We start from the raw sequence: 144,179 nt of genomic DNA on the forward strand, positions 1-144,179 counted from the left end.
GCCGCATACTAACAACCATTTTCTCTTTGGGTTTAAAAACTACAATAAACATATCTCATGTTTGATGAAAAACTTTGGTAAATATATTTCTCTTACTTTATCATCAGAATAAATTCTACTTGGAAAATTAAATGTTTTTTCCATTTAGTTGTGTCTGAGTTATGACCAAATAAAGCAACTACATTTTAACAATGTATGCTATGGACACAGGCTGTGTGGATTTTAACTCGTTTCAAACAGTACGGCATGTCCTAAATGCCATGTTTTGACTTCAATGAAATAAGTCCCTGCAAATTCTGGACAGTGTTCATTCTGACTGTGGGCTAGTTTTCTTGATTTCAAAATGCATTTCCTTTCTACAGATTTTATTAGTACAACCTCTTGTGATTTTTGTGCTGCAACTATTTCAGTGCATACTTTTTTTCTAATTTCTGCAACAAACAAGCAGCCTTCTCCACTCAGAAAAGGCCCATCTGGATTCAACACATGCCAATGTATTAGTTATGAGATGCAAGAAATGACAAAGTCTTTCAACTTTGCTTGCCAAAGGTGATAATTTGGGAAGGGAATCAACATTTCAACTATGTTGCAAGGAATACACTACACCAACCTAAGACGTACCTACAGACCATACAAAAGATGTTAATACCTTACACCTGGTAATACTTGACATCAATCGGCCTGCGTGATCATTAACAATTATGTCACCATTCTCTAATTCCATGTTTGACATAATGGGAAATTTTACCCAAATGATAGACCATGGTCTTCCGCTCCACTGTCTCTGCCAAACTATTCAAACCATAGTTTCTCATTTCACTTTTTTCATTTGGAAATTTGCTGTCAGGTTTGCCTAGTATTGTGTTGCATTTGTCTTCCATGGCAAACCTAATGTCCTTGGAAGTGCTACAAATGGAACTGATACTCTTCAGTCAAAAGCTTGCTTTGCATGTGCTGCCATCTCAAGGTATAATTTGCATGATAATAATATCTACATATGAAAGAACATGTGTTGCCATGTCTTTTATTGATTGAGGTAATCAACAATCTGCATGAACTACTGGTATCACAAATGAATTCTCTCGTCTTCCATCCTGTCTTCCTTGTTTCACCAAAATACCTACCTTTTTGTAGCCTTCTGAATTTATGTATGCACCTACCTTTGGGTAAACTGGATTGATACCTGAAAGAAGGCAATGCAAACAATAACATCACATCAAGCACTGAAGCAGTTCAAGCTCTCACTTGCACACAATGACCCAAACAACTTTCAGAAGACTCAACTCACCACACTGAATACAGTCCACTTCATGAACAAACTCTCTCACTCTCTCTCTCTCTCTCACACACACACACACACACACACACAGTGTTTAGAGGCCTAAGTCATTGACCAAGCCTTTTTAACGGTATATCTCTTTTTGGAGGATGTGTGGTCCTGAAAAGGACCGGGATGGATGGGTGATAGGATGATATAAAGAAAAGAAAGAAGCTTGTATTCTAGAAGATCACAGCAACTTGTGCGACGAATGCGACTGTTGATAGTTGTGCGTGTGACAGCATGTCTTCCAGTAGTTCCATGGTGATAGTAATCTTCTTATGTACTCATCGTATAGAGTTGATGCAATGTCCAATGGCAGTGAGAATGCTTTTCTTCGTATAATTTCCATATTTACAAGTTCGAATATTCTTTTTCATTTAACTGTTTGAAACTTTTTAACGCACATTAACTGCACAAAACTTTTATCTTCTTTTTGGTATCTAATAAATTTAGAAAAAGGGCTGGCCGAAACGTTTTAGTTTTTAAACTCCCTGAAAACCTCATATGTTGCCCTACCGTTGACCTACACTAATACCTAAACTGAACGATAAAACACTCATATGAAGTATTTACAATAGCACCTCATATCAAGAAAACTTTCATTTTGTATAAACTTACAAAACCTGAAGTATTTACATCAAACGTTAAAAATCTCTCATAAAAATCTGTAGGAATCCTGAATATTTAACAACAAGATGGAAATCATATAAATCGCCTTTTTTAAGGAATGAATGAAAGTTTTCTTGACTGTATTGCATTATCCTCTACAAGACTTCAAAATGGCCGAAATATTGGAACTGCTGGAAGTTTACCTATATACAGATATTTGGAGGTTTCGATTTGTCTTGAATCATGACCTGTGACCGACTGAATTCCAAATGACAGACTGATTATCACATGCATAACTATCACTCTAAAGAACAAAAAAAGCTAGCAATTGCACCTTTAAAGCTATGCTCATCCTGAAAAAATGAAATGAAACCTGGAAATTTGTGGGAATGGAATGGTAAAGTTTTGCCGTGACTAACCTGAACCTAAAAATCTACTTCTACACTAATACCACCTACAAAATTTATAATTTCAACACTAATTTGAACACCACTTTCCTGTGCTAATTTTATCTAATTTCATGGAGCTTCTTGGTATGCTTTCAACATACATAAAAATATTGCCTTGTTTGTGAAAGCAACACCAAAAGCTATCTTTTATGCAGAGTTGACAAACAACAAGTACAAGGTACGTAGCAAAGTCATGTACACTATGTACAACAACACGTCCCTCAAAATCCTGATCTGGCGATTTGGTCTCTGACATTTCTCATAGTCTATACAAAATCTTCTTATAAAATTGAATTTTGTTATCAAAAAGACACCTTTTTTAAAAATGGCAACTCTTTTTCTTAAAAAAAAGACTTCTGTAAATTCATGCGGTTACTTTGAGCATCATTTTGAGTTGACATGTCATTAAATCGCATTCATTTACGCCCACAGCAACAATATCATTATCTATACTTGGCCTTCTGGTTTTCATGGACTCAACCCAATGGGTTGGCGGTTTTGGCAGTAATTTGGGCGACGGAGGGTCACTAAACTTAGCACCGGCATAGGGACTTTCGTTATTGCTGTTGGTAACGGTGGACGGCTTTGGTGATTGCCGATTCGGAGTGCTGAGGCAACTCCAAACTCTGTTGTTGTTCTGAACATCCGCTGTTGTACGCGGCGAAGCCCTACTGTTTGGTGTTGCGTTGTAGCTCTTACAAGGCTTCGGGGAAGGTGTATTGCTGTTTCTATCCCTATACTTCTTGGGTGTGTTGCCTCCACGTCGATTCTGAATGTTTCGAGTACTGGTACTTGGACTGCTTCCCGGAGTCATACTGTATGTCATGTATAATGTACTTTGAACCCGAGTTGTGTCCTATTGTCTTCGCACTGCCTACGTGCTCGTCGTTTCGTATCCGCTTCTATCGTCCTGGATGACGTTTCTGTGAAGCGAAGCATTAATTACCAATCTGGAAACAGTTCTCAGCGAGATTTACAATAGGAACCTCACCGAACAGTTTCAACTCAACGGCTCTCTTCACTTTATGAAGAAACCCAACAGTCGTTCTTCTTTTGGCAATGTGCCCACTGGGAGCCAACTGAAACAAAATGGCGATTTTTTCACACGGCAAAACAACCGATCAAAACGTTCTTCTCACGCAACCGGACTGTCTTCTAAGCACTACAGCTGGTGGAGTGCACTCTTCTGTCAGTAGACAACTTCTACCGCTAAAATGCGCTCAAAATACGCACGAATTTGTACAAATTCTGTACCACACACTGGAAAGAGTTGTTCTTCGACTAACGCCAACTTATCCTCGACAAGAAATGTTGTATTCGACTGATTATGTACAAGCATATTAACCAATGAATACAAAGTATTGTGTCACGAGGGATCATTTTGGCCAATCAGAAACGCTATGTAAATATATTTGATGACGCTATTTCTATTTTGGGCTTCAGGGAAATTTGTTGTAATAAATTTCCGTGAAAAGCTCTGATTCATTTTCACAGAGAAATCCCCTCTTCCTTTTAGGGTCTCTTACCATTCTCATGGTACTTTGAGGTCACAGTGCATTTTCTCACAAGCGTTTTCGTAGTTTTTGTTTCTTTGTTTTAGACCATCGTTCGTTCCACGGCGTCGTTCCTTCGTTGTTTGGTTTGCGTTTGTATCTTTTGTGACGTCATGTTTAGTATGCAAATAACAAGTAAACACACATTTCACCATAGTATACTCACAGTATAGTTTGTATGCAGAACCTATGTACTTTCATGGAGCTGCATGGTACTTCACAGACACAAGAGAGTATAGAGGGTAATGGGAAGGGGTTATCGCTCAACAGTTCGCCACGCCACGGTGAAACACCGCATACGTGTGATTGAAAAACCCGGGTGAAAAACAAGGATTGTTTTCTTTCACAGCGCAGTAAATACTATCCCTATACTTTCTACATACTGCGCTTTGCTGAAACCAGCAGCTAGTACCTTCATGCTGAAACAAATCATTTCGTGGCGCTGTTTAGAACACTCTACTAGTCTCTAGTCACAGTCCCTCCTACCATGGAGTTACCTCCATGCTCCTACCCACCTGTCCTCTAGTCTATGTATCTGTACGCCTACAGCGAGTGAATCTTGCGCTTTAGGCCTACATTACTTTGTAAATATCCTTGTATAGCTGGCATATTTACATGTAAGATACAGCTCTGCGTGGCAAGGTTGTGTGTTACGGCTATGTAGTGGTTATGGGCCTATATACAGCCTGTGAGTAATTGACACAGCCCTGTTGGCCACGTATAGCTATTTACATGTAAGATAGTGGTGCAATTGCAAAAAAGAAAATTCATATGACTTTTCAAGAAAATATCATCGACAATAATCAGCGCTGTCATCTCCTGGGATACATCTATGCAAGACACAGTTCACCCTAAGATTTGAGGACATTGCATCTAAATCCAAATTTAGTCAAATGTACAGGCGATGTACGTGTCGAATACATGTAATATTCACCAACTCGTTTCATCATGGTGCAGGGTTCAAAAGCACAGTTACTCCACAAAGACCAAACATATAAAAGCCTCTCAGAATCCATAATCCTCATGATCTTTTTTTGTCTTTTGTGTTTGCAACCATTTTTTGATCTTTACGTGATGAAAGTTTGACGCATTGCGTTTGAAAAAGAGTGATGCTTTTGTTAACTTTTATAAAGTTGTCCTTTTTTGTGATACCGGTTTTTGTTATTAAATATCAATAAAGTAAAGCCTTCACATAACAAAAACTTCTTATTATGCATGTTTTGATTCTCGAACGAACATGACTCAGGCAAGGCAAGAAAACCTTTTCATGGACGCCCAAAATTAAATATCAAATACAATTGAACTATATGACTGTGGACATGTGAATCCTTGTCGCAACAAGTGCACTGTTCATTACCACTATCATTGAAACACGTGACGCACGTACACGTATCAGTTTCCTTTGTTACCATCAAGAGAATGATCACGGTGATTCTAGGCAACTGGGCTGAAGTCAAAAATTAAATTCCTCAATCAAACTTTCTATTTGAAGCTAGTTTATATTTTTTACCTTCGATATTTGTCATAAATTTATTATCAACTCCCTTCACCGAGACTGTTCATATCATTTCAGTTTACAGTACTCGGAGCAACTGTTCTGGTTAATATTTTATCAATGCAATGCTAGTTGTACTAGTTCTATTGCTAGCTTTGACGTTAATTTTCTTATAGGTTTTCATTTTTCTTGCTAATTTTGACTTTGACAAGTTATCGACAGAAAGCTCGTCAGAAAACCACCAACATAGCTATGGACGTTCAGCTATGGTTATGATTTCGAGTGGAATTGCTTCATAGCCCTCCCCCCTTTCCAGAAGATTTTAATAGTTTTAGGGCACAAACCATCACTGTTTTGCATCCCGGCCCCATCATTTTAACAAACAGAGCCTCTTGCAGTTTTTTCCAGGATTGAAAAATATTTACAAAAATAAACTCGATTAGAATTTGAAAAAAAAATGTAGCTCTCCAAAATTTACATGCTTGATTCTGACCATGGCATAATAAAGCTAATTGGAAAAAACAGAAGTATGAAAATTACATGTAAAACCAGTAAAACTAAAGTGACTCAACATTATTCAAATTACAATCAAATTGAGTCGGACGAGAAAACGTTTAAAAGTATGTTAAATGGAAAAAAAAACTATGTTGGATCCTTGCGCCGTACACCATGATACAACCTGAGTCACACGGTGTTAATAGTGAGTTACTCGGTAGTTGCAGGCAAGCGAAGTAGCCCGAACACATGACGGATATGACGTAAAACAAGCTGGTGGCCACCGGAAGTTGAACTTTTCACATAAAAATACACCCATGATTGTCATTGAATACAGAACGAGAGATATCGAAGCTTGCGAAGGCCGGCCAACAGCGCCTAGTTATTTTCCGAATTTTGCTTAGTTTGCTGTTGCCCTGACCGTTTACTTTGATCAGGAACATTGCCGAAATAATTGGAGACTTTCTTTGTTTAGGATGACGTTCGGTTCAGCTCATTCGAGGAGGTAAAAGCCGATTTTTTGTGCCTTCTACGTGTAACGTGAACGTATGTGTGTTGATCATTCATTTGGCAGCAGTGTCCATATTAGCGCGGTGGGGTCGGATTAGCCGTCGCGTAGTTTGTACAACGGTCCGTGTCTAGGATTTTACCGAACTATTCGTTACCGATCACTTCTTTAATTTTTAAAACAATTCGAAGCAGTCCGTCAGACTGAGCCGCATACAGCTCAGTTGTTGCCACTTTTCGACTGGGGACGTCGATTGATAGATTTTGTGGATCGATGATCGTGTGGACATATTCTAACAGCTTACCCGACCGAAAGAGTTTTGAGTACCCGTCCTTCTCTCGAGGCAGAAATTTCCACCTAAACTTTGATTTGCTGTTGTAGAGGTGTGTGTGACGTTTCGCATAAGCTATTTCTTTTAGCTTGAGACTATTAGAGGACGGATATGCCAATTGCTACGCAAGAAGGCCCTCCTCTGAGGCTACAACGACGAAAGCCTCTACACGCTGCTGGGGGTCACACGAATGGGCAGACGCCTTTTGACGAGGAAAATGCCAGCACTGGCGACACGGCGGCCGATTTTGTCGAATTGCTACGGAATTCACCAGATGCAATGAATCTTTCACCAAATAGAGACTTGTTCAATCGAAGGACTCCGACGCCGAGTGTAAATTTTACCCGACATTCTCCACAGTCGCCCCTCAATCCTCGAAACATGTTCGCTGAACTCGTTCATTCGCCAAATAATTCTGGCCACGGTGGTTACGATCTTAGAGACACAACTGCACGGAGGAGGTCATACCAAGGTAAACTGAAAATTGGCTGTTTTTCTCTCACTCGTTCTTTCCCTATTAACTAGAGATATTTGTATATTCAATAGCAATGTGTTTTAGCAATGTCATTCCAACGATGAAGAAAATTGTCGACGAGGCAAGCGTGCATGGTAAAATTATGTGCCATAACTAGTAATATAATCGCCTAATGTAATACCATGCATGTGACAGCTCAAATGTGTACGCAGGGCAGAATTACATTGTTCTCAGTGAATCACAAAATACTGGTTATTGATGCAAAAAGGCCTTTGCAGTCGACAAGCAATTTTTCATTGTCTTCTACCAAGTCTAGTGCAAACTAGAGATCCAGAATTTACAAAATTGTAGATGGTATAATAACAAAGCACCAAGTAGGAGACAAAGTTTTGTCGTATAGAAAGTTTACAAGTAGGTAAACCGTCGTAGAGGAGGGTTTATTAGTAGACTAAATTTAGCAACTACTTTCTACTAATAATATAGTGTATTTGTTTCATCATATCAAAATTTCATTCTCAGAAGCACTGATGCAGAAGAGTATTATATGAAGTTCCTATTTTTACGTGGATGTTATGTTATATTTGGCAAGTTTATGTGGTTATTAGGTCCACAACCGCTGTTTTCTTTTAGTGGAGTAGAAAGAATTGCTTTTGCATGGGGATGTTTTTGCTATTGAGGTCAAACCTGCAAACATGCTAGCATATATAACCTAGTGTGCGGCACACATCCATCATGTGATGCAGTTCTGGTCATTTTCATGTGGGCTGCGATGGTAATGTAATCCCCCTAGTTCATTTACATTTGTGAAGAACTTCCTTGCAAGGACCCTTATCTTCCTGATAATAGGATGGTCTGTAGTGAGTTGGAAGTCCATGTTTTGTGGTAGTTTTGTAATCCTCATGGTGTTGGTGGGATTTGACTTTGGTGTGGGTACCACACATTGGGCATTCTTTGTCCGATTTACCACGGCTAAATAGGGTATATGTATTTGTACACCTCACAGCAGTTCAGAGAGGTCACGCTATATCAGCTATCCTTTGCTTCAGTTAATCAGTCTCACTTAAATAGCAGCAACATTGTGAATATTATTTCTGGTGTGGAAAACAGGTATAGTTTATAGTGCAGAATGCATCTTTGAAAGTTTCCCACTTTTGTGGTGCCCCAGAATAACCCTGAATATATGGCAGCTACAGACATTTCTCTTTTACTGTTCAAGAAGATGCCCTGTTCAGGTATAGTGAAATAATAAATACAACAGTTCTAAACACTGTATGTCTAGTCAGTAAAATATTCTGGACACAAATGTTGTTGGCAAAATACTCATTGATTCGTCAACATGAGTGACATACTGTTTAAAAATTGTTTTTGTTCATTGCATTTAAAGGGCCAGTAGTTGTAACTTTTGATGATGTTTCTTTCAGTGTCATCTACAGGTTCTTTTTCTACTCCCAGAAGTATGTTGAGATACATAGAATTCAGCTTATTAACTCAGCCTATACGTGTTTAGACTGCATTGTTATTGTTGACAAATGAATTGCATTCTCGGTCCACACTAGAATTCAAACATAAATAATAACAGTGCATTTTACATATATAGATGCTGTGTTAACAAGCTGAATTGTGGAATTTCAACATGCTTTAGGGAGTAGGATGAGAACTTGCAGTAAAAATTAAAGTTAGCGAGAAAAAAAAATCATCAAAAGAAACAGCTACTGCCCTTTACCTGAGAGAAAAAGCTGTGTGTTTGCACCAGAGTGTGGTAGTTAGAAGTGACCATTTGTAGAACATTAGTGTAGTTTACTTGGTTTTGAACGAGAAAAACATTCTGTATGTCTGAGTAACAGGAACTGTTCACTACTCAGTGCCGAATGTTGTGAAGGCATAGGCAATATTGAGCTGAAGGATTATTTGAATTTGCAAGATAAATTTGATTAGGTAGAATGTGCCATGGCAAGTTTTTTCAGAAACTCATATATTTACAGTATTTTTCTGGTCAACTACTTCTAGACACTCATTTTGAAGTCTGTGGAGAAAGTGAAGTTTCCATCTGCATGTGTTTATGAAAAGTGAAATTTAGTCTCGGAATTTAGTTTCTGTAACATAATTAGGTACAGTAGCCATTTAGAATTTCGAGTGTCTATAAATTTTAGTTTTTTTCTGTAATCCAACACTTTTCATATTGACCACTTGTTTATATTCTTAATGATAGAAAAGAATGGTTCAAAGTTTCCTTGCAGAAAGATTGGGCTAAAGTTTAAAAATTTTTAAAAATTTTGTCACTTTTTCAGTTGCTTCAATTTTAGTCACATTATTTGCCAAATTGGAAGTGTTCTAAGTATGAATCTGTAGTAAAGGGTAATAGCAACAAACAATATTACTATGTTTCTCATCCCTACATCCCTCAATAATGTAGGTGTGTCCATGGAAACAGGATCTCTATCAGTCTACATCGCAGATTGTGTTAAACCCTCAGTATTTAGAATCAACATGCCCAAACACATACTAAATTTAGCTGCGAATCTGTATCATAAAAGCCATATATTCATACTGGATCAAAAACTTGTTGACTTGACTTGTAGTACATTTGTGAATAATATATATAATAGTATATATATATATATATATATATATATATATATATATATATATATATATATATATATATATCATGTTATACTGATCATGTAATGAGAGTTAATGTGTTACTGCAATAATGTCACAGAAGTTGTAAAAGTTAGAAAAAGTTATTTCCCCTTTTCCACTAGATTGCTGTATGGTGATGGTTGCTGTGGGAGTAGCACCCAATTGCTCACAATTCATTCAATAAAGGTGACCTTGACATATTATATTAACATTTTTGTCTTTTGGCCATCAAAATTTATTTAATACCTGATTAATGTGGGCAGCTTGTTGAAGGAGAAGTATTTTGACTGTTTCTCTGTTGTACTCTGTTTTCCTACTTCCATTTTCTGACTACAGCAACCCTTTTTGTCATTTTTCGGGGAAGGTTGCTTTCCAAACATATCATACATCGTAACATGTAAACCACCAGCTTGGTTGCCTTTGTTTTCTAATATATTATATAAAATCTAAAATATAGGTGTTCTGTTGCCTAAGGCATTGTCAAGATCGCTTGTTACTGTGCTTTCCAGGCTTGATATAATTAACCAACAACCAATGCAAAATTGCAAGGACAAATCTGACTTCTTCCTTGACATTTGTCATGTAACTGATACTTTTGCTCTTGATTTCTACCAGCTGATGAATGCAAATGTGCAGCATATAGAGTAAAACCTTTCCTGCTATGCATTCAGTTTCGTGTTCTTCTCACCCAAAGCATGTTGAGATGCACAAGTTATTCAGCTTGTAGCCTGTACAAGTGTGTAATCTGCATTGTTTTTGTTGACAAGTGAATTGTAGCCTGGACTAGAATTAAATAAAAACAATAACAGTGCATTCTACACGCATAGACGCTGTGTTGGCCAGCTGAGTAGTACAAGTGTTTTAACATTGCTTGGGGAGTAGAACAATAATTTGCAATTGACATTTAAAATAAAATAAGTATAATGAAAAAAATCATGAAAAGCTACAGCTACTGTACTTGCCCCCTTAAAGTACACCTTACTGTAGGTACTACAAAAGTAAAACTTCAGTTTTACAGTCTTGTTTAGCACTACCAGTTAGTTGAAATTGACTTTAAACTTCTGAAAAGATCAAGGCTCATATTATTTGCACAGTGACAAGCAAAATGAAGTACATGTAGAAAACTTGCAAGGAATCATGGGTAGTTTGAAGGTTAGGTTCCGGTCGGCTTAATTGCTGTCTGCCTTATTTTCAACACAGCCTGCTTTTTCAAGGGACTGTGTTTTCAAGTAACTAGCAATAGGCTGTTGAAGAAACACATAGAAAACTAACATTTCACCGTAGATACGCAGGATTGAGTCCAAATGCTGTAAACCATTCTGAATTTACCGTGAGAAAGACGAAATTAAAAACTGAATTACAGATATGCCTGCTCATTGAAAATATGCAGTGACGGAGACCATTTGCATCAGATTTGGAGGATGCAAAGCATTTCCTTCTCTGGGAATAAAACCTTTGTTAGAATGTTGTTCCCAGCTCCCCAGATGTGATTGTGTGTTTGTGGATAGTTCCCAAAGGGAATCGACCTTCTAGATATTAACTTCTAGGTACAGTTAATATTACAATGACCCGTCAATGCATTTACTGTGTGTCTATTTCTGGGATACATCCATTTAGGCAGGGTGTCAGCTGGATAGTAATCTGCTTCAACAATAAGTTTGTGAGTTTCAAAGCTTTTCAAGCAGAAAGGTAAACAATTTCGCTGTCAGTTGTCCAAACAAAGACATCAGTATGAAATCAAATTAATATCAAAGATTTGACAATTTGTTACATGTATAATGAGAAAAATTCAGGGCTTTTCTTTTCATTGGTTCAAAATTAGCCATTGTTGCTTCATGATGCCTAAGTAAAATTCACCATGCATCGTAATATTTTTCTGAGAATATGAGAAATTTATGCATGTGGAATTCTGTTCTTTAGTTGAATTAATCACAGGATATGCATGATTTTAAATTCAAAATGGGCTGAGGAAATCCCAACTCAACAATCCTACAACAGTGCAAGATGCAAGGTGCAACTGTCGGAGACCTGAAACTATGTCCAAACCATGAAACCACAGGGCACACATCAAAGAATTTTACGGGAGGGACGTCATAGATAGATGGCATATGCGTGTGATTTTTCACTCTTTACAATCGCCAACATGAACACGGTATCTGCTGATCATTTCAGGGCTGAAAAGTTACTGAAGGCGGGTTACTCCACACAGTGCTTTATAACTCTTTTGTGTTGATTTCATATTTTGTCCAATGTCAGTGTTAGTAATATCAGATGAAATTGGCGCATGATCCTGTCAGGGTGATGCCAGAATACAAATCAAGGGTAATTCTCTAGTTCATGTCTGGAAGTGACATGCGTTTCATTTCACTCAAAGAAGTGTTTCCATCTGTGAAAAAGTCGGCAGAGCAGAACAATAAATCCACGCCCTGAAACAAACCATCCCCCATACTGTTCTGCCGCAACAAGATGTTGTTCGGTATTGTAGGTATGTGGCTAGCTGTATTCTCTGAGATTAGCCTTCCAAGCTATGTGTTTTGTTTTTCCCTTTTCATGACATACCCACAGTGAATTCCTACGTAGATTTATTGCTTAATTAATGCAAACGAAGCTCCTGTTTTCAAAGTTGTACAAGTGGATTTATTTCAAATTGTACTGGGACGGTATGTGTTCAACCTCCCTACCCCTCCCCCCCCCCAAAAAAAAAGAAAAAAAAGCAAAGAACAAAAAACAAAAAAGCCAAACAAACAACCAAAAAGACTAAAACTGATAATTGTGTTTTGTAAGACATGAAAATTTTACCACTCTGTCCTGACAACTATTGTATAATCTTGTAGGGACAGCAACAAAAAAATTGTTTTCTTAGAAATTGAAATTCCAGAAGTTTGTCTCAAACATCCTCACTCCTGTCAACTTCCTTTTAATAAACTCAATCTACTTTGCAGTGATCAAGGGTTTATTTGAAAGAATTTTAAGTGATGAAACCTTTTATTAGAGGAAAAGAGATTTTTTCCAACACCCTACACTGGTGCATGCTAAACTATCAAGTATTTTAACCGAACATTAATTTGATATCATCTGGTACATTGCGCCATCCACGTCCTGGGAGATCCATTCTGTTAAATCCTCCCTGCCATAGTGTGGTTGAACCCTTTCACTGTTGAATTTTGGTAGAACCCTATTGTTTTGCATGGCCAAGGCGGACCTTCACAGAAGGAAATAGGGTGAAAGGGTTAATCCCGTCACTTTGAATGATGCGATTGGACCTAAATACATGGCATTTGGATTGAATGTGGTAATTTGCATTTTCCTCAATGCCACTATCTAGCCATATTGAGCCATTCGTCAAATTGCACTGTTATTTATGTCACCCATGATACCTCATATTATATAATCACCAGCCTATTATGGGTATGGTTCAAGTGAAAGCGAACATTTTTAATTAATAATGAAATGTCTTTTGCTCTTCATTCATGAAAAATTAATGTTAAAGCCTGTTTTTTTTTCTCCTACTAACAGTAGGTCTTTGGTGCATGGTTGTCTATGGCATGGTAGGATATTGATGATAAAAGCACTGTATGGGGGCTTGTGATGTATTGGTTACCGGCAAAGCTGTAATTACACAGGCTTTGTGACCCCTGAATGCTCTGCAAGGCCAGTCTGTCACAACAATGTGTGTGTTGTCTCAGGTGGACACCTCAATATCCTTCTTTTCTAACAAAGATTCCGTTGTTTTGCCATGATTTTTTTGAACTTTTTCAACAACAGATGATAGAGATTTGTTAAGAAAATCAGGCACAGATTTAGACCGTGGCAGTTCCATGTCACCACAGTTATGCCTTTTTTGTTCTCTGCACTGCTGTTGTGAGATGAAGCGCTAGATCGGCCATGTTGACCAAAGACCTCATTGTGAGTGCTCCCAGGGAGTCTTATTGTGTACACTCTGGCACCCCTAACTTGGCTGAGACTTCACATTGTATAGGGAAATGAAGCCCTATTCAATTTGTGCCAGCATTTCTGTGTAGTTTGGTTTTAAATGCAAGGCGCTGCCGTAAACGCCATACTCGTTTCGTCCATATGGGAAAGACTTTCTGATTGCCAACATGCGTTAGTGAAGCCCTACTGAATGGCAAAGAGGAGGAAAATGTACTGCTGACATTCCGTAAGTTTGAATTTTCATGAACAAAAGGTATTCCAAGTAGAAAGGCTTTGGGAAGCAGGTGAGTCGAGCTGGGCACACAGGAAAGGTGGAAGCTCCGATAAAGTAGACTTCAAGCTACTCTTTCAACAGAAATGTAGGCGTGAGCGTACTTTTGGCGGCCTTTCATTTAAATTTTAAATGTTTTGACAAACATGGAAGGGAATTTGCTGTGAGGTTGGTTTCTTTTATGAGGTGCATACTCTTCCCACGGGCCTGCATAGGTGATAAGCAATGGATATTATGTAATGACATTCAGGCTTATGTCTTTGAGGAGCGCGGGACTGAAAGAATTCATTCTTTCTCTGTGGATGAATGGAGGGGGTAGTGTTATCACAGGGGCTCAGAGTCAATGGCAGGGAGTTTGAACTTCTTCGTAGAGAAAGGAGCAAATTTACATGCAGTAGTATTCACGTCTTGAGGTCAATCTTACAATGGTCGCTCAGTCAACTGGACAGATGAATGCTGTGAGATGATTAAAAATAAACACTGTTGCTGGTATCATGGTAACAAAAGGAGACGGTGGAAAAAGAAGCTGCTTTCACATCATGTTGGAAGTTGCGGCACATGTTGGAAATTTTTGTGAAAAAGGCTTGAACTGAGCTGAATGGGTTTTCTATTCAACATTGGGCACTTCCTTTGCATATTTTATGGACAAGAATGTGTTGATGATACATTGTCGGCATTTTGTTGTTTGTGGCATTGAGCCATAATCTGTGACCATCGAGAATGATTAAAAAAATTGCACACACACACTCTATATAAATTGTAAAACTCTCCAACCAAAAACCTGATGTGGGAATCACTGACAATGGACAGGAAAGGTTTAATGTTTATGTTTAGCATACTTTTATGTGTTTATTTCTTTCCATTGTGTTGATGTTGATGAATGCTTCAACCAGTGTGCCACCTATTTGACAAAGTTTTGAAATGTTGGCCTTCACTGTGTGAAGACTTGATAATTTGATAACATTTGTATGGACTGACCTTCCAATGTAAAAAAAGCCTATCATCCTAAGAGCAGTTATTCACTATCACTCATTGAGTAACCTTGACGTGTGTAGGTGAGCGCTGTGTTTTCTGTGTGGCATGGAAAATGTACTCATCGCACCGTTAGAGAGAATGTAGATCTCATTTATGAGTTTCAGCTCCGTCTTGTGGTGTTTTCTCTTCCATTCCCAGTGTCAATATGCATGGGATGTTTGCAAAGCTTTCAGTGCGGTCACACAGCCAGCCATGGTGACCGTGTGTACGTTCTGAAATTTGTTTGGTTTTCCCTATCTGTTCGTTAATTGAAGTCCTTGCCATGGGTAAAAAGCAAAACATGATTACACAGAGATTCTTCTGAAATCTGGCCATGTTTCACCAGAGGAAAACAATTCGAGAGGGAAGGTTTTCTCTCTACCTGCACCGACAAATGGTCATTTGAGCTTCAGCAGTGCATCATGGGATATGTTTCGTGTCAACATGGCACACATACCAGTCGTGAATACTCTTCAAGCATACCCACACTTAGTTTTATAACATACGAATTACAAGGAATGTGTTTGATGTTGTAGCTACCTGTATAGTGGAAGTTTTACAAACACTGGCACAAACTGTACATATACAAACCTTCAGACGTTTAACTGGCCATCTGTTCTGGATGCTGGGTACGTGATGCAAATAGAGTTTGCTTCAGTGATATTTGCTGGCTAAATCTCCCAGTGAACATGGTGAACAAATATACCAGTGTGCCAAAGAGAAAAAACTGTCTTTGTATTAGTGTTACTACAGACTAAGACAGCCAGAGAGGAAACCTCCATCTTGCAGTATGAGAGACATAATTCTGAAACTTTCATGTGCGTCAACCATGTTCATTTCGATACATGTGTCAAGTGTTGTGAAATTTGGATTCTTTCCATTTTCAGTTGTACAACTGCAAGCCTTATTTGCAATTGCATCAAAAATTCATAGAGACATCAAAGTGTCACGTAAAAGTCAGGAATGATAGCTAGATCAGAAAGTTTGTGCCATGCAGCTTAGATCCATGTATAAAGGTTGTGAGTATATTGACACTTGCACTATGATGATGTGAGAAATTTTTGGAAATCTTTCCATGCAAGGGGCAAATTGTTCTGAGTTTTTAAACAATTCACTGATCTTAGAATTCTTTATGTGTAGGGGACTGTGTAGAATTCTTGGTGTTTGGAATTTGTCACCAATCAACTTGTAGAAAATCCATGAGGAATGATGATATCAATGAGAAGTTCCAATATTGGAAATGCCTTTAGACTTGCTTCAACATAGTGGAAGTTTCTTGTGCAGCTAGATGTGGAAAGTTGTGTGTACAGGAATCACCTGAAGGGTTTGGTATGGACGTATACAGGGTTACAGTTGAATCTGGATTCACCTGGAAGACGGCCCTAGGTGATCGTCTTTTTCAGTAGTTTCAGTTTCTGAGCATTAATAAAAGGACAAAAACTGACGCTACTGATGCTGGGAACTGGAAGTAGTGGTGGTGCTCTCTGTCAGAAAACTTTCGTGGCAGTTCAGAATTTTCTCTCTGTTTATGCCAAAACAGAACATGAAAGTGTAAGTAATGCTGCTGCTCTTATAATGCTGGAACAAGAACTGTTTTTTCTGTTTAAATGATAGGATGGATGTGTACATGGTTTTTCTCATTCCCCTGTGGCCCTATAGGAGGTAAGATATCCATTATTTAAAGGTATTACAAAATTCAAACATACCTTGTGTTAAAAAATTCCTGTTAGAATGCATGCAGTCAGTTGAAGAGGGTTTTCTCGTGTCTGACTCAACTTTTTCGAAGCTGAGTAACTCTGTGAAAAGAGTCAGTCATATTGATGACAAGAAGTTACTCAGATGATTAATGATAGCCAAGTCACAAGAATTGGTATGAAAAATAATCTCTATTATAATCATCATACCTTGTCTAAACTTAGATACCTGACTGTAATATGTCTCAGGTAAGAAATGAAATTATCTCGTCCTCTGGTGTTCATCTTGCATTCCGGATAGTTTGGTCCCCGGACAATTTGGTCCAGGATCTATCCTTTGTTTTGAACTCAAAAACTGTGTTAAGTTTGTAATATATCCTACACTGCTAACAATTAATGTGTCTCACCGAGATGGTCTCACCAGTCTGAACATTGTAAAATAGCAAGGCCTGCATAGTCATTTGAAAAGCACCTCTTTCATATCGAAGAGCTTTGCAGTGTGCTTGGGTTAGTTCTTGGTAATCTGAGTGTATTACGTATTTTGACAATATTCTATTTTCTTCAAAAAATTCTTGGAAATGGGTCTGACCTTTTCCTATTTCTTCTAATGAATATGGCCTGTTTGTCTTTTTTTATGAAAAAAATAGTTTGTTTCCAAGTTCCTCTTCCAAGCAATGACAAAGGCCAATTTTGTATAATTTTCATTTTTCCCCCGTAACCCTAAAATTAATTCACTTTTAGGAGATGTTCTCATCTGTTTCTTCTGAAAGAAGCCATGGTAAATGCATGTCCCTAATGCATGTCATCAGAAAAGTCAGAATTGCCCAAATAAATAGGTGCAATTGAGGCTTTAGGTCTTCGGTGACCGTGTGGCAACTAAACAGTGTAAGCTACAGGGTGATTCCATAGAACACCGGACAGTTCTACTCCCATGAACAGCTGTAACTTCTCTCTTACCTTGTTCTGAGATATCAAATTACCTTGTTCCGAGATATCAAATTACAAAGTGATGACTTGCAGGTGAAATGTAGTCAATGCGTCTTGATGTTCATTGAATCCGATGGCTTCAAGCACAACATGGATTACAAGATCTGTATGTATGGACTTAAATAACCTGAAACATTTGAGCTCTATTAAAAAAGACTTGCAACTTATGTTTCTCCTGCCACTCCAAAATGTTCATGGAAGAAGACATGATTGTAACTGTACATTTCTCAAAGTATTCTGCTTTATTTTGTGAACATAAAGTGTCAAAATGTCAACAATTAGTAATTTTATTTTTTTTGAAGCTGATATGTAATTCATGGAATGTTATACTTTTTGTAATGCATTAATTAAACCAGGTGATTTGTACTTGTATATTATCGTTTTCATGTGACTGTGTGCAGGAGGCACACAATTCACAATATTTTTCGATGAAATTCTCCTGCTTCTCAAATTGTTGATGGTTTTTCATCAGAATGTAGGAGTGTTCAGTCCCATTAACCCCCACCCCCTCAGGAGACATACTTCATCTGGTATTTCCCAGGCCTTTCGAATTGTCACACCTTTGTTGAAGGATCATTCACAGCCGTATAAAATATGTGTGATATTGTTCATGACAGCAGAAATGACCACTGTGCAGATACGCCATCATCCTAGCATGTTGTCTTGTTCATTTCGATTTGATTCACACATAAAGTGGTTAAATTTTAATTTATTAATTTGCTTGTATGTGTGTTGTCATTCACATCCTGGCAAAATCAGATGATAATTTCTGATGCATTGTGGGTAGATTAATGGGACAATGGAAAAAATATGATATGAAGCTGGTGAAAAAGTGTTGATGTCAAAATGTTGGGAATCGTCCAAATTAATGAGCATTTGGATTGCACTTCACATAGAAAATCATTTGGTGCATGTAAAGACAACCTCATCACTAGATAACATACGGAACATGTGGAAATGACCCATGGACTCTTCCATTGTCAAACACCTTGTTAACATGGTAGTTATTTCTGGCAGTGCATTGAGCACTGTCACTGTCTTGTGATGTTGCAATAATAACAGCCAGTCTAATTCAATAATTGATGCATTGGATCCTTTGACCAAAAAAAAAAAAGAAAGCATATCACACACGTCTCATTCCTACAGCTGACTTCACACATACACGGCAAGGTTACGTCAGTCAAAACTGAGCCATTGAAGCCAGGCGCCACACAATTGGAGCATTGTGGTGCAGGGGCTGTCCTCCGCCATTGTGGAAACTGCTTACCAGCATGTAGGGTCAGTTGGTAGATGGTGATGGCGGCTTTGTTGCAACACATGTTGGCTGCTGAATTGATACATTCACTTGCCACCAATTTGCTACAATAGTGACATAATGATGCAAACATCTGTTCGCACCAGGTTCCCCTATGTTTCAGCACAGCCGAACCATGTGGTCCAGCATCCCAAATAGGCTAAAATAATCCTGGTAGAATATCTCCATTGATTTTGACATGCTTCCCCCAGCGCAGCCTGCAATTACAGCGAACATTACCTGGCAGTTTTATTGTTCAGCACCAACTGGCTATGCTTAATGTTTGTGTTTCCCAGACGATAGGCCTCGGTCACGAGATAATGAAAATTAACCAGAAATTCAAGAAGATAATGAAGATTAACCAGAAATTCAAATTTTATGGCCCCTTTTGAAAGAGCATATTTGACTGAGAAAAGATGGATGAGTTTCATGTTTATCTTGGGACATTTAATCTGTGATGTGTGCATCATACTTATGACTGAGACCATACACACAGTAGTTATATTACTCATACAGGTGTGTGCACATGAGTCTAAACATATACACGTGTACAAGCATACGTAACAAGTTACCTCACAGTTTTGTATGTAATCTGTGCCCCAAGTAGTGCAACATGTTTTTTGCATGAATTTATCTGAATTTATGCATCATAAAAAATCATTGTTTTTAACAGGGTTCGTTTGCGTCACTTTATTTATGAAATTCTTTCTTTAAACTGCTTGCTCTGTATTTCACCACAGCATTCACAGTAAAATGCACGGTCTGTGTTCAGAAACACCAGAAAATTTTAGGGAATGGCACTTATCCGTTTCGACAGAAAATTAAACAGATAAACAAGATGATTGATGCTTTTGATGTATTGCTTTAGTAACTTTGCTGCAGTAACTTTGCTTTTACCAAGCCTACCTACGTATGACCCCATAATTTTTCAGTAGTGTCTGATTTGAATTGGACATTTGGGAATATCCTTGGACATCTTCATGTTGCCTGGTTTCTGTAGTTACCTTCACCTTTTGATGAGCTAGTAATTTCCAATCAAGGGGTTTTAAATTTAAACGAAAACAAATTTTGAATGCCGAAGTTTTGCCAGCTGTAATCAGTTTTGCTGCCACTCACTATTTTAATTAAATCCAAAAGATAAGAATTTTTTTAGCTACAAATATCATTACAGTCTTTGAAATTGTAGATTGCTGGGAATAATTTTAAATTGTGAGGGCTTTTCTTGTTCGTCTGCGTGTGATGAGGTAAAATCTCATAATTGTTGGAAATTAATTAACTAGGTCTTCATTTGTAGATTCAATATTGACATGCGACTGTAACAGCAGATGGCAATTTGAGCTTAAATGTATTTCGATCAGTTATCACACAAAAGTTGTAATGTTTGTCCAGTCCATGCCTGCCATCTTTCATGTATTTCTGTTTGTTACTGTTGAAAAATTAGAATGCAGGACTGATTACCATATTTCCATGTAATCTATTATTGATATACTGGCTGCCATTTTCCGTGTACAGGTTGGGCTTGTTGACATGCATGTAGCAACATGAAGTCTTCTTTTATGTATAAAATCTACTCTGGACATGCTAAATCCATAAATGCCTTCATTGGTGATGCATATTCCTGAAATGTCTTCGCACACCTCACAAATTTTCATGTTAGATTATGCCTGTCCATTATGGCAGTACATGACTAATGAAGCTTCGTACATGATTTCATATAGCACTACTTGTGTACCTGTTTCGCTTATATGCATCAGAAATAATTCTGTACTTTGCATTCACATCAGTTTGGTAGTCTCCCTTTCGTGCTTATCTCCACAGCACGTACACCCTGTGCCCGCTTGCCCACATGGACAGTATTTTATACTGAATTGTGACCTGTCCTTGGCCTTGTCCTAGACCAGCCTCACATATACATAAAGCTCCCATAATTGATGTGTGTGTGTCAACAGAAAAGTGCTTGCACCTTTGTGGAATAGAAATGCCTTTCAAAACCATGCATATATGGTATGTTGGCTCGTAGGTGCTCTGGAATCACATTGGATAAAGGAAATTTGACATGCCTTGTTGCTAGGGAACTTACTTCGTGAATTTAGAATGGTATGTAACATGCTGATATTTCTGGTTATGATGGTGTGAATTTTTAGAAGTGAAACTGTACATCTTTGGATGTATTATAGACAGCACACAAAGATGTACACTGCGCAATATGTTGAGTAGGATTAGTGCTCAAGTGAGGTGTGGCCGAAATTCAGATTGTGTTTGGGATATTCTTTCGAACTAGTAATTGCAATTTATGACAGGGAGAAGGTAAAGAGTCAATGTACATTTAGCTTACAAACACTCTGGTAAATTCTGCAATCAATTTGTGTACCATATAATGGTCTTTGTCCATCCAGGATTTTTTTTATGTTCATGATCATAATCAAAGGTCACACATGTAGCATATTCAATGGGTGAGGTCTATTCCAATGTGGACTGTGGCTTTTTGGTCGTCAAGAATTGTGTCTCTTTGTTTCATTTTTCTGTGTATCCGTATTTTCCACAGCCATTACCACACTTTAGTCCGACTCTTTCAAGTTTGTTCTGTGAATGAAAGAATGAAGGAATAAGTGCAGGCATGATTCATGTGTACTAATATGATATTATTCAGACACAATGATATAACCAAAAGAGTTTAAACTGTTCATTCAACCAATGAAAATGATTTCTAGCCATATCGGGTACCCCCTTCATGATTGGCGTCATGTGTTGGTAGAGGGGAGGGCATGTTAATAGGTAAGGGTACCTGTACAATTTGTGGAGGAGACAAAAGACATGGAAATGTTAATGGAATGAAGCGGACTAACATGATTGAGATAGGATGTGGGTTTGCAGAGAGTGTGGAAAGCTGATATTTGCATACTCTTTAAGTGGGGTGTCAGCTTGGCCATATTGCACTTGCCTAGTTCGGGCATATCAGAGATCTTAATAAATGTAACACACGGTGCATACAAAGACGTTATTTATCAGATCAGAAAATAATCAATGGGTTCACACACGTCCTTGTATACAATACAAATCCCCGCTGTCCAGAATGTTCAAAGAGCAAGTGCGCTCGTTAGCAAGATTACACATGAAGTTCCAGCCCTATATGAAACTTTGCAGTGGATGTAATTTTAAATTTTAAATTTGTGCTTGACAGAATTTTTGTACGCTTGAGGTAGTTGTTTTCACTGTAGGGTGGTACATCTTTTATTGACAGCACAATCCATTTTTACATGCACTGTGTCAAGGTTTAAAGCTGAAGGGGTTCAGTCGATACCATCCCAGTAAACCTCACATTTCAACAATAAATACTGCAGAGGAAAGCAAGCGTACACTGTTTTTTTCTGTCTTCATCCACTTATCAAACCCTGACTGTTACGGACCCAGTTTTGTTCACTGTGCCACACACGAGGTCACGTCCATGGTTTTAACCAGCGGTGTATCTCTGTCGTATTTTTCCTATTTCAGAATCCTTTGGTAGTAGTACGTACCCAATGCAGCAATCACCTCGCTATAACTCAGGGAATCCACTCGAAGATACTGATAGAAAGGTAAGACGCAATCTTACAGACTTCAGTGTGTGTGTGTGAGAGAGAGAGAGAGAGAGAGAGAGAGAGAGAGAGAGAGAGATGAGGGAAGTCTGACTGAGTGTACATGTGTGAATTATGCACGTCCATCTCCTCATGCTGAACTTCGTCTTTTGTCTTTACATTCATGCAAACAAAACCCTTTTCCAGTGCTTTCATTCTCCACCAAGTACGATAGAGCATTCTTCATGCTACATACAAGCAATTTCAGTTTTATGATGGAGATACTTGAGGGTCATTCCCCTCATTTACTTCCCCTTTTTCCCCCTTTGAAGAGGAAGCAGCACCCTTTTTTTTGGCCATTTGAAGAGTAGGATACTACACAACAGTGTAAACAATCAGCAAACAAACAAATCTCTCAACTATGTAGTCAGGAAATTGAAGATGTTCCTGTTAAAATGTACAGTTTCAGTCATAAAATGAGCAAAGCTATACAACAAGGTTATACAGTTCTCCTTTACAAACAACTTGTTTCAGCTCTGGGAGAATTTCTGCATTTCATCAGTTGGAGTCCACATATCCCAAAGACATGTAAAGTCATTTGAATAGACAGGTGTTGAGGTGTTCAAATCAATAATGATAATGAAGAAATTCTACTAACGGAGAAAACACATAGTAAATTTTGCTGCAAATTTTCACCTTGGAAACTCAAGTCATGCAACTATATGATAGGCCAGATAGATCAGGGTTTCAAACTGTGTGTGTACGTGCAGTTTGTTTGTTTTTCTGTTAATACCTAGGGATCAAATCATGCTTTTGGTATTGTCTGTTGGGTATTTCTTGAACCCCAGCAGAGAAACTGCCATGCTTTGCTTTGTGGAATTATTCATGTTTGGAATCAAAAGTCATGAACAGCTATCTGTGAGAATCATTGGATATAGACAGATGTGTGCATGAAAATGCATGTACTTAAAATCTCAGATGAAATCCCATGTTTTGGTTGTTTTTTTATGCAGTATTTAAATTACCAATAAACTCATCCTGCGTTGTTTAAACCACTGCTGGGCATTACTTGCTGATATTTAACTTAAAATGACCATAATATATCTTGTCCCAAAAGTTCCCATGTAAAAACTTAGATGAGCTAAAGGCACAGAAACAGGTAGTCACACTGCAGAATACTGTAGAGTTTGATTATGATAAAACTTAGTACTGTTAATGGAAAATCTCACTGCATGTCATCGTGGCTATGGTACAAATTTCTCCATCAATCAGTGAATAGGAAAATCACCATTTGCATTTCTTGTATATTTTGTGCCAATGATAACGTCTACAGATGTGTTGTCATTTTGTATGATTCACTGATTTCATCAGTCTCAGAATACTAATTGTGTTTTCCTTCTTGCACATTCCCCTTTGCATTGGCCATAATTGTCTTGAAAATGATTAAAAAGGGCTTAAACACCTCAAAAGGCAATGGTAACGGCCCTGTCACGAGAGGTCAGCAAAATGGTGCTATGTAATATCTTAGTTGTGCTGTGGAGTCCTCCCATGCATCTAAAGATGCCTTTCTTACTATTTTATGTGTCAGTTCATACATAGGATATCACATACATTTTAATTTTTCCAATTTTTTTAAATGAAAAATCCTGCCAAAGCCTCAGATTTGATAGGATTGTCTTATTGATTAGCATATCAATATACAATTTGCTTATTTGATTGTTTCATAAATTCACCCTTTTAACAGGTTATTAACATATCAATAGATTGCTGCTTAAAATGTGTGAGCCACCCCCCACCCCTTAAGAGTCCCCCCCTCTAAGTATATGCACCCCCCATAGAACATCTTGCAGAGGGACTGGGTCAGGGTTTGAACCAGTTGTTGAAGCTGGGATGTGTTCGCATGGTACCTCGGAAAGATCTTTGAGTGTTTACATGCACAGAGACACGGGCATGGACACCGGCCTGCACGTATGGTTCGATAGGCTGGGCGGGAACCGCATTGCAAATACAGCCTCCACTTCAAACACTGAAATAACAGAGCTATTGTGCTGCTACAGTGTCACATATTAATATTGAAATTTTGGGAAGTAATGGCCCGTGTATCTTTCATGCATTGAGATACCATATGCACATTCTACGGTCATTACCTCCGTTTTGTTCTGTCTTTCCATTCCACTGACAACCCTCATTCAAGATCACAATATTGTCAAAATGCTGTCACTGAAAAGGTAACATTCTTATCCATCTTTTTAACGGTCAATAAAACTCTCGTAAAAATTGCAGTATTTTGAATGAATGTGGTGTTTTTAATAGTGAAGGATGCATAAATACGTTTACATGCTAATTCGTTCACATGCGTTTTAAATTAGAAATTGATATAGAATAGACAGGATAATCTGCAGCTTGGTCAATATATGATATGATGTCCAGGACTGAACACAGGAAATGATTATTGTAAAATTGAATTTTTTTTTCAAAATGGCAGGGCAGAATCCTTGGCAACTCATCAACATGAAATTGTCACTGACCTACTAGTTTGTTATTAATTTAACTGTTCGCCCTGTTGATGAAGGATGATGTGTAATGCCAAATTTGCCGTTGTTATCTGGGATGATGCCCAGTGTTACCCTTTATCAGAATGACGTGTTTACATTGCGAAATGAAAGAGTTTCTCACGCACAACTGCGATGGATTTTTCTACCAGCATATTAAGCTATACAGATGGATTATGTTTACATATGATACTTTTTATTATAGAATTTCAAAACAAAAATTGTTCAATGACCATCTATCATAGACAGTAGACAATCATCTATACATTATGGTATATGCAACCATATGGTAATTAGCTACGGGTAATAATGTGTTGTGATGCATTATGGGAGGGAAAAAAGGAGTGCCGGGTCAATGGTAGGAGCTTAAACTGTTGTTTACAATCCTGTAGTGATAAACTGTAATAAAATAAGATATAGATAGAAGTTAATAATGAGTTGTAATTTTCTAAGGAACTGAAACAGTTTTGAAATTTTAATAAATCATTACTAGTTGTCAGTATTTTCAGCATATCAAAATAAATTTGTATATAACTTCATGGTTTTGGATCTCGTAGATTTTCTTAAGTTTGCCACGGGGAACAAAAGGCAATTTTTGACCAGTATTAGCAGGACTGCAGGTGTACATTGGCAAGTTCATAATATTCAAGACAGAATCTGTCAGTGTCATGTACTCGCAACTAACAGTTACAGGTTGGTATTGGTGTCAGTGGATATTTACCACATACATGCAACATGTGAAACACCATGGTTGTTTGGGTCAGTCAACATCCAATACATTCAATGCTAGCTTTTTTCACAGCTGTAAGCTTTGATATTCCACGTGCTTACCCATCCCAAAATTCTTTGCTGCCCATCAGCGGTGTTTGTCGAAGATTTATTTAATTGGTGAAAAGGATTATACTTTCTCATGCAAATTCTTTGGGCCAGTATAACCTTCTTACCAGCCTTACAAAGACTTCATTTAAATGCACATTTTTTGCGAGACTTTCTCCCTTAACGTTCTTGCTTGCCTTCAAAGGCTAAATGTGCATTCTTTCTAAGACTTTCTTGTTCTGCAAGATCAATTTCTTTTTACATTCAAGTGATTTGACCGTGTCTGTTATTATGCTAAGCAATGATGGCTTCTCCCATTTCATGTAGGCAAAGCAACAATTTATGTGAATTTGACGTCTTATTGATTTATTATTCATTTTAATATTTCTTGCCGTGGCATTGCATGTCAAGTCAAGTTTTGCCCACACAGTGTGCTGTATTTAACCCTTTGAGCACTGTAATTTTTTCCCCAAAAATATCAGGGCAACATTTTACCAATTTTTATGAATTTTTCTCTAATATTTTCCATGATTTTGGACTAACTGGACATAAATTTTCACTTTTTGACCAAAATTTTGGGAAAAGGCAGAAAAAATTGTCCACACCTAAAAGAAATTGTTGGTGTTATATTGTTTAACAAAAATCAACAAAAATCGACTTTGGCACTCAAAGTATTACTCAAACTTTGCCAAGTCACAAAATATACCTTCTGTCAATGCTATTTTGGCATCATGGACATACTTCTGGAAATGGTAGCCGTTTGACAGTATGAAATGATAGCTCCCTCTCACATCTTGCCTGGAAGCAGTGCCTCTGATGTTTTGAAGCAGTTAATCACAAGTCATGTTATTGCATTTACCGTTCCTCAGTTATTTCCTGTTCCTACTTGAGGCAAACACTTCAGTTCGTTTCATGCATCATGCCATTTGTATTCCTCTGAACTGATGAAAAGTCCCGTGGACATCCCAGCTTAAAAGCTTAAGGATTCTGAGATAATCAATGGATATTGTGAATCTACGGAAGGTTCTGTTCAAGAATTATCCCTTTGTGAAGCTTTTACCACATTAAAAAAAAAAGATGTATAGTCCTACTGATATAAATTTGAGTGTGGTTGACAGATGTGTATTTGTTCCTTTCAAACCTGGCAAACTTGGTCAGAGGTCAAATGTCAAGGCCACCGTAAGAGGTCATGGTGCAGGTCAACTAACAGCAGCCAATGATATTTGATTGATATTTGGATTGATTTCTAATACTCACCGTGAGCAGCATCCGTAATATTTCTGATCTGTGCCGTGGTCATTCACAGTCAACGTCAGCTGCAGAAGTACATAGATGGAAGGCTATTGTATGCTTTGTGCAAGCATATTTAAGCCATTCGACCATGGAATTTGATTTTCAGATGTGTAGTGGTATATCTAATATCACATAGCTGGGTGCTATACGAATGTTGCAAACATACCTCAGCACAGGGAAAATCAGATCATTGTAAACCCAGTTCTGCAAAATAGGCTAAAGTGACTCGTATTATATACAGTATAATATTTTCAGTGGGCTTATATTTATATTGAAAGCAAGTATCACAACATCTTGTTCAGGTAGATATTATATAAAATCTTCTATAAATGTTGTCAATAGTTTTAATTCATAAATTTCAAATAACGTGTAAGTTAGAACCGTATTCCAAGATGATTGTTTGCAATCGCTAATTTAACAGCTAGAGATAGTCAGTTGTCAATAGTTTTAATAAACTTTCGACAAGTTAAAGAGGAAAGTCCCCTACAAAAGGGGGATTATGGTAAGACTATGCAGATGTGAAAAAGCCACGCTACGGGTAAGACGCACTCGATTTGCTCCGAGATTTCCAGAAATTCGACGGGTGAACGGCGTTAATTCCGTCCAATCTCATACATGACACCTGTGAATGTATAGCGACTGCCTTTATGTCGAAAAACGTTGAAAAACACTGTTATTTAATACAGAGAATGCGTATTTTCACAAAGTGTGGGTCCAGAATGTCCATTTGACCTCTGTTCTAAATGTTAATGTATGCTGCCAATCATGATTACTCAAATTCAAATTGCGGCCTGGGCGATCTTGATCCCTGCCGAGCACAACAAACAAAGCGTACTGACTTATCACTAAAATCACCGTTATGTACCTAAACACACGCATACGACACATGTAATGAACACGCAAGAAACGGCATTTTCTTTTTAGAGTGATTGGTGGTCTTGAAAAAAAAACGTTTGTATGTGTTCCTGTAAAAAGTTATGAACATTGAGAGTCTTCACACGTCGTTTTGAAGGCAATCACAATTTCATTTTTTCCTTCAGGCATCGAAACTGAATCTTTTGACTCACATTTTGAGGAAGTACCTTTAGCATTGTGACAAGTTTGGTCATGTTTATATCAGTTGATTCAATTCAGTTGAGCTGAGTGGAATTGGAATTTCAGTGTCGATTACATCGTTGCCACTATTGCGTTGTAGATCGATCATCCAATCCATGATCATCAATACTCGAGTACTCATCGACGACGACCACGGCCCTGCAGTCCTGGGGGACTCATCAGCGTCATTTACTTTCTTTACCAATGTATTTCAAAATATTTGGCTGACCATTGTCACAGATTACTAGTAGTTTCCTTTTGTTGAAGATTCTGGCTTACATATCGGAACAGCAAGCAGCGTATATAGTATTCAAATATGCAGGCTCATCTATGGAAATACGGCAACTTTTCCACAACGTCTCAGTCACATGTCATTTGCATATTACGAACGGTCGTCGATGTTTTCCGAGGTTACCTATCCGAGGTAACCGGATATGCAATCTGCGCTCACTATACTTCGGGTCATGCATACCAAACTCTAAACTGGGGGTCGTAACGTTTTAAATCAGTTTTACTCAAAATTTCTTCACCCTTTCCTCTGATTTGTTCGAAATGCCAAAATTACACGGAAAATAAGCTTACGAATGGGTGAAGATTTGTTTTTCAAATTCACAAGTTTTTTTTTTTCCCGTTGCAAGCTGCGTGTAACCCGGCCGTGCGAAGTACCATTGACCGGCTATTATCTACATCACTGCCAACCAAAAAAGCCATAAAGCTACAAACAGTAGAAGGTTCTAACTTACGATTGCTTACGATCACAATCTGCTACCGTCCTTAGAGACTATCATCTATTTGCTAGACTTTCCCTTATTTTTTTATATGTCTAGTTTGCGCGCATGTACCGAGCACGAGATGTTCAGGGCTAGATTTAAACTCAATACAGTGCCCGAGGAAATTCTCTCCTGAACTAAGTCAAGACCTTCGTTTTCTATCTTCCTTCCGAAGCTCGTAATACTATGTCCATTTCAACTACTGGCTTCAATCACAGCGCCTTCAAATTCAAATCACCCGCTGCTGTTGTGAGAAAGTATCCGTTCCGTGTTGATGAAAGCCGGGGTTGAAACCAGGGGGTTGAAAACCGGGTCCCGTTGAAATCGCAACGGAATATGCACATATCTACATAGACGCAAAAAGGTTAGCAGAAATTCAGAGATGTATTGAAAGCCATACACGTCGCTGTTTATTGAGCAAATTGTATGATGGAAATTCGTCTCCGAACTCGGCGATACATGAGCGGCCATTCTGTTTCATAACTTCCTATACATGTATTTCTATTGCATACCACTGCACAGCGGTCATCGCATCGCTGTCTATCGAACCGCAAAACGACTGTGATTTGAATTCAGTAAATTTTGATTGGATTCGAACTCACAACGTACGGCATACAGTCACCTTAGTAGCGAAGAAATCACAGTCAAGGAAGGTCTGTCGACCAGACCACAGCCCCTCGACCAGTACTCCACCCTAGTTATAATGTAGTCTTGAATTGTGTGAACCCTACACACTTCCGTAATATTCAGGCAGAGGTGATAATCGGTAGTTCCTGGTGTAAAAGATAGTTTATGTTTCTCTGATAAGCCAACGACTAAGCAAGTGTTTAACCATCCCGCCCAGTGTTTGCCAACAACCGACGTCACTACGACGTTGCCTATTGTGCGCCCACGGCGCTGGACTTTCCTCTTTAAACCGTATTCCAAGATAATTGTTTCCAATCAGTAATTTAAGGTAGAATGCACCTCGAAAGTGAAAGACTTAAACTTTTGCTCTAACTTTCCTCAAGGAATCTTTCAATCATTCTCTTTCAAAATCAAGAATAAAAATAGGGGGTCACCGTGCAAATTTCGGTACTAGAGAAACAAATTACCCAAGATTTACCGATATTAGAAATTCAAAATGGCCGCCATCTATGTGTTAACTCTATGGAGAAAAATAAAAATTTCGAATTTCGAAAATAAAGCCGTGAACAGTTTTCTCTCACCAAGAGCTTAAAATGAACCCCCATATGTGGTATATCAGAAGAGAATTGTAAAAGTTTGAGAGTCCGAATGTCTGTTCCCGAGGTGCGTTCTACCTAACAGCTAGAGATAGCATGTACATGCAACATGGCTTGTCAAATGGAGACTACGCTTGGTATATAACATGTAGTCCAGTCTGAGGTACAGAAACTATTAATAAATAGTACAAAGTTTTTCATCTGTTTTGGTACTTTGGTGAATAATAAACAGGTTTGTCAGTAACCCTTTCTGTGCTAAGTCCCTGTGTGGATATCATCTACTCTACAGTGTGCAACTTGAACCTGTATTAGGCTCCCTAAAAATCAACCAAGGACCCTGTACAGTACTTCTTCAAAATGGAGTGTGTTCGGTAGACATGGCATCCACACATGCTGAATAAACAGACCCTTCTCAACCACCATACAAAGCATCGCCTTTGCACATGGCCATGCCACAGGCAATAATCCATCTCGGTTTCAATTACTTTCATACTCTTCCAGAAACTGAACTTGTCGGCCTCTGTGCCCAGAGCAAGAAATCAATCTCTCCGAAGGGTCAAATTATTTCTGCTCAGTCGTGTATCACCAGTAACTGTAATTTCATAGGCGTGTAGAGTACTTGCATTCATATGGTTAATACATGCATCCTATGGACAAGCTTTCTTGTCTCTGGCCACATTGATTTCTAGAAATAATCACTTAATGAAAGTAAATGGCTTAAACTGAGATCCTCTTCATTCTTGTGCGCAGACTCTTTTAAAGCACACTCATGAACTCAATCCAATCGTCAAGACTCATGCAAGCTTTGAATTAGTCTTTTATGCCGTTGGACTTTGACTTTGGTGGTCCCAAACAAAAGCTGTTTACATTTTTCCACACAACAATAGCTCAGGTTCCCACTTTGACTGCCATTGATGGCATGCGGTAAGGTGGGAATGTGCCAGGTGTTGTGCTGGATTTTTTTTTTTGTCTGAAGAATGGAGGCTGAAATCATGGTAAACAAGGAAAGCCTGATAGCTCTGCATAGCGTGAGATGAGAGAGAGAGGGACATACACACAGAGGGCCTCACATAGCCTTGCCGTATCATCAGTGATTCATAGTGCCAGCTTGACAGCTACGTCAAAAATCCAATAATGCCAGCCATAGCTGTGAAACTGAATGAAAGCCGAGACGAGAGCTCCATTAATACAGGAGGAAATGAGAAAGATAATTCATCGCTATTAAATATGCAAATTTGCAAGCCAATTTCCTTGTCCCTGTGGCCATCTCCACAAAGCCCCTTTTCCCACCACCAGGAAGCCCTCAGTGTCACACACTGGTGCTAATTACTCTTTGTCTTTATAATTTAATGGAGGCAGGACTCTCCGCTGGAGATGAATAATTGTTTTAATTGCCATATCCCACTGCCGGTATAAATACTACGTTTGAAAAATTGTGTATTTAATGCCCAAAAATATCTGAAAATGTGTAATTATGACTCAAAATTTAGAAAGGAAATTGAACAATTTAATGGTAATTGTTGCGCTACTCGCAAGACGTCTTTTTATGTCCCCTGTTGAAAAAGTCTTTTTTGATGTCCCTAGTGTGAAAATGAAATGCCGATGTCGGTTTTATTATTGTAGATATTGCTGACTTCAAACTACCGCAACTGAAATTGTCAATCTACATCCTATTGCCAGTATGATGAGAAATTCAACATCAGAAGTTACCATTAAACCTCGCCTGCTCTGTTTTGATGGTGTTCAATATCTGGATATAAAGTTTTTGTCCACATTAAAATCAGACTTTTTTGTGTGTGTGTCAGAGCCGCGTTCAGAACTCCTTCATGAGTGCTGATGGATACAGCACTGATGAATAAGTTATTTCCAGAGGGTTTTACTATTGCTTTATGACTTTCTACAGTAGTGTTTTGAGTTATTCGCGGTAGTTTTCAAAGAATTATGGATTCTATGAATTACGAACATTACAAGTCTCTAATGTTTAAATTCAGGTGATGTACTGTTAGGGTGGAGAATTTACATCGATGGGACATAAAAAAAACCAGCCAGGAATTTGTTATCAGGGAAAATGTCTTTTGACTTGTTGCTTTTAGAGTTTCAACTGTGTTTATCTGTACATCACTTTTCTGGATTTCTTTAATTCTTTCTGAAAAACCACCAAAATCGTTGGTTTCATTGTTAGCATATTGAATCAAGAAAGGTATTTGAACCACTCTTTTTAAAAAAAAGCCGCGTTCTGCATGCCGTAAACACACCAATGTTACCCTCCTATAGACTAGGTGACACTGAAGCGTTACAGTCCAAATTAAGTTCATCAACATGCATAGTTTAGAAGGGGAAAGCCTAGCATTGTTATTATAATAACCATGCCAAGAGACCGCCTGTGACATTGTGTGGAAAGCGCCATGACAACACAATTGAATTCTTTAAAAAAACATGGATTTGCATCAGATCAACTCATCTACCTTTTTTGTTCTAATCCTTGGATATGCCATGAACGGCTTTTATATTGATAATTTTTTTCGGTGGGGAAGGGGGTTCAGCTGTTACAGGAACAGGGGAACTAGAAAGACAACACCTCCGGCTGCCACACCTGTTACATGCACTGAGGTAGCCTGAATCAATATCAGCAAAATTTGCAAATTATGCTCTAATTGCCAACAAAATGCCAAATTTTCATGAGAAATTGGTCCCTTTGTAGGGCACCCCAGGCACAGGGGGATAACAGAAGAGAATATTCTCAGTGTTTACATTTTTGGTGAAAGGAAATTTCAAATTTAAGCAGTTTCAGGTTACCCATCAAAATACAAATAAATACAAATTTCATAGGTTTGATGAGTGGAAAACATTACACTGAAAAAAGTTGGGCTGTTAATGTACTTTTGTTCAATTCTTATGTATAAACTTGACTGGGAGCAGTTGAAACTATTATTCTCCATTGTGCCTCCCATATTATTATTTCACTTTTGCGTATTTCTTCCTCTTCGAAATATTTTCTTCAATGTATTTTTGAAATTCTTTTTTTCTACTTGTAGAAATTTACTGGTCAAAATTGATATGGAAAAGTTGTGTATTAAATTGTGTTTTATCACAGAAAATATTATCTGATAAAATGCAGAGCGTATCCAAGGAAGCTTGGCACATGTGTTTGATGGACTGAAAGATAAGATGGAGCTTGATAGATATGGAATGTTCCACGTCTTGCTTTACCTGATGAGGAGAACTCTTGACAAGGGCCAACCTGAGCCGCTATTATACTTTAAAATACACAGTACCTCCTTTGGCGTGTTATCAGCAAAACTCAGTGAATACTTGAAGTGGACTGCAAGGTCACTGCCCATAGAATACATGCTATTGGTTGACTCCTAGAGGTCATCTAACAGTAGGGGGTATTGATCTGAAAGGAATTGTGGGTGGTGCTAACTCACTTCTGCCTGGCTCAGATATGATTGGGTTCATGCGGCGTTGTGTGTGGAGTACCAGTACTTTGTATGAGATGCTTTGGCGAATTCGCATGTGAATTTTATAGTGGTGCACAGCGCCCGTTGTCAGGAGTGGTAACCGTATGAAAGCTTGCAAGGTTATGTCCAGCCAATTACTGCTCAGCTGAGTGTTTGCTTTTGACTGTTTGCTTCACTGGGTACACAAATGCGGGCAATGTCCACTTTATTTTCCACACTCCAAAGGGTAAGGATCATAAGAACAGCCTTGTGTGTGCATTAGGACCTATTTACTGGGAGACACAGGGACTGCTACACCCCAAATCTGGCCATTGTTCAGTGCGGTACTGCCTTTGCCGTCAGTTTGTATGGATAGTGTGTGCGTGTGGAGTCACACAGGAAGTGCAGTCTCAGCTTATGTGTCATCTGAAGAGGAGATATTGTAGACGACTAGGAAATAACCAGAATAGTCAGTTTCAGTTGTGTCTCTCGAGTTACAACCACACTCCAGTCCGTGTCTAGAGTTATAAACCACTGCTTTGGGTTCGTCGCTCCGGGTTTAAGCCACATAGGTTTGATTGTTGGCCCTTGCTCAGGTAAGTAGAATTTGTTTAGAGTTCATGCTAGGCTGATATTGTATAATGCCTCGTACAGTTCAGTGTAAATTTACACCAGCAAATGAATATTTATACTGCTCGGCGCATACCGCATGACATTGGTAACTCTGTGCTGAGTCCTCTCCAAGGAAGTCTAAATAACAACCAAGTTATTGCATTGCCCCTTCGTCAGTGTTCTGTACAGCAGAAGCTGTCTGTCGCTGTAATTAATGGGTGTAGATGAAAAGAGGCAAGGCCAGTGCAGTTTGTTGGGTTGGTTTTTGTTGATAGGAATTCCTAGTGTGGGAAAAGAACACAGTCACCGGACTCGGCCATATAGAATTACTGCATTGCTTGGTGACCTTTGACTCCAGCATGTTATAAACAGAGTTCATACATATGTATTTTGTATCTTTCCAGTATCAAGCAGCCATTCGTATATTTTCCAGTGAAATACTTCAACCTTCAACATCTGTTTCATGAGGATTCCCCTTTGTCTTTTCATTACATGTTAAAAAACTTTGCCGTTTTCCATCATTGAGGAACAAGCAGCTCAGTTTCAAATGTTGTTGTGTCTGCATGAGATGTTACTGAGCTGGAGAGGACAGCTGTGTTACATGTATAAGAGCTACTTCTCTCCAAACAGGTTATTTTACATTAGGGTCAAACACCGCCTGTTTCGACTTCTCTTTTATTTCTAGTGGTTCCTTCCTCAGTTTCTGTCCGTTACATCACTTTTTTGAAGGGGGTCACCTTTTGTCCTGTCAAAAAAAAAACAGGAAGTGAATATTCCTGAGTTTTGTTTGTTTGTTTGAAACATCCTGTTCAGAAAGGAGCACACATGGTGTATGACTAAATGATAGCTGATTCATATGAACAGATACGCTGTATGGTCAAAATTCTGTAATTCTGTGTCTCGTAACAGTATTGTTGCTTTCTGAATTTTCATGGGTAAATTTATTGTCTGCTTTCTGCTGTCTTAGAATTTTATTATTTATTCCCTGTCGGATTATTGCTTGGATGTAAAAATATAGACAGCCATAATTATTGTAACTAGTAGAAGGAGTGCACAAGCTTTGCCTGAATTGCCTAACTGTGTGAGAAAGCTGTCTTAGCCACAAGACTTTCTGTGGCAAATGGGAATCCATGTGCTGTACGTGTTCCTGTGTCCTGTTCCCCAAATTACTCGCATTTCCTCCAGCATTCATACTACATAAGGGCCCATAAGGGCCTAGACAGGACATAAGGGCATGTCTGTCCATCAAAACTTGACCATTGGTTGTGGTAACAAAGGCTAGCAAATTGTCAAATGTATTCAATTTGTACTCATAAGTTGCCAGACAATGGGGGCATACTGTTTTCAGAGTGGTACAAGCTTTATCAGTGGCCTGTAATTGTCTTACCCAATGCCTGTGTGTGTCAGATACTGCAGTGTTTGACAAAGATACGTGCAGTCCAACAGGGCACACTAGAAATTATGATGTGCATTCAATGTTGACAGGAAACCATACTTCCCATAAGATTTATGTACAGTAATATTTCATATGGAATCCACCTTGTTTTGCACTGTGAACGCCATATCATTTGACTGAACCACACACCCTCAACAAATACTGGAACACAGAATGCCAAACTTGATCAACCAAACACTGCGATCCCGTCCTGTCAAACGGTAATGACTTGCCAGATATGGGATTAGAATCAACCCCCAAATTAGTTTTTAAAATGAATAAATTGGAATTGACCCATGAAATTAAACTGTTTCTATTGAGCAACCATGCAGGTCATAGAGGTTGCTGCCAGCCCCATGTAGATATTGTTTTGACAGAAACTGACGTGTGTGTGATAGACATACACCCAGCTTTCCCTCGCTTTGGTGTGTTTGTCGAAATTAGAAATGTCTTTGTACTAAGGATGAACATTTTTCGCCTGTACCCAGGTATCCAGGAAGGTTTCGTTGGTGCTAATGGTTAGAGGGAGAAATGAAGGTAGAATTATTTGTGACCTAAGGAGCCCTGTTAGCTTTTTGAGCTCCCTTGCCCAGAGTCCTGTTGACTTGAATCCATCTGTTGATTTGTAAGCAGATTATCAAAACTATAATCCTCCAAAGTGTTGTTTTTCTAACATTTCAGAGCTAATTCAAGTTTTGAATAGGCAGGAGAGCGAAAGTGTTTGATTTCCCTCCTTCTAATACCTCAAGTATTGAACTCATAATGTTTTTTTATCGGGTATTTATGTGTATGGTTATGTTTATGTGTATACTGTCAACAGAGAGTGCTTGGGAGAAGATTTCAATTTCTATCTCTTTTTTCAACAAAATTTTGCATTCATTTCGAAGGTAAACAACAAACCCTCAACTGCTTAGGTTATTTTTTATTCTGAAATTATCCCATTACTTGTAGTTTAGAGTTGATGACTAATAATGATATTTGAGATAGATTCTCAGGTGTGCCCATTTTGTCATTGTCTCACAAAATTTATACTATTTCTGGAAATGCATTTATAAAATGTGACTTGTCAAGTTCGCATGTTCCCAAGTTTCACTGTCGTGACAACCAGTGTGTGGCTGAATATCATACTAAGTGATGGCCATATCCTATGGCTTTATGTACGTTGAGATGGAATGTGCCTGAGACAGATTTTCAAAACATCAAATTGTGTAGTTCTTTCCCGGTCAGTAGCTTGTGTGGGCTCAATTTGATACCCGTTGAGAAAATTCGGTTTTTACCTCCGTAATTTTTTGCCAATAGAGTTAACATAGAGTTGCTGCCATTTTGAATTTTGAATATTGGTTAATTAAGGTAATTTTTTAAACTCATTTCTGTAAAATGGCATTGAACAGTAATGTACGATGTTACCACATAATGTGTAGTATGTGAAATTGCTAGCACTTTGTAACAAGACATAACGACTGTCAAAAATAGAAACATGTTGCATGTTGTGTCTCAGAATGAGATGCTAGATTGTACAGAATAGTGATAGGTTGTCCAGAAAAGCACAACTTCAGATCATTTTTGGTCCTTGCACTGACTGCAACCATTTTAAACAACGCTTACAAATCATTTGGGAATGTTAAACTTTATTTTAAAAATTCCACAGGGCCATTCTTGATGTAGTTCTGTAACCTTTGTCTGTCTATAATTGTGACATTGTGAACTTCAATCATCTGTTGGGTGGACTTTGTCATCTTTGTGCAGGGTTGGATAGATAAATTGACACAGAAATTTCACATTCCAACATGTGTCTAACTGCTCCTATTCTTAAAATTATCAGGTTTTGGTCCTTTTTACGATTAATTTTCAAAAGTCTCAGATTTGCAAGTTCTTGCTGCCAAGTGTGGATGATTCTTGCGAGATTTTTCATACTACAAGGTATTCTTCTTTGACATTTTCCGATGTCTGAACGTCAACATTTCATGTTATGTGAATTCTTTATGTAGTGTCTGAATTATGTAAGTTTGTCTTGCATGAACGGGACAATTTTACTGAAAAAGAATTTTCAACGAATTCAGCATCTTAGTTGTGTCGTTAGTGTTGATATGGTTTATTTGTAGCTCTGAAAACTCTATAGATATACAAGACTCTTCGGGAATTATTCATGAAGAACTCCAAGACAGTAACTATATGATAAAATAATTCATGGTTTGATCAATGCCTGTAAAACTGTCGATGGAAAATATTTACACACATGACACCATTGCTAAGGAAATCGCTATGCCGGCCTTTCGGATCCTGATAAGCTACATATGTCGTCCCAGCATGGGAATCTGACATCAGTAAGCTATTCAAAACCGAGAGAAAGTCGGACTGTGAGAACTTCCATCATTAAAGAGCTCCTCTGGAGTCGCAGCCGGACTAAGTCGCCATGGCAAAGGTCAAGTAGGGGTCATCTTATTCTTACCATGTGCTATGCTGATTGGTAACCGAAAGTGTGACCTCTGAACTCAGAGCTGATACCGAAAAGAATAATTTATTTCTCAGTGTTGGCTTAGTCAAGGTTTATAGCTCTGTAGAATCAATAACAACATTGTCAGAGAAGGGGCTCCGTTAGATGTAGCTGTAGTGGAAGTGACAGATAATGAATCATAACACAATAATTGACAACATTGTCAGAGAAGGGGCTCCGTTAGATGTAGCTGTAGTGGAAGTGACAGATAATGAATCATAACACAGTAATAAGAACAGATGTTTGACCTTCAAATGAAGCAATACAGTTGCAAAATCTACGCAATCATCTTATCTATCTCTAACCCCCGTAAGGTGCATTGTCAAACTCAAGGCCATATTTCAAGTTGGTCTACACATATCTCTGTATCTGGAAACTTGCCAACATCTTCAAGTGAGCATAATCAGGTCAGCATTGCCAGTACTTTAACGTGCTTGATGTCAGTATACTGTCTCAGGTCAACGTGTCATGCATCTCTTTAGAATTTATTTGCATCCATTTACAACTCGGTCTCTATATATACCCCTGTACAAATGTGATCTTGCATAAGTACTTGCCCAGATGTATGTATATACAGTGACAAACACACACACACACACACACACACACACACATGTACATCCACACACTTCAAAAGCATAGGAGGAATTTTTTGTGTGTGAAATAAGTGTTGATCATGCGGCTGATGCAAAGAAATGCTGTATCATAATTCTGAAAATACATTTTAAAAGTAACTGAACAAGGCAGTCTTAGCCATTATGTATGTTGTTAAACAAAAGGCATCCAATGACAAAGTGATGCTTAAACAGAAACATCCATACATGCATTTGTCCATAGACAGTAGTGGTAAAAAGTGATTTATCACACAAAATTTTACATCCATGTAGACTCATCCATGTGTTGATGTTTATCTGTGGATACATATGTATGTGTGAAAGTGCACATCCATCTTAGTGTTTAGGAGTGCACACACGTGTGTGCATGTAAGTATGGTTCAAATATGAATATTTCTAGTAACACATCTGTTGACCTGTCTAGGTGAACACAACTATTTGAATAACAATACCCACTGTTTGTGTCCTTTTGCTGGCAAATTCATGGGCACAGCTTATGCTTGTGAAAGTCTCAGCCAGTTCACCCCAATGTGTGTGTAAACAGGTCCACACTCACCATTGATAACAAAAGATTTTGGCCAGACCATGGTGGTGATAGGGTCAGAACATCAGGAACTTGCTGCCACTGGTTTGTGCATCTAGTCAGACACCTTTCCATGAACCATGTGACCAATATTCTGTGAAACTTTCATTGGACAAGTTCATGGCAGCAAAAGCCAATCATATCCGACCTGGCATGTGAATATGGTAAGAGTCCCTGTAACCCTGGAAACATGGTAATTATCCAACAAGATAAGTCCACACTTGTTATTCTCTACCATACTAGTCCTTGAGCAAAAATTTTTGTTAAAAATTTTTTTTTAAGAATTACTTAAAGGATTGTTACCACGCTTCTGACAAAGTAAAAAATTCAATAATTTGCCATAGAAGAGTGAACAAATAGTCTAGCTGTAGAACCAAAGCGAGATCTTAGTGAGTGACAAATTCATAAAACGGATCAAAGAAAATGAAAGGGTGGATTTAAAGAAATAGCATAACTAAACTGAAGTAAAGAACATGTCGCTTCAGGCCAGATGAATAAGATGTTGAAAAAAATAGAGTTGTTTGGCATGCATGAGCTTCTAAGAAGAGGATGTCAAATTCCGCACTGCATGTACATGTGTACTTTCAAGATCAATGCTGTATGAAGAGACCTTTCTCATTTTCAGCTTAAGGCAATTCTTTGTCTTGGTGTTCAGTGCTTTAATTCAAGGCCAGTTGATATTGATCCATTATTATTTTGCCTTAATCCAGTTTGACAATTACAGAAAGCGGTTGCGACCCAGTTAGTTATGGAGAGAAAAAAATTAGCGGTGTTACAAACATTTGAAATTGACTGTGTGACGATTTATGTATACTTCTGAAGTGAGTTGAAGGGAAACGTATACATGCAATACAAATCGTGGTGCTGGTGAATTGTAGTGGTGGGCCAGATTATAGAGGAGCTATTTTCATGTCATAGACAACTGTAATCTCTCTGTTTTGTATCCCTCCCTCTCGTCACCATACAGTGTATGCATCAAACTCAAGTTCAAACCATGGCCCCTCTTTGTGGAGGGACCGTGTTCAAACTTTCAAATTTATAATATATATTTACACTTTAGAGGTGTTCTTTCAAGTCTGCTTATGCTTTGGTAGTAGTCGTGGCAGTGAAATGTGAAGAATTGACACCCAAAGCATGCTGTGTATCGGTAAGCATGTATCTCCTCAAGGAACCAATGCATGCGGTACTACATTAGGCAAATCAATGGAGATCTAGTTCAGCTTTAATAAGCTATGGTGTATATCGCCAATGTCATGCAATATCTGGATTAAAGAGCTGAATTAATAGAAGGTTTTAATAACCGCTGATTCCACCCCTACAGATATACATGCTATTCCACCCGTACGGAAATACATGCTCCAGTATGAAATATTTAGTGTACCTTTCCAATGAGAATGTATTTCTCTGGGGTCATTTTTTAAGCCTATAATCCCTTAATAGCATACCAGACCCTGACACATGCACCAACTCGCAAGCATTTTTTAATTGCTTCTTTTTTATTGTGCCGTCTGATCATTTGTTAATTTCAACGAAGGAGAATTATGAACATAATGAATCACTTTATTTATCATGCTACAATGTATGGCCACCGTAAAAGGCAGACCTTCGGGCGCTGTCGGAGGGTACAGTGGCAGTGTCTGCCATTGGTATCAATTATGCAGCTACATTCCCTGACCAAGTACCTTGCCAATATCTCCGTGTAGATCTCTCCATCTGGGATGATGAAACCAGCGTCCATTCCCCCCCCCCCAAAAAAAGAGGGAGTTTTCAATGCATGATTTCTGATGATAGATACTCTACCACCTCTTGATTTTCTGCTAATATCAAAAAATTGACTAATTGTGTTATGATTTCCAGGAGGGCCTATTAGTTGATTAAATTCGGGCAAACATGCCGGTTGAAATGAAATTTTCCACGCAGCTGTGTAATATGGATGTTAAGTGTTGCCGACCTATCTCTTGGGAATGAATACTCTCTGTTTTATTCATAGCATTCATCATATTCCTTGGTTTGATGGAGACAGTTACCACTACAACCCTCCGGTAGTGTAGTTCCAAATCAACATTATTCCCATGCCAGAACCTCCCATCAAGACACCTCAATTTGAGCTAACGGTTTTACAGCTGACCCCCAGGGGGGGGCAAGGAAGCACTATTGTATTGTCTTTTTTTCCATTTTAACCTTGCCCTGCTTGTCATTGTTTTGAAAATCTTTGTAAAGTAAATGCCAGAGAAGAAATTGCGAGTGTTCCTGGTCAGGTTTTACCCACACCAAAAACAAAGGTCACACTTTCTTGGTATTGTACTTGTAGTAACACTCACAATTGTTTTGGTAACCAATGATGTCTGCCTCTTTTTCCTGTCTCCTGTAGTTCCTCTGCATTATCATCAGCTCTATCATTACCATCACCATCATCATCATCATCATCATCATCATCATCATCAAATCACTAACAACATCACTGTCGCCATCACAACCAGAATGTCAAGCAGTATTATCATACGTAGTATTGCCACTGTGTTTGCTACCACCAAACTCTGTCATCATGAAATTTACAGATGTGTACATTTAGAATTCATAGAATAATGAAATATGAAAACATAACCTTAAAAGGCAAGTGGTCCGCCATTCAGCCCTAGGACAAGTGTGGAAGTTGTATTAATTCATCCTGATAAGTACTTCTGCGTGACTTGTAATATGGACATTTAGGATAACTTTGTTATTAATCTTTAAAGATATTGTTAACAGTTCAACTTTTAGTACATACCTTCAATTGTGATCGCTTATCATCTGCATAATCATTTTTTGTTGCCTAGCAACATTGGGCAAACGATTCAGTTTGGCACAAATTCAAACTGATGTTATGAAAATGTCTCCTTTGTATTCCAGGCTTTATGGCTTTTGTGCCAGAGCTCTTGGCAGAACAGGTGTACATGCAAATTATTTGACACAATCTAGGGCTCATCTCAAATTTGAAATTTAGATTGTTAAAAATATCTGTTGTGAATAATTTGAAGTCACAAATTGTTCGTTTTGTCCTATGCTTTGCATGTCATAGACATTTAACCTGGGTGGCCATGTTGAATTTTGAGTACAGGTGTTTGAATGTCATACAGTGGAACCTGTGTGTGTTTCAGATCTCAAATCAGTATCACTTCAAATTATGTAGAAGGCGGCTTTGATAAAATAAAAATTAGGCAAAACAATTGAAAATTTTGTATGTTAAAATTATTCTTTAATTTTAATGCGACATAACATAATTTGCTTTGAAATAGTTTCACCCTAATCTCTTTGTCTATTGTAACCATTGGCTTTCAGTTAAAATGCAATTTTCTTTTGACATTTAATCTTTTCAATGTAACATGTTCTGAGCTGTAGATAATTAGCTCAGATTGGAAATTACTTCATTCATTATGTGATATTTACATCAATCCCCTACGGCCTTCGGACAAAAAAATGAGAAAAGTGTTTTCATTTTGACAAAGAGATGGAACGTTCCGTGTCACTGTTCATGTGTTGGTGTCCCAAATTGAAAACCGATGAAGTTTTGCGAGACGAAAAGGAGTGATATCATGCTGTAGTTGGTATCAGACTGAAATTCTATAACTGAAGTAAACATTCTGCTTTGCACAGCAGTGTGCTAACCACAAGAAAGACGACAATACATATAAGACTCATTCCAAAATATGCCATGAAATGGAATTGATATTATTGTCCATGCTGAAGCGTTGCTGTCGTAGCCATATGAAAAAGTGTACCCTCTCAAAACCATACATTTGTTTGTCAGACGCTTGATGTAGATGTATCATTTTGTGTACAGAAAGTGTCAGAGGCAAAATGCATTAATTCAGATATGAAAGAAGTGTTGAAAAGTACTTCAGCTTGATTTGAAAAGCAAAGGAATAGTAGAGACATATGGTGCCATGTGAGAGAGAGGATGTAGGCAGGAAGTGAGGGGAACAGCAGAAAGAAATGGTCAAAATGGTGCCGTATGAGTATGACTTAATGATGCCATATGCTCTAGCCTCCATCTGCTGGACTCATTATTTCAGTAATGGCTTTGCGTTTTTTTCCCCTGACGTTCAGTTGTGATTCAGTTCAGAGCCACATTCAGAGCAAAGGCACATGAATAGTGAGTGTACGGTTTGCAAACAAGCGTGTTTGCTCTATACGGAGGAAAAATGAATATTGAAGCAATTTGAATATTTTACAAGCAGTTAATATCTAATGCTAAAAAAAAATGTTTACACTGTTTAAAGTCACCTAGGTGAAGTGAAGGTAATAGCAGACGATAGGCAGTAAGTTGAACAAAAATCGTCAGAAGTAACAAAAGTGTAAAAACTTGTTCAATATTATCTGTGATTTTCAATATTCACTGTTATATCATTTTGGTCTGTTACTCGGCATATCATAAACTTTTCTTTCTTATCAGCTTTCTGAGTCCTCGACATCTACTAAATTTTTTTCTTAACGTTATTAAACATAGATCATTCTGTCAAAAAATGACAAAATGCTTTTCTGTAATATCCTAGCCTAGTCATTGTCATGAGAAACCATGTGATCTTATACACTGTGAATTGTGTTCTCTGATGGCCCTGTATCAACATGCCCTTTCCAGTACTTTGTTTCTTTATCTGCCAAACAATTTTTTTCTTGCCATGAATGGTTTCCTCACCGGTTGTCTCATTTTCGTATTCTCACCGGCTTCTGCCTCAACAAGTTCATTCACCCTGTTACAGCCAAGCTCCCATTGTTCCTGTGGTGTGGCAGACCTTTCTCAGTTCATGCACTGTGAAACTGATAAGCCAACCCAAGCCCTTACAGACATGGTATTTTATCTTTAGTCAAGAAAATGTGATATTTTGGTCAACAAACATCTATTTTCGGCCTCACATACCATGACTCATCTCTACAGTTGACAAACTGCCAATTTAAGATAGAATGTATGATACTATTAGGCGAACTCAACAGGCTGATCCACAGATTATCCTGTCATTAAAATTTAAATTATGAGTATTAATCGAACGCCCTGTCTATGAACCGATGTTTTCTGCAAAGCAAAGTGATTTTAGTCATGGCACAGTATTTGGTATAAGTAGAAGATATACGATGTAATTTGGCAGTAGCCTTTTGACACTCTTTACCCAGTTCTTTTCTTTTAGCAAAGTACCAATGAACCATATTACAGTTGTATGTCTTTCTGAATAATTTCAACAATTTTAGAGCCTACTGCAGGTTTCTCTGTTATTCTGTAGTAAATGCAGAGAACATTTCAATTTTCCAAGATAATTGTGGCTATATTGACTTACAGTAATTCAGAGAAATCAATGGCTTTTTTCCCATGATCGTCTGTTTTTTGTATGGCCGCTTGAAACTAAATTACTAAGGAAAGTAAATTTGTCTGATCGTTGAACACAAATGTAGAGCCAATATGGCTGGCTGGTCAGAGGTTGGGCGTCAGTGCGGCCATAAAACATTTTTCACTGGTAGTTCCACCTGACGGTTGTGTTCAAAGCAAAGAATGAAAAAATGCGGCCAATAAGGAGAGCCGCACCATGTGTGAAACAAGGGTGAATGTTGGTTCATTGTGTTGAGCCGGAGATCTCCGTAGTGAATGCTGGATCACAGCTTAGAGAATGGCCGGTCAAATGGGTGATTACCATAAAGTAGACTGGATTAGACATTCTTGTAGGGCACGCTATATCCTGCCGCCTTTGTGCGACACTCCCAAGTACAGTGCTTGCTTGACAAGGTCCTCCAATTTGTGACAGGAAGTGAAGGCATGACCTGATAAAAACCACTCTGGCAAGTCTAAACAAGTTGCCTGCCATCAATAACATCCAGAATAGGAGGTGTTGTAAGATGTGATTGTCCCAAAATAACATCCCATGGAGCAATGGCTATTTACCGTGTCCAATTGACGTGTACACTCAACTCAGTTTGGTTTGTAGGCACCTAATTTACATGAGCATCAAATATTATACCTATGTGGACTTACAGAGCTCTGTGCTGTCCACTTCATTGCAGACAGGCGGTCACTGTGTTAAGCAATGGAGTGGCCTTCAGAGGTACTGGTATAATGAAGAAAAGTTCTGATGATGAATGCTTCTAAAGAAACGTTTCATCAAAATTTTTTGATCTGATGCCACTGTCAGTATCTAATCAGCAGTATAACTTGTATGTCAGTTTCTTTTGTACATACCGTTCAGAGGGGTGAGAACTATGCTAGGCCTGCCTAATTTGAACTTCATACTTCTCTTGTGTATGAAAGGATCCCCCTTAACCCCATTGCCCCTCATTGTGTTCAAACCCAGTCAAAAAATAACAGAAACATTGTACAATGATACTTGAAGGGTTTGATAGCATTGTATTTAAACCATTTTCTAACCGGCCTGCCTTTTCTTTCTCCACGTTTGTTTCAGAGTGAAAGTCCGAGCAGGAAGAGACGTCGCATTTCTCACAGTATAATCGACCTGACACAGTCTCCAAGTCCGCCACCTGTCAGGCCTTGGCAGTCATCCAATCACAGTAATCAACCTCCACCACGTCGACTCAGTAGTTCGGGTCGGCATGGTAACTCCATGCTCATCTCAGGGGATAGATGCAATACTCCAGGTCGAAGGTCGACAGGTAGAAGAAGGTGAGAAATGATATATGGTAGATTTGAAAAAATGGGACATGTTTACCCCTCATCAATATGTTCTGGGAGCAGATGATTTTAAGTAGAGTTGATATGTCTACTTCTGTTCAACAAAGTGGCGAAAAAATAAAAGAAGAGTCAGTAGGGATTTTCTGTTTGGAACATATTTCCAGTGGATCTACTTTGCTGTCTTACTTGAGTGTCTTGCAAAATTTACAATTTCCCCAAGCCTATTGAATTTAATTTCATCGCATGCACCATAGCTACCGAGGAACGTAAACTGGAGCAGATTTTGTGTATGCACACATCGTTCTAATTGTAAGTGATTATGCATATAAGGAAGTGATTTATGTCAAATATTATCATAAAGAAACTCCCTTTAATTTCAATTTTTCAGTCCAATTATAAGAAGACAGAGTCAAAGGTTTATAGATAGACAAACAAGATTACAAAGTAACCAATCACCACTTAATAACAACGACAGAAGAGCATTCCATCCTCCAAACATACCCCCAAGGCTGTCACAACCAGTGCCTCCACCCCCTCTACAGCAACCTCAGCAGCCACCAATTGTATTTGAAGTAGATCAGGTAGGTATTTTGAATCTTCATTCATAGTTTTTTCTTTCTTTTCTTTCAACGATGTATGAAAGGGCCGTGTTATCTTGGCTTTGTTTTGAGATGGGAATTTCAATTTTCTATGGAACTGTAACAAAAACTGCAAATTATTGGTATTCAGAATAATAACATTATACATAGCATGGCATGTGTGACTGTAATCTTGAGCAGAAGTATATGTCTTGTAGCTATTGATGTTATATGACATGTTGCTGAATAATTTCTAGATATTGACCAAAGATTAGTCCATTTTAAGATATTTGATATCAATTTATCGATAAAGCACTCGCTCTTAGTACTAATTACTTTTGATGACTTTCCTAATATATTTTTTTGTTTATTTATTACAGATGTCTTCTGTTCCAGTTTCCATATCATTTTCCCTACCTCATCAGTCACTTCAAATGTGTTCAACACAGCCTATTCCAGCATGCAATGTACAATTCCAGCACCACCCGCCCCAGCATCACCCTGGCCTCCCATCATGCAATTCCCTCCCGCCCCCTCCGCATCCGGGGGCCATGCCTATGACCATGTGCCAGGCAGGACATATTCCGGTGTGCAACGTGACGCATATTCCAGCATGCTCTGTGACGCAGACTATTCCGGTTACACACCATGGAGCAATGGGGCCAGCCATGATTCCGCAAAATGCATTCTATGCCGGTCCCCCGGTGCCCCAACATCATCACCCTCATCATCACCCGCATCCTCACACTCATCCTCATCATCATCATCATCATCTTCATCATCCTCCGCATCAAGTACAATCAATCCCGCACTATTTACCTCCACAACAGCACAGATCGGTGAGTACACATACCTAATTTAACTGTGTGAACAGTGGACCCGGGAGGAAGCCACTGTCAAATGTCATTAACTTAGGGTGTCTATTTCTTTATCAGGACTGGGTTAGGCTTATCCAGGAGGTCAGCATTGGGTTGTAACAGTAATAATAACATGGACACCCTTGATAAATTGCATGTGACGACTTCTTCCTTGTTGGCTCACTGTTCCCGGTGTAGTCAAATTTAGCGCAAAGTATGCATTTCATATGGAACCTTGTAATTCTATGATTCATAGTGGCCTAATTAGGCATTTCATGTGTATATTTATGATGTATACAATTATGATTTTATGAGGCAGACGTAAATTTTGTACAAAAAACAGAATGCTAACTAAAATGAAACCTAGGTAACAAATATCAGTCCAGTTTGTCAGAAAGTATACCTTCAAAATTAAAATTTATATTGACTCTGTTACGTATTAGAGTCCAGTGGGTATCATCGTCATCTCATAAGCACTGCTCATCAACCTAGATACATTTGAAGCGGTTGCTAGGCAGCACACCAAGTTACAACAAATAAGAAGTCCAAACAGTCATGCTTAATTGGTTTAGTCATTGATAGTCCACAGTTCATTGTTAAGCGCTGAATAAGCCCTCACAAATAGATTTCATATCTTTTATGTAGACAGTTCATTAACACAATGTTTGCAGTCATTTGGTAAAAAAATATCATCATCCGCACAAAAGATGCTGCGGGCAGATGATCAATTACAAGTACAATGTTGGTGAAAGCTTTCTGCTTACTAGTTTTAATTTAAGCATGCAATATTTCACTCAGCTCACACAGTTACAGTTTTTAAAATGTTTATTAGTCATTTCATTAACCCTTTGCCTGCCAGGGCTATCACTTTGCCATCTGCCAAGTCAGTAAAAGCAATATTATGCTAAAACCTTTATGTTTTCAGTTATTCGGCATGGTATGTTAATGCATGTTTATGCATAAAAATCAGATTTTACAGTATCTATGTTTTCAGGGGCCTTCAAATGTTCAAATCTTTGTTAAAGTGCAACAACCTGTTATGCTTCACTGGTTTTAACCAACTTGACTTGATGGTGACATGTGAACTAGGCAGGATAAGGGTTAAACTGAAACGTTTTTATGAAAATATTTCCTTGATGTTGTTCAAATCAATTGAATGTACACAATTTTATTTCCATAATTTATACTTATGCATTTTCTGTGTATACGTACGTGTTTTATCTTTCAGCCAATGCACCCAGGTGACAATGAAGTTGAAATCATAACAGAGAGGGCGATGCCACTACCGCCACCGCCTCCCCATCATCCACACCCAGGGCCAGGATTCCATGTGCCTTCACCAATCTCACATCACCACACCCCTCCTCTAACGCCCTCACCACCCCTACACCACATGTTGCAAGAACCCCAGGTCAGACCAGCGCCGACCGATTTCCCTTATATGGTAAGAATTATTTCAGGTTGTGTGTAAATACATCTTATCCCTCTCACTGTAATGGTGTGGCCCAATTCTGTTATTTTCTATGGCAAAATTGGACCTCAACACTACGAAATGTGGAGAAAAAGAATTTAACTCTGTACCAGTCGGTGGTTAATGAAATAGACGTCTCTGATTGTTGTTTGCTTTTGCCACGACTACTGTAGTTTCCGTTCGCTCAGCATGTTGAAATGATGATATTGTGATCACCATGATAGGAATTGCCGTCTGAAACGATAACTGAAGACAGACCACAGTCATACACTGATCAACATGCTGAACTGTACTATCACAATGACAGACAGTCTATGAAATCCTCACAGACATGACCTTAATTTGACCTCGTGTAGAGCTGCAGTCAACCGCTTTTAGCCTGAATTATTCATGAAGTTGTGAGATTTACATGCAAAGATTGCTTTTATAGGTATTTGACAGAAACTCTCAGTTTGATTGATATAAATCATGTAGGGTAACCAGATGATCATATCACAGAAAAGAAATCACTTTCCAATAATTTTATCTCTAGATTTCCAACAGATGATGACTTACCTTGCTAACTATCATTTTGTGTGTTTATCCACAGCATAATTTCCAACAACATTCCTATCCAAGATTTAGTCGCCTTGCATATCCACATAGACGGATGTCAAACAGAAGATGGAGAACTCAACCCCCTCCTCCGCCGCAGCACCCAACACCAACACCCCCCTCCTATCCAGGTCTTCTCTTACACTATCTGTAAGTCTAACTTTCTGTTTATATTTCATCAAAATGTGTTTCCAAAAAGTGTTAGTTCATCAAACTCACAGCTTTTGTTGTCATCAGTTATGTCTAATGTACCGAGAACTAGGAAACAGGCCACTGAATCAATCACATTTCTATTTTCTGGTCCTGATGACCAGTAAATGGGAAATATTTTAACCAGCATGCTTACTTCTTGTCAAAATTTTAGTTTTTAGCTTAAGTTAAGAATGAGAAAAGCTGTTTCTTGTTTCTGATGAATTTTGGAAAAGACCTTAGGCCATGGGCGTTGACATAAGTTACGCAACAATTACCAGTTCAGGAAAGACATGTATTTTACAGATTCAGTACCGTATAGTAAACACTGCCTGAAATGATGAGGTCAGGTTTTGAAATGAAATCTATCTCCAAAGGTTATGATTGACTCTGTGATGTATGTTTGCTTTTCCAGTGCCATGCTGTCAAACCCGCCAGTTGTTCATCCGTATGGTATGGAAATTGACAGTGAAGATGGAAGTGAAACAGAAAATTACGAGGTGAGATTAATTGTGTCATTGCATAATGAAGTGAAGTACACATTAGCACATCACGTTGTATTATAGTGACATCTTTATATTACATTCATTATGATTCAAAATTCTTGCGACCTCCTGTATTGTAACAATGAAATGTACATGCAATACTATGTAACAAGTAGTTAATTTTTGGCAGCTGAAAATAAATGTTATAATACAGTAACCTGTCGGCATTCAGGCAGTCATACTCATTCTAAAACACAGCCATGCTCTGTAACTTTCAAGACTTGTTGATTTTTAAGTCAATTTAGGAATTCGTCAAAAATTCCTTTACTTAGCTTGTACCATGTAAAATTTTTGTCAAAGAGAACATAGAAGAGGTCAGTTACAGGGAACATTGTTTAAAAAAGTAATGTTCTGATCATTTTGAAAATTTTTATGATAAGGATTCATTGTAGCCAGTGTAACGTAAACACTGACAACTCAAAGTATGGCGTGTTGTTTTTCCTCTGGCAGGCATTGTTGAATCTAGCCGAGAGACTTGGTGAAGCCAAGCCAAGAGGGCTTACAAAAGCTGATATAGAACAGTTACCATCATATCGATACAATCCAGACACTCATCAATCACTTAGTGACCAAACTTGGTAAGTTCTTCATTTGCCCTTTCTATAACTATTTATTGATCTATACAGCCATCTATCTAGCTATCATATATATATATCATATGTATATCATATATGTGTGTGTGTGTGTGTGTGTGTTTGTGTGAGAGAGAGAGAGAGAGAGAGAGAGAGAGAGAGAGAGAGAGAGAGAGAGAGTCTGTAGAGACAGACTTAGTGTTTCACAATTTCTTCCTATGATACCATACTGGTGCTATTGCAGGGCCATTTTTGCTTCAAAATCACCCAAAATGGGAACGATTCTGAAATTTAAATATTGATTATGGGTTTCAGAAAATTCGGTGTTTGGATAAAAAATTGCACATCTGTTATATTTTCTGACTACTGAACCTGCTCACCCCTGATTCACTGTGAACAGGTCCACACGGGCCATCAATAACAATGGGTTTGGGCCAAACCATAGTGGTTAAAGGGTTAAATGGAAATAGCCTTATTAGTCCCCACGGACACCGTCCGGGGGGACTTATAGGTTTGGTCATGTCCGTGCGTGCGTCCGTGCGTGCGTGTGTGCATCCGTGTGTCCGTCTGTTCACGCAGATATCTCAGAGACGCCTGGAGCGATTTCGTTCAAACTTGGTACAAGGATAGTACCCTACCTCATACAGATGCACATCGATTTGTTTCACAATGCGATCAAATTTGGCCGTGTTAGAGGACTTTTTAGTTTTCACCTCCATAGACTCCCATGTATAAGGCAGTCCATAGACTTCCATGTATAAGGCAGTCCATAGACTCCCATGTATAAGGCAGTCCATAGACTCCCATGTATAAGGAAGTCCATAGACTCCCATGTATAAGGCAGTCCATAGACTCCCATGTATAAGGCAGTCCATAGACTCCCATGTATAAGGCCAAATTTAGTTTCTCATCGTATTCATATTGCAAAAAGGATGCAGTTACACAGTTTTTAGTCCCCAAAGATAAAGTCAAGGGGGCTTTTAGATTGGGTCATGTCCGTCCATGAGTCCATCCATGAGTCCATCCGTTCACGCAGATATCTCAGACACTTTGACAAAATGTCATGTGACCTTGGTGACCTTTGACCTCGAATATACATATTTGTCCATAACTCAGTAACCACAAGTCCTAAACCTTTCATATATGGTATGATGGGACACCCTATGACACCACATATTGTACCTCATTAATTATGTGCATATCTAATTTTGAGTGAGCCAATAGAGCAAGAGGTCTGATTTTTTGTATATATGGATAACTTAGCAATAAAATTTTTTTGACAAAATGTCACGTGACCTCGGTGACCTTTGACCTCAAATATACATATTTGTGCATAACTCAGTAACCACAAGTGCTACACCCTTCATATTTGGTATGATGGGACACCTTATGACGCCACATATTGTACCTCATTAATTATGTGCATATCTAATTTTGAGCAAGCAAATAGAGCTAGAGGTCTGATTTTTGGTATATAGGGATAACTTTCATGTAGCACTACAATGTTTTTGACAAAATGTCACGTAACCTCGGTGACCTTTGACCTCAAATATACATATTTGTCCATAACTCAGGAACCACAAGTGGTACACCCTTCATATATGGTATGACGGGACACCTTATGACGCCACATATTGTACCTCATCAATTATGCGCATGTCTAATTTTGAGCGAGCCAATAGAGCTAGAGGTCTGATTTTTGGTATATAGGGATAACTTAGCAATACAATTTTTTTGACAAAATGTCATGTGACCTCGGTGACCTTTGACCTCAAATATACATATTTGTCCATAACTCAGTAACCACAAGTGCTACACCCTTCATATATGGTATGACGGGACACCTTATGACGCCACATATTGTACCTCATTAGTTATGTGCATATCTAATTTTGAGCAAGCAAATAGAGCTAGAGGTCTGATTTTTGGTATATAGGGATAGCTTAGCACTACAATTTTTTTGACAAAATGTCACATGACGTCGATGACCTTTGACCTTAAATATACATATTTGTCCATAACTCAGGAACCACAAGTGGTACACCCTTCATATATGGTATGATGGGAGACCTTATGATGCTTCATACTGTACCTCATTAATTATGCATATATCTAATTCTGAGCAAACCCATAGAGCTGGATGACTGTCATACATATGCACATAGATTTGTTCTGTGATACGATCCAATAAGGCCGCCATGTGGCCATTTTATTACGTTTCTTTCATGTCCTGAACTACAGCTCAGACATGTATCAAGCAAATTTATTCAAAAGTATTTTTATCACAGACCTGATGAAGAGGACTCTATCCTCTCTGAGGACCTGTAATCAAAGTACCCATTAACAAGTGGGGACTGTGTCATCAACGATGACTTGTTAATGGCAAAATATGTTGAAATGCCTCAACCTTGAGATGCTTGTTACTTTCATTCAAAGGAATTCAGTCACATTTTGAAGCTGACTTGTTCAAAACCTGTAACAATGCATTTGGAGCTTGTATTTAAAAGACAGCTCTATGATTGCAACATTCTGTAGACATACTCTGATTGTCATGTTGTACTTCATCATCTCTCCTCAGTTGTGTGGTCTGCATGTGTGACTTTGAGCAACGCCAGCTACTCCGTGTACTTCCGTGCAGTCATGAATTCCATACCAAATGTGTGGACAAGTGGCTGAAAACCAACCGTACCTGTCCCATTTGTCGCGCCGATGCATCAGAATTGGCGGCAACACAGTCGGATTGAACAGCCCAGCCAAAGGACGCCTGCGCCAGGAATGGTATCTTCTAATTTACATGCGTAGATGGGACTGTTCCATTTTACTGCGGGGAGTGGTAATAGCTTAGATGCAGACCTGGAATGAGAGATATGCACCAGTAGGAAATAACTGCAAAATGTGTTAGTTGTTTAATTATAAAGACAATATGACTGCAGTCTGTATACAGTGATATTGTCAGCTGTAAGTGTCTCAGTTCATAAAAAAATATGCCTATGCCCAAACATGAATTATTAAAACTTTAAAAAGCTACCTCAAATGGACGGTGTAAGGCATTTGACTGCAAGCCAAAGAAGATATTCCATAATTCTTTTGTGACGTTTTAAAAAAGTAATAATTGTGTACCACAACTATAGGGTGTGAAAATACAAAGTGTCAAACGTCCTGATGGAGTAAAATGTTATAGCCGGAAGAGTTAACCCAGAGGAAGCTGTAATTCCGGGAAAAGTTACACAGAGGAAGGATCTTTATCAGCACAGCTCTGGACTGGTTTAAGAGTTGCTATGGTAAAGGCCACTAGTTTTTTGAGCTGAGGCCTCAAATTCTAATGATCGTGGAGTGAAAAGATTAAAAAAGGACTCCGGCTTGCGTGATACAAGTATGTCGTGATACAAGTAATTGTCTGAGTCTGGGAATGACAACAAGTTATGGATGACTTTTGAGATTTCTGATCCTGTCTTTAGCTCTACTCACGTGTGTCTTACTGCTCTATTGCTCATGAAGTCACTTGCTGTAAGTGATACAGTACACAGCAACAACATTCTGCTTCTCATAGTTATTGCCTCCTTACAGACACTAGGAGAGAGAAATATTACAAGTTTCTAATATTTTGGTTTCCAGAGTATTCAAACAAGCAATATACTTAGGCAAAAAAATTTGAATCTGTTATGTTTTGGATTCTTTTTCACTAGTGAAAATATCATCTAGATATGTAACATACACTTCTTTTTATGTTTTGTTCAAGATGGTTCTAGCCTCATAATCAAGTACAGAGTCTGAAATATATGAATTATACATTGGTATTTGTGAGTTTGCTCACTAGGGTCTATGGTTTGCTTCAATATATAGAGTACCCCAGGCTGAACAGAATATTAAAGAGCTTTCCTAAAACCAAACGAAGCAACAGTTGGTCTAAATAATGGGGTACTTTTGCAATAGACTTCATCTAATACAGTTCACCTTTTTGGATTTATATGATGGTTTGTTACTGAAGTTGGTGATATGCATCTGACAGGTTACAGGAAGTTACCGTGTTTCGAAAATATCAGGGTTGTTTGAACGCTACCCTTTCCTTCTTAGCAGCTACAGAATGACCTTTCAACCTTGACCCCTCACTCCGTGTTGTGACCTGTGAACCTGTCGGAGAACTAGTACTCCTGTCTTTTTGAATATTCCGATGTTGCTTTCTGTGGGAGAATTGAAATGTCTTCGCAACATGTTAGACTACTGTAATGATTAAGTGACAATACTTTCTGGGGAAGTAGTTAGCAATTTGTGAAAAGAAAAACAATAAGTTTTTTTAAAATCAAGAGTATTGAAATTTAATCCAGTGCTGCCAGTAATTATAGTCCTTGTAAATGTTTTCAGGTGTTGTCAGTTGTAATTTGCATATCATTTGCATGTTTCTAGAGAGTTGTTATATGTGGAAGCTGCATGTCTCTAGATGTTGATTTCTGTTAATTGTAATCTTTCACCCATACTAACATTTCCCGGTTCTATGAATTGTGTGTACACCAATTGAGTGCCTTTTTTACTATGGAATGATTTTTTAAAATAAAATTTGTTTAACCTTGATTTGATCAACTATTTTTTTCCTCTTCTTTCGAAGTTCTATATTTTTTAGCAGAGAAAAAACCTGCTGGAGTCAATGCTTCATCAGCAAAATTTGTAAGCAAGTGACTTTTATTTACTCCATATGTACCAAAATATTTTGACGTTTGCAGTGGATTTATTTTGACAGTTATTTCTGTCCCAACTCTTTGTATGTTAGATAGTGATATTTAATAATAATAAAAAACATGGAGTGACCTAGCTGAGATTGACTCAAGTAATGTTGACATGCTCAAGAGGGTTCATCTCGTGAATATACAACCAAACGTCTGCATTTTGTTTCTTCATATAACTTCATAGGGATCAAGGCAATTAGGGGCACCGGCAGTTAACCTAAGTATTCCTAGTGTATTGTCGTGTCCGTGGTTTCTTTTGTTGTGACAAACTATTGTACGTGAACTGTAGAATCAGTATTATGCTAATCAGTTTCATGTCAAAACAATTCAATCCGTTTGATTGGCGTTTACTGTTTTTTTGTAATTATATTTTGGGAAATTACAATTTAAGATGTTGACAAAGTGAAAGATTTATTGCTAGAGACAAAAATATTTTAGAATTGTTTATGTTTTAACAAAATTTGAAAAATGCAAAATTTGGTGAATTTTTTGTTTCATTTGTATTTTAACCCTTAAAAAAATTTGACTATCTAACAAAAGAATTTGAGAGCAGTTAGGGAATTTTGTTGGGTAGCTGTAAGTAGAGTGTTGTATTTTGTCAATGAAAAAGTTGTTTGACTGCTATTGGCTATATCTACTCTACCATCTTGTGTGCCCACATTTTTTTGTAAAATTGAACAACATATATATCAATAAAATTGGTATCAGAGTATTTCACAGTGTTCTGTCATCATTTGATGAGATAGACATCGCAGAGACTTTGTCTTCAGAGAGGGGAATCAAATCCAAAATTGAAGCAGAAAATAGTCTGCAGGTATGAATCCCATCACATCCTCTTGAGAAAATGCAACCCACAGTGCTCCATGTAAAGGATAAGTCCCAGAATGTTCCATTTTAAGTATATCTCATCCAGCTTCCTTGAGCCGTAATAAAGTTGTCACTCATCATTTGTGACACATATTCCATAATGCATCAAGGAAAATTATGTCCTGTGCATTCCTCCTATATTCCATGACATCGCATTGAAATTGTCTCTCCCATGATATGTGAACGAAATCAACCTGACCAGTGCTGGCATAGTACAAAGTCCCCTCTGCTCAGTAATACAGTCAATTTGTGGTCACCTTTACAGAGTCGTCACCTCTGCATAGTGGTCACTTTGTGGCAGTTCTGTAACATTTACATGTTAAAGGTATACTGTCACCTGTTCCAATTTGCCACAGTTACCATGGAAAGAAAATCTAACCAATCATAGATTTTAAGCGAGTGGCCACTTTTTAAAAACAGCGCCCCCACATGGGCATTTTGAATACCAAGGAATGCCCCTTTGACCATATATGGGCATATTTAGATTACAGGTGACTATATACCTTTAAAGGCCTCATACAGAACAGCTACTTCTCTTAAGTGGTCAGTGGCCACATGTAAGTGCTCCAATTTGGTACCAAAACCGGTTTATAATGGTCAGCACATCAGACCTCCTAATGATGTCTGTCGAAATATGCTCATACTGGAAAGCAAGAAATGAATGTTTTGACCAATTTGCATATGAGCTTTCAGACTCTAAATGAATGAATGTAGTAAGATTTTCAACAGATTTATGTTATGAAATTTTATTATTTTTGTTATCTTTACCTAAATTCAACACTCAACACGCCATCTACACCTAAAGTAATGCCACAGCCATCCTCTATAGAAAGGTCACCCCACTGGTCATATTTTCATGGTCCGTTGTGATTACATACGGGTTTGACTGTAAGCTGTTTGTACATGTTATTACATTTCTTTAAAAAAGTAGGTAATTTTGAAACTACTGAAAAAATCTAATTATCATGTCTCTGTCCATTTATTGAAGCAGTCTACCACATTTTTTTTAGCTGTTGCATGTTAGTGACGTCACAGTGTGTGAGTGCCAAATATACCATTACTGCAATTCCAATGAGAACTCATTTCATTTCATGGGTCAGTTGCAGAACTTAACTAGAGGGCCTAGCTAGTAATTTTAAAATACCCATTCAGTATTTCCTCCTGAAGTTGTCACCACATTCCCTCCCAACAAGTATGTGAAAGAGGCAATGGTATGGCCATGTTCTCCCCTTCCCAATTTATAGAGGGCGCTATGAATACATGCAAGAATTTATTGTCCAACCATTTCCAGCAATGGTTATCTCTGTGTGATCTTAATGATGTCTCTATACTGTTGATTTCGATGCAAAATGGTGTATATGGAAATGACAATTTATTTTGGTGGAATTTTTACATTGATGCAGAGTTTCTCTTAAAAAAGACATCCATGTGGGCATATTAAGTACATTCATCACCCCATTTTAGCATTACATAAAGTCCACAGAAGCACATTGTCACAAATCACATACATTGATTGTGACATAGCTCCAGCCATGTAAATGTGCGTTCACAAAATTGATGTTGCTCAGGTAGCACGCCAACTATAGTTCAGACTGTAAGGCTACTGGAATGAAAAAAATTGACCATAGAGGGCGCTTGAGTCTAAGCCTTGGCCAACTTGAAATTTTCCCTTTGAAAGGGAACCAGTTTCCATGGTGCTTGCAACTAGATCATGTTTGGTTTTCAAGTGTCAATTCTTCTGATTACCACATCACTACTAACCCCATACTTTGCTTCATAATATGAACTTTTCCAAGATGGTAGCCTTGTACGATAATTTTAAAATTATAATATCAGTGTTGCCGCCAGGATGCACCCTTGTGACAATGTCCCCAAAACGGAGCCTGTTGTCCTGCACTCTTGGTTACTGCGGGTCACCTCAGGTGTACTCATGTTTTATTTAGTTTAAAAGTAATATCTGATACTGACAATGACCTTTGTTTTGCATAATTATTTTGAGGCGTACACCTACGTCCTTTCAGAGCTAGGTATGATTGAAAGTAATTACAAGTAAAACGCTGCACTTGATATCATAATTTGCTTGACTGTAGTCAGTTTGAGCTCTGATTGGCAGCAGATATGGTATACTCCTACAAATTGCCTGAAATTCAAGCATAGCGACACAGTCCTGGTAGCTTGAATTTTGTTCAGTGAAACTAATTTGTTGCAAAATAATACAAGATTTGATTGACAACTGACGCATGTTGTCCGCAAGTTGTGCAAAATGTCCCCCAAAATAAATGGTAGTGGGACATAAATGGTAGTGGGACAGAGTGTCCCCTTAAAATTCCTGGCTGCAACACTGTAATATTGCATGAAAGTGTCAATAAGCAAAAGACAAAAGACACGTTTCAGAACACCGAACATTGTAAATGAAGAAAAACTAACATAATTTTTAAATAACAAAATTTTTATTCCTTTCAATGTTTACACTGTACAGTGAGCTTTGTTCAGAAATTTTTACAAACCGTCAACGCATGAACGACTTATTGAACTGGTTAAAAGTGGTGAAAACCAAGCAAAATCTAATCAAAGTAAAGTACAATACTTGACGCTTTCAACAAAGTCGTACTGATTTGTGTTATATGCCTGAATCCACACTTCCAATTTTTGGAAAGTACAGGGAGTGGCAATGAACTAGAACATTTGTTTTTGGTGATTTCACACCAGAAGAATGTTAGTCTCAATACTTTAAGTGACAGTCTATTAGCCCCAAGGTGCTTCCTTAACCCTTTCACCACCATGGTTTGTCCCAAATCCATTGTTTTCTATGGTAAAGTTGGACCTGCAACAGGGAACTGAGGGTGAAAGGGCTAAGATAAAAATCAAAAAGATACCCCGCAGAACTGTGTCAAATTGAACAGCAGTTGATCATCAGTTTTACAATGCAACCTTTGTGACATATTGAAGTGCTGATTTGTGACAGACTGACCTGCCCTACCCATGTTGTACCAGATGTGCATTGCCTGATGTGAAAGTCAACATGTGTATCGTGAAATGTACACCACTTGAATACACTGGAGCTGATGTAATATGAAATGCCAAATTTCATGTGATACTCGTTGACCCAGAAATTAGAGCCCTATGTTCCATCACACTGATACATTTTCAGCACAACGTTATGTCTATTGGATGAAGCATAAATTTATACCCTGCCTTGACATGCGCAGTGTACGCGTGTACATGGAGATGCAAAACCCAAATTATTTTGTAAACAATATGGAATAAGATGGCGAATTCATATGATGTACATACACATTTTCATTTGTACACAATACATGCGTATCGAAATGTCACAAAATTAAGTAAAAGGTTCATTTGTTAAAAACAATGCACATTTCAAGCATTTTTGTTGAGGTCACTGGGCCAGTTCAGTCATTTGGCTAATATATGAGAGACGGTGAAAAATAAATAATTACCCATAATTTATGAGCTATTGACCTGTGTACTGAAGCCCTGCCCTTAAAAAAAGCACTTCATGCAATTAAATAGTGCTGGCATATAGAATACTGGGAGATTTGTCAATGTAATACTAGGAGGTATGAAGTATGTGAAACCAAAAGACATGGCATGTGCATTGGAAACTATATCTGGTACTTCTAGCACCGCTGAAACTGGAATAAAAAAACACTGAATCTGAATCTTGCAAGTAATTGAGGTAGACATCAATATTACATTGCCTTTTTATCAGTTTTCCATGTATTTCAAATATTAAAACTGAAAAAACATAATCTCACAGTCATTGTTCTCATAAAAAAATTAACAAATAATCTTTGGTATGATTATTCTGTTTGATTCTAAAATATTAATATTAATCATTAACTCTAGTTTTATAACATTTGTTTCATAAAAATTTTAAAACCTTTTGTAAAAAAAAATTAAAACTGAAAACTATGTTACAGAATAAATAGTCCTCTGAAATGCTACAGGTTCAAGGACTTCATACTGGCAGTTCATATCAGTTCACAATCAAATGAAATCTCTAAAGGCTTCAGTGAAAATTTTCTATTTTCTTGCATAGGTGAAAAATAAACGCAAGTTTATTTTCTTGTCTATTGTCCACATCATCAATATTCAGGTAGGTCTAATGACCACTGCTTGCTAGCCCTTGGTATTATGCAACTTGATAATGTAGACCAATGGAACAAAATATTTACTATTGTGGTTCAAGACTTTTAGATTTATAAAGGATTTTCTCCCACCTCTCTTTTTCAATGACCTGCATGGACATTTAAAAGTGTTTTGATTGGTTGTGGTCATGACAACAGACTATGAACCAACCAATCAGCCATCTTTTCCATATTAGGTTATACACAGTAATTTCTGCACTGATGATGATCAAATCAAAGAATGTGTTACATAAATGTTACCAGCCTTCATGTTTCACATATTGGTTATGGTTTTTAATGCATAAAGTTTGAAAGCAACACAAGAATTGTGAATGTTAAAATAAAATAATAATTATTTACAAAAGTGATATTATGATCTATGTGAACTGCTCGAGTGATGGAAGCTGAAGGAGCTTTTGAATATCTTTACTATGAACGCAATTGACTGTCAATAACTTCACAGCTGAAAACTGAACTTTTTTTGAAAATTTATTTCAGGACAAGCTCTGCAAATATCGGAACATCAAGATTTAAGATAATTTATGTCAAGTTAAAAACAGCAAAAACTTTATATTTCAAGTCCCAATGAAAATCAATCTATGAACATAATAATTAAACTGTCAACTTGAATTCACAGGAAAGTATTTGGAGTTCAATTTGAATTGCTGCCATGAGACAACTTTCTACCAAATATTCTTGCTCGCAAAGCAATGAGACTTCAAACTTTACGACGCATATCACTGAACTTATAAAAGTACATTCACACTGACGATGTGATGAATGTGGTGATATGTCAACAGCACAGAATGGATTGTCTTGACAAGTGCTATGCAATTATCTGCACTTTGATTTTATGCATTCATTGCACTAAAGTTATTAACATCAGAATAATTTCAGGTATCATTATCACCTAACCTGCATCCTTGGCTGACTAGGTAGTGTTGTTCTATTTCTATTTGAGGTACAAAAGTGTTGTATTGTCAATTTCATCCCCTCCACCCATGAAGTGGACATGTTAACAGTTCAACACTTCTTTGCTTCAGAAAATCGCTAAAACTATATAAGTACTTTTGAAGATGCATACATCTTTCAGTTTACCAGAATTTTATCACAAATTTTGACATGAACTCATAGATTGAAGTTGTCAGCATCTTCATCTTTTCTCAAACATTCATCCAGGTCAAACTCATCCATGAAGTTTTTGGCATGATTATCAGATATAATTTGCGCAGACTTCGTTGGCAGCGGGAAATTGTCCATTCCGTGTTTGTAATCGTACACAATGGAATTATTTGTTACTTGGCATGCTGCCATTAGAGTGTTCATTACGTTATTGGGATCGGACCATGGAAGATTCTGGTTTGGATCGCTGGTCTGGTATGGGGTCACCTCTGTAGGATGTGCATCTTCCTGTGAGTTTGGTGGTGTGGGGTAATCAGCTGTGTCAATGTCGTTGCCGTCGACGTCCATTCTGGTTTCCATCTCAACAGATTCTGTACTTTCAGAGGATGTGTCACTAAACAGTAGATCAATTCTGTCAAACAAGGAAAAAAAAACATTGAAACATACAGCAGTTTAGTGAAATGAAGGAACATTTAAAATTCTGACGTGATCAAACAGTAAAGCACAAATTGCATGGCTTTTTGTCGGCTTTGTCTTCAAAGATACGATTAACAATGGTGTTGTAAGCCCTAGAATTTTTGAGGTGAGCAAATCATTATCATATCTGCAAACTAGCAAGCAAGCAGCCAAACAAAATAACTAGCTCAGCCTAAGTTTCCCAGAGCCAACTAATCAACATGCAAGTCACCAGCTGAACAATTAACAATTCCACTGGACTGGTAGAAGCTCAGAACTACTATACTAGCCCATCAGCTTTTGTTGGTTGATTTGATCACCATTGCGAAATGTTATAAAAGGTGGGTTGATGAATATCTTGTGCCTATAAGCACAACACACTAATAAAACTTGTTTTCAAATTTACCACAAATTTTTTGTTGAATGGAAAACTCACTTATTCAGACAATTTTGCAACAAATTCTCAAAGTCAGATATTAACACAAGATATAAATCTGAAAAATACACATGAACAGAACCTACATGAGTATTATCAAAACTTCGATATAAACATATTTCTAGACAAGGATGTTTTTCCTTAACCCTTTTCCTGCCAGACAGTATCACTTCCCCATCAGCCAAGTCAGTAAAAAGTGGTATTGAGCCAAAATATGACGTATTTTCACCCACTTGGCTTTCTCTGTTATGACATCTTTAGTCCAAAAAAATCAAGTTTACAGTATTTATGTTTTCAACAGCTTTCAAATGTACAGTATTGTGTTAAAATGCACCATATGGAATATGTTGTGTTTCATTTATTTTAACCATCTTGACCTGGTGGTGAAATATGGACTTGGCAGGAAAAGGGTTAACCTCTATCAGAAATTTTTGATAATCAGTTAAATTTTCTACAAAGTCATTTTCAATACCAACCTTCCACCTCCAGCTGCATGAGTAGAAGTTGTACCGGAAGCATCTGGATTTTCAGTGAACAGGTGAAGTTGTTTCTTCCAGTTTTTAACCTGTGCATCAAATGATCGTCGGCTGCACACTTGATATTTGCTCGGTGTTTTTGGATGATGCTTTGACCTCTTCGATCTAGAAACGAAAAATGAAGTTGTAAGATTTGCGATGCTGCAGTTTGTGTCTGGTAGTGCACCCTCTCAGCCAGTTTGAAACACCTATTGTTTTTAACATTTTAAACTTTACCAAGGTATATACATTGTAAAGGGCCTACCCAAGGAAATTTGTAAAAATTCCTAAATTGACACAGAGTTAAAAAATCTCCTAAGTCCAAAGGTATGCTAATGTTTGGAAAAGATCATGAAATATGATTGGTTGATGTAATCACGCAAGACAGAGTGATTGCTTGGTAGAATTATTTATGCATCAATATATTTGTACAACTGTAACTTGAAACACGGTCCCTCCAATAGTTTGTGGAGGGACTTTGCTTGAAATAAAGATGAGTAGGAGAGCCACTCCATTCACAACCATTTAGTTGTGTATCTTAAAATCCTGAATTACAAAAACTGTTATCGTCAAAATAATTGCTATGATACATCAGCAGAATCTTCAAATAGATATGACATGGTCACAAAAATGCTTTTTAAGTAAAGAAAAATCAAATCCACTGCGAGTCAGGTCACAAACTGTTGTTCCATTTTACCACATGTTCCCCCTCCGTAGATCAGCTTGATCATCATGAAAATTGGATAAATCAGCTTAGAAATATGCCACAGTAAGCTGACTTTACTGATTGACAATGAATTAAGTCTTAGTCAGAATCAAAATTATCAAACCGCAGTTACCTTGGCAGTTGTTTCACATAGGTCCAATAGGCAGCTGTGTTCTTGCCGTAGTCTATTTGTTTTTGTCTACGTGCTAACACTTCTTCATCGGTTTCTGTTGGTCTCTTGGGCTTCGTTCCCTGCCGATTTTCTCTGTCACCAATAAAACAAAAAACAAAACAATCAAAACCAGGTTTTTTGATATTCAGCCAGCTGACCGATAAAGCAATTCTTTCCATTTCTATACTCAATTTTCACCCTTTGGCTTTCTTCTATCTGCTGGATATTTCCATTGTTCCATTCTAAAGATTACAAACTGTAAAATAACCAAAAAATTTGAAACAACTTTCAAACTCCATAATTTGCAAGTTTACTGCTCTTAAGGAGATAATTGCACTGTCATTAAAGTAATCAAAAGAAACAATAGTTCTCATCAACGACATGTTACTCTGTTACACAGAAAGGAATTTACTGCCATCTCGAACACTGCAAAGATGATAAAATCATCTTCAGTACTTGGGCATTTTTAGCAAAGTTAAAATAAAAGGTTCTTTTCACGAGAGAGGGTTGCAGTTTCTAAAATGTATTGTTTTGTTTTATTAGCACAAACATAACAGTTGAACTTGGAATTCAAAAAGGATAGAAAACTAGAATTACAATATTCTGCTGTACATGTATACATTATAGGCAGAATTTGCACCAAACTGGACTAGAAACATAATATGACATCATGTTATGATTTCTCCTCCCTTCCAATGTTACCTGTCACAGACAAACGGTCATAGAAACTTTTATTTTTTTCCCAAAGATCAATACCAACTTCTAAAGCCAGCGCCACTGAGCATTGTTTATCTTTGGAAATTTGGCGCTATACAAATTTGCTAGATAGATAGATAGATAGTTACAGAGTGTTCTGTGTTTCCTCTGCCACTCTCAAATTCGTAAAATTACTAATTTTTTAGATGATTTACTAATTTTTCATTGTTGATTCGTAAATATACGAATGCAAGGAAGCAGCTAGTTGATTGAGAGCTGAAGGCCCCCAAACCTCAAAATAGTTCTGTCTAAGCACATGTTGTACTTAATTTGAATTTGATTGAATGATGTTCCATATTGGAACAGTTAAGTTTACTTATGAATTTCAAAATTTATGAAAAGTTTCAATACCCAATTCGTAAATTTACTAAAAAATTTTAGAAGCCAGAGGAAACACAGGTGTTCTTTCATGCTGTTGTCACTTACCTTTCAGTTTTGTCTGCTAAGACTAGTTTTCTCTTGGCTATTTGATTCTGCGCTTCATATTCCTCCACCATAGTTCCCCAGTCAGTGCTCGGCTTAGAACCACTGCTTTTGTTTTCACTGGTCCTGCTCAAGGCTCTTGGACCTTCTGGTGTGTATCTGTTTGGCAGTGTAGAGAAAACAAGAAATCAATTTAGCAGCTGATTTCAGGAAAGGAAACTTTTAGAGAAGAAAACTGTCTGATCTTATCTGTACACAATTCGCTTAGTATCTTAGTCAATGACTCAAACTGCTGCATATTTGGACATTTCATGTAAAGAATGACCAATTTTTTGGTGGCTAAGAGTGAAAGATTCAGTAGTTTTAATTCATGCCCGTACTTTTGTTACCAAGCCTGCTCTTGGTTATGAAGCAGATGGCAGAAATAGTAAAGGTTCCAAAACATTGGTCATGGTTTAACCAACCCTAGCACACTGCACTGTGTGTATGTGAAATTCATTATGGTGGTTAACAAACAGAATTGTGTGAATGTACGATGTTAGAATCTGTATTTCTAACATCCTACATGTGCATTGTGTTTGTAAATGCAAAAAATTTTATAACTTGTCTATCTGTTTTCATTGTATTGGAGAAAGATTTAGATTTGTTTTATGAAATTGCAAACATGATTTTTCAAAGTTTGATGAAATACTGGTAAGTTTGAGGCTTACTTGAAGGAAGCTTCACTAAGTGATGGAAATTCTTCAGTGTTGGCGAAGAAATTCAATTCTGATTTGGTCCCCTCCACAGTCTTCCATGCAGACCGTCTTTCAGAAGAGAAGCGGTGTGAATGCCTGTGAAACGAAACATAGTTGTAAGTATTTTATTGTTGATATGTAGTGCAGTCTTTTTGCAGAACGTCCTCAACTTTTCATGTCAGTTTGGATTAAAAAAAATAACCCAAAGTTAGAACTGAATTTGGCTTCAGGCCAGTATGCTATATTTAAATGTAATGATTTGAAGAAACTCTGTCCATCACCAAACTACAAAGCATCTCATTGTAACAATATAAACTTTTCCATTCACCCCCAGGGCCCTACAATGTATGAAAAGAGAAAAAGGTGAAATTATGAACATTATCGAAATTTTGAAATCACTTCTGCGCATTGAAAACAGTACCTTCACAGATTGGTGCACCATATAGAGACACAATCTCAAAGGAATATTTCCCCTGCATCAGAAAATTTACAATGGAACTTGAAGTCATGATAGTGCATTGACACTTCTTCAAAAATCTCACTATCAAAGCCATGAAGGTGTATCATGGCAAGCAATTGCTCTCATGGGCAAACGACCAGAACAAAACCTTCCACCTTAGCACTTTGTGATTGTCCTATAAAAAGCAAAGAATGTCCCTGTACCATAATGATACACCTCCTGGGGGTACAATGTTATCATGCACATGGTAACATCAGCCTTACTGCTAATAAAACCTATGAAGTTACATGCCGATAAAAGGCTATGAGCCTCTCTATGGTAATAAATGACTAAATGATCTGTCAAGCCCGACCACGATGATCAAACAAACTGACAAAAGAATTGACAAAATAACCCAAGAGGGGAAGTCTTGATGAGATTTGACTGTTTCGAGCTATTAAATGCCTTTACTGAAAAAGGAAATCAATAATACGAACAATTCAATGGCCGTGACCATGATTCCACACTGTAAAAGATCACAGATTCTTATGAGGTCTCCTCAGGTGGCAACTCTCAGGTAGAGAAAGTATACCAAACACAGTACTATTTGTTTTTCTTTTTTTTTATTCAAAAAACATCATCAGCAGCATTCTATGACATTGATATATCACTTGCATGCTGTTGTTAATTTTGACTTTCAATGTTACAGAGTTGGTCAAGCTACAAGCTTCGGTCAAACCGGTGTTTTTAGGTCACACAAGGAACCAAGAAAATGTGACCACTATGTGGTAGTGGTCTTTCCATGGAGGGTATGGGTGCACTTCATGGTGTACCTTGTAGTGAATCTAGGAAAAGTAATAGCAATCATAAAATTCAATATCATACATCTCTTGGAGATCATAAGACATGCATTTAATTTCTGAAAGAAATGAATTGTACAGTAGCTATAAAAAATGGTCAAAATAGCCTTACTTCCTGCAGTCAGTTCAAGAATTTGTTGACAGAGGCCATTCAGAGTAAGATATGCGTTACTGGACCTACTGAGGAGCCTGGAGTTGGAACCATTATTGAACAACAGAGAGTGAAAGGTGACAGAACTTGAAATAGTTTTAACACAATTTTGTTGAGAGAAACAGCTGCATTTTTTGTTCCTTCCAAACTAACATTTATTTGTTGGCAATTGCAGCTGAATTCAAATTACAAACCTGCCACTACATGCCATGTAAATCCCTGTGTCTCTACCTTCTTAAATTTCATTTTGTACAAAACTATAAATCCTAGATCAATGGGAAACTGGAACACATACTGCACTTCTCCGGGTCTTTATGAAGTTTTTTGGCCTTTTTTGTGTGCATGAAGAAATGGATGATTAAACCATACATTATGACTTTCTAAAGCCAGGAAATGAACAAATGATCAATGAATTCACTGACTGAACAACCAACAGGTAATGAAGTTGGCAGATCATTAACCCTAATGATATACAGGACACAGTGTGCATTGTCAGAGGACATTAGAAAGAAACAGAGAAAACTTTATTCCTGAATAAACACAAAGGGAGGAGAAAAGCTGATTGGTGTTACAGGAAGGGAAGGAATCAGCCGCTATGAATGATAATTCACGTCAGTTGTGAGCTAATTGGAAGGTGCCTGGACAAGTGCAAGTATCAAATTGAATTACAAAGCTCTGTAACCTATATCAAGTCGCAGAGATCTGTCAGATATAAGATTTTACACTCACATACAATACCAGCGGATTAGTAATCCTTATGAAAAATCCTGATTGTACACAACCTCAGATCAGTGGATTTGCTCAACTTTGATGATCAATAATGTGACATTTGGGCAAATTCTCCAGTTGTTGAAACAATGGTCAGAATAAAAAGACCATCTTTTGCATGAATTTTGTACTTTCTAAATCTGCTGTCAGACAAACTGATCACGTTTATATTAACCCATGATAGTTTGACTGTGAAGATGTAGGAAAATTCTCGATTAAAAATTACCTCAGTCTTTTTTGATGAAACAAGAAACCAAAATAATTCCTTTTTTGCCATGTTAGGTTTATAATTTACAATTGGAATGTGGAGGCATGGAGATTCTGATTCATGGTCACTATGTGATGGCCCAAGAAATCCTGGTACTGATTCATGGTCACTATGTGATGGCCCAAGAAATCCTGGTACTGATTCATGGTCACTATGTGATGGCCCAAGAAATCCTGGTACTGATTCATGGTCACTATGTGATGGCCCAAGAAATCCTGGTACTGATTCATGGTCACTATGTGATGGCCCAAGAAATCCTGGTACTGATTCATGGTCACTATGTGATGGCCCAAGAAATCCTGGTAATGATGATCTAATGTGGTTGGGACCTTTCCTTATATTAAGCAGTACAAGTTTGATCTTGGTGCACTTATCACAATCTCTGACTTAGGCAAAACATTGATTCAAATTCCAAAAGTTTAGTTTTACAAGAAAAAACACTTTTGGACAGTTAACCAGCATGTTAAAGCATGCAACAAAAATAATTGGGATTGCAAATTCAATCAAATGGTTTGATCAAAGGGGTCATTGGCCTTTGACCCCCTTGACTATCAATACGGCTTACTAGGAGGGCTAGATGAAGTGTTTATCAGTGAATAAAATCCAGAAACTTCAATGTGGAGATTGGAACAAGTGATCTATGAATAGCTGGTGTATTTGAAAACCAGGCTTTTACCACTAATTGCAGAGTACAAAATGTATTGTAAAAACTTGATGTATGAGCAACTTTTAGAGTACGAGTAGATAAACTTTTATCTTGCCATTTTCTCGCATTTGTTATATAAACAACAGGTTGCTGAAATCAAGACATTCACCGAGAAACCTACTACCTGTTAAGAAATAGAAATCAAACTAAATTTAGACAAGTCAATTGTCCACTAGTGGACAAAATTTGGACAAGTCAAACATTTACTATTGGCCTACCTGTCTATAGCCTATGTGTAGTCGAGAGTTGGTTGACAAAAGAGTTGTACATAGCAATGCTGTATAGATTACTTGAATGTACATGTCTGTACAAAGTCACACAACTAAGTCAAAACTACAGTTTGCAGAGAACAGGTTGTATTGGATATTGTGGAGGATACGCTAGACTTCTCACACGGAACAGAAAATGACAGAATTATTCATGATGAACCACTGGACTGGAACTCAAGGTGTCAAAGTTGGATAGATGCCCAGACATCACTTAAAAAGTAGACAATAAAATCATTGATTCAACATTTTTCGGGTCAAAAAATACTCCTAGACACTGACACACAAGTGTAAACATGCCGGGTGTAACAACAGGTGGTTTTTGCCTCAAAGCAGTCAAAGGTTAACAAAGCATGGCTGACTTCCCCATTTTGACTGACCACAGCCACTCATCGGAAAAATCATGGCTTGTATAACAGGTGTTTGTGTAAAAACATACATACACTTCCCTATTTTTGACCAAACTGTCCAGCAACTGATACAATCAAGACGATTAAATGGTCATACCAAAGAGCTTTACAGCACCAAGCTGTCATGCAAATCATGTGAAGTTATGAATTTCATCACTTTTTCAAGTTTTAAATTGAGGATTAAATTTATAAGTGTTACCACTCACTTGTTGGCAAACTAATTCTCAGTCGACATTAGAAAAAAATGAATAAAATGTACGCTTTAAGTTAAGAAGTTGAAAATGGACACAATATGCACATTGTGTATTTGCAAGGTCCGTAAATATACTTCAAAAGAACAAGCACTTGAAAAACATAACTTAAAAGTTTACACTGTCAAGGTATTACTGCAATATTTAAATTGCATTATATGTAAGCTTTTGTCTTAACACAATAATTCTACACAATGAGTTGAATAAAGTTTCAGTTGAATTTCTTCTTATCTGGTGTAACATGCTTTTTGTTCAAGGCAATAAACTGGTACCTGTCGCCGCGGCTCCCAAGATCTTTTTCCGCCACTTGACTCCTGATGCAATTTAACTTAATAATTGACAAAGATTGCCAATCATGTGTTACAATATTTTGCAACCTCTGCCAAAACACTGTAAAAGTACAGCAAAACCACTTCAACATGCTCTGAGAGGCATAAACATGTTCGTTTTTCTAAGCAGTAAATATATTGTTTTGTTTTGTTCGGAGTCCACAAGTTGCATAGGTCATTAATTCCATTAAGGTAGTATGTGTCTCCAAATTGAATGACTTAAACTTTTGTTAAAAGTTTCTATATAGAAACTCTAACCATTTACTTTCAAAATCAAGAATAAAAAACAGAAGTCACAGTGCAAAATTTAGGGTACTAGAGAAACAAATCGGCCAATATTCACAGACTTGAAATTCAAAATGGCCGCCAACCCTGTGTCAACTATTGGGAAAAATAACGTTTTGTTATTTTCACAACAATAAGCCGCTGGAAATGTAAGGTTCACCATGAGCTTCAAATTTAGCCCCTACAAATGATAGTCAAACAAGGAACATTAAAAGTTTTAGTCCAAATATCTGTCCCTGAGACACATCCTACCTTAAAACATTCAATGCTTTCATTACAGTATGTGTACCTCTATGGTAGCAGCCTTGCAAGAAGGGGTATTTGGCTTTGTAAGAGTATGTATGGCCTGGAATCTGAATGATTATTCAAATTCCTCTAACAATGCCAGTATGTATAACACCTACCACAGGAATTGTAAGAGGGACTCAATGAGATATCTGAGTGGCAATTCTTCTAGAAAACTGCTGGAAATAGATCATACCAGTTGTCCATTCTACTGTTAAAGTTCTTTCTATGACCTGACCAATAAATAGCAAAGGAAATACAATTGGATGGAAATACTGTATGCAAACCTTAATTTTAGAATGTCAACATACACCTACTAAATTTGAACCAAGAACTTGACACTTCCTGTACAAAATTTTCATTAGAGAGCTAGTTTTGAGTTGAAACAATCACTCTTGTTGACAGAACTGTGGCAACGGTGAAAGTCAGAACAAGGAGCTCCCTGGTGTGAATTCTACTGGTGACAAGTATGTTCCATTCTGAGAACCTGGATGCATCAAAACCAAACTCCACCCCTCATCAACACCCCCTGTAATAGCTCACAGGAAGTACATTATCTAACTTCACACATGAAGCAGTCTTTGCTAAAAGATAACCTGTCAACAGCCAATTTTTAGCTTTTTATCCTACCTTACTACAATTAGTTTAAATTCAATATTCATGGCGTACAGGATGTAAAAGATTTTAATCAAATGAACAATCTTACACAGCAAGGAATAAACAGCATGTGGATAGATGCTATGAATACTGATTGGTGTTACATGTAAAATGTTGATTTTCTGATAACCAGACCTAATTTACCTCCTAGAACCATAGTTGTTGATGGTTCAGTGAATCTTGTGATTATGAACACTCTGATAACGGGTACTTCACGCCAGATGTACAAATTTCTGCAGTGGGAAAATTTTCAAAGCTGCTATCATATTCTCTTTTGACTTTCAAGACTGTATGCTGGAATACGGAGATAATATAAACCCAGGACTTGAAATATCCAGGTGTATGCCACACTACACAGCTGTGTTACCTCTCAGTGTAGGTAGAACACCAGACCAGCACATGCACCGTCATGTCTCGGTCACTCCACAGTGACAGTGGCACCGTGCATGTTGAAAAACTAGCACATTCTGGTTTTCTGACTGACCATCCTACATTTGACCATGTTATATATCAAAATTTTAAGTTTTAATTTTTCGCTTAAAATCAAAATAAACAAACTGGCGTCATTCAGAAAGAAATCGTGAAATACTAAAGATGGATACGTATGGTGGCACATGTTGTGCGAGATTAATTAGGAAGCATAATACTCTGCAGTCATACCCTTAATTACATGTAATCTTACCCTGTAGCCATACAGTCTATACAAAATTCCCAGAAAGAGGGCCCTGCATGGGATGACCAGGAGAACAACTTGCAATAGCTTATTAATGAACTCTAACCTGGTCAGCATCAAGGCATCACTTTTTACAAAGGGAATTTCCATTTTGTCTATCAAGGTGTCAAGTGGGGCTCGAGACACTCGGGTGCACACTGCACGTTTATGTTACCTTTCTGTAGTAAATTTCAAGGCAAATGCACACACTATGCAAGCTGAAAATAAAACGCATACAAGTTCAATCTTTAACCAAGATATGTGTGAAATGGAAAGCTTAAAACATGGATTAGTTCTTGAAAAATAAGTTTTTAACCCTTTCACCCCCAGTTCCCTGTATACAGGTCCAACTTTACCATAGAAAACAATGGATTTGGGACAAACCATGGTGGTGAAAGGGTTAAAGTGCATGTACTATTTTGTTTTATTGATTTCTGCTACCTCTTGACAAAACCCCTTCACATGCAATAGATCTGAGTTCAAATGTGTATTGAATCTACAAGAATTTTGTTAAAATGAGCCCAATCTCTCAAATCTTAATGAACCTTTTAGTGGCTTTTTCAATTTGCAAAGAAATGTTGGACACGGTTACCTTCAAAACTTAAATCACACCTAGCAACAGTCTACACATTTACAAAACCAACAAGCTCTCCAGGAACTAAAAGCTTTGTCCAAATAAACTGCAGACACTTTGCAGACTAGTGCCATTTTGTCACATTCAGCTAATTTTCAGTGAAGTGCATGAAAAGTATTTCCCCTGTCAGTAAATAAGTTTTCCATAGAATCTTAACAACTATAATTTGCAAATCAATGATGACTGCATCACCTATAGGAACGGCTAAGTGAATGTGTCAGAAGTCTGGGGGGATTAGAGACTTTAAAGGGACTTTCCATGTTGTCTATTGAGGTGTCAAGTAGGGCTTGGGAAAAAATCCTGGTGATTCCAGCTTTTTTCTGGTATGGTATTGTGTTGTACACTCACCCCGGGGAAACACTCAATTGCTGGTAATTAACATGACGGATTGTTTTTCAGTCATAATGCTACGGTTCTTTCATGAGGCAGCTTTGGAACAACGGTAGAAAATTAGGGTGATGTTATGTATCCATATGTTGGTCCCAGATAAATATTCAAAGAATAAAATGACAACAAAATACAGTGAAAAATTGAAAAAAGTAAGCCCTGAAAGACGACTCCTGCACACTGAACATTTGTGATTGAGAACCAATAGAATGGCAAATGATTAGTATTAGCATGGAGGTAGTTTCTACCTCCATGGTATGAGGAATAGAAGTATCTGATTGAGTACGACACTAGAGTAAACCCAAGTTTTTCTTTATCTGTGGTTTAACCATAGACTGTAGTGTTTCTCTACCGTCTATGGTTAAACATGCATTCCCCAGCTCATGCACTGGCAAAAGTTTGTGTACCATAGTACTGTATACAGGGGTAATATGAGATCTTTGATGTTTGTTGACGATGGGAAAGACCTTCACCTTTTGCTGGAGTCTGCTTTTAAGTCAATGCCACGGTCATATCTCCTTGGACTCCTCAGTGGGCTGAGTCCCCTTCCAGTCTTATCATCTGCGTGGTTTTGTTTATCATGTCTATCTCTGAAGAAAAAGAAAAAGAAAATAAATCAGTTATAAGTTATAAAACTGGCGTATTCTGGTCTATCAGTCCGGTGAGAATGAGCATCTCCAACAGAACTTCAAAAATACATCAAACTCTCTGATAAAATTACTTGCATTTGAAAACTAGAAACGGATACCATTCAAAGTTACATCCTGAAGGTCAGACAATGCAATTTTTTAAAAAAAACTTGTGATACTTAATTAAATTCTCGCTTCTGAAAACAAGTTGGAGAGCTGCAGAGCCTTGCAAGATTTAAATCTACAGAGTGGAAGCGAAGCAGACTACATCTCAATAAATTGCCTTTTAATCAGCATTTTTCTGCTTTAGGTTGACCTGGTATTAAAGATATGTCTGTTGCCTTTAAGTGCAAATAGAATATTGAACATAATGAAGCTGCATCGCTGAATTCAAATAATTTATAGAAAAGATGATTGTTAATCATTTTAATCATGTACGAGGTAAGAATTTTATCACTGTTTACTTTTGGTATCTGATGGACATTGCAGAATTTCTTTTGTCTGTCAGTTTTCATTTTTTTTATCATCATGCAATATTTCCACTGGTAGTTCAGATTTGTATGAGAAAAACAGTTTTCACTTATTTCGGTTAAATTTGGCAGATCCATTTATAATAAGTGTGCTATGCTATGGGAATATGAGCTTATGCCAAGCAAGTGTCAGCATGGAGTGAGCTTAGCTCCATGATGTCAGCTAATTTTCAAGTCCCCCATTGACATCAACAAAATCTTTCAGTGGGTTTCTAGACGTTTCGGCACCAAGTCGTTTCGGCCCAAGACGTTTCGGCCTCTCGATTTCAGGCCCCAAGTCGTTTCGGCACCGCGACCCAAGACGTTTCGGAACTGCTCAGGGCTATCTGAGGGAACTATAGTGCTGGAGCGTAATGTTGCACATCCAAGCACTAAAAAGTAGTGTCAAATAACATTCATGTAGGCTACATCGTGCTTCACTTTGTGAGAACATAGTAAGAGACCCTAAAAAAAAAAAGTTAATATCATTTTCAAATCTGTGACACAAGTTTTAGCATGCAATAGCCGCCGACACGGCATATGTTTGAAAGCGGTGCCAAAACAGCACGGCAAATGTCACACAAATGCACAGAAAAGTACTGGTCAGAACGCAAAGGTCACGCTTACGAATATGACCGGTCAGTCAATTACTAAATAGTTTGAAAACAAATCGAAACAGGGATGCCGAAACGTCTTGGGTTGTGGTGCCGAAACGACTTTGGGCCGGAAATTGCGAGGCCGAAACGACTTGGGCCGAAACGACTTGGTGCCGAAACGACCAGTTACCTTTCAGTGCATTCTGTGAGCATCGACGAGACCTTTCTCAGCCAGGGACCTTTAAATTCTTAAATCTGCTAAAAATCACATTTTGTATCACTATGGTAACGTGGCTCTAAACGGCGATTTTTCTATGCTGAAGGGAATAATCACCATTCTTGATGGCTTTGTTTACCACTGTTCAATTTTCACTTCAACAATGAAAATTGGCTGTTTGAAAGGCTGTAACTATGGAAGATTGTTTGAATAAGAATAGACTTGACATTGGAGTGTATGTGGCGCGAAATAGAGGTAAATGATCATCTAAGTTAGTCAATAAAGATTTCCCGCGTTCTTCAGAGTGCCATGTTGAAAACACGCGCGAAAGCTTGCTTCAACCCGGAAGAATCGATCGTTGCTCTGTAGGTACATCTCGATTTTCAGAAAACAATTTTCGTGCTCGTCAAAACGTATGCTGTTTTGCAGTCCCTCGAACTACAGTAATTTTGGGTCTTTCGGCGTTGCAGCCTTAGATAGAATTATTTGATAATATTATGATTGGTGGACATCGAATAAAATTCACATTGTCAGTGACAATGCAAAGGTGCGTTATTACCTCTGATTCTGAGCCCTTCTCACACGATCACGGTGCTGGGATCGGTTCCTGTACACCTCACATTCGTCGTGGTCTCTCGATCTTGCAGGTGCCATGATTAAATGAAGAAGAATCAAGTCGAGAAGAAATGATAAGTTGTAGTAAGCTCGTGCCTGCGGGACGATGTCACAGATGCCTATCGAGTGTTCAGCTGATTTTGCTTGTTTTTGTGTAGGGTTTAGATTTGGCGCGGAATTTGCAGCGCAAGCGCACAAAAGTAATCCAGGGTACCTTGCGAATAGAACTTATAAATATTCATCAACTTACTTTTCTTCTGGAAATATTGCTTATTTCTCTATAAAATCTTATTTAATTTTTACGTACTGAAAATTTCTTCAGTTTTTTATAACAATGGCATAAATAATTTCAATAAGCACCATTCTAGAATGCAAAATATGAATTTTCAGAATATTCTCTCTTGTGGTCGATACTATTTTTAGTTAGTTACAGCAATCAACGAACTTAGTGAAACCCTGCTTTTCTGTCAATTATAAATTCAGTGGGTAAATCTACCTAGACTTTAAAATATAAAGTAAAAGTTTTACTACTCCTCTGTCAGGCAAAATATGAAACATGTGTCCATGTACACGTAGATCACAACCGTCGGCTACCCCCGGCGCATCTCAATGGATTGCTCTATCCGGTATCCAGCCGTCTTGCATTCGTCCCTGGTTTCTCATTGGCTGTCGCGATGTTGTTTTTCAAACGTCAACCAAAGGCGGTTCTCTTGAAATCTCCTGGCAGCTGATCGTCAGAGGCGGCACTCACAGATCTCCACGCTGTCTATATCGGACGTTTCCTTCCCAATCAAGAGTGTTGCAGCTTGATCAGTCGACAGTTTAACTTCTTATACATTTACGTAGCTGTCTTTAAATTTTCAGTGTCTGTCGTTTGGTACAGCTGTCACTATTCGCCGTAACCTAAGTCGACAAAGCAGATTCTGGCGGACCCACCTCTGCATACCACACCATACTACTACTGCAGAGGATTTAGACGATCGAATTACAAATATCGTTCGTTACCAAGATAGCCCGGTTAAAATTGCTCAGCTTCACTGTTTCTACGAAGATGATGTTTTACTAAAGCAAGTAAGATCAACGATTTGAATACTGTGCTGGTAGAACTTATGGTACCGCTTTGGAAAAGTGCAATTTCTATACGTAACCAAGGTTTCGATTTGGTGACTGTGAGAGGCGGGTCAGCTTGATCTTGGAACCAGTCCAGAGAGCCCATTAGGATCGCGTCGCGTCACCTCAAACACAATTTTCACTTCTACAGAAAAAGGGCGAGTCAAATTCGAAAATGACTGCAGAATCGACAAGAAGGAACAGTCTTGGCTTGCCCCTGTTGGGCGGACATGAAATGTTTTCACCTTCAGCATTTGTGGGCACAACAGTTTTATCACCAATGACAGATTTAGCAATGAATTTGAGTGGCTTGAGCACAAGGTATGAAGAAAGTTATCGCCATTTTTTTTTATTTTAACCTCGCTAGGTTTGCATCTCAGGAATTATTACAGTATATCTGATTCAATTATTGTTAAATCATCAATGCATCTTTAAAGAATCACAACCAACTCTGATGGCTATTACAGTATTACAATTGTAAGATTCCAACTTCGATCACATTCCCAAATATTTATAAAATTTTCACTATTCACATTAACTTATACATCTCAACTCACGAAAATTGTATATTTTCATAATCGATTATTTTATTTCTTTAATGTAAGTAATTATTAGTTGCTGGTAATTGCATTATTGTATTTGTGTAGCAGAACACATAAAGCTTTAAACTCTTGGTAAATATCATTAACACTTGATCCCAAATTATCAAAGGAGACCTTTACAATAAATCTATTGATTTAAATTTTTCAATGATTTTAAAGCCATATTTCAAATTAAGTGCCTTGACATAAGACAATTAAGTTAGATCATGGTACTAATCAAACTTATACGTCTTTAATGGTTTTGGCTTTTGGTCTGATACTCTGAGGGCATGGAAAAGAGATAAGAGCAAAGTCGTGATAGGTTGATTCAAGTACCACAGCCTTGCACGCCCTTAAATTTGTTTGTTTAATATGTGTGGCCAGCTGTCATGGGTATTTGGGGTTAAACCATATCTTATTTGGCCATTAAAAAAATTTAAAAAATATTAATTGATGTTATTTTCACATCAAAATGTAAATCACATCCAATATGTATGTTTTTCTTTCTCTCCATAGCTTCGGAGCAACACCAAAACGACGATTGTCCCTCAGCAATACAGGAACACCCACGCCAGATAGACCATCATCGTTGAGCTCCGATGCAGGCAAGTGTACAGAAACAAGTCTTGTAAAACAAAGCTATCAATCCACTAACAGGGTTATGATTTTGTTCGCAACATATCTGTTTGCAAAAACAAAACTGTATATTATTTATATAAGAAGAACACAAAGAAAGTAAAAGTTCACAAGAAAAATAGACATTCTGTTCCTTCTTTAATTACACCATCTGTTTCAAAAATGTACCATTTGATACAAATTGGTAAAGAATCAATGTCTTCTATCCAGACAGTAGAGTATTTAAATGCTAATTTTTTCTAATGTTGATTCTATAATTCAGAACTGTACAAAGGAGCCAGGATTAAAACAAAAGAATTTAATCAGTGGCGTGTGCCACCAGAATTACTAATGACAATGCTTTGTTTTAAGGAAAGCAAGCTTGTATTAGACAAAAAGAAAATATGAAGATCAGTGTAAAGTGTTTAGTGGATAAGTGTGCCAGATGTTTTCAGAACATCAATGCGAACAGCCGGGACAAAGCCTGGTCAAAGTTCAAGCACATTATGCCAAAACTCAGAGTCCCTATGGTACAGCCTTGAATGGTGGTAATTCAAATTTTACAAAAGCACAGCCCACAAAGCACTCCCAACCTGCTGGCTGCCAGTATACATTTTTAATGGGGTGTACCAGTTCCGGAAGTGTGGGTTTTTTCTCATGTAAATCATTTCCATAAAGGACCCGGCAAATTTAAAAGTGGCCCGTGCCCACTAGTGTATACCTTCCTTTTTTCAATTTATCTTTTCAATGTTACAAATGTTCAACCAGGCTGATCGCAAGCACAGCTTCTCATAAAATTTTAAGCCATCTTTTCATTAGATGGGATTAAGTGCAACTTAAGCCCTGTCAATGTTGTCAGTATGTCTGAGAACATTAATTTTTTATTAAATTTGATTTATAAAATTGTGTTTGCATTAAAATTGGACAAATCACCAATTCTTTGCATGTGAATTGCATTTCAAAAGTAAGGTTTTAGCTGAATAAATTTACAGAAATTTCAGAATGAGGCCTTTGAGGGCATGTGGCAAGATATTTTCGAAGCAATGAAGTTTTTTTACTTTAAAAAAAATCAATGTTGTCAAGTCTTTGTTGTTCTGGCAGCTGACTGGAGTGGTTTTCTTTGTTCCTCGATAGGTTGCTGTCTGGATTCTCCAAGCCCTCTTGAATCGCCGTCACCTCTGTAAGTCTAGCAATTCTTTCTATTGCTTCAGTTTTTTAAACAAAATTTATTTGTGCCTCTTCTTCATGAATGAATTAATCATTTCTATAACTAAAAATCTTACATATTTCCCAAAATGATAAAATTTGTTACTTTTCTTGACTCCATTGGTTGTCTTGAAATTCAGGGGAAAGGAATTTCACTCATAAAATATGATTAATGTACTGACAATTTTTTTTAATAATTACGCTTGACCAGGTTTGGACAACCGTTTACATTTACTGCAATCCACCAACCACAAAGAGACAATGTCTGTGAAAGTGAACACAATGAAAACAGTAATGGTAGTAGCAGCAGTGGCACATACTCAGACAGTGAAACCTCCAACGACGGCGAAAACTTTTCAAATATCAAAGACAGAAAGAAGCTAATAATCAGGTAAGATTACATTACTCAAACCAGTCAAATTTTGAAAATGTGATAATATTTCTTTTTTTTTTTTTTTTTGTGCATGGAAAAGAAAAGTCTTTTCTTTCTAGAAGGGAGAGACTGATAAAAGTGATGTAAAAAATGTAGAGTTTCAGAGTTCAAACTTTTTTTAGCACAAGACAAATCTTCCGTTTTCAGTTCACATGTTTGCATCAGTCGTAATGAGTGAACTGAAACATGATGCTTTGACTAACTTCAAGTTATGGCAGCCATCTTGTTCCTTGAGTGTACCCTGGTGACCTTCTTTGTGCTCATTCATCGATTCAATTTGCATATGTGAAGGCCAGAGCCCTGGCTAATCCAAGGCTGCTGCTTTGTGTCATTGTGATACAGATCGACTGGACTGATCGATAAAATTCTCCAACAGCAAATGTTACCAGGTTTTTTTTATGTTTACACAAAATCAATGTTCAGACTGTTTTTTTGAGTAGGGAAGTTTATGGAATAGTTTGCAAGTTTATTCAAAGATTTTGTGATCTTGCTATAAAGGGATTGGTGAACATTCCATCATTTGTGATATCTTGATACTGTGTTGTGGCACAGTACCTCTACTATACTGTTTTGTGAAGGGACTTTGGTTGGGGGAAAATTGAACTATACTTTAATGTCTTCAGCTATTTTTACAGCTTTTTCCAACTTCTCTCTTGGGTTTCAGGAGACCATCAACATTCAGGAGAAATAACTCAGTGCCTGCACGGTTACACAGACTGTCCAAAATACACTCACTTCCTAAAAGTGAGATCAACAGATTAGAAACAGATTACTCAGGGAAACAAAGTCCTGAAGCCCCGCACCCTGTAGTCAATGTGCAAGCAACTTTTTTCATTGGTGAAACTCAAGACAAAGAAAATATTACTCAGGTAAAGGAACAAAGAAATAAGTACCCTTAATTTTGTTCCTATCCCAGGCAATCCAAATGACAATATATCTTTGCTACCTCTATATGTATTTCCATCTCCCATAGATGTTCATTTCTGAACAAAGCTGTTCGGTTGAAATAAGTTCAAAACTCAAAGTTACTTTTGGTTAACATAGCATTGAAAATGTAATTAAATACAGTTTTCAGATTATCATATGGAAAGACAATGTACATATGTTATTTTTGCTTTAATGCCAACGTTGAAAAAAAAATACTGCAAGCAATGCCACTGAAGGCTAAATTAATTTAAATTCTTTAGTATAAAGAAAGATTGGCACCATACCTACAGAGATCATGGTTTATACTTTTTGTATTCTGTTGACAATTGATGATAATCAGATTGACATGTAGTGTCATGACTGACATTGAAATCTTTTTGTCTCCTTCTTCAGGAAAGCACAGCCCTACCAAAATCTAAAAATGACGATTTCAACTTTGTTGCGCCACTTCCACCAAGAAGGCCATTGGGAAATGGTAATTTTACCAGTTCAGGATACACGCCGCCAAAGAAGAGGCCAATTTCAGCCCCAGCATGTTTGGTAAGATATAATTTTGACATAGTATAAATTACACTCAAAACCTTGTTCTTGTAATATTGTAAAGAGAATAGTTTTTTCAGTACAAAGAACACAAAAATATTTCAATGCTGTAATCCACGGATTACACAGATACACTGAAAAAAGCAATATAAAAACCGACATATGAAACAGATTCAAATGTGAAAAATTGGCAATCTAGCGGTGGGCACTTAAAATAAGTTGTTGCTACAAAGTTTTAGATATGTTGTCTATCACATTGGTATTCCCTGTTTTCTGAGATCTAATGTTTTCATTTTTCTGTCAGATAGCAAGACAAATATCACAAAAATTTTCCAACACGCAGGCCTTTGTTTCCCATATTTAATATTACTTCAGACTTATTTTTGAACAGGAAAAATTGTTCAAAAATCGTTAAATTATATTTTTTTCCTTATTTTCAGCTCAATCAAGACAGTCCAGTATATTTGTCCAGGTCAAAGTTGACAAGTACTGAAGAAGAAGATGACGATGGTTTCTTAGAACTGATTGATGACGACAATGACATTCAGGAGGTCAGTTTGACCCACAAGCAGTTTTTTATCCACCTGTGTACATCACTAGTTGATCAGTCACTGTGTGTGTACGAGAAAAAGTTAAACAAGTATTTATGGTTCAAGGAATTGTGGAGTCATAGTTTCATATGAACTTTGTAGTTTTGTGAAAGCAAGAGTGATGAAGCCTGAAAAACATTCAGAATTATACTCTAAACATTCACACTCTTAAAAACACTATCTGTCTTTCTTTTTGAACACACAGAATAAAAGCAGAAACATTCCAGATATGTCTGGCTTGCTTAGTGGAACACTCTTACACAAAGGATTTTCCCCCATTGGACCATCGAATGCAGGACAAGACAGCACCGATGGGCCCTCAGAACTTCTTATGGTCCCATCAAATTTTGACTTCAGTTTCACAGACAAATATGCGGAATTCTCACAATCTCAAGTCAAACAAACATCAGAGCCCAAATATGATGATACGCCATCGGCAGGAACACGTACTAAGAGAGGACTCTTCAGATCTCCAAGCGTACCGGGAAATGACTCCAAAAATGTGGATAAAAGTTACTTTTTAAAGAGGCCAGACAGGCCCTGTGATTCAAGTAGTCCAATAAAGAGTAAAAGAAGGTGTTCTGTCGCAAGTCCTCTGTGTTTATCTTCACAAACATCAAAGGTAAACATTTCTCATTTGATTCTTACAACATTTGCAATCACCCAGTATCTGAAGGTACATTTTGAATCCAAATTTCTTATTTCACAGGTACAAAAATATACAGGTGAATTTCTTCAAAGCCTGACAATGTGTCCTTTGTGAGTAGAAGTTGTGATGTGTCCCATCATGGTCACCATTGGTGGGTTTAATACAATTTCTTACACAAACTCATGTTACCTGTGAAACAATGTCTATGCTTTGGTTTACCCTTCAGGAAATTTCGCCATGAAATTGAAAACTTTAACTTAATTTTTGATATGCATATTTTATTCGGATGTGTGCGCTGTAAATATGGATTGGTTCAAGTTGTCTGTGCCAGTCTATGCAAAGTTTTGTACCTTTTAGTGAGTTGACTCACTTCTGTTTATTTTGTTAACAGGTTGGCAGGCCAGGTTTGTTCCGATCCAAATCTGTCATTGCAACAGACCACATTGATAGGGCGTTAATGGTCGGTGGTGATCAAGAAAATTTGATTGGTGATTTTAGTGAGGTAAGAAGCTGAGAATTTTATTTCTTTTTTCCTCAGATCCTGTATTGTGAAAGAAATATTCAATAGGTCACTGTGTATGAAAATGCACATTTGTGTGGATTTTCAAAGGGTTTTATTTACATGTAAAACTTTTGAAAGACTTTCTTCATTCTTTCACACACAAATCAGATGACCTTGGAATTTGCAAGTACAGCCTAGAATCATGTTCTGACACATCAAATCAACAATGATATGATTATTTTATCAGATGATAAAACTGCTGTACATGGCTAATTAATATTTAACTTCAACAAATGGTAGAATTGTCTAACATAACACAGACATGAAACAGGTTATCATTTTGCTAGACCTATAAATTATATATCTTCTTGAAAGTCTGGCTGCAGAAAATCAATAGAATAGCAAACATTGCAAAGATATATATGTATCCTTTCCAAGGGGATTCACAATTCATTAGTGATAGAATTTATCAGAATAATGGGTTGATGACTCTGATTGACTATATGTATGTAACAGCTCAAAGATAGTATATAATTCTAACATAAACTTCACATGAACTTCACTTGGGTAGATCAATGACCCTTGAGTTTCCCTGTATGGTATACACGGTCTATGATAAGCTATGTTGTCCCACAACATGTAAATAAATTTCAAGAGTTTACCGGTAATTTTTTATCCTTTTTGTGTCAAAACTAGACGTGTATGTAAAAATAATCTTCATCACAACCAAACAAAGGTCACTGTGAACATAGTAACCCTTTTATCTCAAGATCGTACCATAAAGGAGCATGGCTCGCAATAAATTGAAAAATTTATATAAATAGAAATCATAAAATTTTACAAATAATTTATATTTCTTTTCTTCCAGTCCTTTGCTTTACCCTTAGTGAAGGGCAAACATCAGGATTTGAAGTCAATATCTCCAGCCACCATGAGAAGATTACTGAACAATGAATTTGACTCTGTAGAATACACAATAGTTGACTGTAGATATCCCTATGAACACAAGGGTGGTCATATTATGGTAAGTACAGCCATACTTTACCCACTTTGTACGCTATAACAATATGACCAGCCTACTAGTACACACCACCTGTTTGTTTTTCTGTCTCATAGTTTGATATGTAAATGATCATGTTTTTGCATGTATCAATAATTGTAGTTAATGTATTTCAAAGTTTGTATTAATCCTATGTAGTATGTATACTTTGTTTCCTAACATATTGTTGGGAATAGGAACAGAACGGCATGTTATACTTATGCTGAGTATATTTTAGTTGCAATTGTGTTCATGTGATTTGGAATTACAAAATGACAGATTTGTGAGAAATTTTATTCATTTTTCTGTGCTCACTTCATATCAAGTTCAATTGTCAATTATTTTAACAATAGCATTTTTAGTTTATAGATTTCTAAAATAATAACAGAAAGTATGATTACCTTGTCTGTAACAAACTTATCAAGTGTAATTTTTTATAACAAATAAATTTCTTATTTCTAGGGTGCCAAAAATATTTACACCAAGGGTGAAATCTTGGAAGAATTCCTGGGCAAGGAAAAGCTAAGAAGCCTGAGCAAATCAAAAAAGAAACACATTATTGTCTTCCATTGTGAATTCTCATCAGAAAGGGCACCAAATCTCAATAGGTTTCTCAGAAACAAAGACCGTGATCTGAACAAAGACAACTACCCTGCCTTGCATTATCCAGAGTTGTATCTGTTGGAGGGAGGTTACAAGGCGTTCTTTCAAAGCTGTAAGGTAAGGACTAGGAGACCAAGAATACCAGACCTCTTACTTTTCAACCATTATGGCTAGTTGTCAATCAGAAACAAGAAATTAGCAAAAGCAATGGCGCTATGGTTAGAGCTGTTAAAACTGAACTTTCTAAAACCTATGTGTCTCTGACAAATGAATCCATTGATAGTGCACTTGATAGGGTTAGATTTCCGATGCACGTTGCTGAATGCAGTCAACTCTTGAATTGACTTGGATTTATCTGTGTGTCAACTTTGCAGGACCTCTGTGAACCACAGACATACATGCAGATGTTGGACAAGGACCATGCCAACGCCTACAAACACTTCCGGATGAAGTCGAAGTCATGGGCCGGAGAGAGAAGTCGAATGGGATTTGCTGCGAGGTTCAAGAATCTATAGCGCTGATTTATTGTAGTGAAATTATCCACTGAAAATAAATAAACAAACAGTAATGCAATCAACTTCCAGTGTTAGTGCAATATTATTCAATCTCTGTGAAGATTGAAAAAAAGAACATAAGTGTACAGCTTTTAAAAAAAATAATAAAAAAATTGAAGAGATAAACCTGTAGGGTAGTCTTTTGGAACAGTTTGTTTTATCTGTGTCTAGTGAGTGAATGATCAAAAATATGTTTTGTGAAAAAAATAAGGTGCACTAAGTGAAGTTTTTTTGTCGTTGTCCCTCAAAATTTTTTTAGTGTTTTCATAAATTATCAGTATTCCTCCGTTTTCATTTAATCTGTAGTATGAAGACAATTCTCAGGTGATAGTCTATAATCAGATGATTTTAATCATCATGTATTTTTTATTTGATTCATATTTCTAAATGTGTAATTGCTTGATACTGAAATACAGAACAATTATATTGGTCTTCCAATATTTTGAGAGGAATTCTATGTTTTTTTAGAACAAGAACAATATTTTGATGTGTAGTTGTGACTGACATGATCATGGTGATAGTGTTCATGCTGATTTTTGTAGCGAGATGTGACATATTTGCAGATTTGCTTTGTCTTTTTGAAAGGATCGCATATTTTTTTCTGTACTGTCTGATTCCACTGTACAGTTCTGTTGACTTTCCAGTAGCATGGTAGTACACATTGGTAGCAGCCTCAAAGGAATGAATTCCAGTGTTTTTCCATGCAAGTTACAGAACTGCACAGAGATCAATCAGTCGGTTTATTAGCTGCAATAATTTTATTGATGTGTAAAGTTTGTTCATTATTATTAACCTGTAAAAATTATAATTTAAACAACTAAGAACCTATTTTGTTCCCTTTTTACACAAAGGATGTATTTGAGTGCTTTACTTTTATGTTATGTGCAATGATATCTAGGCAAACAGCAAGAGCTTATTTTGTATTCTTTTTTAAAAATTACTAGTCAGAAAGTTCATAGACCTTAAAACGGAAGGACAGGCAACTGCCAGAAAAGACAAAGAAACTTGCGTGTTTACCCGTACGATCTGGGTTATAATCCTCTGCGCAGTTATGTAAACGCAAAACACGTCACGTGATGACACAGTGACGTCTTGGCAGCACTGGAGCTACACAGAAGACGCTATACCTGTGCTGTCGAGTCAAGTCGCGTTCTGTTCCGGGGTCTAGTTCACGTTGTTTTCAAGCATTGTATTACCCTTTGATTTTTACAGACAATTTTGCTACCATTTTCGACAGATGAGTCACTATTAGGTATATTTATTGTTGTTGTTTTTTGTAATTCCCGTCAATTCATGATCGAGTCGGCAAAGTTAATTTTGCAATCTAATCATTGTACACCCCTGATAACTCTTCCGTTTATTTCTGATTCAATGTAATGCTGTAAACTTTCTTTTACTTCATTATGTACTTCTTGCACTTCGGCACTGTAGTATTTTTAAAAACTCGTGCGTCTTCAGCCCGATCGGCCATTGTTGTTTACGAAGCGACTTCATGTTTCAACTGAAAATTTCATACCCTGTCATATTTCTCTGCTGTAATGATAATGCATGTCAATGATAGTAAACGTTTCAACGTTAGGTATTTCGTCAACTGACTAGTATTTTGCGGGGCAAATCATGTTTACATTGTAAAACTTGTACCAAATTCACCAAATTTGTACCAAATTCACGTGCTGGCATCTCCAGCTCGATCGGCCACCATGATTGCTGTTGATGGTCGATCTTTTTGTGCGTTTCAACTAAGTAATTTTTTTACCCTCTTAATAATGCATGACAGTGCTAATGTACGTTTCTACGTGTCTTATTTCGTGGATTGAACTAGTATTTTTTGGAGGAAGTCATGCGTACATTTGTAAAACTAGGACTATTCACGCGTCTCCGACTCAGTCGGCCATTGTTGTTTACAACACGACATTTTGTGCGTTTCCTCTGAGTAATTTTTCGTACCGTCTCATGTTTCTCTGTTGTAATAATAATGCATGACAGTGCTAACGTACGTTTCTACGTGTCTTATTTCGTGGTTTGAACTAGTATTTTTTTAGGAGGAAGTCATACGTACATTTGTAAAACTAGGACTAAATTCACGCGTCACCGACTCAATCGGCCATTGTTGTTTACAACACGACATTTTGTGCGTTTCCTCTGAGTAATTTTTCGTACCGTCTCATGTTTCTCTGTTGTAATAATAATGCATGACAGTGCTAACGTACGTTTCTACGTGTCTTATTTCGTGGTTTGAACTAGTATTTTTTAGGAGGAAGTCATACGTACATTTGTAAAACTAGGACTAAATTCACGCGTCACCGACTCAATCGGCCATTGTTGTTTACAACACGACATTTTGTGCGTTTCCTCTGAGTAATTTTTCTTGCCGTCTCATGTTTCTCTGTTGTAATAATAATGCATGACAGTGCTAATGTACGTTTCTACGTGTCTTATTTCGTGGTTTGAACTAGTATTTTTGGGAGAAGTCATACGTACATTTGTAAAACTAGGACTAAATTCACGCGTCTCCGACTCAATCGGCTATTGTTGTTTACAACACGACACTTTGAAAGAGACGCGAAAGCTTGAGCATGCGCTGATCGCAATGTTGTAGTGATTAACATAATCTCGCGTCTGACAAGCCTCTCAAATCACGGGAATTTCCGTGAGCTTGCGATACGAGAGATAAACAGTTACGTTTGTTTATGTTAATGAGTGTTCAAGTTTTTCACGGATTATAACCAGGATTACATGAAAGAAATAGCTAGTTGCCTGTCCTTCCGTTTTTAAGGTCTATGGAAAGTTCAACAACTGCTCTATCCTCTTAATTAAACATTTAACTTCTAGTTGCTCTTTACTTGACCTTTTGAACTCCAAAGTCGACCTATTCTACTCTTTCAGTTTTCATGTTTTTGTGATAAACTCTCAGAGATTTGTTACACATCTTTTTTAGAGTGAAAATTTGGGAAGCATCATGATCAATTTAGTCATGAATGACAGTTTTATATGGTGCTACACATTTCATGTGTGTCTAGATACATGTTATCTGAAAAATGCTGCTGATGTATCGCTTATTGTCATGCATCAGAATTGGACTCAAAGAGACCTGTAGATTGCTAGGACATATTCCTTCAACAAAACAGGAATATTGCTGTATTATCACAGCCATACAAAACTAGTTTATAAACATTTTCTTACATATGTGACTAAGATATGTGTCAGTGTCTATACCTCAGTGAGAAAATTACTCTGACATTTGTCCCTAGAGTATAAAAATTGTCAGAACATTTCAAGTTTCCCATATCGGTCATGAAAGCTAATGTACAGTGGTTCAGATAATTGTTTCAATCATTTGCACAAAATATTATATCAGGTCTTATTGTGAACATTTTAATGGGTTACCAAAATCCAACTGCAGTCTGAATCACGACATGGTTTTCACAAAAAACAATGCATTGTCATTAAAACTATATCAGAAAAACACTGGCAGAATTGTATCTCATACTCTAGCTCACAGTGACACATTTGTACACCAACCCTCACTTTTCAACAGTCGCCTTGACCGCACCACTGCAAACTCGAGGTGAACAGATCAAACCATTCACTCACCCCTGTGTTCAAAACTGCATTCCCTGAAATAGCTTGTACCATTTTTAGCACAAGTCAATCATTTCATTGTAAATAACCAAATACGTACATATATAATATAACATACACTTTACTTGTAAATATGGAAAGAATAATGCTGACATTAATACTTTGACCTCAATTTTTCTGTATCCTATGACATGTATGTATATTTTCTTCTTTTATTTCCATGTTTGTATTGTACTTTCATTTCCTTTTAGCCAGAGCAGTTTTCTACACATATTTTTTTTTACAGGAAAGAGAAAGTGTTTTTGAAACTCACAACGAAATGGTGTAATATTGATATGATAATGTAATAAGATAAAAAAAATCATAACTTTTTTACAAATTATGTCTGTCACTGAAGTGGTCTTAACTGAACAATGTGATTCCTGTATCCATTAAACACTATGTTATCTAAAAGATACCTTGAAATATTGTGTGTGTCATTATGAATATATTTTTTCCTTAAGCTCAGAAAATACTGGTGGCGTATCAACCATGTCACCATTTGTCATTGACCGGTGGTGACATGGTCACTATGTCACTCCTATTTCCTTTTGCTGAACAAAGAAAAATATTAGGGAAGTGAAGATCACGGTCCTTTGCTTGCAGATTGGCTGAAACTACGCATTTTGATGAATACTTTAAAGGGACGAAGTTGCTGTTTTCAAATTATTTGAGTTATTTTCGTTTCATGCAAATAGCTGGTAATGGCATTTGGCTGACTGCAACTTGCTATATTTTCAGTCTCCTCCCTGCTTGCAGATACCACAACAAATGCTATAATGACATAATTTATTGTACGTACCAGAAATTTTATCACTTTCATATTTACATCTGTACATGCAAGTTGTGAGTCCGGCTGTGATGATTGATAATGCTACATGTTTCAATAAACAGAGCTACATAAATAACTTCTCACATGGCAAAAAATAGGCAAAATAATTCAAAAATATAGCGACTTTGTCCCGTTATTTACACATCAGTAAGATGATAGATAAAGTAAAATATCCCAGCCATTCCAATATTTTCACATGTCAGACACTATATTTTTATGATCAACGATTTACATGTAATGAAAGTGATAAGCTATTTATGGAAGGAGGCCCATAAATTCAGGCACTGAAAAAAATTGAATATTTGCTGCATGTTGCGTTGATATGGAACAATGAATGCACCATGTGTTCCAATTTCACACTATTTTAATTAGCCCAAGGTGAAACAGCACAATAATGTTGTCTGGGTTCATGGAAATTACTCTGTGTTGTGCAACCCTTTTACATAAGTGGTATTCAGCAACAGAAACCCCTTTTACAAGTTGAAATTTTCAAATTAATTTAATTTCCCAACTTCGTTATCATTCCATCAGTGCTAACAGTAATATATAAGCCTTATCTCTGGTAATTGGTGGTCAAAAATTTATATGGAAAAGTCTCCGTAATTTAACCTTGTCTTTGTCATGCCAGCAAGTGATTTATCTTGAACTACCCTGGCTCTGATCCAACCTTGCTTTCAGAATCAAGACAAATGATTGGGAAAAATTTCAGGTGAAAAGTAAGCATTACATCTTTAATCATTTCATACTGATAAACAGGGCTCACAAACAGTTGACCTCATCACTTTACTGACAAAGAGTAACATGACTAATTCTGCAAAACAAAAAAATGACCTGAATATTGATGAAATAGATGCAGTGTCAAAAGGTGACGACTTTTAGCCTTTGAAAATGTCATGGCTCATTACCATGTGTGAAGCTTTCGCTTATGAGTGATAGTTGATGGTTGATTTCAAAGAGAAGGGACATTGACTGATACACACCTGAAAGTGACGAGAAAACCAGAAGAGGGGAACTAGCTGGCAAATTTTACTAGTTTACCACAATTTTACAATGACAAATAATCCATACCTAAAAAAAATATTTATATTTTGGTATTAATACCAATTATTTGTCATGTTACTCGGTGGGTATACTAATATGTCATAATTGAGGATAGGAAAAATCGTAGGAACCGTAGTTCCAAAATCATTTACGGTAAACATTGATATGTTCTCCGTCCTCAGTGAGAATACTGACACTAAATATCTTACTCATCTACAATACCACCTCTCAAGGCATCTGTGCCAAACAAATATAACCATTTTTCAGCTGACAACAACAAACAAGCACAATTATAACAGAATAGGGCTTGGAAATTCCTGAGAACAGTGAGGGTCCTCCAGTTAGTTATTTTAGTTTTTTTAACTCCATGCAAATCAGACATAGACATCACATGAATAGAAAAAAGTTATTTCATAAAACCTATTTTCTTTGGTTGTCCGATGAAGGAAGATTGTTTCTGTAATATGTGACAATAGAGTAAGATATTGTCTACGTGGGTTAATCACAATTATAATGGCAGTTTGTGCTAATGAGCGCCAGACCTTTCTCCGAACATGTGGTCATGAGTAATCTGATTAAAATCCCATACAGAGTCAGAGATGTGTTGGTCTTTTACACGATCGTATAATGGTCTTTTATTACTGCAGTCCTAGTGAGAAGATGACTGAAGCAAAAAGGCTGTAAGCGTAAAAGACCGACCTATCAGATTGGATAACGAGAAAATACAGCAAAAGTTTACCGTCATGTGGAGAACTGGAAAGGCAGACAACATTAGGCTTAGCAAAATAAAGCAGTTTTACAAATTAACTTTTGTTTCAAATAATCTTGTCATAACATTCTTAACCCAAATTATACAATAAGGCCATGCAAGTACATGAAGTATTAATACTGGAATATATGAAACTTGAAAGTTTTGGGGAAACTTTTAATAAACTTTTAACCAGCTCTTTCATTCTGGCTGTAATTATTTGCAGAAAATGATTACACAGTTCAATGTGTTCTCCACAGTAACTGACCATAGGATCTAGCGAAAATGTCTTCCCCAGGGGTGGGGGTGGGATGTGTAGGTGATACTCAGAGTTGATTCACTATACAACATTATTTGTGAAACTTGTGGAATGTTAAAGGGTTTGCTTCTTTCGAATTCGTTACATTATGGTATAGTATTGCAGGATATAGCCGGCGTAATTAACCTTCAGCTCTTTATTCAGAAATTTTGTTTTGAATTTTCGGCCTATAGTGTCTTGTTCTATTCCCTATTTTTGATGAAATACCCAGTATTCAGCTCACCAACAAAGCCTTTATATGGCATGTGTGGTAATAGAAAAATAAATTAATAGAAAAAATGTAACATCAAGGTCAACTGAATTGAAGGTGTAGAATTTGGGAAAACGAGTGTGTATGCAGTGCAAAATTTAAAAATCAATCAAACTTTTGATTGTACAAAAAAATGCATGTCAGCACTCCGACCACCCCTCGGAAGATCTAATGGTATCCGCCATTTAAAGTGGGACTTCCAATGACGGCGATGCACCAATCTTCCAATGTATCTGAATGGATGTTTCTTATTGTCTTCCTTCGTGTCGACATCCAGACAACAAACTTTCATGTGCATGGGACAATCTCTTCCAGAACAAAAAGAGTAAACCCTTTTTACGACAAGCAGTTGCTTTTGAATGATAATCCGTCATCGGCAGCGAGGTGCACAACAGTTCTGTCGGTCAAGCATATAGATGTATGTTCTGCACGTTTATTGAAGTCTTCTGTCACTTTAATTTTCAAATAATGATATCGTAGTTGATCAAAATGAAAGATCGATATCGTAATCATTTTTCATGCTTTCCTTGGTGAAGGCACGCAGTTTACCACCACTGCTACGACGCATAATCCTTTTTTGCCGCTGTCTTTCCCTGCAATACAGATCGCAGTGGTACATGCTGACAAGAATGAGATTGAACAGAGAGAGCAGCCAACTCAAGCCGATCATCAGAAAGGTATAATCCAGAAAGACGCGTTCTTTCTGCCAAAGGACGCTGGTATCTTCTGATCCCAGTACACCGGTCGAGAAGTGATAGCGAAGTTGGTACAGGACACATCCGATCAATCCAATTATCTCAATAGCTGTGAAAAAATAAGCATGATTTGAAAATCATAGTCAAAGAAAACAAACTTCATGTTATTCTCGATGTAACTTTGTCCCGAGTTTAAAAGCCGCAAACACCGTTATTTTTTTATGAGACACCCATTTTTAATTGGGTCGGGTATTTGTTCTGCCGTGTGAAACCCTTTCATAATCTGCCCTTGGATGTTATGTACGTGTTCTTTGCGAGGACAAGCCCTGGCATCGTCTTTGCCAAGACAATTGTCCCCTCGATATGTGCCGCTGTCATTCCAGAGAGTTCGGTTCACTAACAAGCATAATCACACTATACCTCCCACATTTTTCGCTCCTGGACACCATTTCTTGTCCTGTAAATACATGCAACTACTGAATACATATCATGTAGTTCTTTGTGTCCTGCAGTCTTGAAGATGAGTTAGGGGAAATGTCTGTTGTCGGACTTAACACTTAAAAGTTCTGTTTTGTTGAACCATCTGTACTCCGATATATGTCTTTATAAACATGCACAACAAAAATATGTTTATCTATAAGAAACACGTGAACAATTCGTCTCCAAAGTCATTACGTCATTCCCCTAATCACATGGAAATGCTTAGTGTACAGATTACTAAATTGTCAATACAGTCTGTACAATACTATTGTACAGATGATGACAACTGATTTTTAGTCCATCGGAGAATTTCTTCAGTAAGGTATTAAACGTTGCTATCGTACACAATGCATGGAGTTTACGAAGCTGATACTTCTTTTCAAAACATGTTAGGGAAAGGAGGAAGAAATTTTTACTTTTTTCTGGAATATATCGTTCAAAAAACTGTCATTACTTCAATTTAGCAAGTTTTATGAATGATGTACATCCATGCCAAAATATACGAATTCCCTGTCGCAAATACTATTTATGATCTCGCTATGAGATTGATAATGGACGTATCAATTTGATGTAACCCGTTCAAATATTGAACTAGCTGCCAAACCACTCACGTAATATGCAGGCCAATACGAAATGTGTCCTCATTCCAAGTGTGCTTCTTCGATGCTCTTTCGCCATGGCGCATAGGCTTAATATAGTCTCCAAAATCACAGAGACAACGATTAAACAGATCAGTGCAGAGGTAATAACCCAGAACCTAAAATGGTAAATGTTTGTCGACAGGTATCGAGCTGTAAATAATAAATAAAAGAATAATAAAAAATATGAGGGTTATAACGATCAACAACTTTATATTGAATGTATGGGCTACCGATACCAAGTCAGTATGATATATCGTACTCGCTACAACGAACTGAAAGGCAGGGCCAAGAATGATCTGTTGATTATTTGAGCAGTAACGTCAACTTTGATATTTAAAACGATCATTTCATCGCGAACGAAACCTTCACTATCTGAGCACGGCCCGCTAATCGCATCGGAGTTAGAAGGGCGCCAATGATGATTGGGCCATGTAAGTTTTACAACACTGCTAATTTGTCGGACACCATGCTTTCTTAAACACACGTATATTCAGACTCCATTCACTTATACGACATCTCTTACATAGGTATTGAAAGTATTTCAATTTTGATTTCAACATCTCATATTTCAAATCTGGAAGATTTTGTTATGAAGGCAAAAAGTGCGAGTCAGTGTTTTTTATCAAGTAGTGTATATATTGATGATGAATCTGTCCATGTGTATCTGATATTAATATACAATATTGATTTATGTAAGCTGCGCTTTTATTTCGCAATCCATCTGGCACCTATAAACGATGATGGTGTAAACAGAACTCGCAGGCTTAACTTGCTAATGGTTTGTGTTTTTGAATACCTGAAATTATAGAATCCACAAATGATATATTTGGAAGGTGGTCTTCAACTTGATCTTTTTAAAGGAACTTTCTGTTCATATTGACGATATGTTGTAAATTTCATGGCAACGAAACGGACACCATCTTATAGAGCTAATAAAATCAAAATTTTAACCCAAAACAGAAAGTAAAAGACAAAATTGTGGCTTACTGTTCAGATTAGTAATTCTCACACCCAATCCATAGTTGAGACATTTTGTACCGTAAAAGTGTCCAAAATAGACAGTTCCCAGGAACGCTCCTCTGTCGCAGCTTTGAAGGGCGTCCGGATAACGACCAATGAATGACGATTCGGTGGTTGTGTTCCTCCAGACATACACCTGGAAAAGGTGTTGTGTGCCTAAGCTACCAGCGAACAGTAACAATCCAAATAAAGATAGATTCGCGGAGAAGAAATAAGTAACCCGATGCTTTTTGGATTCACCGGCGTTCATAACTATATCATGTATATAATCACAAAATAGGTGCTATCAAAACTGAGCGTTGGGAAACGCACTGCTTTTGGTATCTTCATAATGCGCCATGTGTGCATCTGAGACTGATGAGCTAAAGCTCGGGACCTCTACATGCGAATCTATCTATGCTGAATAAATTAAGTTAAAAATAATATTCGCCCTGAATCGGATCATCCCAGATACAAATTTACACATGTAAATATGTATCATAACATGTACTGGTTTAGAAGAGAACTCATAATAAAAGAAAATCCGTTTCAATGGAAATAAAGTTAATTATTGCATCCGCTAAAAACTTCTCTGTGTCGTTACAACGGTCAGCTGTGGATTAAAATACATAAAGATAAATTTTCATCGTCTCTTTTCTGTAAATGTTGACGGTTATTTTTAGAGGAACTGTGTTTTTTGGGTCACCTGAAATGACATCGTTTAAACGAAGCCGACAATTTGTATGCGTTTTGCGATGATGCTGTCTGCAGTGTCGCACTAATCCTGGTGAAAGTAATTGTGGCGCGGGAGCATATATAGCAGCTGCGCTGCATTGATAAATGTGTGGTAGTTACGCGGATTACAATTACTTGGGACAAATATCATTTGTGTTGTACGTTTTAATATACTGGGTAAGGATTGCTGCACGACAATATATGAATTGGCTCCTTTCCTTGATCGCTCATAATTATCTCGATATTCATTTTGGTGAAATATTTAATATCGTTTACGGTAGAGTACACCAACATGAAAAGATTCCGTCGACTTCGGCAACAACACGTAGGCCTATAGGGAATATCAAAAGATTGCAGCTCATTGCAAATATCTGCCCATACAGACACTATCATTTCCTGGCATTGACAACGCCCAGAGGAAAATTTCAATTCCAGGAATTGACAACGCTCATGCACTGAATTACTTGTCCCATATTGTCCAAACTTACGAAAGAAATTAGTTTGCACAGCGGGATAGGTGGAAGCCGCGTGTGGTACAAAACAGACCGCTCATTATAGTCGTCGGACATTTTACGGAGAAGTTGTGTAACTTTCATCCATGCGATGGTTTATATATTCATGCTAATCTGTGTTTAGCCGAGACTGAAAGATCCGAAGGATGGTTTAGCCTTTCTCTGGAAAAGGGGAGAATTACAAGAGCTTCATGCGTGAAGTGACTTTCCTGACTCCAATTGCTAAATGAATGAATACTGAAAGCTTGTGCTTCGCTACGCATATGAATACTTATCTGCATCAAGGTATTTCTGATATACCCAGATATTTACTGTCATCTTGTTCTTTTGCAAACCATTTAATTTCTGCAAATTTATGACACTAATTTTTTACACCGACGTATGCGATAGAGAAATAACTCTAATTAAAGATAATTGAAAGACTACCGCAGACTTTGCCTGAATGCAGCCTTTGTGACTCTGCTTGAGTGACAATGTCTTGATCAGTCCAGTCAAAATAGGGTTAGACCCACCACAAATTGCAACAGAATTTTTTTCTTCAGAATGCATTTCAGAGAGGTACCCAGAACAACATATTAAAAGTTTACTCGAATCCACCTTGGGGAAATATGACTTATTTGCATAAATCAAATATGGCGGCCAACCATCCGACAAAATAACATAATTGGCTATATATAACATGTTAAACAAGCTATTTCAGTGATTTCAAAGTCTGACACAAGGAATTGGGCCCAGAGAATCATTTTGGAGGTATAATATTTCATATGGGCACTTCAATAATTTGCATAATACCAATATGACGGCCAACATTCCTACAAAAGACATTTTTGGTCACATACCACGTATTAAACAAGTTATTTCAGTGATTTTAATGTTAAAAGTATATTTTTTAGGCATGGACGATTTTCGAGATGCAATGATTTGCATAGGTAATTTGGTAATTTGCATAAATCCAATATATTGGCCAACATTCCTACAAATCACATTGTTGGTCATATACCACGCATTAAACAAGCTATATCAGTGATTTTAAAGTTCTAATATTTTTCTTGGGTATGAAGAAACACTTTTAGTGGCTCAATTTTACAAAGGCCCTTTGACAATTTGCATAAATTAAATATGGATGCCATATTAATGCCGCATGGCGTAATAGCTTCTAATATAAATAAGGGTTGTGTATAGTTTTTAGCACTAGGAAACTATCAAGAAGAAACTGTTAAGTCCTTGGACATTCATTTTAAAAATTTTGATTTTTCTGTATATGACGTCTGTTAATGATTCTTAGTTTTCTGAATAATATATTCTCTTTCTGAATATAACATTGGATTCATCTGTGTACGGCATTTTCGTAATTTGTAAGGGTGTTTAACACTGTACAGTGTCAAAACATGTAATCTGTAATGTTTACTGTTAAAAAAAGATGTGTTCAAATCTTAGGTTTTAATTAAGACTGACCCACCTTCTTATAGATGAGTGCATCTTTATAAGATCCCCTAGATGATAGGCAAGAAGACATCACACATAACAGCAAAAATACAATAAAAACAAAAAATCTAAAAAACAGAAAAAATGATATGACCAAAATAAAAAATACCATAATACATACGAATTGAAACTTAGCACTATTGCAAACAATGTCACATTCATTAAAACTTAATGGACACACAAAATCAAAAAATCTGAAAACTGCATGCTTTAGTAAAGGCTTAAAATTAATCCAAACACAGAATCCTATTACTACACAATACAAACAAGTACATCTAAGTCATTTTTCCAAGTTTCACTTTTCCAGATGAATGTTTGTATCGTGTAACAGTTGGATTCTGTTGGGCTAATGAGTTGTTTGAATTAATTTTAAGCCTTTGCTAAGCATGCAATTTTCAATTTTTGTGAGTTTGTGTGTTGATCAAGTTTTTAAGAGTCTGACATTGATTGCATCAGCGCTAAGTTTTAATTTGTCTGTACTGTGGCATGTGTTATTTTTGGTCACATTATTTTATTTTTCTGCGTTTTCATTATCTTTGTTCTGTTTATTGAGTTTTTGCTGTTATATGTGATGACTTCTTGCCTATGGTCTAAGGGGATGTACCAAAGATGCGCTCGTCCATAAGGAGGGGGTTCAGTCTAAATTATAAACTAAAGATTTTGTACTCGAATTTTTTAAAACAGTAAACAATACAGATAACATGTTTTAACACTGTAGAGTATAAAACACCTATGAAAATCACAAGTAATGCCATACACAGATGAATCCAATGTTATATTCAGAAAGAGATTACTATTAGATGACTAACAATCATTAACGGTTGCCATATTTAGAAAAATCACAAAATAATTAAAATTGCATGACTATCTTACTTCTCAATAGTAAACGCATATCAACATATACGTATTTTAATCCGTTCGGAAGTCATATATGTAAGTCTACCAAATTTGCTTTAACATTCTTTTAAAAATACAATATATTTATGGAGTATTTTAATGAATTCAGGTATTAAAATAATCTTTTATTCATAAATGGATCATTATTGTAAGGAAATTTATAGTTTATTTTCCACATTTGTAAGAATAAATGTTCAAGAACTTAAGGTGGAGGTGTACGTCGCCAACACATTTTTTCGAAGGAATATTTCTCATCTAAGATGACAAGGAAAACCGTAGAAACTATTTTGTAAAATGTAATATTTCACTCGAAACAAGAGTATATCCTTATTCTAAAATGGCTTGTTCTGAACCACTGACGCTCAAAAAGTGCTTAAAATCATGGTTAAAATAAAAATGCCTCCAGTTTAAAATGTAAGAATTTTAGTGAAAAACAAAATAGTTGTTTTGTTACATAGCATTTAAAAACATAACGTGAAAATTTCAGAAAATTTGACCCAGCCAGACTAGAGTTATATTCTTTGGAAATCTTGAAATTCGGATAAAAGGGAAGCAGGAAATCGGGTGATTTGCATACATTTGCATACATTAACCCTTCTATATCATGCAACTTACGACTGCTTGCCAAGCTAAAAGGTGAACCTAACCAATTTTTAATCTTGGGTTAACAAATTACTCAAAATTGGACGAATGTTTACAAAAAAATAATTTCGAGCACAATACGCTGCGTTGGGTGCAGTGCCCTCTAAACAGTTTTTTCGTTGATATTCCTATTGCTAAACTCTCTACAAGCTATTTGGGCATTAATTTGGCAGCCATATTTCATTTCTGAACATTATCTAAGTGTGTTTTAAAAACATTGAACCGCAAAAGGTGTTTCTTCATGCTAAAGAAATATATGGCTGAAATAAACTGTTCAATACATGATATATGACAGAAAATGTCTTTTGTAGGTATATTGGCCGGCCTATTGGATTTATGCAAATTAACGAAGTACCTATGTAAATCATTGCACCTCAAAATCATTTGTCCATGCCAAAGAAATATACTTTTAACTTTGAAATCACAGAAATAGCTTGTTTAACCCTTTGACTGCTGTAATTTTTTACACTAAAATTTTAATGCAATATTTTACCAATTTCTGTGAATTATTTCTGTACGTGATTTTCATAATTTTGGACCGAATGGATATCATATTTCAGCAGCTACAGTTTTTTTATGAAAATTTTGGCAAAAAGCAGAAAAATTGACTGTGGTACATTTCTATATAAGTTGACAAAAATAGACTTTGGCCAAAGGGTTAATACGTGGTATATGACAGAAAATGTCTTTTATAGGTATGTTGGCAGCCCCATTGGATTTATGCAAATTAAGGAAGTACCTATGAAAATCATTGCATCTCGAAAATTGTTTGTCCATGCCAAAGAAATATACTTTAAACTTGGAAATCACAGAAATGGCTTGTTTAACCCTTAGATTGCTTTACTTTTTTACACCAAAATTTTAATGCAATATTTTACCAATTTCAGTTATTTTTTCTGCACATTTTTTTCATTATTTTGGACCAAATGGATATCATTTTTCATCAGCTACATTTGTTAATGAAAACTTTGGCAAAAAGCAGAAAAATTGAGTGTGGTACATTTTATAAAGTTGACAAAAATAGACTTTGGCTCTCAAAGGGTTAATACATGGTATATGACAGAAAATGTCTTCTGTAGGTATGTTGGCCACCATATTGGATTTATGCAAATTAACAAATTACCTATCCAAATCATTGCACCTCGAAAATCGTTTGTCCATGCCTAAGAAATATACTTTCAATTTTAAAATTACTGAAATAGCTTATTTAATACGTGGTATATGACCGAAAATGTCTTTTGTAGGAATGTTGGCCGCAATATTGGAATTATGCAAATTACTGAAGTGACTATATGAAACATTATAACTCAAATATGATTCCCTGAGCCAAATAACTAGTGTCAGACTTTGAAATCACTGAAATAGCTTGTTTAATACGTGATATATGGCCAATTATGTTATTCTGTCGGATGGCTGGCAGCCATATTTGATTTATGCAAATTAGACATATTTCCCCAAGGTGGATTCGAGTAAACTTTTGATATGTTGTTCTGGGTACCTCATTAAAATGCATTCTGAAGAAAAAAATTCTGTTGCAATTTGTGGTGGGTTAGGTGCCAAAATCTCGTAGATTGACTGGACTATAAAGATCGGGATCAGATGTGAACTTATTATTTCACTCTAAAAATTCATAAATTTACTCATATAAACTTCTTTAGCCATGCAATAAAAATTATTTCGCGTTCTCAATCTGCGTTTACAAGTCATCTTTATAACATATGGTCCTACTCGAACGGATACAGATGACATCCAGCAGATCATTGATCATCTGGAAGTTGAGGAAGATGTTTAAATTTTTTCACCGCTGGGGGCGTCCACACAGACGACAAGCGGTGCGAAGTTTGGCGCGTTTGGCAAAGCTAGGTGTCGTTTTCAACAGGAGCGAGACGAAGGGTAGGACTGACGATGGATGTTCCTTGTGCCCAGGACGGTGAAGAGGATACAGACGATCCTTGTGATGAATCTGCAGTGTCATTCGATGATGAAAATGCCGACGGAGGACACGAAGATGATGAGCACCGCTACCCGGATGTTACTAATAACCATTGCACCGAAGACGAGGACGAGGAATGTCTGGACTACAAAATGGGAAGATGCATGGTACCTGTGGAAACTAGCTGTCCAAAACATCCCCACATACTCTTCCCCTCAGCTCCAAACTGGGAAAGTTGCCACATGAACAGATTTCGCTTCAGGACGTATCAACAAGACGCAGGCAGCTTGCCAGAAGAACAAGTAATCTGCCACTGGCTCATGCAAAATACCTCTGACATATGTGTAGATAGCAACCATCAATTGCCCTCGTATCCAGCCACACTGGATACGGCCTCATCTATCGTTAAGACACGAATAAACAAAGTGCAGTATCGTGCCCTGCTATCAACACATAGTGAGTGCTTGTTAAATGGCAATCAACAGCTGTCAATATGTTTACATGTAAACATCTGTATACTTTTTCATGTTAATGAAAATTACTGGAATATCTGTGAACGCTCTTTAACTTTAAGGTGGAGCTGAATGTTGCCAACACAGTTTTTTCAAAGCAATATTTCTCATCAAAGATGACAAGGAAACCCCCTCATACTATATCTTTTCAAAAAGCAGAGATTTAAGTTTAGTATGGTAGCAGTAGTTTACTCGAAAGATGAAGTGGGTGTATATTTGGGGTTAAAAACCTCAATTTTGGTATTAGTGATAAAAATTAATTTAAGCCAAAAACTTGACACTATTTTCTGAAATGTAATATTTAACTTGAAAGAAGAGAATAAAAAAGAAACCGACTATTTTATTTTGAATTATCTATCCTCATCCAAAAATGGCAAGGGTTGAAAAACTGACACTCAAAAAAAGTGATTAAAATCATGATTAGTAAAATTCAAATGCCTCTTATATAAAATGTAAGAACTTTATTGCCAAACAAAATAGTTGTTTTTTAAAGAGCATTTAAAGAACATAATGTGAAAATTTCAGAAAATTTGACCTAGCCAGAGTGGAGTTAAATTCTTTGGAAATTTTCAAATTGGGAGGAAAAAGCAGCCAGGAAATCGGGTGATTTGCATTCATTTGCATAAATTAACACTTTATCAAGAAACTTACTACTGCTTGACAAGCTAAAAGGTGAACCCCACCAACATTTTAATCTTGGGTTAACATATTGATTAAAATTGAATGAAAATTTGCAAAAACGCGATTTTTGAGCAAAATATACTGTGTTGGGTGCAGCGTCCCTTAAGGAAAGCGTTTCTTTGAATTTTATTCCAATGAAGGGACCATTGTTTATTGGAAGTAATTGCACTTTGTGTGCTAAATAGTGCTGAGATATGCTCAGTAGCTAATAGATACCTTTATTGTAAAAAAATCGGTGGGGGGGGGGGCAGTCCCCTGTAATATTCTTCATCCACTGCCTCTCCCTCTCCACTGATCTGGCACCTCATGTTTTCCATCTACTCTTCGAACTAATATTGCTCTCACATTTTAGCATTGAAATTTTTGAATTATTTCTGTTTTAGATAAAACAGTATACTGCTTCATGAATGTTTCGTGCATATGGTTATGGTCTCTTTTCTATATGCGAATTTAGTTCAATACAAAGACAGCATGTCTGTTGCATGCATATCAAACTTCATGAACGTAGTTTTATTTCTGTTCCTTGCCTCTAATTCCCTTATTAATTCTCGAGGCCTCATCAACTTTCCAATATTTTGTACTTTATTACTCTGCAGTCAAAGAACATCTAGAAGGAGACGCTTTTGTGAAGCTTTTGGTAGATTTTGCTGAAGCATACGATATGACCAGCGATTACATACCAAGTCTGATACAGGCTTCTATGACATATGTAAGTCATATATCATTTTCATGCACGGTTGCTTGTTACTAATGATTGATATTTAATAGGAGGGGGGGGGGTGTGGTGTGGGAACCGCCTGTGCGACTTTCTTGTTTACAAACATTGTATTTCATACACGATATCTAGACACATCATGTCAACATAGCTGCAATATTTAAATTTCACAATGTACATTATGACAAACATGTTTTATACGTAACTTTCATCAATCGCCAACCATAGATACTGTGTTTACATTGGTTGTATGCATTACAGTTCCGACCACCTCCCTTTAAACTTACAGTTTAGTACTTAAGTTGCATGACACATCTTCCACCGTCTTGATTTGTCAGGGGGAAATCGTATGGAAATGCTACATTTTAAAATGCTGTAGACTAAAGTCATGCCTACAGGAGTACCTTTAGCCCACTGCTGCATTGGTGTAGTGGTAGGTGAGATGGTGGCATAAAATGTCATGTATGAATGGCCCACACCAGTACTAGGTTAGCCAGGACTTAGGCTTGTGTAGACTGAAAGATCTCTTGCTCTTGAGGGGGAAGAGTAGAGAGCGCCCTCAATCCTTCAGTCTAGGGTTTGTGTAGATTGCCTAAAACTGAATTCTGAGCTTGGACCTAACTTACTCGCATGCATCGTGTGTGAATCCTGTACTAGAAAGAGGCCAATGGCTGCATAAACACAAAATAGACTTATGAGAAAACTTGGATGAAAATTAAAACTGATTTGCTCAAAAAGCAAATAGATTTTGTTTCTGTAATTTCACGCATCACTTCGAGACCTTGTTGTCTCTTCTTTCATTTCAGGTATGTTCAACAAAACTCCCTCCAAACAAATTCATAACAAAAATGTAAATGATTCACAATTTATATCAGGGGATATAAGCAACACGATACATAATGTTAACAAAGAGGAGAATGTATTTTGCAGTCAGTGAAAAATAAAATTGCTGTCTCATAGCAAAGAAAATTGCATTGTCATATCATTTTGCGACAGTACCAGAAACAAAGTATTTGTCTTTATCCAAGCGTTTCCATCTAATTTTGACCAGACATATCCTGTCTATGGCAATTGTTGATCTTACAGGACATGCCAGGTGTTCTAGAAGACTCCAAGCCGCATTACAGACCAGCTTTGCTGAGATGGGTTTCAACCTTTGATTCCTACGTCAAATCTACCTTACAAGAATCATCCTTGGATCAAGTTTTGGTCAAGCTGATTGACGTCGCAGCGTATGAAACAAACTGTACTGTGATGGTTGAGTGAGTAGCTTTGAATAAATTATCATCACACATAGAATTTGATATTCAGCATTATTGTTTCTTGAAGTAATGATCTCTTATAGATATGGCACAGGAACTTGTTCATGTATGAATTGAAAGATGAGTCTGGAAAGAAACAATACCGGGTAAAAGTTAATAGTATGCAGACATTCTGTGTTGCCATTAAAGTACTGGGTATTTCAATATGCATAAAAGAGTAGACCTCAAACCTGGTCAACATCAGTTGAAACATTTAAAAACACTACAAAAAGTATATTTCACTAAAATATATGTAGGTCAATTAAATATTAGTTATATGTATTTCATAGGCCATGCAATGTCAAAAAGTTATTATGTTAAAAACATTACAAAAAGCGTCCAATTCTGGGATTTAAGTCAGTTGCAGTCAAACTTTGAATATTTTGCTGTTGCAGGATCAGAGAGTCTACAGCACGTAAAATAGTATTATGTGGTAACAGACTCCAAGTGCAGAGTAACATTGAAGTGTTGTCGGTGGATGGTCAGAGTTTATTGCAAGTTGTAACATCTTCAGATGTAAGTATCAAAAGTTAGAATAATGTAACATAATGTTCATGTGATTCACTGAAATGTATGCAGATCAATTAAATGTTCATTTAATGTATTTAATAGGTCAGGCAATGACAAAAAGTTATTTCTCAGCAGTGAAAGGGAGATTTCTTAAGAGAAAAAGTTATTGATGGCGATAATGCATAATTGTATGCAAGATGTGAGCAGATTGGGTGGCCCCACATGAAGTGCCACAAAATGTTTTTCCAGACCAGTGAATTTGTAGTTACAGTAATGTGGTCTGGCAGAGCAGCCGTGCCCCCACTGTTCATTTGCTCACCTACCTCCTGGCTGAAGCTGAATTGAAGGTGAATTTAAAGCATTCCTTTCAGGGCAAGCTTGCGTAAATGCCAGAAGATACAGTGATTGAATGCCATAGATGAGCTTTCCTAATCTGCAGTACCACACTGCCTATGGTTATACGATATTGTAATGCCATACAGCCTATGGCAATATGACATTGTAACCATTTAGGAAAGCCCACCTTTGGCATTTAATTACTTAATCCTCTGACTAGAAAACAAAACTGGAAGATCACTGAATGTTCCTTTGATGCTGGTACTTTGACAACCAAAGCTTGATTCATGGATTTACTGGACTCTGTCGACCTTGTTTGTCATTTACCATGCAGTCTCCATCATCTACTATGTATACAATGAGGGTTCTCCTCAAAATTGTCACCATTGCAAAATCATCAACTTCTGCACAAATCCACAAATCATTTCCAAAAGTTTGGTCAAATTTTGTTGAACTTATCGTTCAAGTCTGGTCAGCTTTCAGGGAACAACAAGGACATTTGTGAAATTTATCACAGCTGGAGTGATGAGTGATTGTCTCATACAGACATTTGGCATTGTAATAAGTACTCTACGTGATTTTTCAGCAGTAACCATGCCTTGAGGGTCTGCATTGTATTGCTTTCACTGCAATTTTGGTGTTCTAAGAATTAGAAGCCAGTGATGCTGAAAAATCTCAAGCCTATGGAATTGGGTTGCAAATTGTGGATCTGTTGGGTTGCATCAACCAGAATATTCCTCATGTCAGAAATATTGACCATGGTCATTGCAATCGTTAAATCTTTTGCTCAGAATATAGTTCATCTCAAGGTAGAATGTGCCTGGACGAAAGCTTTCAAATACTGAAATTTGTACAACACTTTTTTGGTCTGCTGCTTGTGGCAAATTATTTTGTCGCCTGTAAATGTTTTCACAGTGTTTTGTGAAAATAAAAAAATTAATTTTCCCCCACGGAGTTAATGAAGCATATAGTGGCCATTTTTAATTTGAAATATTGTTAAATTTTAGATTCTGATATTTATTCTTGATAGATAAAAGAAAATGTTTTAAAGTTTCCGTAAGGAAAGTTTCAGCAACCATTTAAAACTGTCTGTTTGAGGCATGTAATACCATAAGTCTTCCATCTTGTTTTCTCTATTGTATTCACACAGAATAGTGGAAATAGAAGAACCACTGATGTTACTAAAGTACTACCTCAGATGGCGTGTGAGGCACTCGCCATAGCTCCACACAGTCCCTTTGGTAATACCATGTACAAGACCGTGTACCAGTTGTTTGTCCAGAGTGTTCATTGTACAGAGACCGACAGCATTCAGTTACACGTTATCCTCATCAAATGCTTTGTGTCAGTTCAAACTCTTCAGGGCATGTCTACATGTCCAATGGAAGGCTGCCCTCGCTCATCTTACATAATGTATGAGAGGTTACCCTGTCCAGACTTCCACAGTCCTGGATTTGCGTCATTTCTTTACAAGACAGTCAAAGCAGTGTTGTTGGCATTCAAGGGATTTGAACAAGATGGACTGAGTGAAAAGTTCCTTGCGTCAAGAAGATAGGATGTCTAATATTTACAAACTTTTAGGACATTGGTGAATGCGTGCCATGTTTTTGACGGCATAATGCAACATGGACTTTCCTTCAGCTATGTTTAGAGCCATTTGTTGGTTAAGAATGGACAAATTTCTCAACATAGTTAATAAACAACTCAGTATTATACCATACTTGTATATATCCTATGTCTGTTTGTCTGTAATCGAGGAGTCCCTGGTCTGTGAAAATGGCCTCTTTGATATCGGTCTGTCTTGATATGTTTTAATGCAATTACTGCACTTCATTTCTACAAGCCTGTCAACACACCTGTTCAACTTGTGACACCGTCAACAATTTTAGATGATTTTTCCATAAATGTTTGCTTTCATTGATAATCTGTCATACAAAAACAATTACAAAATATATCCAAGTAAAGGCTTATTGACAAGGTACTAATTGGTATTTCAACATATTTTAGACAGAAGATTTGTCGACATATTGAAGAAATATGATGATAAAATCATCAGTCTCTCCAGCTCTAAGTGGAGACTGAACTTTTGATAAAATCTGCGAATTTAGATCACATTTTTGGAAATAATGTATGCAACTTTGAAGAAAATGCAATGTAATAGGCAAATTCTGGTTTTACAATGAACACTAAAAAAAGTCACTCAGACCTCATGCTGCAACAACAAAATCTGTCTGCATATTGGGCAGCAGTGTCTGTTGTCGTGCACATGCCGCTATATTTGTAACAAACCTATAACCACGAATAGCGCTATCCAACATCCAAGCATGACTGTCAATAGCTCTACCCTTACATATTACCAGTACACAAGGTATTTCTACACATATCAGTATTTCTTTATTGACAATTTGTAGAAGGTATACAATCTCATAATCCACAGTGCATTTCATTAACAGTTGAAAGTAATACTGCATAATGTAATTAAGTACTTTGAGTAAGACAAGTGTAGAAATCTCATGGCTGACTGTAAAACTGACTGCATAAACAATGAAAAGTACAATGTCAGTTTCCAGAATCTTGGCTGTATTAGCTACATGTACAGCTATAATGTGTAATTATGTTTCCACAGTCAAATGAATATACAAATGATACCCAGTTCCAACTGTTGTTACTTAAGTGTGACCTTTGACCCAAGTACCTCAAACTGCTGTGAAAATAGTCAATGGTTTTTCCCCGAAAGTTCCTGGCTTATTAATATCAAGTATTGTCATATTAATGAGCGTCAATTGTTTTCCTCAAATCAGGGGGTCCCAGCCACTATCCTAATTTTTTCAAGCAGAAAAATGAATTATGGATGGCATTCAGTACTTTACACCTGCTAGTAATATCATAGTTTCACTCAATAATTAAGGCAACGAGGGTCTAGCTAGTACATCCATGATCAAAGTGAATGGGCTTCAGGGATATTTATTCAGATTCTCAAACATTTACAATACTTGTTTGTGTCTATCACTCGTGGGGGCTAATTTGAAGCTCATGGAGTTAAGTTTTCACTGGCCTATTTTTGTGAAAATCGAAGATGTTATTTTTCTCCATACAGTTTACACAGGGATGGCGGCCATTTTGAATATCACTTGTTGGTAAATATCAGGTAATTTGTTTTTCTGGTACCAAATTTTGCATAGTGACCCCAAATTTTTATTCTTGATTTCAAAAGGCAATGGTTTGAAGTGTCCTTCAGGAAAGTTTGGGCAAAAGTTAGTAATACAATTTCAATACACATGCTGCCTTAATGGGAAAGGAAATGGGCTGAGACAGAGAATGAAGTACTCTAGGCATGCTATCCTTTTTGTTTTTAAACATTAGGTTTCCACAAAGCTGCAGCCGCATAATGGATATTGTTAAGGAAAACCAACTGTTTGAAGTCAAACAATTTTACAATATTTTATAAATACAGTATGTTTGAGGCTAAGTATTTTGCAATATACAAGTGCCTGTCACAGGAAATCAACAATGACAATGTGTACATGACACGTTTCTATATGCTGTGAACAAACAGGACATTGAGAAAACAAAGAGATGATATGACAGAATATACGCATACTTGATAATCATAGGTCACCTAATGCAAAATCCAATGATAGAATTTTACAACTGCCAATAGTTTGGCTTGCTGAACTGGTCAGTTTGTAATTTACTATGCTTCATTATGCTTAAACCATTACAAAGGATCACAAAAGTACAATCCAGTTTGAACTAAGATAGAAGCTCATATCCTGATGTTTTATTCTCACATCCGATACGCGTGCATAGCAGTTGTCCCTAGTTGAAGGGTTCAATTTTAACCTACACATTCTTTCACCTATTTTATCCTGTGTACCAACTACAATTTCTTTGTCTTCTTTCCAAACTGGTGAAATAGCAAGTATGTGCTTGTCAACACAGCCCGACTATGATATGCATGGTTACTGCTGCCAAAATGCATTCATGTCCTGACAAAATTAACATATCGACAATGTCAGGGTCTGTCACACTGTAGATATGACAGTAGCGGGACACTGTCCATGGCCACACATATATAGTGAAATCTGTAACACGTGGGATACATTGCATTTTGAAACCAACAAGTAGACAGAGAAATTGGAGTTGATATGAATAAAATTTTTGGGAAAACATCAAAAGTTCAAATCATTAAAGATGTTAAATAAAACAGTTCAGATTGCAAAGTGCATACGAAATATATATCATAAAGTGAATGTAAATTCACTGGCTTACAATCACAGTGTTCATTTGTACATGCCACATTTCTCATATAGAATACCAACAGCATTTGAAGGTGGTTGATACATTGAACATAATTGTTGAGATCTCCTGGTCCTGTGAAATCTGGTGGCAATATTGTTGTGCACCAGTTGTGTAACACAGAATTACGCCTACTGACTCTATAAAGTGAACTCTAGAGGGCGACATAAGCATTGTCTATGCATTTACATCAAACATTTTTACAAGTAACCTATGATAGAACACAGTCCCTCCACTCACTTAATTCATTTGCTGCAGACAACAAGATGATAAACACTTGCATTCTGCATCTTCAAGTCACTTTTTACACTCATCCATTTCGTAGTATCTACTTATACTTTTTAGTAAAATATAAACTATTTCATATATATTTGAGATGTATATAAATCGGCAAGAATCAGATGTTGATTAAAACCACTGATGGTACAGTGCGTTGAGCTCTTTACGGCTCTAAATCCATTTTACCTTATCCAAGATTGATGAAAAATATCTGAGTACTTTACTGAATCCCACTGTATCATATGGTGCTTGCATAAATTAAAACATCTGGATCTAACTATACAGATGAATAAATGTATTTCAAATTTTATACATCGAGGATGTGCAGGAAAGTTCTTCAGAAAGTGTGCTTTTAAAAACAAATTTTCAATGCACCATTATTGCTGTTAATAAAAAAAATGCCATTTAAATTTGCAATTTAAAAGTTTTTCCACGTTAATTATAGTGCACATTTATAGTTGACCACTTTGGCAGTTGTCAATTGACTGCAATAAAATAAATTTCCACCTTTCAATTAAACTCCCTCAAAATAAAATTTTAACTGTTATACTAAACTGGTAATCTTTTCGTAAATACACATCTTGTTTTAAAAATGGGTGAGTTCAATATTTAATGTGCAAAGTCCATTTCTGTGCAATATAACAACAGCTCAATCAGTCATTCATATTTGTATTACTACTTTGTTTTGTTTTCTTTACAAAATATAATTGGAAGTGCATGTGTAATTCATGAGGTTTCAAAAGTTCTGATATTATGTGAATATACAGCTGGGAAAACTAAATTTGGACAATATCCCCTCACAAAATACTGGGGATTTTGATAGATCACCTAAAATCTAATGCCTTGATTTTGAATCTGACAAAATACACAAACTCTCAAATAATTTTAAACAATCTCATTTCAATATGTTTGCCTTGTTTTTTGTTTGCCCTGATCTATGACCTCTGACTTCATAAATCAATCATGATCACAAATATAGGTCGACATTGATGCCAGTTCGGTAAAATTTACGAGGCACATGTACTCCATTTTACGTAAAAACCAAACTTTGTGGAAGCACGTTTCAATGTAGTTTGCCCACCCAAAACTTACAGCATAAACAAAAACACATGAATATTCATTAAGGGAAAAGATATACAAGAATACAGACTGTCTTGAGTAACAATGGTCTCATATCAAATTTCTGATGATTTTCAAAATTTTTGTTGCATGGTTTACTTGTAGGTACATTATATTTTTGCAACTGTCTCTTTCTGTTTCCCAACAAGACAGATCTGTTTCCTTTAAACACGACAGTTGGTAATAATATAATTCCACTGAAGTACCAGTGATATTTTGTTACACTCTAAATATATAAATACAGGCATTTCAAAAATTTGCAATTTGTATTCAAACACTGTTACACAACTCAGGGTAGTCTGTAATAATGTTTACAGGGCAAGGTTCAATAGAATGAGATGTTCATACACATTGATACTTTCATAACAGAACACACACATTGAACCTTCATCCTGTCAAGTTCATCAGTCAATTTTCTGTCAAATTGGTTAAAACGAGTGAGGCATAACATGTTCAATATGTTGCATGTTAACAAAGATTTGAAATTTGAAAGCCTCGAAAACATAGATACTGCAAACATGATTTTGACTGATTATATACCATATTCCAAGCAGGTGAAAATGCTTGTAGGTTTTACATGGCCCAAAACTGCTTTGTACTGACTTGGCTGACAGAGAAATGATAGGCTTGGCAGGGAAAAGATAAACCTTGCCACTCAAATTTTCCTGTATACTGGTAACATCACCCAAAATGTAAAACCATACAATATACCAAGGTGAACAAATTAAGTCATATTTCTATTGCTTGTTTTTTCCAAAGTGTCACAATTTAACAGTGTTGCAGCCAGAAATTTTAAACCAGGGGACATTGTGTCAAACTACCGTTTACTTTTGGGGAAATTTTGCACATTTAGGGGACAACATGCGTCAGTTGTCAATAGAATTTTGTATTATTTTATTATAAACTGGTTTCACAAAACAAAATTCAAGCTTTACATGCTTTACATGTAATTTTAGGCATTTGTAACAGTATACCGTCACATGTATCTGCCTAAGATCAGTTTAAGCTCTGTTGGACAACACAGCGTTTTAGTTAATTTTTTATCACAGCTTCGAAAGTACGTAAATATATACCTTTGAAACAGTAATCATGCAAAACAAAGGCCATCGTCAATTACAGATATTACTTGCAGACTACACCCATTGAACACAGTCAACTCATGAGTGCACCCAAGGTGACCCGCAGTGAGTGAGAATGAGGGACAAGGGGTTCCCTTTTTGGGACATTGTCACAAGGGTGTGTCCTGGCTGCAACACTGAATTTAATCTTCAGATATTGCAAGGAAAGATTTACAGCTTATAAAAGCTGGATTTCTAACGCACATATTTGATCACTCTAAATGAATTTACTGGTAACTTTAAATGCTGTTTGATTTCTGTGCAATCATGCAAAAAAAAAAATTGATGTAAAAATTCTCATCACCCTTTTTCAACTTTTCCAAAATTTACTTTCTTTACACCAATAAACTTGAAAAGATAATTGCTTATCAGTACTGATTTTTTTTCACAAGTGTTTGAATCAGTACATAAGATCAAGCCCCATGTCTTTTTTGCCAGATTCTTCATGATAGTATATTGATGGCATGTGTATGTCTTCATCGTGGCCAAGTGAAGCAAGTTTCACAAATATGGCATTGAAAATGAACACGCAAAATGATGCGACAACCAACCAGAAGGAATAACCAAAGTGCACCCACTGGGATCGCCATCGATCGTCGTAATGTTCATCACTCAGTATTCCGTCTATGAGAGAGATGTAGTATTCTACGATGAACAGAACCATTGCTATTCCAGAAAGTAGAGCTGAAAGAACAAAAGTGGAGATATCATTGCTACTAAAAGACTGATAGTTTAAAAATCATGATGGATAAAGAACTGATCCAATGTCCAGTCACAGAACACTACCCGGTAATCAATCCCATAATGCATCATGGCATCATCATAGCTCTGAGCTGCTCAATCAAACATCCAAAATAACTCTTGATGACTGTTGATTTGTATTATTGATATACAAACATTTTATACACAGGTAAACATAGACACAAATCTGTGTCCCCATTAATAACATCTATGGGACCAAAATGATTTTGAGAGGTTTAGTTGATTTTCAAGCAAAGGATGAGTTTAATTATTTTGAGCAGTAAGTGTAACAGGTGGAATGGTTTTAACATTGTTCTGATGTACACATAAGTAAAATTTCACTATTTAGAATGTGACATTGGAAAATTAGAAAAATTATTTCAGCCAACCAACATAGTGTTGGCAAGTTTCAAAATATGTTTGAATTGAGTCAGTTTTTATGGCAGCATATGGCAAATTATTTAGAAATCTGGAAAGTGCAGATGGCAAGACAGACGTTCTTTATGACTAAATCTGAAAAAACTTGCCTGGATCATGGATGTTTGTCCTGGTGTGCAAAAATGAAGTGCTATGACATAAAGGAAAGCATACAACTGCTTCCCTGGTGATCATTCAAGCCTTTAGTTTTGTCAGGAAGTAAAATCTATGTTTGTCCATGTCCACTGCCTATTGTCTGTCAGTGGTTAATATTCAGTGTATTTCATGAACTATGCAATGCTCGGTTTTAATCTGGGACTTGATGTTTTTGAGGGACAATATCTGTGTACATTTGGGACCTGGTGTTTTTTCAGGAACCCATATCCTTCCTAGGATAAAATAACAGGAGCACAGAAATGTTTATATTGCCAGTTTCCCAATAAAATGATATCATGCACAAGAACTTTTAATTTGGTTGACTTTCTTTCATGACCATAATAAGTTTACAGTTTGTACGCCTTTCTATACCAGAAGATATCATATTGTGTTTTAAAATTATTCCAGTGTCATTTTGAAGCTTTAGTAAACAAGTCATCGTTGATGACACAGTCCCCACTTGTTAATGGGTACTTTGATTACAGGTCCTCAGAGAGGATAGAGTCCTCTTCATTAGGTCTGTGATAAAAATACTTTTGAATAAATTCGCTTGATACATGTTTGAGTTGTAGTTCAAGACATGAAAAAATCGTAATAAAATTGCCACCAGCGGGCATATTGGATCGTATCACAAAACAAATCACTGTGCATATGTATGACATAGGTCATGTCCTTGTACCAACTTTGATTAAAGTCGGTTGAGATATGCCTGAGTTATGGCTTTGTACATGAAAAAAATCATAACAAAATGGCCGCACAGCAGCCATATTGGATCGTATCACAAAACAAATTAAGGTGCATATGTATGACATTGGTCGATCTCCTTGTAACAACTTTGAATAAATTTGCTTGATACATGTATGAGTTATGGTTCTGGACACGAAAAAACGTAATAAAATGGCCACACGGCGGCCATATTGGATTGTATCACAAAACAAATCAACGTGCATGTGCATGACATATGTCAATGTCCTTGTACCAAGTTTGAATAAAATCGGTTGAGATATGCCAGAGTTATGGCTCTGTACATGAAAAAATCGTAATAAAATGGCCGCCTGGCGGCCATATTGGATCGTATCACAAAACAAATTGACGTGCATATCTATGACATTGGTCAATGTCCTTGTACCAACTTTGAATAAAATCTGTTGAAACATGCCTGAGTAATGACTCTGTACATGAAAAAATCGTAATAAAATGGCCGCCTGGTGGCCATATTGGATTGTATCACAAAACAAATCGACGTGCATATGTATGACATAGGTCAATGTCCTTGTACCAAGTCTGAATAAAATCGGTTGAGATATGTCTGAGTTATGGCTCTGTACATGAAAAAATCGTAACAAAATGGCCGCACGGCGGTCATATTGGATCGTATCACCAAAAAAATTGACATGCATATCTATGACATTGGTCAATGTCCTTGTACCAACTTTGAATAAAATCAGTTGAAACATGCCTGAGTTATGGCTCTGTACATGAAAAAATCGTAATAAAATGGCCGCCTGGCAGCCATATTGGATCGTACCACAAAACAAATCGACGTGCATCTGTATGACATATGAAGTAATCCTTGTACCAAGTTTGAATGAAATCGCTCCAGGCATCTCTGAGATATCTGCGTGAACGGACGGACGGACGCACGCACGGACGCACGCACTGACGCACGCACGCACGCACGGACATGACCAAACCTATAAGTCCCCCCGGACGGTGTCCGTGGGGACTAATAAAGTTTAAGTTTTCAATAGCTTAATTTGTAAAAAATTGGGAATTTTACTTTCCTCCATAGAGATTATACAAGGATGGCGACTATTTTGAATTTCAAATATCAGTAAATATTGGCTTATTTGTTTCTCTTTAGTACCAACTTTGCATTCCGTGAACTTTAGGAGACAAAACAATTTTGTGCGATGTAAAGCACTGCTTTTCATATCAATTTTGAGAGAAATTTGTTTGACATGTCACAATGCAAACACATACCATATTGATCTGAAAAACACAAAGTCAAAAAATCTGAGCCACGCTTGGCAATGGACGAAAAACAAACACTATTGTGTAAATACAGGATTATACAGTCAACACATACCTGCTGATCCAGTCCAGAGGTAGAGACCAAAGATGCCTGTCACCATGTTGACTGGGACAACACATGCGTTGTAAGTAGCAAATACAGTTGTAACCGCTCCCATTATGATGGCTAAAATACAGAACACGATCACTGATATCCACAGGCCAATGTTGTATGTATCTGACAAGTAGTCAAAGGCTGAAATTTAAAAATAAACATCTGTATAAAAATATACACATGACTAAAAAAATATTCAAATACACAAGTCCAGTACCATTGGTATGATTAATGTTCATGTATCTGTTGTTTTTTGTTGTCATTCCCTGCAAAAGTGAGACAAGAAATGCAAAAATTATTTTTAGTTTAGAGTTTAGGAAGTTCTTCATGAAATAAATGTGAATCCAGGGATTAATAACAACATGCTTTGCTGCAACACAGTTCTTTTATTTGAAGGATATTACTACAGTCCTGGATTCTCCATACAGATTAGGAAACTTTAAACCTTTCTTTTTCAAAATAAAGAATAAAAGTTAGGGGTCAAGGAGCAAATTTTGGCATTAGACAAATAAATTACCTAACATTTACATACACTAGTAGAAACTCAGTGATGCCACTATCTCTGTGTTAGCTCTACTGGGAGAAATTCAGTTTTTGATTTTGCTCAAAAATGAGATCGTGAAAATTTCTTTACTCCATGAGATTTGAAATGAGCCCACACACACACCTTAGACAAATGAGCCCACACAAGCCTTAGACCTGAAAAGTATTATCAAAATTTGAGAGTCCAAATATCTATACCTGCAGTGCATACTACAATGTTAACCTTTTTTTCATCTCACTGGAAATTCAAGAAAAAGAACCACAGTGATAGCTTGATTCAGTTTGACGTTAAATTAATTGTACTCGTCAGTTTTGAAAAATATATCTACCGGCAAATCTGATTTTTTCATAATTTATATTCTTTTATATGTGGCATTACCATGAGAATGTATTAATAGTCATGGAACACTCATAATAGTATGCAAATTATTTACCAAAATAAGCCTCAATTTGTATATTTCATATGCTGACAGTGCAATCCAAAACATCACCTGGTTTACCGAGCACTACAGCTGGCACCAAACTCACGCTAAGTTACCAGCACTGGGGCCTATACAGCACAATATACTGCTGGTACATCAAAATATGAAGCGACGATCATTTGACCTCTGCTCACATCTATAATGGGCATGTCAGTATTAACTATTAGCTAATGGAACACAGCTCAGTTTGTTAATGATAATACACCCAAAAATAATGGCCACACTATATTGTGTAATGCAATTGAAACATTCATAGAATTGTCAGAATTTTTTCCCATCTGAAGGACAATATAGGCTACTGTTCTTAAAACACACCTCTATAAAGTCTATGTTTTCCTTTGAATTTTCCATTCACTGAACAATTTGCTTCCTGTTCAAATTATCATCAGGAATATTCCTTTTTAATTAGTAGAATTATGCTTGTTTTATCATGTCTTCACCGCAGTCTGAGTCTCTAATACTAAACGGAACACTCACTGAGAGATGGCATCACACCTTGGCAGATAGTCTATGTAGCCGACACGAACATGGGGTTACACGAAAAATATGTAAATGAGAAGACAATAATAGATGACACGGGCCTCTGCCCTCTTGGCAACTTACTTGACAACTGGAAAGTTGCGGGGACCTCTGCCAACTTGCCAACTTACTTACTTGCCAACTTTCATGGGTGGAAGTTGGCGGGGGCCTCTCCCAACTTGCTAACTTACTTGCCAACTTTCATGGGTGGAAGTTGCGCGGGGCCTGTGCCAACTTGCCAACTTACTTACTTGCCAACTTTCATACCGGGAAGTTGGCGGGGGCGTCTGCCAACTTGCCAACTTACTTACTTGCCAACTTTCATGGGTGGAAGTTGGCGGAGGCCTGTGCCAACTTGCCAACTTACTTGCCAACTTTCATACTGGGAAGTTGGCGGGGGCCTCTGCCAACTTGCCAACTTACTTACTTGCCAACTTAAATGGATGGAAGTTGGCGGGGGCCTCTGCCAACTTGCCAACTTACTTACTTGCCAACTTTCATGGGTGGAAGTTGGCAGGGGCATCTTCCAACTTGCTAACTTACTTGCCAACTTTCATGGGTGGAAGTTGGCAGGGGCCTGCGCCAACTTGCCAACTTACTTACTTGCCAACTTTCATGGGTGGAAGTTGGCAGAGGCCTCTGCCAACTTGCCAACTTACTTGCCAACTTTCATACAGGGAAGTTGGCGGGGGCCTCTGCCAACTTGCCAACTTACTTACTTGCCAACTTAAATGGATGGAAGTTGGCGGGGGCCTCTGCCAACTTGCCAACTTACTTACTTGCCAACTTTCATGGGTGGAAGTTGGCAGAGGCCTGTGCCAACTTGCCAACTTACTTGCCAACTTTCATACCGGGAAGTTGGCGGGGGCGTCTGCCAACTTGCCAACTTACTTACTTGCCAACTTTCATGGGTGGAAGTTGGCGGAGGCCTGTGCCAACTTGCCAACTTACTTGCCAACTTTCATGGGTGGAAGTTGGCGGGGGCCTCTGCCAACTTGCCAACTTACTTACTTGCCAACTTTCATGGGTGGAAGTTGGCGGGGGCCTCTGCCAACTTGCCAACTTACTTGACAACTTTCATGGGTGGAAGTTGGCGGGGGTTTCTGCCAACTTACTTTCTTGCGAACTTTCACGGGTGGAAGTTGGCGGAAGCCTGTGCCAACTTGCCAACTTAATTGCCAACTTTCATACTGGGAAGTTGGCGGGGGCCTCTGCCAACTTGCCAACTTACTTACTTGCCAACTTTCATTGGTGGAAGTTGGGGGGGGGGGGGGGGCCTCTGCCAACTTGCCAACTTACTTGCCAACTTTCAATGGGGAAGTTGGCGGGGGCCTCTGCCAACTTGCCAACTTACTTACTTGCCAACTTTCATGGGTGGAAGTTGGCGGAGGCCTCTGCCAACTTGCCAACTTACTTGCAAACTTTCATACAGGGAAGTTGGCGGGGGCCTCTGCCAACTTGCCAACTTACTTACTTGCCAACTTTCATGGGTGGAAGTTGGCGGAGGCCTCTGCCAACTTGCCAACTTACTTGCAAACTTTCATACAGGGAAGTTGGCGGGGGCCTCTGCCAACTTGCCAACTTACTTACTTGCCAACTTAAATGGATGGAAGTTGGCGGGGGCCTCTGCCAATTTGCCAACTTACTTACTTGCCAACTTTCATGGGTGGAAGTTGGCGGAGGCCTGTGCCAACTTGCCAACTTACTTGCCAACTTTCATACAGGGAAGTTGGCGGGGGCCTCTGCCAACTTGCCAACTTACTTACTTGCCAACTTAAATGGATGGAAGTTGGCGGGGGCCTCTGCCAACTTGCCAACTTACTTGCCAACTTTCATACAGGGAAGTTGGCGGGGGCCTCTGCCAACTTGCCAACTTACTTACTTGCCAACTTAAATGGATGGAAGTTGGCGGGGGCCTCTGCCAACTTGCCAACTTACTTACTTGCCAACTTTCATGGGTGGAAGTTGGCAGAGGCCTGTGCCAACTTGCCAACTTACTTGCCAACTTCCATACCGGGAAGTTGGCGGGGGCGTCTGCCAACTTGCCAACTTACTTACTTGCCAACTTTCATGGGTGGAAGTTGGCGGGGGCCTCTGCCAACTTGCCAACTTACTTGACAACTTTCATGGGTGGAAGTTGGCGGGGGCCTCTGCCAACTTGCCAACTTACTTACTTGCCAACTTTCATGGGTGGAAGTTGGCAGAGGCCTGTGCCAACTTGCCAACTTACTTGCCAACTTTCATACTGGGAAGTTGGCGGGGGCGTCTGCCAACTTGCCAACTTACTTACTTGCCAACTTTCATGGGTGGAAGTTGGCGGGGGCCTCTGCCAACTTGCCAACTTACTTACTTGCCAACTTAAATGGATGGAAGTTGGCGGGGGCCTCTGCCAACTTGTCAACTTACTTACTTGCCAACTTTCATGGGTGGAAGTTGGCAGAGGCCTGTGCCAACTTGCCAACTTACTTGCCAACTTCCATACCGGGAAGTTGGCGGGGGCGTCTGCCAACTTGCCAACTTACTTACTTGCCAACTTTCATGGGTGGAAGTTGGCGGGGGCCTCTGCCAACTTGCCAACTTACTTGACAACTTTCATGGGTGGAAGTTGGCGGGGGCCTCTGCCAACTTGCCAACTTACTTACTTGCCAACTTTCATGGGTGGAAGTTGGCAGAGGCCTGTGCCAACTTGCCAACTTACTTGCCAACTTTCATACGGGAAGTTGGCAGGGGCCTCTGCCAACTTGCCAACTTACTTACTTGCCAACTTTCATGGGTGGAAGTTGGCGGGGGCCTCTGCCAACTTGCCAACTTACTTGACAACTTTCATGGGTGGAAGTTGGCGGGGGCCTCTGCCAACTTGCCAACTTACTTTCTTGCCAACTTTCATGGGTGGAAGTTGGTGGAGGCCTGTGCCAGCTTGCCAACTTACTTGCCAACTTTCATTGGTGGAAGTTGGCGGAAGCCTGTGCCAACTTGCCAACTTACTTACTTGCCAACTTTAATGGGTGGAAGTTGGCAGAGGCCTCCGCCAACTTCCCCATTGAAAGTTGGCAAGTTGGCAAGTTGGCAGAGGCCCCCGCCAACTGCGGCCCATGAAAGTTGGCAAGTAAGTAAGTTGGCAAGTTGGCAGAGGCCCCCGCCAACTTCCCCATTGAAAGTTGGCAAGTAAGTTGGCAAGTTGGCAGAGGGTCCCACGAACTTGCCAACTTCCACAACTTGGCAAAGGGCGCCACCAACTTCCACGCATGAAAGTTGGCAAGTAAGTAAGTTGGCAAGTTGGCAGAGGCCCCCGCCAACTTCCCCATTGAAAGTTGGCAAGTAAGTTGGCAAGTTGGCAGAGGGTCCCACGAACTTGCCAACTTCCGCAAGTTTGCTATTGAATTATGTAACAGACGATAGCCACCGACTTGGTATTTCAGAGATTGAAGTTGTACCCAAGAGGGGGAAGTTGGTCGACAAAACCTGAAACTTGTACATTCTGCATATCATTAGCATCTTATTGTCGGCTACATTGACTGTCTGCCGGAAGTTGGCGGGGGCCTGTGCCAACTTGCCAACTTACTTGCCAACTTTCATGGGTTGAAGTTGGCGGGGGCCTCTGCCAACTTGCCAACTTACTTACTTGCCAACTTTCATGGGTGGAAGTTGGCGGGGGCCTCTGCCAACTTGCCAACTTACTTACTTTCCAACTTTCATGGGTGGAAGTTGGAGGAGGCCTCTGCCAACTTGCCAACTTACTTGCCAACTGTCATACCGGGAAGTTGGCGGGGGCCTCTGCCAACTTGCCAACTTACTTACTTGCCAACTTTCATGGGTGGAAGTTGGCGGGGGCCTGTGCCAACTTGCCAACTTACTTGCCAACTTTCATGGGTGGAAATTGGCGGGGGCCTCTGCCAACTTGCCAACTTACTTTCTTGCCAACTTTCATGGGTGGAAGTTGGTGGAGGTCTGTGCCAGCTTGCCAACTTACTTGCCAACTTTCATGGGTTGAAGTTGGCGGAAGCCTGTGCCAACTTGCCAACTTACTTACTTGCCAACTTTAATTGGTGGAAGTTGGCAGAGGCCTCTGCCAACTTCCCCATTGAAAGTTGGCAGAGTAAGTTAGCAAGTTGGCAGAGGCCCCCGCCAACTTCCCCATGAAAGTTGGCAAGTAAGTTGGCAAGTTGGCAGAGGCCCCCGCCAACTCCCCATTGAAAGTTGGCAAGTAAGTTGGCAAGTTGGCAGAGGCCCCCGCCAACTTCCACGCATGAAAGTTGGCAAGTAAGTAAGTTGGCAAGTTGGCAGAGGCCCCCGCCAACTTCCCATTGAAAGTTGGCAAGTAAGTTGGCAAGTTGGCAGAGGGTCCCACGAACTTGCCAACTTACACAAGTTTGCTATTGAATTATGTAACAGATGATAGCCACCGACTTGGTATTTGAGAGTTTGAAGTTGTACCCAAGAGGGGGAAGTTGGTCGACGAAACCTGAAACTTGTACATTCTGCATATCATTAGCATCTCATTGTCGGCTACATGGACTGTCTGCCCACACCTTTGGTACAGTATTATTTCAAGTTGTCAGAGGTGAAATACAAGTGTGTGCATGTGTATGATATCTCTCATTCTCTATAAATCATTAACAGCAAAGCGCTACTTATCCTCAAATATTCTAACTACCGTCATTCAAGCTAGTCTACAATTTATTACTGCTTCTGTGTATTACATATCTCCATAAAGTAATATATGGTAGTCCGATGCCACAGATCCTAGATTTGATATCGCGTATACCACTCTGACAGTCACTACACTGATATGTCACGTTATCTGCTTTTGTAGTCTACATGTCATACCATATTTCATGCAATACACTGTGTTCTTGTCTACACGATATCTTACGCGTCATTTAACTAAACTGAGTTTCAGATATAAAAAGGGCTGACCAATGAGAAAGATGGCAGCGAAAATGGTCTTTGTATGTGTCAGGTACGGTAAAATGGAAGTACTGTATGGGTTAATGGATCTCATATTGCCAACATGAAGTTTTACAAAAAATTAAGTTCCTTTTTGCAATATTTGCAAAATGAATAGGCTATATATAGCAGCTTTATTTTTTCTTATCCCTTTTGTTAAAAGAAGTATAATTGTGCTATTACCATACTTTGAGAAAAGGTATATATATAAAATAGATTTTGTCATTTTAGTTGCACTACAGAAGAGTATGTTTGTGCTTGTCAGCTCTGTATCCATAGTAACAAGATCAGTCATACACTCTGCCAGTCTCAGATTTTGATGTCATTCCAATTCAGGCCAAACAAAATATTTTTTCTGGTACTCTGACCCACCTTATTTTACATCTGACCCTGATATCTATTTTGAGTATTTTCAAAATACAGCCTTTGATTTTATCATTCTGTTCTCTTTTCTCTGGGTCCACAGCGAGTAAAACTAATTAGCCAAGCTCCTAACTTCTTTTTCCAAGCTGAAACACTGGAAACACAAACAATATGTACTGACGCCTTCATAAATTATCTGCATGAATGAAATATCAATATCAAAATATCTTGCCAATTAACTCTCATTTAAAATACCTTAACCCTTGAACTGCAAAAGTCAATTTTTGTTGCCTTTGTAGAATATAACACCAACAATTTTTTTTTCAGATTTGGACATTTATTTGAAAACTGTAGCCAATGAAAAGTTATGTTCATTTGGCCTAAAATTATCAAACAATATTAAAGAAAAATTCATAAAAATTTGTAAAATGTTGCCCTGAAATTTTGGTGGGGAAAAAATTACAGCACTCAAAGGGTTAAAGGCAAGTATGCAGTTTCATCACCTCTATGGACAGATATAAATAATTTACAAGCCATTCAGCATTAAAAGAGTCAGTTTACTGTACATTGCTATACTTGACATTGGTGAAACTCCCCGAGTTACATGAAATGTGTGCTGTATAACTTTACTATTCAAATGGACAGTTCTTAACAGAAGCATATACACTGTCAAGTATATCTCTACTCAACTTTGGATAATTCTAGGCCAACAGATGATCAAAATTTGAAAAGAGATGTACATGTACCATCACGTCCCGATTAAGGAACAGTCATAATGTATATTATTATTAATTGTAAAATGTCACGGGTGTACAACAGTTTGTTCTAATGTGGATCAGCTGATGTGAAGTTGATGCTGACCTATAGACTCAACGGGAAGTTCAAAATTTACGGGACACATGTTCTTAGGTTTGATATAACTTCTTATTAATATATCATTGCATTGTATTTGCTGCAAATGAAAATGTTGTTCGTAATGCACATAATGCATTTCAACTGGTGTATACCTATAATACAGAACCTGGTATACTTTCCGGGTCAAATTCTTCTATAGTCAGTGATATTACCGTATCTCCATTCTTTTAAGATTAGCAGTTTGGTTGGTTTTGATAAAGGGCAAACATAAGTGGCACATTCAAAATGTAAATTACAGATCCATATGTTTAGAGAGTGGTTGTACACTAGGTGCCAAGCCCAGAAATCAAACATAAACCCTGCAATGACCAATTCCCCCCCCCCCCCTCCTCCAACATTTCATAGGTAAACTGTCAAATAAATCTTTCTTGGCAATTCGTCAAATTTAACAAAACCAGTTTTCTGCATTGCAGAAAACTGGTCTTGCAGCAAGACTGTGGATCTTGAGCCAGTTAACACGGGGAAACTGAAACATCCCATAGTTAAATAACATTAACATGAACAGTTCATCACACAGATTGTTATCTTATTAATTCTGATAATTTGGGTCAACCATCTCAGGTACTCAGCATGTGCTCCAAATGAAAGGCATTTGCATGTCCTAGCTGTCCCCATTTTGATGCACCAGGCCACTTTATCTTGTCAATTGATGTAATAATTTTACTCTTTTCACATTTTGTTGTATGAAGGATCAAAGAAATTTTGAACTCTGCAAGTTAAGAGGAGAAATGCTATCAAAAATAAAAACTACTTCTATTACTTCTAACTTGTTACCGGACAGGTAACTACAATCACTGACCTGCCTGATTAAAGGGACAAAGTCGGCCATTTTTCATGAATTTTGTTTGATGCGAGATACTACTTAATATATTGTTTGACATTTTGAAAGATACTGAATGAATGGGCGACCATGCATTGACCCCGGTTTTAGACACGATAAACAAAACCATCGCGAAAATGAATGGTAATGACCATTAATTTATTTTCGCGATGGTTTAATTGATTGTGTCTAAAACCAGGATCAAATATATGCAGGGTCACCCATTCAGTATCTTTCAACATGTCAAACAATATAAGTAGTATCTCGTATCAAACAAAATTCATGAAAAATGGCCAACTTTGCCCCTTTAAAATCATGGTAAAATGAACACCGGTAGAAAACACAAAACTGTCATGAAATGAGAACAGAAACTTTTAAATTACTTTGTAAATAAGATAGACAAAGACATGATATATCTATAAATAATGAAATGTATTGGCTGGTATGTTGATGGTTTTCTTATCTATCCATGCTTGTTAAAATCCATCACAACAGAAGTCTACACAATGGTTCATTATGTGACTGGATCTACTCACAATAGATTTGGGAAGTGATAGAATATTTTGACTTGTCTACCATGCGACCTGGCTATGCTTGAAAATTTTCGATGAACTGTCAGTATCAGCTAGTGCAGTCGTGATAAGTACTGTGGCATGATAGCATGCCTACAGCAGAATCTAGCCCATCATAGTGGGTAAACAACAAACATTCTATTCTACATCATTTCACTTCTTGTACCGTTACTGAGTGATGTTTCTGAGAACTCTACCAACTGCACATTTGCAACTTTGTTAATGTGACAAGCCAAGTTGCTGCTTTAACTATAGGAGTTACAGTACCTGTTTTTTTAATTCCGTATTTTTCCGTGCTAAACAATCGAAAACCCTAGAGATATACTCATCTATGGATCAACCACACTTCTTCATAGAACAGTAAAATCACAGGTATTCTATTGAGGACCATGGTAAAATGTTTCAAATAAACTGTCTACATAACTACCCTTTAGCTATGCAGCAGATAGAAGGCAAGGCCTTGGAGACTCTAGTGATCGATGCCAATCTTTCATTGTGACCATATCACAACCTTTAAGAAATCACTACAAAACAATTTCAAGAAGCCACTTGACCTTATTCACTTGTCTACAAATATTCTCCATGGGTCACCGCTTCCACAAAAAAAGCCGGGTCCACAAAAGCTTGTCAACAAAACCATTATTATCCAGACACAGGAGGAGATGAAAACAACACTTCTACAAGATTTGTGACCTCTTGAAATTTTTTGTGCATTTGCTATCCAAGACCCTGGCACCACTAGTGAAAGTTATGCACCCAAGTCCTGGGCATTTAAAGCAAAGGCTGATATTGTGTTTCCAGGATAGTAACTTGGTAAGGCTTGGAAATTCTTAGTCTGGCAAAGACTACTCAATGAAATCTGTGGTTATATGGCCAAAAATCAAACCTTCACTTTCCGAAGGTCATAGGTCACACTTGCCAATTTGAATGTAGCACTGGTGTAGCCACAGTGCAAATCGTATTTCTTTTCCTCTATGGTGAATTACACTTGTAGGACCAACTGCAACATTTATCATATATATATTCCATTTGCCATGTGATTGCAAAAATTACATATCTGTAAGTATCAAGTGGTCTTGCAAAAATTACCCGATGTCCAAAATTGAGACTCCTGCTACCATGGTCATAAGTAAATTTTTCTTGCTTCAATTGATATTAGCCAATCAGTAAAAAGAAAATTTCGCTTGTCAATTCAGCTTGACTTAGTACATGAAATGAGATGAAAGCAACAGTACCACACATATGAATTAAACCTAGCTACCAATATTTTTTTAGTATTGTTATCCATCTATCATCTACACTTTGTATAGCATTTAGAAATACAAAGTATTTGGTTTATCAATGCAGCTTTTCAGTGCATGCATTGTTATTGTTGATAATTGAATTCAAGCTAGAAACTGTTGCTGACATGGCATTCAACAAAAACTCTGAAAAGCCATTGTCAAAAGTCAACAGTTACTGGGACTCTCATATCAATAGAAATCCATTACTTTTGATTTTGTTTATATACAAAGAGACAGCTGTGCAATTGTAACTTTCACCTTTCAGAAGCTAAAAAGTTTGAAAAATATACACGAAAATGCACAACACACAAGCAGCAATGCCAGTGTTATGGAAAAGTTTAACCCTTTGCGTGCTGTAATTTTTACCATCTAAATTTTGCATTTGGTGCAACATTTTACAAATTTATATGAATAATTGTTTGGATAATTTGGATCAAAGAGACATTAGTTTTCATTAGCTACAGTTTTTATCAAAATTTTGGAAAAAATCTGAAAGAAAAAGTTGTCCGGATCTGAAAAAAACTGTCGGCTTCACATTTTATGTAGGGGGCAAAAAATGACTTTGGCACTCAAAGGGTTAATGTTCAACAAGTGATCACCACATGAAATGATTATACCACAAGTAGGCACAGAATGTAACCATTTGATTTCCTCCTATTTCTACATATTAAACTCCACATTATCAGGCAAATAATCCTAACAAACAAGTTTCACACCTCTGTTTGATGTAATGGATACAATTTCAAGTTTTTATACAGATACAGAAAAAACCTTGTCTCTCCATTCAATTTCTGATTATTGACCTCAATGACCTCCCTTTGTATTTAATCGTTATATATCAGTGTATAATTTATACGTTTCCAGCTAATTTGCACATCAGTCCCATGTGATATCTTTATACAATTTACAGTTTATTTTCTTCTGTGTTCATAAACTTAGTAACATAGCAAGATGAGAGAATATGTTTGTACATCTCTGTTCTCTACCAACTACACCAATTAGTGTCACATTTGAGGTTTGTTCTAAACTAATTTGCAAAGAGTAGTCATTGACTGTAAACTTTACCATATTGTCTGTGAATGCTACATCTTCTGTTGGAATGTTTTAATACCTGTCTCTGTCAAACAATGTCTCCACAATATTGCTAACTTTTGCTAACTCACATCAATAACTGAATTGCAAATTAAATTTTGCAGTGTCAAAAACTGGCTTTTATTTTCACTTTTGTGCACATTTTCTTTCTCATTTGCCAGGCTAATAATTGAGCAACTAAGCAAGAGTAAGAGCAAGACTAAGAAATAAATGTAACACTAACAGTATTGCGTCAGCATATCTATAATTTCATTAGTGCATGAGTAATGGTGGTGTTAAATTAGAAATGGTTTTGCCATCTTCTATAATTTCATGGCACTAAAACTTTGGGAAACTTGTCTGTGCACACTAAAGAGGGACTTGGGCACTTCTGAAAATTATTTTCAGAATGTAAGAGACATGATCCAAGTCCAACAGACTGCAGTTTGAGTGCAATTCAACTGGTGATATGCTATGAAATAATCTGTAGAATGCCATGGTGACATTGTCAGTAAGAGATGCCCATTAACTTTTGGAGGGTGATAGGAAAATAGCACAAAGACTCTGTGCTATCATTTGATCTCATGTGGCAGGTCAAAATGAACGAAATGCTAGCAATAGTGTTAGACTGTTCATGGTTTATTTGAACCATAGTTTCTTTAAACCGTGATGAACTATCTAACAATGCTGCCACACCTATATGACAATGGTATGCGCCAAACTGTATCTAAGTCATTTAACAAGGATGGCAGTGTCACCACCCTAAATGGGAAAATGTCTGACACAAACCTACATGTATTTGAGGACCTTGAAAACCAAATTTCAACGAATCAAACAAGGGATTTGTGTAATTATGAAAAGTAAATAGATGCTTTCAGATATCAGCTACACAGTGACCACATTTGAAGTCTACCTAAGGAACTTGCATACCAATTTCCAAAGTAATCTGACCAGCAGTTGCATATTTAAGTAATTATAACTTCATTTGAACAAATAATTTTAAAAGCATGCATCTTCACAGTAAATACAAATAAAAAAGGTGAAATGTGCAGCTGTTCCAAAGTTTTTGCAATTTGACAAAGAAATGAGATATTTGGTATTTTTCGTCCAAAAACAGAAAAACATTGCCCCGAAATACAAATTTACAATACTGCAGGTTTGAAAGTCATGATTTGAACAAAACTGGAATGTATCATCTGTAGGGACCTTCATAGCAAGTTCAAAACAATTGGACAAGCAGTTTCATAGAAGATTTTTGGACCAAAACAGGGGAAAATGCGAAAACCCCATAAATATGCAAATTTCAGCACAATTTGAAGAAATCCAACAAAGATAATTTCTAAATGCCTACACATCAAATTTCAATGCAAGTAGACAAGCAGTTCAGAGATTTTTTTACCAAACCTGGAAAAAAATTACAGTAAAAATACAGATATGCCGATTTCACCACAATATGACCAAACTTTAATAAGATCAGATCATGGGGGGGGGGGGGGGGGGGGAGGGGGTTGAAATGAATATCCTAATTCTGACCAATCCCTCCTAAGATCTAAAGACAATGGTCGAAATTCAATGTGGAAGGGTCGAGGTGTATATTTCGGCGTGCATGACAGACGAGATCTAGGTTAGATATAAAGATCTACACTTGGATTGTGCCGGTGCATGTTTTGTATGATTAAATGAAACTTTACTCACAACTTAGCTCATCTGTTCGCAAGCCACCGCCCCAGTTTAAATACGAAATTCCATTGAATAGTCCGAAATACATTGATCCATACAGACCGCCCCTGTCATTGGGGTCTGGACTTCTGTTTCGTCCATAATCGTCCGGGTTTGTCGACGAGTTGCGTACGACGTACGACCATACCCAGTGAGTTGTGGCAGTGCTGGTTATCATCATTGCGGTCCCAGCGAGAGCAACTACCGCGACTAGGAAACAGAAACCTTTCCGAAGTGGTTGCATTTTGCCTGTGGGACCTTGATAAAGTTACCGTAGACTCGAACGATGAGTGTATATTTTTTGCTTTTCGCTTTCTCTTCACTAGTCCACGGTGGTAGAGGGACCGTGACCAGTCGAATCTTAGTCAAATTTCGAAATAATCTTGCGTCTTATCAGATTCCGTGCTAAGTATGGGATGGGTGGGTCCGGCAGGTTACACCTTGATTATCAATAGTGTTCAAGTATTCCCTCCAACTTCCACTAAAATGTTAAAAACTGCAGCAAAGAGTTACCATATCCATTCATGAAACTAATAACATTCTTGATCGCAAAAGACCGTCTTCCGTACATAAAATATATTCCGATTAGGGACAGGACCGGACCGAATCTCCTCCCGTGGCGTATAAACGTCGACTGCGGCCTGCGAACTGTTCTTCGATGACCTTTGACCAGATACCGAGACCGCGCCTGCGTTATTCACGCCAAATATCGTAGCCTTTGTTTGTTGTACTTTACCGTTTCAGGCAATAATATAAGCAGGAATTCTACAAATGATACTACCAGTTCGACGTGGGCAAAGATTCAAATACTATGTAAAACCTAGAGTAATACGTACAACTGGTTAAACTCCTACAGGTGGCTGTAAGGCGAAACCAAATGCATGGCGCATGACTAAGCTTCGGTTTCGGATTCTGTATTGGGACACTCAGCCTGTCAAATTAAAGGCGACCCCTCCCGGTGCACATAAGAAATACCCTCGAGGAGTAAGACATTACTTCCTCGTAATGAACGACACCGTCAAGAAGCACTGAAGGTGTAGAAAATTACTCAACGAGTAAGAACTTTAGTGACTCTCTTAAAGTTTGTCTAAACGCGTCCAGGAGTCATGCGCGTGGATTTTTTCAATATTTCACCAGAATGGTTACCTTCTACGACCAATGAAAAAAGTGGTTAGAAGTGTAAAATTCAAAAATCACTGTCATCCAGTCACTCTGCAAGAAGACTATTTAGGTGTCACTACTTTGCTTCTCTTACTGTTTGATTACATTGAGAAATCCTTCTGTCTATCATTTAAATTAATGAACTTTATGAATAGCTCAATAAGAAGCGACATTCTATGGGCTGAGATGAAATTCATTACCGCCTTACTTTTATTTTTGACAAAAAATACTTATAGCATTTCCGCTTTCGCCAATCTTGATGATATTATATTAACTAAATAAATGTTCTCTGTATGAGGTGACTGGTTAAGTTTTGTTTGATTTAAAATCTCTTGTTGTCGGGTTTAAGTGTGTAAAATTTCACCGATCGACACTGAGGTCGCTCCAAACAGTCTGCTCATATACTTCTGGCAGTTTCAATAATTTGCTAGTAGCTTTCTCAATACAGCTTGCTCAAATCGGGTGCGGAGATATAATTTTGTTGGAAAAGTCAATAAAATCTCGCGCTCCTTGAAGACACAAAGTGTTAAGAAATAGGAACTTCCATCCTCTGAAAGTGATTCAGACAAATGAAACTATATTGTGTCAAAAATTAAAACTCTTGAGGTGGGCCATGACTTGAAAAGTGGTTGACAATTATGACGGCAGCTATAGTTGCTACAAAAAGGCCTGATGGCACTGTTCATGGAGCGTCCTCCGCGTTGTACAGTTTCTTCACAAACACCTGAGCATGGCACTGCAGCGCATGCAGATTAATGGATCTATGAGTATGCTCTGTTGTCCATTTCACTAAATCTCACTGTCACAAATGAATTGTTATACACCAATGTAAGAAAATTCTTCACCAAAATGCAGCTTGTGGTCTCCAGATCCCAGCTAAAACTTTTATTTGTTTAAGTTAGGCGGCATTTGTCCACAGTCGCCAATTGGCTTGGTAGTCTGCTTGATCGATTGATTGTCTGCTCGATCTATGGATCGCGTACTTGATCTGCCCTCCACTGCAACCTAAATATCGAGTAGCGATCGATGGATAGGACAATCAATCGATTAAACTGACTATCTCCAGCCCACGGCGCCCGCGCATTTGTCGGATGTAGTGAACCAGATGGAACTGGGTGCCTTTGTGTCAAAGTATACAACTGCGACACTAACTATACACAATTGTCTTCTTGTCCTCACAGCCAGGCCACGACATCGCTTATAATTACTAAAACTTTAATTCACGTTTTCATCGATACAAATAATGCTACCAACAATATCTTTCCAAATAAGCTTAAAGTGACCTACATCGTTTTTAGCATATTACCAAACTTTGAAGAAATCAAATAAATAATGAATAAATAAATATTTCAAGCTAGTTTTCGGTATGATAACAAATGCCCCAAGTTTCTTTGTGTTTTAATCTTTTGAGAAAATCAAGTAAACGTTGTAGGTATTTTAAACAATAAGGGCAGAATTGGATACATTTGATTTTGTGTTTTAATCTTTTGAGAAAATCAAGTAAACGTTGTAGGTATTTTAAACAATAAGGGCTCCGAGCCTTCCTATACGTTCTCAAGCTCAGCACTTCGAGGCGTTCTTCTGCAACTTGTGCAAGAATTTTCTGTACTCTTGAAAACCATAGACCTTAAAAACGGATTTAAGGTCTATGTGAAAACGAAGTATATACAATTCTAAGCACGATGAGGGCGCACATTTCATGATGGCGGACCCCGTAACTATTGTTGTGAAATGGAGTGGAAAGGAGTACACAGTGTCAGATTTGAGTCAAGAAAATACTGTAGGAGAACTAAAGGAAGCTATAAAGTCTCAAACAGGTGTGCTACCAGAGAGACAAAAACTGTTAGGATTGAAGTACAAGGGTAAGTGACACAATTATCCAAAATAATGGTATCCGGTTTGTACACCATCCCACAGGGAAGGCATCCCTTGCTCAACTGTGTACACATGTCCATACTCCAACATGCTCAAGATCAGCTCAGTGATGCGACTGTTGATCCCCTTGGATGCAGGCACAGGCGATCGACTCACTATATTCGAAGCTCAGTGTCAGAGGCATCGCGTACAGTCAGACGAACGCACTGCAGCTGCAGTGAACGTGTGCACGTTACCATAAAATATTGACCATGTTGACTGACAGTGTGAGCCAGCTTGCATTACAGTGTGAGACATGCAGGACATGTTTTGTGGAGGGACCGTGCTGTTACGTATCTTCACCGTCCCTCCACGGTGGTATCTTCCATTAAAACATGCGCCATTTTACGAATTTTCTAACGCATCATGACGAGCAACATGTGTAGGTCAGGTGTGAGAGTTTTGGATCAAGCCTCGAAATTGTTCATAGTCTCCTTTCCACAGGTAAAATTTTGTCAAGACAACATATTGATGTGAGGTGGAAGTGATAACGATTACGTGTTATCAAGAAGCAGCTTTCTTTAAATTGCATTTTTTTCAAAGTTTTCATTTTGCATCAAGACACAAGACATGACTCCTGGTGGGGAGATATGCATATTTCCCCAGTATAACACAGCAGAATAATTCTGAGGAATTCAAACTTTATTGTCCTCATCATGATGAAAACATCATTACAGAAACAAAGGGTACAACGGGATTATTCTACTGATCTTGTGCTTTGAAAAGCATGTGTGCGAATTTGAAATAAGTTTTGTGGAGGGACCATGTGCTATTTATTATACAGTTCCTTTTGTCTCAAAATCTCTGGCAAGCTGAAGTCATCAAGCAGTTCGGTAAAGTAAACATGTACTTTGAGTTTGAAAGCTATTGTTAATGTCAAACCACTTTATAATTTGAAGTGGAGTACATTATTTCATGTCTATTCCACATGTCAGGGAAATCCCCAGATGATGATGTTGCATTGTCGGCATTGAAATTAAAACCAAACACTAAAATCATGATGATGGGGACAAGAGAAGAAACGATTCAAGCAATTATGGAACCACCTAAAGACATTGGTGAAGTTGTTGATGATTTTGACATCGAGGAAGAGGAAGTCCTTATAGAAAACAGGTGAATTCATGTCATAATTATGTACTACCGTTAAAGTCATTTTATAAGACGCGTCTTTTATTATGATGTTGCAAATTTTGAACTCGAATTATTTCTCCAGAGAAGGGGTGCGACTTATAATATGTACCTTTGTGTTTTTTAAAGAGGTATACTCCTTCGTCAACCAGTAGGATAAAGTATCAACTTTTGATGAACAGAGCCAACCTAAATGGTGGCCGGTAGTGTGACAGATCTGATGAAAAAGGGGTGCGACTTATAATGCATACATTCTCCATTTTCAATTTTTTAAGGATTTCATCCCACGCAAGTCAATCAAAGGAGGGTGCGACTTATAATACAGATGCGTCTTATAAAATTACTTTAACGGTACATAGACTGAAAGATCCATCGCTTGAGAGCGCTCTAGGGGAGCTTTATAGAGAGCGATGGATCTGAAAGGGACACAGTCGGCCATTTTTTCATGAATTTTGTTTGATGCAAGATACTACTTATATTGTTTGACATCACAAATTAAATTAAACCATCGCAAAAATGAATTAATGGTCATGACCGTTAATTCATTTTCGCGATGGTTTCATTTATTGTGTCTAAAACTGGGGTCGAATATATGTACAGTCACCCATTCATTCAGTACCTTTCAACATGTCAAACAATATAAGTAGTATCTTATATCAAATAAAAGTCATGAAAAGTGGCCACTTTGTCCCTTTAAGTCTATGTAGTTCAGCGTCTTGCTGTAAATGACCATTTCTGATATGCAAACCTGTTGAGGGTGGTCACTCCATGACCAAGACGATGTGACTGCCGTGAGAAGGGCAGGTCTTCCTCTTGACCAGTGGGTGTGGCATAAATTCTCTGACAGTGTGCAGTCTTTAACTTCTTTTCACCCCAATGGTTCAGCCAAAACTCATTATCACCAATGATGGGTGTGGACATGTGTATGGAGAATCAAAGATACACAGCTTAAAATGCTACACATGATTTTCACCGACTTGATCTGCAAGACATACACAAATATGATGAGTTTGACTGACATGACATGATGACAACAGTGTGTGGCATACCAGTATCTGTCAAAATGATTTTGACAATAGTTGTAACTTTGAGTTTTATTTTTACAGGTAAGGAGTTTATTTTCATATCTCTCTGTTCCATTTCTCACTTATTTCAGGGAAGAAAATCTACAGAAAATAGCCAGAAGAGTCAAAGACTATGAAATCAAAATTTTGAACCCACCAAGACCTGGCAAGAAACTCTTAGTATTAGATGTTGATTATACATTATTTGGTAAGTACATGAATTATTTTGGCAGTATTTCATGTTAAGATAGCTGTTTTTGACCTTGAATACATTATCACCTAGCCAGCTTTTCAACATTGTGATGTTGTTGACATGTCATTCATATCTGTGTGTAAATGGTTGTAAGCCAACTATAAGAAGAAAGTGTTTGTGATGTGTTTCTAACAGGATTTGCTGTGTAAATTCTTCAGGCAGGTTTTGTGAATCAGTCAGCAGGTAAGGTGTACACCGCTCACACAAAATCTACATCAGTTTGTCTCTAGACTATGATCGCTTCATGTTTTGACAGACTGATAATTCTGTTTATTAACATAGATTACACATGAAATATATTTTTACTCTGCCTTGCTACGTTTCACAGAAAATGTGTTTGTCATTTGAGCATTTTTCATATTTACTGGAATTATTTTGTGCATCCCATTCAGTTTCCATTGACATCTGTTTACATTACAGATCATAGATCCTGTGCTGAGACTGGGGTTGAATTAATGAGACCTTATTTACACGAGTTCCTGACAGCAGCATATGAAGATTACGACATTGTAATCTGGTGTGAGTATTCCATGACTTGCAATATGATGATATGGGCAGGGATGAAGATGTGCCTCAGTGGTTTTGTGCACTTTCTTACTGTGCCTGAGGTCAGGGGTTCAAGCCCTGCTTATCCCAAATTTCCAGTAAAGAGGTCCACCATCACCATTGATAACACTGGGTTTGGGCTGAACCATTGAGGTGGAAGGGTTTCAAGACACCTATATAGGTCAGCATGCTTGAATATGTTTGATGAGAGTGAGGTAACTGGTCCAATGCATGCTGCAGAAAACAGACTGATAGTTGAGGAATATTTGTGTGACATGATTCAATGTAATTATTAATTTTTTGTGAACATGATTGTAAGTAGAACTTCGGTGTCCATAGCCAACAAAACATACATTTTATCATGAGAGCATTCCAAACTGATTAAATAAATTGACCTTCATTTAGAAGCAAAACCAAATTTACCCTTTCTGTGTGCTACCGCATCATTTGGTAATTCTTGTTTCCTTCAGCTGCTACAAGTATGAAGTGGATTGAAGCTAAGATGAAAGAGTTAGGTGTGACTGGTAATCCCAACTATAAGTTGACTTTCATTCTGGACAGTGCCGCCATGATCACAGTCTTTACTCAGAAATATGGAGTCGTAGAGGTAAGTCGTCCTTTATCAGTTAAATTGTTGAAATATTATTTTAACAGCGGAAAACAACTTGCTTGAGAATATAACTGTGGACTCTACTGGTCAATACCTTGCGTGGGCATGATTTGAATTTGTTTAGAAAATTGAGTTTCCATTGTCAAGGTTGAAAGGAAATGAATAATTCAGTCTGTGCTCAATACCCTTACCATAGAGAGTGGAAGCCATTTTGAATTTCGAAGATTGTGGAAAATTTTAGGTAGTTTTCCTCTATGATACAAAACTTTGATAGTCAATGATTTTAATTCTTTACTTTGAAAGCGAAACCTTTGTAAGTCTTCATCCACAGAGTATGAAAAAATTACAAAGAGTGTATTACCACAACTAGACAAGGTCACAAATGCCTAATATTCTCTCTTCATGTTACTTTCTGATGTTTGTGGTTTGAACAATCACTTTTTGTCGTCTGGATTGATTCCATAAATACATTTTGTCACACTATGCCATGTGGATACAGTACATATACAAACACTTCAAAGTGATGCAGATAGCATAAACTTAAAGAAATGATGGTGTGACATCAATGATATTTGGTGATACACTATCACTGCCTCCAGTAATTTATAAATAGATCATTTGCAACTCCACAAATGCTGCAAACAGAAAGCAAACCAAGAAGCAGTCATCATCATCATCAAACAGCTACAGGCACATCTAAGAATGGCTGCCAGGCAACCAGTTTGAGTCACATCACTTTTAAAAAACTGATGTACATGTATGTGCTGTTCGATGAAAGAAATTCACTAGCATATGCCTGTGAACAAATTGAATCAAAACTGTAGCCAATTAGTCATTCAGACTTTACTTCAAACCAGAAGTCATGAGTTTCCAAGTCTGCATCTTCCCTAACTTGTTTGCAAATATTCGTGATCATTTCCAGACCAAACCCCTTGGAGTTGTTTGGGGAAAGTTTGAAGAATACAGCAGCAAGACGACAATCATGTTTGATGACATCAGGAGAAATTTTTTGATGAATCCACAAAATGGACTGAGAGTAAGTAAAGTCATCCAAATTAGCAATTTCATTAAACTCCCACAAGAATATCAGTCCACCAATGTAGCAATTCCGTAATATAACTAGCATGTATACCTTTTTTCTCAAGTCTCAACGTTTATGGAGTAATGATAATATTTATGATTCCTTTCATAGTATGATAATTTCTTATTGACCAGTTCACCATTTTAACTCCTGTGACGTTAACCTCTGACAATGATTCTACTCCGGAATAAAAAGGACGCGATGCGTTCTACAGACTCAGTACGCCCAAGAGATCACGTGATTGCGGTAAAAACAAACCCACATGTGCTCTCACGTGTGTGGAAATACATGTTCGTCTATGCGCGTTTACACATGTGGGTTTGTTTGTACCGTGGTCAATTCGAATTCCGGGTTTGACCTATTGTGTCACTATTTCTGTTCACTGTATCAGCTACAATTTCTTGGTCTGCTTATGATTATACTCATTCATGTTAATGTCTGGAGTAGACAGATATTCCATCGTTAACAACAATGTATCATGCCAACAATGTTGACTTGCAAATACTAAATGTTTCAACATGTAGAATAGGAGACTGTGGTGAAACATTGAGCAACATTGCTGAAAAATTGCCGAGCAAGATTGCAAATTTTTTCTCAGCACAGTATATTCCAAATTTAGAAAGCATGGAATCAAATGTCATTTTGTCTCTTCATTGTTTGTTAAGATGATAATTTATTGTATTGTTTCAGTGTCATCTTTAGTGGCAGGCACATGAGCAGTAATTCACTTCCAGATTCGTTACTTACAAAGATAGTTGGGGTGAAAAATAGTACAGACGTTTGAGTTTTGATAACTGCACTGATTCTTGTTTGGCTTGAGCATGGATTTGAAATATTTTTGCACAGATCACTGTCTGTTTGAATCACAATGCAGACTGTTGTGAATGATGGCTGTAACATTCTGTAGTAATATTGGAGTTATAAGGCCCATGAAAATTGTAGCAATGAGCGTTAATTTAGGCAAAAACACCTCTGGGGTGCTATTTTCATCACTAACTCAAAATTTCTATAGGAAAAATTTATTAGTACTCAAACTGATATTGTTTTAACACCTGTCAAGAGGATTTGTGCCGCTGAATGTTTTAAGATAAGAGAATTTAACTCAACACTACTGTGGTGGCCTATGGAAAATCAATTACAGAACTTGTACAAGTGATAGACTCTATTCAAATAAGTTATCATTATCAACTGCGTGTATATCATTATCAAAGTTTCCTGGCAACATGGTTCAAGTTTTCCTTGTGATCATTGTGTTTCTCTGACAAAATTCATGATATTAATATTTGTTTTAATGGTTGACATTTGTGTTGTATGACCTTGAAAGTTGTTACTCTTGATTCATTTACAATATCCGACAGAACTGTAAGGTTCTATACAATAAGTACTATATTATTTATTCATAATATTATGAAATATTTCAATAATTTTCATTATCTGCTATTGTTTATGTGCAACAGTTATAGCAACCTAATATTCTGTAATGTCAGAAAAGGATTAGAATCTTTGTTGAATTTCACATGTACTTAGAATGTATAAAGAAGACAATGCATTATTTTGGTAAACAAGTTCTTCAATTCATTTAATGGTATGTCCTTTCACTTGAACTAATGATATTCCGGTAATCCTTGAATTTCCTAGGGACAGTGTCTTGGTTGGAGTGAACCACTTGATGATATGTTTTGGTGCAGCAGTTAAAAATGTTCAATATTAAAACATTAATAGTCTTCTGGTTTGTTTCCCCTCAGATTAGACCATTCCGAGAAGCTCATCTAAATCGGCAGCATGACAAAGAACTACTTAAGCTATCCAAGTACCTGAAAAATATTGCATCTCTGGATGATTTTAGTCACCTTAATCACAAACACTGGGAAAAATACCGACCGGAAAGTTCATCATAGAGAGTGAACTAACGTTTGTATTTTAAACCCTTTCACCACCATGGTTTGGCCGAAAGCCATTGTTATCAATGGTGATTGTGGACCTGTTTACAGGGAATTGGGGGTGAACATTTTAAAAGACTGCACAATGCAAAATCTGTATCAGCAGATTGATAAGTTTGTTGCTTGCAGATGGATATTGGAACGGAAGATGCAACAATCATGAAGAGATGTTGATTTTCACATAATGGTGTGAAACAGTGGCTTTTAGGGCTGGATGTATTTCACTGCATTTGATGTTCATATCCCATGCAGTCTCTTAAAATTATTACAAGACTGCATCCTTCTCAGCACAAACTGTATCAGTATTATATTTCATCCCCTTCCCTTGCTACAGATCAGATTCATCATCTCCCCAATTTGATTCAGAGATATGTATGCAAAACTGTGATGGAAGGGTTCTACCCTGGAATAAACTGGACCAGATGTGTTCTACAGACTCAGTATGCCCAACAGATCATGTGATGGCAGTACAAACAAACCTATGTGCACAAACGTGTATGGAAATACACATATTTCTGAGCATGTTTGTGCACATGGATTTGTTTGTACCATGGTCACAGTAAGTGAGGCTACCCACAATTCCACAACCTAGAATTAAAGGCTTTTTCAATTTTATCAGTTTCTTAACATTTTTTAGCTTACAGGATTATTTGTTTAAACTATGTTCCAAAATTATTGATTATGTATAAAATTCAAGAGTAAATTCAATAAGAAGTCGATGTTTGGAGGTGCTAAAAATTGCACACTTGTCAAGGTAAAGTTATCAAAAACTAAGATGGTCTCATCATACCACCTGCCAGACATGCAAATTTCCTTTGTTACAAACATAACAAAAATCAATACCCTTTCTTTTGGCAACACAGATGAAACTTATTCCCTTAGTTTCCTTGAAAATATTGTGTATGGCTGACAAAAATCTCTGTCGACAAAATTACAAAATTGCTATCCGCAGAAAAGGGGTTGATCTTCTCATAATTCACAGTGAGAAATCAGAAAATTATGGTTATCAGAACTATGTTGCCAGAATTTTGAAATATGGACCGAGTCGTTCTGTGTACAGAAGAAATTTGCTTCAGTTCAGTGAGTGATCTCCGTGTGTACAGATCATGGAGAATTGAGGGTAGCCTCACTTACTGTACCATGGTCATTGGAATTCCGGGCTCCATGGATATTAACCAGTTTTGGTGGTAAACCACAAAACCTAGTGTAGCATACAACCCAACCATTATAAATGGAAGTCAAGTTATTTCTGTCATTTTGCAGCCAAATGTCTGTTCCAAAAGGCATGGAAATATAGGTCATAAGGCAAGTCTTTCAGACTAGCTCAGACCATAGACCCTTGAAGGTCTATGCTCAGACTTGATAGTGTGAACAAGGAAAGTATTGTAGCGCTAAAACTACATGCAGGCAAAGTAATGAATATGCAATCATCTTTAAGAAATTGTCTGTTTGATGCAAAGATCAGGAGAGTTTAGTAGTCGCGCCAGCGGCTTACTGACTACGCATGCGCATATTCATAATATACTGTGCGCCTAACCGGAAGTGTACCCTACTTTCATGGGCAGCGCCATGTTTTTTTTAGTTCTCATAAATAAACAACTACGAAACGTGCAAATTATTACTTTATAACATGCCATTTATAATATATATCTCTTTTATTAGCCAGTAAGTGTTATCATCCACCTTGTCGCTGATACAAAATTGTTAATATCACGCATAAAATAGAAAAAGGGAGAAAACTGTCGTGCATATGAACGGGGAACTACGCAAAGAATGCTGGGATTGAATTTTAGAAAAGCGCCCCCTGTGTCAATAACTAGATTCAAAAATTGCCTGTTTTTAGACGGAACGCTATATACAAAAATCGTTAATATCACGCATAAAAATAGAAAAAGGGAGAAAACTGTCGTGCATATGAACGGGGAGCATACGCAAAGAATGCTGGGATTGAATTTTAGAAAAACGCCCCCTGTGTCAAGAACTAGATTCAAAAATTGCCTGTTTTAGACGGAACGCTATAGTTTTCAGCTTGCAAAGTGGAAGATGGGCAGTGTGGTTACCATTGCAATGATAATGACGGCATAATACGTCCCTTGTTTAACACAATAGGCGGTTATCATGGTGAAAATTGGCAAGTCTTTCTCACTCACTCCGTAGTAACTTACAGTAGCTATTCCTCTCACTTCTACCGCTTGAGGCGTCCTTCCATAGTACTATAAAAAGCCTGAACAGGCTACCAGGTGTCATTACCTTTCATCACGCTTGAACGGTAACATCTCCACAAGTGTTACCGGTCGTTCCTTCACGATGTCCGACTCTAAATCGTCGTCGAAGAAAGGCAAGAAGCCCGGTAAATCTCCCGCTCCTGTTACTCAGCCGGAAGAAAAACGGGACTCTTTGCCATTAGCCAACGAGGATAGCACGCATAGCAGTGGCGGTATTGGTACACCGACTGAAGCTAGTGCTACCTCGCAGTTATGCGATAGAGAAAGTGCTCCGTCGTCTAGCTTGAGCCAAGACTCAATTCGCCAGATTGCAACCCAAGTGGCGCAGATATTTGGTCAGCAAGGTATGTTCGCCACACCTTTGCCATTCTATCAGCCAGGTGATAGCGTTGCAGCCGGTTCAACGCACGTTGCTGTCAGTGGGCCGCCATCTTGTGCGTCTACGTGTCAGGCTCATCCTACGGTCAGACCTGGCTTCAGCCGCAAGTTTCCTACAGTGGATGCTCCAGTTCCTCACAAACGTAGGCGTATTATTGAAATAGAGGCTGATAGTTCCGATAATTTTGATTCAGATGCCTCGGAAATTTCTGATTTTCAGTCTTCGCTTCCAATGACCATTACTACCTTGAACGAGCCTGACCTTGACGAATCTCCATCTGTGTATGCTGACATGCCCGACTATCAGCCACTGGCGGCTGGGCATGCCTAGCTCTCCGCCCCCCAAAGCACAGCCATGTGCCCTTGGTGATTCCTATCCATCCAGATCATCACAAGTACCTTTGTTTCCAGTGGATAGACCAGCGATACCAGTATGTGTGTCTCCCGTTCGGTCTAACATCCGCTCCAAGAATATTCACCAAGGTAATGAAAATTCCAATTGCACATGCACGCTCACAGGGCATTCTCTGCAGCAGTTTCATCGACGATATCTTCAACACAGCTCAGCACAGAGACAATTGTCAGACAGGCACGGACTTCCTGCTAGATCTCCTTCAGCGTCTTGGCTTCATACCCAACATCCGCAAGTCTCATCTCAGCCCAACTCAGAATCTGTTACATCTAGGCCGCACTTACAACACAGTGGAGATGACTGTTTCCCTACCTCAGGACAAGCTGCAGAAAATCAGGGACTATGCAGGTCATCTCCTAGACAACAGGTTAGTGTCTCTTCGTCAATTAGCAAGAATGTTGGGACTAATAGAGAATGCAAGGGGTTCTATGGTCATCGCTGCATGCCATTACAGACATTTGCAACACCAGTTAATTCACAGTCTAGCTTCAAATTCATGGGAATTTCAGATAATCCTGTCAGCAGAATCAAGGTCAGATCTACTTTGGTGGATTCACCAGGCACCCCTCCACAACAGTCGGCCTCTCCATCCACTACCTCCAGACTTGAAAATCCAGGCAGATGCCTCACTCAGTGGTTGGGGGGCAGTGTGCGGACACCAGTCAACACAGGGTCGATGGACTGTTCAGGAGAAGTCATTCCACATCAACGTACTAGAGACAAAGGCAGCTTTCCTTGCCATTCAGTCATTTGTACAGGACAGATCAGACCTCTCCATAACATTGCAGCTAGACAACACAGCAGCCGTGGCTTATCTAAATCATCAGGGCGGGGTGAAGTCACCAGATCTGTGTGCAGTAGCTCTTCAGGTATGGCAGTTTTGCGAATCTCACAACATAACCCTCACAGTAGAGCATCTTCCGGGGGTCGCAAATTCCTTGGCGGATCATCAATCCAGAAATTTCAGCGATCAGCACGACTTTCATATAGACCATCACATATTCCAGCAAATTTGCAGCGTTTTCCACACTCCAGAGATAGATTTATTTGCAAGTCGAAATACCGCTCAGTTACCCCTTTATGTGGCATGGAAACCAGATCCCAGGGCTTTTGCAATAGACGCATTCACTATCTCATGGACAGAGAGAGATTTGTACATGTTCCCTCCACATGTTCTGATATTGCGTTGTCTCAGGAAGATTCAACAAGACAAAGCAAGGACTCTGTTTGTTGCACCAGTGTGGAAAACCAAACCCTGGTATCCAGTACTGCTACAGTTAACCTGCAGTTACCCAGTACTTCTACCAGAACACAGAGATTTGCTTCTGGATCCTCACACAGGGAATCCACCCAGGTTCAATATGATTCCACTAGCCGTTTGGAAGCTCTCCGCGCACATTACAGAGGTAAGGGACTTTCGCAACAAGCTACTGAAATCCTCATTAAGGCAATTTGCATCAGAACATCAAGGTTGTATGACAGCAGATGGCAGCGTTTTGCAAGCTGGTGTAATCAACGGAATACCAATCCCATTTCATGCTCTGTAACACAGGTAGTGGAATTCCTTACGTACTTATTTGATTCTCATAATCTCGCATATAGTACTCTAAATGGTTACAGGTCTGCCATTTCTTCCGTCCATGAACATGTTGATAATGAGCCCATTGGATCTCATCCTCTTGTTACGACTTTATTCAGAGGGTTTTTTCGCATGCGGCCTCCTTTGCCTCGTTATCCAGCTATTTGGAGTGTATCTACAGTTTTGAACTATTTGAAGACTCTTCACCCAGCACAAGGTCTCAGCTTGAAGCAACTTACATTGAAGACTTGTATGTTGGTCGCTTTAACTTCTTCAGATAGAGGACAAACTCTGAGTTATTTGGACCTCAGATTCTGTGATATTTCAGATAGAGAATGTATTTTTATTATTCCTAATTTGACTAAGACATCGTCTGTTACCAGGCCTTCACGAGTGGTGAAATGTCCAAGTTTTGGTGACAAGTCTTTGGATGTCAGACATTATGTTATGATGTATATAAAGAGAACTACTAAGTTCAGAGATTATGCTGTTTCTACGGGGAGTACCCGGCCTTCCAAGTTGTTCATTTCATTTGTTCAGCCATATAGGGAAGTTACTTCCCAGACTATTGCTAGATGGATTAAGACTACATTGGCCAGTGCAGGCATTGACACAAGTAAGTTTACTGCTCATAGTACCAGGGGAGCAGCAACGTCAGCAGCATTACGACAGGGAGCATCTACTGCCCAGATACTTCAGCTTGGTGACTGGTCCTCAGAATCTACTTTTACAAGATTCTATCGGCGTTACACTGAGAACTCGGAAATTGGACGCCTCATCCTCAGGGCTGCACAAAATCCTGACAGTTCTACTCACCGCTAGGCATCCAGCTACTCAATCAGCTACTGTAAGTTACTACGGAGTGAGTGAGAAAGACTTAGAAAATTTGCCTACCTTAGGACGTCAAATTATAAGTCTTTGAGGGAACGTAGTAGTAACTTACTACGTTCTTCCCTCCCACCCAGCCCGATGCCATCTGGTGAGTTGACTTATTATTCTGATTTTGTGGCTTGTTTTTACATGCTGTTGTTTCTCCTAGGTTCCACTGGTCCCTGCCTTTGTGCTGTTAGAGATTTTGGTTTTCATACCACAATTTTTTGCACTTTGTTGCATAAATTCCGC

General features: G+C 37.7%; 7 protein-coding genes, 1 long non-coding RNA gene and 1 other non-coding gene across 16 annotated transcripts; 5 read left to right on the top strand and 4 right to left on the bottom strand.

The window, feature by feature from the left end:
- Nucleotides 1-2,743: 2,743 nt before the first annotated feature.
- Nucleotides 2,744-3,193, bottom strand: LOC139119555 (proline-rich nuclear receptor coactivator 2-like). The gene has a single exon (XM_070683397.1). It carries the CDS (start codon nt 3,191-3,193, stop codon nt 2,744-2,746), a length of 450 nt encoding a protein of 149 aa, XP_070539498.1.
- Nucleotides 3,194-6,218: 3,025 nt separating this feature from the next.
- On the top strand, nt 6,219-56,441 carry LOC139120530 (E3 ubiquitin-protein ligase RNF38-like). Of its 6 annotated transcripts, none has more exons than XM_070684997.1 (10): nt 6,219-6,427; nt 22,565-22,647; nt 45,976-46,193; nt 46,591-46,783; nt 47,161-47,619; nt 48,866-49,081; nt 49,698-49,852; nt 50,307-50,391; nt 50,887-51,014; nt 53,587-56,441. In XM_070684997.1, the coding sequence occupies exons 2-10, from the start codon at nt 22,591-22,593 to the stop codon at nt 53,750-53,752; spliced, it is 1,677 nt and encodes a 558-aa protein (XP_070541098.1). In that variant the 5' UTR covers nt 6,219-6,427; nt 22,565-22,590; the 3' UTR covers nt 53,753-56,441. The 6 variants fall into 6 exon arrangements, with proteins under 6 accessions (XP_070541098.1, XP_070541096.1, XP_070541097.1 ...); XM_070684995.1 differs by having other exon boundaries at nt 6,240-7,233; XM_070684996.1 differs by lacking the exon at nt 6,219-6,427 and adding an exon at nt 13,751-14,038.
- LOC139120893 (small nucleolar RNA SNORD49) lies at nt 49,302-49,384 on the top strand. The gene has a single exon (XR_011549171.1). It is a non-coding gene; the product is annotated as a small nucleolar RNA SNORD49 (small nucleolar RNA).
- A 2,583-nt stretch (nt 56,442-59,024) lies between the features above and the next one.
- LOC139120532 (histone RNA hairpin-binding protein-like) lies at nt 59,025-76,215 on the bottom strand. 3 transcript variants are annotated; one of them, XM_070685005.1, is made up of 7 exons: nt 75,986-76,215; nt 73,949-74,065; nt 66,041-66,163; nt 65,334-65,489; nt 64,113-64,244; nt 63,235-63,399; nt 59,025-62,278 (listed from the first exon to the last, which is right to left on the bottom strand). In XM_070685005.1, the coding sequence occupies exons 1-7, from the start codon at nt 76,078-76,080 to the stop codon at nt 61,873-61,875; spliced, it is 1,194 nt and encodes a 397-aa protein (XP_070541106.1). In that variant the 5' UTR covers nt 76,081-76,215; the 3' UTR covers nt 59,025-61,872. The 3 variants fall into 3 exon arrangements, with proteins under 3 accessions (XP_070541106.1, XP_070541105.1, XP_070541104.1); XM_070685004.1 differs by lacking the exons at nt 73,949-74,065; nt 75,986-76,215 and adding an exon at nt 72,425-72,450; XM_070685003.1 differs by lacking the exons at nt 73,949-74,065; nt 75,986-76,215 and adding an exon at nt 71,053-71,090.
- A 488-nt stretch (nt 76,216-76,703) lies between these two features.
- LOC139120531 (M-phase inducer phosphatase-like) lies at nt 76,704-86,265 on the top strand. Its single transcript, XM_070685002.1, has 12 exons — nt 76,704-77,472; nt 78,249-78,337; nt 79,482-79,527; nt 79,765-79,944; nt 80,651-80,855; nt 81,307-81,453; nt 81,894-82,004; nt 82,249-82,665; nt 83,084-83,194; nt 84,063-84,218; nt 84,696-84,953; nt 85,211-86,265. Exons 1-12 carry the CDS (start codon nt 77,327-77,329, stop codon nt 85,349-85,351), a joined length of 2,007 nt encoding a protein of 668 aa, XP_070541103.1. The 5' UTR covers nt 76,704-77,326; the 3' UTR covers nt 85,352-86,265.
- A 2,810-nt stretch (nt 86,266-89,075) lies between these two features.
- Nucleotides 89,076-95,470, bottom strand: LOC139120533 (uncharacterized). The gene is made up of 3 exons (XR_011549111.1): nt 95,005-95,470; nt 93,988-94,167; nt 89,076-93,005 (listed from the first exon to the last, which is right to left on the bottom strand). It is a non-coding gene; the product is annotated as an uncharacterized lncRNA (long non-coding RNA).
- A 5,637-nt stretch (nt 95,471-101,107) lies between these two features.
- Nucleotides 101,108-106,994, top strand: LOC139120534 (uncharacterized). Its single transcript, XM_070685006.1, has 5 exons — nt 101,108-101,676; nt 103,010-103,122; nt 104,215-104,390; nt 104,825-104,945; nt 106,426-106,994. Exons 1-5 carry the CDS (start codon nt 101,193-101,195, stop codon nt 106,828-106,830), a joined length of 1,299 nt encoding a protein of 432 aa, XP_070541107.1. The 5' UTR covers nt 101,108-101,192; the 3' UTR covers nt 106,831-106,994.
- Nucleotides 106,995-112,039: 5,045 nt separating this feature from the next.
- On the bottom strand, nt 112,040-129,610 carry LOC139120536 (clarin-2-like). The gene is made up of 3 exons (XM_070685007.1): nt 128,743-129,610; nt 115,494-115,673; nt 112,040-112,774 (listed from the first exon to the last, which is right to left on the bottom strand). The coding sequence occupies exons 1-3, from the start codon at nt 129,008-129,010 to the stop codon at nt 112,491-112,493; spliced, it is 732 nt and encodes a 243-aa protein (XP_070541108.1). The 5' UTR covers nt 129,011-129,610; the 3' UTR covers nt 112,040-112,490.
- A 2,014-nt stretch (nt 129,611-131,624) lies between these two features.
- On the top strand, nt 131,625-140,344 carry LOC139120537 (ubiquitin-like domain-containing CTD phosphatase 1). The gene is made up of 7 exons (XM_070685008.1): nt 131,625-131,789; nt 132,777-132,954; nt 134,126-134,241; nt 134,707-134,805; nt 135,303-135,439; nt 136,365-136,478; nt 138,269-140,344. Exons 1-7 carry the CDS (start codon nt 131,627-131,629, stop codon nt 138,419-138,421), a joined length of 960 nt encoding a protein of 319 aa, XP_070541109.1. The 5' UTR covers nt 131,625-131,626; the 3' UTR covers nt 138,422-140,344.
- The last annotated feature ends 3,835 nt before the right edge of the window (nt 140,345-144,179 follow it).

The sequence above is a fragment of the Ptychodera flava genome, chromosome 20 (assembly GCF_041260155.1).
Source record: "Ptychodera flava strain L36383 chromosome 20, AS_Pfla_20210202, whole genome shotgun sequence".
Classification (NCBI taxonomy): Eukaryota; Metazoa; Hemichordata; class Enteropneusta; family Ptychoderidae; genus Ptychodera; species Ptychodera flava.

Bases quoted from the DNA above. Each gene is read 5' to 3' on its own strand.
- LOC139120531 (XM_070685002.1), top strand. From the start codon at position 77,327: ATGACTGCAGAATCGACAAGAAGGAACAGTCTTGGCTTGCCCCTGTTG. The intron at 77,473-78,248 runs GTATGAAGAAAG...TTCTCTCCATAG, and splicing joins TTGAGTGGCTTGAGCACAAG to CTTCGGAGCAACACCAAAAC. The intron at 81,454-81,893 runs GTAAGATATAAT...CCTTATTTTCAG, and splicing joins TTTCAGCCCCAGCATGTTTG to CTCAATCAAGACAGTCCAGT.
- LOC139120537 (XM_070685008.1), top strand. From the start codon at position 131,627: ATGATGGCGGACCCCGTAACTATTGTTGTGAAATGGAGTGGAAAGGAG. The intron at 132,955-134,125 runs GTGAATTCATGT...CACTTATTTCAG, and splicing joins GAAGTCCTTATAGAAAACAG to GGAAGAAAATCTACAGAAAA. The intron at 134,242-134,706 runs GTAAGTACATGA...TTTACATTACAG, and splicing joins TGTTGATTATACATTATTTG to ATCATAGATCCTGTGCTGAG.
- LOC139120534 (XM_070685006.1), top strand. From the start codon at position 101,193: ATGGATGTTCCTTGTGCCCAGGACGGTGAAGAGGATACAGACGATCCT. The intron at 101,677-103,009 runs GTGAGTGCTTGT...ATTACTCTGCAG, and splicing joins TGCCCTGCTATCAACACATA to TCAAAGAACATCTAGAAGGA. The intron at 104,946-106,425 runs GTAAGTATCAAA...GTATTCACACAG, and splicing joins AAGTTGTAACATCTTCAGAT to AATAGTGGAAATAGAAGAAC.
- LOC139120530 (XM_070684995.1), top strand. From the start codon at position 6,873: ATGCCAATTGCTACGCAAGAAGGCCCTCCTCTGAGGCTACAACGACGA. The intron at 22,648-45,975 runs GTAAGACGCAAT...CGTTTGTTTCAG, and splicing joins TCGAAGATACTGATAGAAAG to AGTGAAAGTCCGAGCAGGAA. The intron at 46,194-46,590 runs GTGAGAAATGAT...TCAATTTTTCAG, and splicing joins AGGTCGACAGGTAGAAGAAG to TCCAATTATAAGAAGACAGA.
- LOC139120536 (XM_070685007.1), bottom strand. From the start codon at position 129,010: ATGCAACCACTTCGGAAAGGTTTCTGTTTCCTAGTCGCGGTAGTTGCT. The intron at 115,674-128,742 runs GTGAGTAAAGTT...TTTAAATTTCAG, and splicing joins GCGAACAGATGAGCTAAGTT to CCTTTGACTACTTGTCAGAT. The intron at 112,775-115,493 runs GTATGTGTTGAC...TTGTTCTTTCAG, and splicing joins CCTCTGGACTGGATCAGCAG to CTCTACTTTCTGGAATAGCA.
- LOC139119555 (XM_070683397.1), bottom strand. From the start codon at position 3,193: ATGACTCCGGGAAGCAGTCCAAGTACCAGTACTCGAAACATTCAGAAT.
- LOC139120532 (XM_070685005.1), bottom strand. From the start codon at position 76,080: ATGGCACCTGCAAGATCGAGAGACCACGACGAATGTGAGGTGTACAGG. The intron at 66,164-73,948 runs GTGAAGGTCTTT...TTCGTTTCACAG, and splicing joins AAAGCAGACTCCAGCAAAAG to GCATTCACACCGCTTCTCTT. The intron at 62,279-63,234 runs GTTGGTATTGAA...CTTGTTTGACAG, and splicing joins CATGCAGCTGGAGGTGGAAG to AATTGATCTACTGTTTAGTG.